The sequence below is a fragment of the Dermacentor andersoni genome, chromosome 10, assembly GCF_023375885.2.
Source record: "Dermacentor andersoni chromosome 10, qqDerAnde1_hic_scaffold, whole genome shotgun sequence".
NCBI lineage: Eukaryota > Metazoa > Arthropoda > Arachnida > Ixodida > Ixodidae > Dermacentor > Dermacentor andersoni.
In genome coordinates this window covers 56307857-56452035 of record NC_092823.1, presented here as the reverse complement: position 1 = coordinate 56452035, position 144179 = coordinate 56307857, and the positions used below count along the sequence as shown (strand labels likewise).

Genomic DNA, 144179 nt, shown 5'->3' with positions numbered 1-144179 from the left:
GGAGGCTCTTCGACGCCGCGTCACTTTAATTCCGGCTGCAGAGTCGAAACTCGGCAGGACAACGTGCGCAGTGTACTGTGTTCTACTTTAGTCTTTATATTTGTCCTGTTGCTCTTCCTTTCCTCTCTCCTCCCCTCCGTCCCATATTCCATTTCTGTGGTGATCTCTTTTTCATACGGAATGTGGAATCGGCATCTTGGTCCAACCTCCAAGTGGACCTTGGCAGTGACCACAACATCCTGGCCACCTCCGTCAACGTGAGAAGCGGGGACCTCAAAGAGTTCACTATTACAGATTGGGATTACTTTCGCAAGATTAGGGAAGAGCGAGCACAAACACATGACTCAGCACTTAGCCTAGAGCAGTGGGCTGAACAGTTAAAGGAAGATATCAGCACGGCGACAAAGAAAATCCAGACTGAACTGGAGGTAGACAGGATGGATAGCCGCCTCGCTCATCTTCTAGAAGCTAAGACGTCACTGTTGAACAGATGGAAAGGGCAGAAACTCAACCGAAGGCTCCGAAAAAAGATCGCGGAGCTCAACAAAACTATAGAAGATCACTGCCAAACCTTGAGCAGACAACAGTGGGATGAGTTCTGCAATTCCGTGGATGGCCAGATGAGAGTTGGAGCTAAATGGAACCTCCTCAAGCATCTGCTCGATGATACCAACACCAAGTCAAACCAAAGACAAGTAATAGCGAAGGTTCTACACCAGGCATCACAATCAGAGACATTGCAGACCGTACTCGACAGACTCGCTGGCAAGTATCTGCCACTGGGCAACTCGAGTGACGAAGACTATCCCCCCTACAAAGGCTCATCTTGCCCCGAGCTAGATAACCCCTTCAAGGCATGCAAAGTAAGGGAAGCTCTCCAGAATCTAAATGGCAGGTCTGCCCCTGGTCCTGATGGCATCCCCAACCGCGCCCTCAGAAACCTGGACGACTGCTCTATAGAATGGTTGACAGAGGAGATTAATGGAATATGGGAACGAGGGGTTGTCCCGGAGTCCTGGAAAATGGCCTCGGTCATCCTCATTCCAGAGCCTGGAAGGCCCCCGAGTCTATCAAACCTCAGACCCATTTCCCTCACGTCCTGCGTGGGGAAAGTAGCGGAACATGTCATACACAATCGAATTTCTAAGCACATCGAGAAACAAGGATTGTTTCCGTACAACATGATCGGCTTTCGTCCGGCCCTGTCAACGCAGGACGTGATGAAACTCATCAAATGTCAAATCATTGACAACACCACAAGAGATATCAGAGGTATCCTAGGCTTAGACCTGGAGAAAGCCTTTGACAATGTATCCCATGCTCACATTCTGAACTCCATCTCAGAGCTCAATTTGGGAGACGCCTTCCACAGGTACATAAGCTCATTCCTACGAGATCGCAAGGCCACGCTCACAATCGGTGACCTCAGGTCCGACAATTTCAATTTGGGCCCCAGAGGCACGCCACAAGGAGCGGTAGTCTCTCCACTGCTTTTTAACATCGCCATGAAGAAATTATCGCAAAGGCTCTCCAACATAGAAGGGATCAATCATACGCTCTACGCTGATGACATCACAATTTGGTGCACCGGAGGAAGCGAAGGAGCTGTTCAATTAGGCTTACAGGAGGCTGTAGATGAAACAGAGATGTACCTGGAAAATACGGGGCTTAGATGCTCCCCGAGCAAGTCTGAGCTCCTCCTCTACAGGCCAGTCAGGAGAGGTCCCAAACCTAGAGGCTGGAAACCGTTATCTGAAATAAACATCAAACTCCACACTAAAAGCGGCTGTACCATCCCCAGAGTAGACACCATTCGGGTCCTTGGCATGTTCATCGAATCCAATGGCAGTAACAATACGACGCTTAACAAGCTCACAGCCAAGACTGAGAACATGATGAGACTCATCAACAGAGTCTCGAATAGGCATGGAGGCTCAAAGGAAGACAACCTCCTCAGGTTGTTCCACGCCTTCCTCATGAGTCATATAGTTTATGTGGCAGCCATGCACAACTGGTATAACTACGAGAAGAAACGATTAAACACGCTCATCAGAAAAAGTATTAAAAAAGTACTAGGCGTTCCGTTACGGGCGAGCACGGACCTCCTTATGCAACTAGGAGTGCACAACACATTGGACGAGATAATCGAGTCCCAGGAGTCAGCCCAACTGGCCCGTCTATCCTGTACCCCGGCTGGAAAGAAGATACTGGCAGTTCTTGGGATCAACCCTATCCTCATGGAAGAGCGGAAACATGAAATTTCAGAAAATCAAAGGAACAATATACGAGTTGCACCGTTTCCCCGTAATGTTCATCCTCAACACAACGTAGGCAGACGCAGGTCAAGAGCCCTCGCCCTCCTCAAGCGTACCAAGGACGATCCCTACTCGGCATGTTTTGTCGACGCAGCCCAATATGGACAGTCGTCTAACTTCGCCATTGCCCTCGTTGATCACAACGGACAGATAGTGAAAGCGGCTTCCCTGAAGTGCTCAACACCAACCAGAGCGGAGCAGGCCGCAGTTGCTATAGCACTCCTAGACAACAGCAGATCACAAATCTTCACTGATTCGAGATCGGCGGTCAGGGCTTTCGCTTCAGGATCCATTGCTGAGGAGGCTCACAAGATTCTCAAGAACAAGACAATCTCTCCGCACACCATCACGTGGTTTCCGGCTCACCTCGACCCCCAGCTTGACTCGTTTCCCAATCTGAATGACATCGCCCACTCCCAAGCGCGCGCACTAACCCACCGCGCGGGAGCAGGATCGACTTCAGACTCCGGGGTTCTCGAGTTTCGGGACATTCTCAATACTTTCAGAGAAATTACTACGCACTATCACCTCGGTAGGACTTATCCTCCCCCTCACATCAAACTGGCTAGACCTCTGGCGTACACTTTACGCATGCTTCAGACGATGTGCTATCCAAACCTGGCCCTTTTCCACACTATCACTCCAGAGGCTTTCAGCTCTACTTGCCCCGACTGTGGGGCTGTTAGCAATCTCGCACACGTGCTCTGGCGATGCCCCTCGTTACAGGGACCCAATCGCATCACAGAACAAGAATGGAGCTCTGCCATCCGGAGCTCAGAATATGCACGTCAAACTTGGGCTGTCCAGAGAGCCCACGATGCGGCGGTTAGGCTCGGCCTAGCAGTCCCCACGTGGGAGCGGCCCGCAGCTCTGCCCTAGGGCAAAGCTTCTCAGGACCTTGTCCTTAAAGTTATTTGTCTGTCTGTCTGTCTGTCTGTCTGTTGCTGTCCCCTCCCTTCAGAAGAGTAGGCAGGCGTTGTGCCCCTTCCGGTGGCAGTTGCCACCGTGCTCGTCCCTTTCCCTTTCCTGTTAACTGTGTATATGTGTATATGTGTTCAAAACAAATAATAATAATATCTACTACAATGTGAAAAAGTATGGAACCCCCTTCGTATGTTTTACAGTGCCGATAGTTTGCAACCTAGCACTGCTTGTTGTTTGCGATAGTTTTCTAGTACAGCGAATAGAACGTAAAACAATGCGAAGTAAAAGAAATGGGAGAGGAAAGAGCATTGTTCTCTTCTGTCCTGCTTTTACTTCGCATTGTTTCGCGTGCCATTACAGCGACGAAGTGCGCAACCCGAATTAAGTGCTGCGTTTCGTGGTTGGTAGCAAAGCCGTGTTTCCAGGTAGCACATCGAAATAGAAATAGTACCGACTTCAGAAAAATTTGAAGAAAGAACTGCTTCGAAGCGACGTTGGCGGCGGCATCCAATGCAATGTGGCTCAAGCAAATGCTTGTGTTTCAGCGCTGGGTTACTGGGATAAATATTATAAACCAAACAAAGATACGATTCATTGTAGGACGCTGAGAGGATAGGCAAGTCCGCGTTAGTTTTCATTTAGAAAACGCTGGTCTTAAGGCAGTAATGACACTGTACAAAATAACTCAGTAGTATAAAGTTGTACTCACATTATTTTTCTCCTTTCGTTTTACTTTTGCTTTTACTTTATTTATTCAACTGTAATAAATGTTAACGCCCGCAAAAGGGCTCCTGAAAGTAATGCAGGCTTCATGAACATGAGTGCTTCACTGAGGCTTTAACCGAGAAAGGCATAAGCGGAAGATGTATAAACCAGATTGACAAACATTTCGCTGATGCTTGTCAATCATAGCCAATATAGCCAGAATCAAATGCAAGTGCGTTCCAGAGAATGAACATTAAAATCAGACAAAGCTTACTTTGCCGCAATATGACTCTTTATGCGGCCATGCACGCTTTACAGGGGAAAAGTCGTCTAGTCCCTCGCATGGTTTAAGATCCACTTCTTTGTGTGTGGAAGTAATAACTCGCTTCCTGCCTTTACCTCAGACCAAACGCTAATTTCGGCCAAGCTAAATTTCGAGTTAAATTTCGAGTTAAGAACCGAGTTAAATTTTGTGTCTTTCAGTTCAGCTCTTACAAGCTTGGTACGCTTCTAAAAGATATATTGGTTGTTTATATGAAATAGTTACACGCGCAGCGCAGCACACCCACGTGCATGGACAAGGTGTGACCTTCTCTTCTTGTTTGTTTAAGCAGAACAAAATGTTTTATATTGATAAATGCAGTGCGATGACAACAGGACAAGTCTAGCGAGAGAACGTAATTCTCTGAGACGTCAAAGAGGTTCCGGTAAACAGACACCTGGATGAGGATGTAGGCCACTGACTTCGTGACTGACCAGTCAAGGACACATCTACGCCTATGGCGTGGGCTCGATTGGCTGAAAATGAAACGTACCCGCCCCCCCCCAAAAAAAAAAAGAAAAGCAAATTTGTCTTAAACATCGTATTAGCAGCTGTCCATGGAGACGCATCGCTCCCTGGGAAGGAACTCCAGCTAATTAGTAAACATAAATAAATAAATGCAGCAGATCCAACGAGTTTGAATCTATATACAGCGAAGCTTCGTGTGAATGCATAAAAAGTTTAAACACGACTACACGCACGCGCGCACACACAAATCATACCGAGCCTTTTGTTAAGTAGAACTGCTGACTACTAGCAAGCACGACGGACACCTTGAACGCATCATGGTTTCAGAGAAAGCATGCGCATACGTACACAGCGCAATTCGAATACACTCTGTCTGCAAGAAGCCTTTACTTCTGCATTATCTTGCAGCCACGGAGAAGGCACGCTTTCTGGCTCTCTTTCTTCTTTTTTTCCTTTAACCCACACTGCCAGCACCGCCGCTGCCGCAGATGCGTACAGTTACTGTATAGGCTTCCGCTAGGGCGCCCATACAGTAACTCTGCGGATGCGCGGAGGCGAGTGCCGTCTGGTGACGCTGCCAGGAACTCAGCGACGCACTCGGTGGGCATGCTTCACTGTGATTGGTTGGCCTATTTGGCAACAGAACCGCCACGCAGCTCCCATACTCACGTAACCCGGCGAGGTTTGCAGGGAAACGCTTCACTTTTAAAAATTTTTCTCGTGATCGCTGCAAAAACATTCAATAAGTGTTTGGGCAAACGCAGCCCCTGCAAAAAAAAAAAGCCACAGCGCTGCGCGCAATGTGCAAAACGACGTATAGCCTTCTACGCCCAAAGACACTCCTCGTTGTCTAAAAGAACAAAAGAGTGAAAAACTTTCGCAGGTGTATGCAAACTAGAGATACTCACTCGTCAAAGACAGCCAAGCTGTATAAGAGTGTTCTCGTACCGTTCGAAAGACATGCGAGGGGTCTGCTCTGCCACAGCCTGAAATCTACCCGAGCCTTTGCGAACTGAAGAGGATAGTACTTGTTCATGGCTAATAGCGACAGTGCACTGAGAATGCATACAAAAGCAGGAGTAGACAAAACCTAAGTGCTGACTACTAACTCGAAAATTTATCGATGGAACGGACTAATATTCACTTCACATGCAAAGCAACGAAATGCCATGACAGGAAATTGTGTTTAAATCAATTAATTCTTTAAAAATAAATAAGAGCAAAAGCAAAGCAGCTGCAAACCAATCAAAATATCAGTGTACTACTCAGCTATCACCGATCTGCGTAATCTAAAAAGAAAACTTGTTTTTCTTGGAGGACTACTGTAGACTGACTAACACAATGGTCCTGTTTTCTCTATGTTATAGGCCTCACAATTTTAACGTTGCAATTGGTCTGGGTGGCGAAACTCAATTTCGGTGATGACGAATTCTGCGGCGCAAATTCAGTCACCGTAATGAATCATCAAGTGCGAAAAACAAGCAGAGCCATTCGGCGCATTTTCCTGCTCCCTGAAGCGCCATATTTTCCAACGCTTGACTGTACCCGAGCTCAGTACTTCTGTACCATTCGTTATATCCAATACGTGTCCCTACAGGCTGCGCCGGCTCCACCAATGGTCTGATAAAAGACTTGGTTGCTGGCTATTGTAAGTGATGATTGCTCACGGACGCCTGTGGGTTCTCGCCGATGCTTTGGTAATACACCTGTTTCAAGGCTCCAGAACAGCCCGCGTCGCTAGCTGTTCTGACATTTCATGCCGATCGCGAGAATGCACACCATCGTTGGCCTTCGCTGCCGCAACACGAAAACCTCTGTGAAACACCCCCTATAAAAAGTTCTGACTTCCATTTATCAACTTTGGCATTATTGCTTCCTGGGCCTCTACACTCCAACAATCGGCTAACAAACCTCCAAATACCCCAGCACACTTTTATTTGTTTTATATTAATTTATACTCATATATATTATTGCTCGAAGTTACAATGCGAAAGGAAAGGAGGCACAGGCACAGCGTTGAACTACCAGCAAAGAAATTTTATTGAAAGCACATCAATAGGTACCCTTAAAAGCAGGTGACAATGTCTCAAATGACAACGCATAGCCCAAATATTACCGACAAGGTAATCCATTTCCAACTGGTGCAGTGAGGCACATGATGTGACTCCGCGCTGTAGATTCAAGTCTGGGAAACCAACACGCCCGGCAGACATTTCTTTTTATTAGTTATGTCACGATACTTGCATCTCGATGCAAGCGAAACGAAAATTGATTCGTAGAAGGAGATTACAGTAACTTGTTCGGGGCGCTGGGAGGCTTGCCACAATCTTACAACGTAAGCTGTTATGAGTTCATTCGAACAGCCATTTCGATTGGGCATGGTGCCCACGGCCACCGCCGTTACAAACTGGTGCCCTTATAGCTATCGCCGGGAATGAGGAAAAAAATAATACCCAGTTCCCGCCTGGATCAAGCCTTGGCCGGCTACGTAGGAGTCAGCTACTCTATCACTGAGCCATACCAGTGTTCTTCATGCAGCCGAAAAATACCCTGTAAACGCGTCCCACTGTGCGAGGAGACACGCGATGTCACATAAGAACCGCGTAGCGTCGATATGTGCACATTTTACATCGCAGTTGCAGATTATTACACTAGGTAGAACGCCGTGCAGCATATGCACAGGTAGCGGTACAATGCGGTTAAAAAAGGTTTGAGGACGAAAAAGAAGTTTAAGAACATATATACAAGAATGTTAGGGGAAAATATATACTGTGTACCTGATGAAAGGAAGCTGGCTAGGAGAATATATGTCACCGCCAAGTTTCTTATATCAAATAAAATATGTCGAACTCCAATTAAGCGGAATTTGATGTTATCAGCTTCTTTGAGCACATCTGAGGATACTTGCTCTGCGCATGCCTACCAAACTAGGGGACGGCTTCATTTTCATGTGCTGCATTTCATAAAAGACAATTGTCAATGGGCACTTGTAATGTGTCCTCCCTTGTGCCTATCAAATTATTAACTTACGTGCGTGCTCTAAGTACGTGCCAACTCACTTGACAGCGTGCTTTACCATAAAAGCACTTCACCGTGCTGTTATGCAAGGCATATAGTGCGTTTTCCTTTGCACACGTTCATGCGCGTTATTTTTTGTGTGCGTATACTCTCTAGATGATGTGGACTATTTTGGCTGATTTACGAGTGGTCAATGTTACATTAACGTTAACTTAAGCTTAATCGAACACGAGTGTGCACGTTTTAATAAAACAAGTGCACACGCTTTAACGCGAAACATTCTTTGTCGTTTCGCAAAGGATCTGATGCTCTGGTCCGTAGTTGGATTGTGGACAGGAGGAATTTGATTAGGCATAATTAAGGCAATGCAGTGTGTTGTCGACCTGCGAAGAGTAGCGCAGCATACGTGACAGCGTTTCCCGAAAGACAGAAAGCGAAGCTTTGTTTGCTTTGACCATCTTCTTCGTTGATTTCTGAATCATTTCTCGGTCTATGTATGGTCTACACTGGTCGAAGCTATCAACAACAGCATGTCAATACCGGCGACCCGTCATTTCTCACCTTTAAACGTTTTCAAGCACGACGAACACATTGCCTAAGCCACAAACATCACAATTTCCTATAGCCATGTTTGGCGTGTTCTCGTGCGTCTCATATGGGTTTGTGTTGAATGTTCCTCTAGTTTGTGCTGTCTGTCTGTCTGTCTGTCTGTCTGTCTGTCTGTCTGTCTGTCTGTCTGTCTGTCTGTCTGTCTGTCTGTCTGTCTGTCTGTCTGTCTGTCTGTCTGTCTGTCTGTCTGTCTGTCTGTCTCTGTCTGTCTGTCTCTGTCTGTCTGTCTGTCTGTCTGTCTCTGTCTGTCTGTCTCTGTCTGTCTCTGTCTGTCTCTGTCTGTCTCTGTCTGTCTCTCTCTGTCTGTCTCTGTCTGTCTGTCTCTGTCTGTCTCTGTCTGTCTGTCTCTGTCTGTCTGTCTGTCTGTCTGTCTCTGTCTGTCTGTCTCTGTCTGTCTGTCTGTCTGTCTGTCTGTCTGTCTGTCTGTCTGTCTGTCTGTCTGTCTGTCTGTCTGTCTGTCTGTCTGTCTGTCTGTCTGTCTGTCTGTCTGTCTGTCTGTCTGCTTCTGCATTTGTTTGTTTGCTCGTCTTTCTTTGTTTGCTCGTTTTTTTTTCGCCCGTTTTTTTTCGCTCGTTTTCTTGTTTGCTAGTTTTTTTTGTTTGTTTGTTTGTTTGTTTGTTTGTTAGCTCGCTTGTTTGTTTGTTTGTTTGTTTGTTTGTTTGTTTGTTTGTTTGTTTGTTTGTTTGTTTGTCGTCGGCCAACTGTGGCTGTGTTCTTTTACATCTCAGCAGAACGAGACCACATACATTCGCACCCACAAGGTGAGAATGCATAGCAATGCTCTGGAGCCGTTTGTCCAAGATAGAAGAAACGCAAGTAAAATGCGGAGGCTCAGAGAAGCATAGAGCGTATGAGCTGATTACAAACCACGGTGCCTATCCAATACGCTTCTGCGTTGTCATTATTCAACCACATCATATGTCCTAGAAAAAGCAACTTTTGCTGTGAAGAAAAAGCAACCTGAAAGCGTCAAACAAGGAACCGCGTACCTCACGAATAAGACACCTTCTCGTTACGCAGTTTATAAGATAGTTTAAATTTTTTTTTTGTTGGCTGCTGTTCCTTTCTTAATTGCGCAGTTTGCTCGTGACCACATCCACTTCTCTTTACTGTGGCATTCATGGCAGCCTATGCCAGCTTCGAGCGTCGATTATAATTGATGGCTTTTTTTTCGGGTATATTGTAATTTTCTTGTTTTCCACAGCAGAGAGCGTTCTTCTCAAGACAAGCGTATGAGACAGAATGAATCAGAGATAACGAGACATTCGATTAGCAACGGCTTTTCCGGTACATTATTCCTTATTTGTTAAACTTACTAATATTTCCCAATGCTTCGCGTGCTCTTGACATGCCAAGCACGTGTGGGTTATAGCCTGAACGACCCCGAGAAAAGCCAAATAGAAGTAATAAACAAACTACGTTACTATTTTTTACTGTTATTCTGGCCAGGTGCAAAAGCTTGCGCATTAAGAAAAAAAAGGACATGCCGCGTTATACAAGCAATCTTATTAAGGTGACTCTCCTCGCCCTCGCACCAAGTTCAAGGTTCTCTCGTTAACGTGTCGTCTGCGGCGTAGAGTGTATATTTTAAGTTATTTTCGCCACGCTCCCAAGGTATTCTGAAGGGGCTACGCCATTAGCTCACACGCGCGTCTGGATGCAAGTTCTGTCTACCTGGTGCCCTCCCCGACCATTTTGTATTTTGCGCAACGCCAAGCGGCTTACCTCGCACCATGTAGACTTCGGTTGTAAAGTACGGCGTTCTCGCCTTTCGTAACTCCTTCGTCACGAACTCATAGGATGGGCTTTAATTTTGGCCAGCAATGAAGGCCGCCTACGCTAACGGCTCGTAACACGTTATGCAGGCCGCTCTTAAATTAAAATTAGACTGGAATTCTACGTGCCAAAGCCACGATATGATCATGAAGCACGCCGCAGTGGGGGACTCCAGTATAATTTTGACCACCCGGGGTTCATTAACGTGCACACTATGCACGATACGCGGGCGTTCTTGCTTTTCGCACCCTCCGAAATGCGACCGCCGCCTCCTGGATTCACTCCCGCACCCTTGGGTTTAGCAGCGCAAAGACAAAACCAATACGCTACCACGGCCGGTTAAGTTACTGTTACAGTATATGCATGAAACGAGCCTGCGTCCATATACTTAATTTCGTACTGGAGTTATCTCGTGTAACCACTCAAGCAAATAAAAAAAAATTCGACTCCAAGTATTGAATGTTATCTGAAAGATGTCTCCACAATATTATTCCACCTCGCGTCGACAAGTCAAAGTTAAGAAAAAGCACATGTTACAACTTTATTTGGGCACTCTGCGCGCCCTGACCTTGAAAAGATACAACATGGCTTACAGTCAACGCACAAGAAAGTAGGACCACGTTTTCTTTCGCGCAGGAGACTTCACCGACAAATTCACAAGCCTTATGCTCAGCCGCCAACTTCTGCTTTCGGCAAGCTCTCTCATTGGCTGCTTTCGTCAGAATTGGAACGAGGTTTAAGATGGTTGCTGTCCGCTTAGCCGTATATTTAGCCGTCCACGACGAGTATTTGGACACATCCATAATAGACAGCGTAAAAGTGAAACTCCAGTTCATTGTGAAGCTGTGTCTTCGAAAAAATAAAGAAACCACATTTAAAATTACGAAGTATATTCCAGCATAGAGGCGTGACGTTTCGTAGAGGAGAAGACCCGATTGACCTGGCAACACTGGGGCGCCTCGATTTTAGCGCCACCTCCCGCCGTTTAGGGTAGTGACATCCTTTGACCACGCCCAAACCGCACCTCCGCCACATTGAAGTGGCCGTACGTGTGCGTATGTTAGTGCGCAACGGTCGTGTTACCTGGTGTTTGTCATTTGAATGATGCGTCGCACGTATGTCCTCATTCTTTTCGCTGTCCTTCATTTTTTTTTGCGCTTTACGTGCCTGAAAATGCCGCCGTACCAACTTGCTCAGATGCAGACCCTAGTTCAGTATTCACTAAGTTGTAGTTTCTGGCGCGCGACGCGAGATGCAAGGTGCCCAACAATTTTATCGCTAAAGAATACTCTCTCATGCCCGTGTGCACCACATCAGCATAAAAACGACACCCATGTGCTACATTTTCCCGCGAACCACAACGCAGGAAAACGTCGACGAGAACCTTGTTCATCTAAGTCATGATGCTTAAATTTGTGTGTTCAACGGTCTTCGGGAAATTTTTTGATGCAATAGGCGTTTGCCGTCTCAATCATTTATTCGAAGAAATGAGCCTGCTCAAATCCCAGCCACTGAGCATTCCAATGTTAGAAAAATTCGGCAGCATGTTACACTTGGTAATGTGGCGGCTCGCATCGTCGCGTTGCTGCTTTCGTCCCTCGGCTTCTTCGGCTCGTTTGCGACGCTTAGCTGCGGCTTCGCGCGCTCCTATACCAAAGTCCAACTCGCATCAACAACCTTTCCCTTCGACTTTACGTTGTGCCCTCTCAGCACGGGATTGAAACGCATGCTGTTCTGTGTGATGTATGGGTGATTTCAATTAATGTATGCACTGTTCGATTCAGTTTGCTTAGCGGTTGTAGCCTCAACATTATGGTGGTATGAACCATTACGTTTTTTGCTTGCTTATGGAGGTATTAGACATTGCTTGCGGGGGTATGAACCATTGAGAAGGTCACGTTCCTTTTTTTTCACTCGACTAGACGTCGCGTTTCTGTACGTTGTATGCGTGATTCCAACAAAATCACGTTAATGAGTGATTGTATCCTCTGCATATGCGAGGGATGAGCCTTTGCAGTTTTTGCTTGTTTAGGGGAGTTTAAGCCATTGCTTAAGATGATACGTTTTGCTTCATTGGGCCACCGGGGGTATCAGCCACTCAAAGATTTTGCCTTAAAGGTGTCCATGAGGAGTTTTGTGTTGTTGCAGCTTAGCATACATTATTGCGCTGGTTTTATCAGCGAGATGTTACGAGGGAGAGTGTAAGAAAAACCGCCGCAGGTATAAAGTTGAACTGATCTGTTTTCATGTTTATAATAGGCATATAAAGTTCAGCTTTGCTTTGTCAGTGCTCTCGAGTTTGTCTGCGTGGCCTCCTGTAGCTTCAGGCAGCCTGAACGTGTTGGTGAGCTGGCTTGAACTACATGTCGGTTTTCCGCTTATGTTCCTCAGGTTTTACTCAAGTGACAGTCATACGGAGTAAGCATTTCTAAGTTCTTCCCAAGTTTTACGCATCCCCCGAGGCCGATGGCATACATCATGTCATGGTGGGTTGCTATTGCGATAGCGCTTATATGTACACTCCAGGCGCATTTTTGCCATCGCCGTCGCCGTGAGGTTCCGTATAAAGTCAAAGGGCGGTAACGCTGGCGCCGCGCGGCGCATGTTGTAGGCGCAAGTGAAAGCATGCGAGAAAAGCCGGTCACCGCGGCGCGCGTAGGAAGAAAGCGGAGCCGTCTTCCGTCGCGTGAAAGGCAGTGGGAAATGCGAGGGAGGGAGGGAGGGAGGGAGGGAGGGGGGCGGCGGCCATGTTCTCCGGCAGCAACTGCGCATTTCGCGACCGGGCGCAAGGGGGACTGAGGATCGCGGCTGAATCTCGCGCGCCACATATTAAAGGGACACTAAAGGTTAATATTACGTCAACGTGGACTGTTGAAGTACCATCCCAGAAACCTCGAAACGATTGTTTCCTGCGAAGAAGATATTTATTTTAAGAGAAAATGCGTTCAGAAGCGTACGCGTACCTCTAGCGCAGTTCAAATCGCCTGCCCTCCAATCGAGGAGTGTTGACGTCATGGTCTCCTAGTGACGTTGCGCCGTCGGTGAGTAAAACGGCGCCTGCGGACGGCGCTACGGCTTTTCTGCGCAAAACGCAAACGCGCAGCCAGAAACAGAGCCAAGACAGAGCCGACAGCAGCGCAAAAGCGGAACTATGGCGGCTAGCGGGAAGGAAAGCGCGCGACGAGAAGCTGGTTCTTTATTTTATGACGCCAACTTTAACGCTCGTTGCAATGGACGACCCTGACAACGACACATTGGCTCGCGATGCTGGGCTCGACTTCAGCGATTTAAGCACTGATGAACGTGACCTGCTGCTGAGGGCTCGCGCTGCCGGCGTCGTTTCGTACTACTACGACGGCAACTGTACGCCATGGCTGTACATATTCGCACATTTGTAGCTTTTCCTTCGTGAAAACCAAATGCCGCACTCAACGCCCCGTCTTCGACCTGCAGTTGTTCTTGCGCTTCGGAGAATGCAGGCAAGACCGTCGGAACAGCGCTACGGGAAAGCATTGCTTTGAAAGTTGAAAGGCACTCCACACGACTTCAGTAAGTCCGCGTTGAACTTGTAATCCGCTGGACGAAAGGGCAGCGAGCACACTATGCTATTTTTCGGCTCTTTGCCAACGCGAAGTGGCAGACGTACGGCACTTAACCACTTCAAACGGAGAGGTTCACTCGTTGGCACAAAGTGATAAGTAACGTTGGATTCGCCGCTCCAACTGCCCTTGGTCAAGTTTCGCGGACCGTTCGCGCATCCCACGACATCACATGGACGTGGCATTCTCGCTGCTTGTTTCAAGTGCAAGTTTCGCGAGCCAGCAGAACCAGCGCAGCGCGACGCCGTAACGAAACAACTGAAGCTCCAATGTGCTCGCGGCGCAGAGTCGAGCGCGCAGAGTCGAGCGAAAACAAAACCTTTCGACCACGCATGCTACTGAAGGGTAACGTCAAAAAGTTATTTTTTTTCTTAGAATCGAACAGAAGTAGACAAGTAGCATTTTCTTCCGTCTTATAACCTAATGAAATCCTCTTTTAATACGAGTAGTTGAGTACTAGTGACATAAATTATGATGATGAGTGCCTTCGTCATCGGGCTAGTACCGGAATGTCGCTGGGGGGTCTCAAATCGTGTCGTGCATTTACCTCAATTTCTCGGTTACTAAAGCTCTGTTCGTGATTATATTGACGCCTTAGACGTTCTAGAGCATTGCTTTGTCACTTTAACTTGACGTCATAGCAACCTTTAGTGTCCCTTTAAGGAAAGCGGGGAGGCAGCACGGCAGGGAGGAGAGGGGGGGGGGGGGGGGGGGGCTTCCACTCCGCCAACAAGTGCGTACTCTGCACGGCCACGCGAGTTCGCGCGCGCCCTATCTTGAAATGGATCTTCAGACGGCTCACAAGGTAAATATACCTGGTAGCGAAGCTTCCATAGGAGCCCATACGTTCAAAACATGGCGGTCCATTGGCGGTCCATGGGGCTTAGCGCCATCTGTATGTGGTGGGAACACTTCCGGCGGAAGAAAAAATAATGTGACGCCATGTCCGTTAAAAGCAGAAGTGACGTCATTTTGTTTTCGAAGGCGCGAAATTTGTTTTGTTGTTCTTCCTTTGGCGCTATATATTCAAATGCCCCGCCATTCGACTTGATGGGCGTTTCGAGCTTTCAGCGTGGAAAGCGATGCAGGAAAAGGCCAGCCGTACGGTTGTCGAAATCGCATCCCTGCACAGAACATACTTTCTTTGGAAGCCGACGAAAGCTTTAGGTGTAGAGTGCTGATCCTATTGTTGGATGCCAAGCCCGTCGGCCAGCGCAGTCGCACGAAAACAACTACACAATTATCTGGCGATCGTAACTCACTACTTTTGACTGAACAGATTAAGAAGCAATGCTACCCGCGTCACCAAATTCAGAGAAACTTCGACAAGCAAGAAAGCAGAAACTGTGAGGGGGTCGTATTTCAACAGGTGATACGAGTGCGCCTTTCTGCCCATTTCAAGACGTGCATTGCATTGCGAGTGATAGTGGCGTCAACGCCCCCTGTAGCGATGGGCGCTGAAAAGAAATGCATTTATTAATAATAATAAAATTAAACTAGTATTTTTTTAACACGTCACGAATATATAAAATTGACTAGGAATTTTATTTTCGTTGAATGAATCTAACTGTCTCGTTTGAATTAAAAAACGCGTTTTTCTTTCCCAATGTTTGTTCCCTCCAAACCTAGTCGCGCTTCAATCGCTGCTCCCATAACCCCCCATGCTGATGTCGGTGACAATCTGTACTGAACCGCTTTTCGCCCGAAGCTTCGCGACCTATTTGAATCGACCTTGCGGCTCATACCTTCGTGTGCTCTGTGTTCTCGCCGCTATTGCGTTGAAGTGGTAGACCACATGAAGGTCACTTCGCTCGCTGCTGCTGCCGCCGCGCTTGCTCACATCAGCGCTTTGACAGCGAGTGCCCGCACTCATCTAAGTCAGTAAGCGAATGTTCCAAGTTTACGTGGCCGATAACCCTACTATTCTGACTTCATATGGCTGTCTACTCGTTTGCTATCGCAATCGATGCTTCGCCTTTCGAGCGAAAGTGCGCCTTTTTCTAAGAGCCGGACATTGCTAACACGAAAAATCAGAACACGTGTTCAAATAATTAACATACATTCGCTAGTTATTAATTCATTACTTTACGGCGCATATTTCAATTTACGAATTGTAGGCAATGAGATTGCAAGACGTGTTCACTTGATATGAATCCCGAGGATGACACCAGTTTCGAAATACTAAAAAGTTTGAGACAAAATACATGGCGTTCCAGTTACGCTTGTGCTTCAATGCATAAAAGAGCGGTTTGGTAAAGAAATTACTGAAACAGCAGTGCATTTTTACGGCGAGTACAGATCTCTAAACCTATGTCATTCTTTAAAATCATTCGCAGTGAACACGCTTTGCAAATGAAAATTAATTATGCAGAATTATTATGAAGCTCGTTAGTGATTGTTTATTAGTCCAATACGTTTCGATTTCTTGTGAAAATAGTCCTCTTTTCTGAGTAATCCATGTAAATGGCCAAAATTAGGTTATCTGCAACAGGAAATTTCTAAAATATTCCGGAAAACTTAGAAATGGTCGCCCTGTATATTTTCGCAATAAACATTTCCTTTCTTTTAGTGAGATGTGTCACTATGCGTCTCGTTCTCAAATTGATGTCCTCAACATTGGCCGTTGCATAGCAGAACGTAAGGCAGATATGTTTTTCAGCAAAATATTTTGGCACTATACTTGTGCAGGCATACAGTATTGCGGGCGAGCTCCACCGTAGGAAAAGCTGGCGCCGCCGTCAGCATGACATGGTATGAGCTAGGGATCACATGGAAACACAGCGGCCACGTCGGCTGCTTCAGAAGCGCTGAAGCGAGCCGAAATTGCAAGTTTACCATCCAGCCTGCGCTGGGATTCTGATTCAATGGGAAGCCTTTCCCGTTCAGGTGTCTGCTTGACAACACTTGAAAGGTTGTGAATAAGTGTTGGCTGCCTTTGAAGGCGTCTGACATGGTAGGCTACTGCTCGGTGCCGCAGTGCCGAACGTACGCTACAGAGCCCGGTGCCAACCAAGGAAAGTAGTCGCAGGAAAAGAAGCTGCGCGAAGCTTGGATCGCGAAACCTAGTAACAGCAAGCACAATCGGCTACAACTCGGCTGTGCAGCAAGCACTTCTGTGAAGAAGGTTTCTGCTACGGCGTCGGGGCTGCGATCTTCTTGGCGAGTAGCAGAAAGCGCGCACTGAGATGCTAGCCCGCGCGCACTGACCGGCTAATGTCATGAAGCTGTGGTCTGTGAACTTGTTGATGCCAGATAGTTGAAAGTTCACTGGAATGGAAAGGCAACGGTAAGGAACAGATTTAAAAAAAAGACTTCATATGCTCAAGTCTGTGTTAGCACCTAACAATGAATGTACTCAATTAAGAAAAAGAAGCCCGGAAAATTGCTCACTCACAAGACCGATAAGCATACAGTGCGATGCGACTTCACAAATAGTGATGCTGAAGCGTCCAAAAAATTTGGAAGAAAAGCAAAAAAAAGTTTGAATCGTCGCGACGGCTCATCACAAGTCACCGTAGGCGTCGAAGTCCCTATAGTTTTAATGAACTTATTTTAGAACAGCTCTGATAGCGTCCATGCAACAATAATTGCTTGTGTATTGTTAAATGCTCATATGCGCCAGCAGAAAGCTTACGTCACGGTTTGCGAAGCATTGTGCGCGGACATGCATGCAGGACGGCAGGCGGTCGCTGCAAACCCTTGCGATCGCTGCGTTGAGGCTTCATTCTGTTATGCTCAAATTAGTTATACACACAACCCACTATAATAACATGTTGCACTTAGTATACTTGCAGTGACTACCTATCTTTCACGCAATAAACCGATCCGGTGCGCTGTATCGGGGCAGCCGTGTGCAGTGGGTATTCGCTGTACGTATCCGGTAAAGTCGTAGCGTCCGTAAGCCATTCTGTGCTTTATGTCTCACCGAACTTATTATTTTGACAGTAAAAATGATTCTGTCCTTTCTAGAGTACTTAAAAAATTCCCGGCATGGTGTTTTTATCGAGCACCGACAGCCAAACCTATGAGGAGTGCTCTGCGTTAACCCTCGTTCTGCGCGAGCTAGGCGCTTCCGGCAGATGGCAACTCCGTATGTCCTCGCCTTCAATATTACACTACAGGCCGAAAATTTTTTACAGAGCTGTAAGCATGGAATTAAACTTTAGGCTAGCTCATTGCAATGACGGTGTTCATCTATCATTGTTTAAGGATCGTACACTGTTCGTAGCTTGTGTTTCTCGCCTATTAAAAAGAATAAATTCTGTGGTTTCAAGAGCCAAAACCACTATCTGATTACTAGGTGTAGTGAGGGACTTCCAAATAATTTTGACCACCTGGTGTTGTTTATCGTGCACTTAAATCTACGTACACCAGCGTCTTTGCATTTTGCCCCGTTTGAAATTCGGCAGTGAGGGCTGTGATAGCTACCGCGACCTTGAGCTTCCTTTTTGACACTCGCATAGTATGTCTCTGCTGATGTAAGTTTGTTTCCAACCCCATGCTCTTTCTCATTCTTACCATTTATACAAGCGACTTTTATTTCGATGAATACAATACCATCAGTTATTGGTAACGCTGCCGTATTTAATCACCTTGTTTTGTCCAATATCTTTTCTCAGCATTACGCAGCTAAATACATCAGTTCTTTTGAAGGACAAGCTCTCAAATCTTTAGCATACACATATGTGTCAGCTTTGTTCTTTTGAAACAAATTTGTTAGCGTACGCGAGAGTATATGGCCAAAAGGAGTAGTTATCTGCTGGACTCGAAAGCTATTCTGGTGCTGCTTTACTTTGAGCGTTCCCACTCCGTTTTCAAGGTGAGACGTAAACATTGCAATTCACGTAGTCGTACAAAACCGCGGAAATGAAATTTTTTACACTGCCATTGAGCGCAGAACCTAAACTCCGGTTGTGCGTCATACGCGCTTTTACTTGTTCTGACACAATATGACGGCGCAACCGGACGTGTCACTCCCCTGTACGGAGAAGCGTGGCATCGAGGCACCCTACGCAACACCGCCATTCGTGTACTCTGTCCCTAAAAAAAAAAAAAGATTCGTCTACCAATTCTATTGGCCCAGCAAGCAAAGAGAAGAGGTGAAAGCACGGCGGAACTATTTTCCTGTCGACAATGACTTTATTACTTCGCGAATCGTGCTGTTCCACTTGTTTGGTGTACTCCCCCCCCATTGTAATGTCATGATGAGTTTGTTGTCTCATTCGTACCCTCGGTGCTTTATATTGATGTTATATCTATATATTTCAATATGTTGCCGTGGTGGCTTTTCCCCGGCACTGTTTCGTTTTGTTTTGTGGCTTCCTAACTACAAACTCAACTCTTTCAGCAGAATTCACCAGCTGGTAGTTCTCGCTTGCGTTGCACCTATTTCATATATCGGGGATGCTTCGCAGGATGCCCCGAGTTTCTCGCTCGTCTGAGTTTCCTCGATGGCGCCCAGTGAACCAAGATGGCGGCCAGTGAACCAACCAGGCGCCGAACGCGCGAAAGCATGCAGACAGCAATATTACGAGATATTGCCACGCATGTGAACATGGGAGCGCACGCTGCGTACTGCACCGCTAATTCTTATCAACGCGATATCGCAATACCGTGAGTGTCCCGATATCTACCTACACACTCTGCACTGGCTGCTTGCCACGCCTTTCTGGGGCACGACACGGGCGTGTCTCTCCTTGACGACATTACTTGCCACTGTTTCCTCGCGGTACAAGGCAAGATGGAGTAAATTACACCAGAAAACATTTCTTCCTCGAACTTATATGCCGAGGCAACGCGCTGGGTGGAACGATAGAGAATTTAAAGAAGGCACCAACAGTTTGAGCCCGTGATTCATTCTTCGTAGGAGCTCGCGGAAACCCCGAGCTGTGCCCCACTCGGGTCTTCCTGCATAGCCCCCCAGATGTGCTTTAGTTTTGGGTTCAGTAAATTTTGACAAATTGACTGTGGCATATAGCGCAAGTCTGCTAATTGAGCGCTGTTACTGAGCGGTGCAGATTACTTGCACAAGAAATAAAATTGTATAACTTAAAAATTATTAAGAACTCACAATAATCACTTTCAGGCACACATTGTAGTTTACGAAGACAGTCCAGTGAGTTCTCAAGGCACATTACCTTGGAAGGAGTCTTGAAACTAGCACCAGTTATCAGATAAGTGTCGTCCATGCATTGCTGTTTGACTTGCTAATTTTAGCAGTATAAATCGGATTCCAGGTTTTCACATGCCAAAACCACCATTTGATTATGAGGCATGCTGAAGTGGGGGACTACTGAATAATTTTGACCACTTGGAGATCTTTCACGTGCCTCCAATGCACGGTGGTGGTGGTAACAACTTTATTGAGATTCTGCCCAGTTATCTGGCAGGCCCGAGTCCTAGGATGGCCCCTCACCAGGAGCGACCCTTTCGGCCCAGGCAACGAGGGCTTTTTGTAGTTTTTCATCCGGCATTCTGAGCAGCTCCTCCCACGTCTGTTGTGAGGGAGCTGGCAGGAGCGACCTGGGAGGGGGTAAGCCCTCGCACCCCCGAAGAATGTGATTTTGGGTAGCCAGTGTTTGATTTGAGCAATTTTGACATATTGGGTTCCATTGCCCATTGGTAATTATGGCCAGCCAATGTGGGCTGGGGAACGACTTAGTTTGGATTCGACGCAGGATTGAGGCTTGCGCTCGCGTGAGGCTTGCGTTTGGAGGCGGGTATATTCGCCTTTTTTGCTTGTAGTAGTTGGTTATCTAGTGGTATGTCGTCGGTGCCTCATCCATGGGATCCGAGTCTGAGGGGCACACCTTCCGGTTGATTAGACCTCGGGCTTCACAGTGCGCCTCCTCATTCCCTTGATTCCCCGAATGGGCAGGGACCCATACGAGTTCTACAGTATTTTCATTTGTAAAGTCCCGTAGGACTCGCGCCGCACAGACGCCTATGCTGCCTCTCGAAAAGTTTATTATTTCCCTTTTTGAGCCGCTTATGACAGTTATGATAGCTTATGATAGGACGGCCCGGCTCCAATGCACGGGACACAAACTTTTTTTTTTAGTTTGCCCCTCATTGGAAATCCGGACGCTGAGGCCGGCATTCGATCCCGCGACTTCATGCTTAGCACCCTGAGGCCACCGCCGCAAAACTACCGCGTCAAGTTTAGGAAAACGCTTTTTCAGAAATCAGAAATAACTGGAATACCAATGTATTTCATCGCGCATTTTGGGAACGCATATTTTGGAGCATGTGTCATCATCAGAATGTTGCAAGTGGATTTGCCTTACGAATTCACCGGTCACAATTCATAAATGGCAACATGTGCCGTGAAATCTAATTAAAATGTTAATGAGCGTAGTTTTACTAATTATTTGTATACCCATTTCGGTGGTACGAGCAAATAATGTAAGCCTTTTAAAGTAATCGAGCTAAACAAGAAGAATTACGCTACATGCTACCGGAATTAATTTTGAAAAATTATTGAAAGTCATTTAAAAGTCTAGACCTGGAAACACCTTTACATTTGACGATTTATATCATGTTTCCGTATATAGTGACATCTTTCGGTAGCGAACGATTTATTTTCTCTCAGGTAATAAACAACAATTAAAAATACGGGGGAGACAAAAGAAAATCCATCGCGAGACGACAATGCCAGAAAAATATCAGCACCGGCTAGCGAAATGATTACTCCTTCCGCCTTCTTCCTGTTTTACTACCCATTCATCGGTTTTATTTTCACGTACAGAAAGCAGCTACACAATAATAGTGGAGAAAAGGCTCCCGTGACAGATGAAAAAGAAGTGCGCTTTCTAGCCACGAATAGGAGGAAGCTAGGTGTCCTCTTCCAGGAAAGAGGGTACACTCGTATGCTAGCTTTTTTTGTTGTTGTTGATGTTTGTTTGTTGGTTTGTTTATTTGTTCGTTTGCGTGTTTGTTTGTTTGGTGCATCCTCTAACGCATGCTTAGGTACACGTTTTAACACGACTACATCCAAACCCAAAGGGCTTAAAATAATCCGGAGATAACCACCAAGCCATCCGTCACAGCCCACTGTGCAGATTCGAGACGTGTTAAACAAGAAAATTCAAGGTAATGTAGAGGATTGCAGTTATTGAAACTGCGAATCTAATTTTTGGAATTCGTTTACCTTGCTAGACGCATAACAAAAGGCAGACGCTGAGTGTATGGCATAATTGTAATAACGTGTAAATTGCAATGTGGGTACGCAGGCTTTGCATTTGTGTTCAGACACGCATATCCTTCAACAAGCGCTTTTCAGTGGGAAACGGGATGTATAATTACGCGCCCAATTGCTATAGCTCTGCGCTTCCGCACGAAATCCGCCTTGTTGTAGCCCTTCCATATCAACAATCAATAACAACAAAAACCTTCCTTATCAAGAACAAAACAAAATCGTAAGTGGTGACTCCGGCCAGTTGTGTGAGCGATCCCATAATGTCCAACTACTTCAATCTTCAAAGTTACAGATATAACTATTTGATAGCCAGAAACCAGCTGCAGGCTGTTCAAAATCTTTTGCTGGTTGGTCAAGGTAAGGCTTTTTGGCAAGATATTCGTTACACAAATGCGTATACACAAATGTGGCAGGATACACAAATGCGTTCGAGACACGGAGCCGAATGTAAGGAGATTTTCTTTTGTAAATTAAACCTTCTCAGGAACCAGCCGCGTTCACTATTACTATGATTCACTATCAGAAATGACCAGCGCCCCTTCTTACGAATCCTTCGATCTATGCAAAGTGTTCTGGGAAGGCGGCACTAATTCAATCACAAGCATTGGATCGGCAAATGAGACACGGAGCTCTGGGGAACGTCTAATCTGTATTTTCCCTTGAAACTCGACTTGCTAATAATGATCGCGGGTCTACATAGAAGTACTTAGAAGTACTTAGAAAGACTTCGTCTTCAGAGAATTCAGGCTGAGGTGGCCGTGGCAGCTGTTGTCAAGTGGGCCTGGCGATCTACAAGTGAGAACCCTGGAATGCGCCCTCAGTGCCCGTGTTCAGCACCAGGTCACAGCCAACTACAGTGGCTTTGCTCTGGGACTCAGAATATTAGGCACAATATGCTCAGGGAGTCAGAACGCTAAGCCCTAATGACGCCTAAAGTTCCTCAAATCTATAGTCATTGCGTAATGCACAACAAAGTGGCCAACTCATTGCAGCACAACCCGCACCACATCGCATATCATATGCGTTTATCGTCGGCCTGTTTTGCTTGAGTTTTGACAACATAAGCCTTGAGGCAAATCGCGCGCATAAAATAAAAAAGCCAGTGTTTCTCTTTGTTTCTTTTTTCTGTGCTCGCCCTTACTTTCTTACTTTTTTTTCGCTCTTCGTAGCTGTGTCATAGTAACGGTTTTTCGTTACATCCCTCATACCGCACCATCCCGATCTTATGCTTTCAAATTTTAAACAGAATCATGTTTAAATATTTAGGAATCGTCCCGTTTCGGCTGCATAACTGAGTGGTCGACACGTTTGCTTCAGGATCTCCGATCTTACGATTAGGAAGGATTATAAATAAAACACTCGTGCTTATCTGTCTTCGCTACGGGCTTATTCGTGGTTATGTAGAAAGATTCTTTCCGGGGCGCTTTGCCAATATTTTACAGTAACAACATCGCAGCTCTGCGTCCGTGCTAGATAAGCCTCGGGTGCTTACAGAACTTGGAGCGAAGCTCCAGCAGTCGGTGCCGATGCACCATGTCACTTCCTGTGCTAGCTTTGCCCGGAAGGAAAATTGTCACGAACGGGTATCTGACAGGCAAATAGTAATATTGGTGGGACCTCTCCACGTGTACTTGAAATTCCTTTTCTGATAGTTCTTTTCTTTCTTTTCTCCTTTTTTCTCTTTTTACATGTCATGAAATATGTTTCTCGTGTACGTTGATAATGTACTGATTCGAGCCCCGAAGGAACTAGGTTTTATTGGTTTCAAGAATTCAGGAGTTCGAGAATTGCGTAATTATTTTGCTTGTTCCAAAATGAAGAATACAGGTAGTATTAAAGGTCCCACCGGCACACTTATATGAGGACTTACCAACCAGCAGATTAAGAAAGTCATGGTATTCTGTTGCTGACACAACAACAGCTACGAAAATGCAGAAAAATGACGTAGGATGCTCATTCCCTATCTAGCCACGGACTCAACCTTAAAATCATGTATTTGAAAGGCCAAAAAATTCGTTAAAGTATGCATCGACGTTTCAGTTAAGACTTTACCGGATTGCTAGAGGGAAACTTGTGGTAAACTGTTACCTGAGCGGCAACATATAGCAATCAGTGAGAGTCTGCTCATGTCACACTGACTCATGAGCCCCACGCCAAAAGAATCTTTGAAGTCTGGCGTTTCTTTACACACATGACTTTACTCGGCTTGGCTCAAGCTTCGCAGTTGTGCCGTATGCCCTGAAGTGAGAATTGGTAAGTTAAACAGCACGCTATATATGACTGGCCAAATAATGGCAGATTTTTTTCTTGTTGGTGACCTTTACCTAGCCATGCAAGAAAAGACCGTGGCTTATATGCAGGATGTTCAAAGTTAAATTATGAGTAAGTTTTATAAAGTGGCTAAGCCAGGTGCGAAGATCTCCTTGCACAAGCCGTATATGCGCACTGGCAAACAAAATTTTCATTATACATTAGATTCAGATAACGCATAATTAAAAAAAAAACTTCTTTAATTGTCTTGCTATCGCGATTGTGGTATATATTTATATTTGAAACTTTAGGACAATTTCATATCAAGACAACTTCATTTTGTTTGATTCTCCTGGAACAATTCTGTTCCGAAGTATTCGCCATCAAATTTGAAATTAATTCAGCTCATTTAGCATTCAGGGTTCATGCATCTCCACATCAGGTCAAGCCACCATTCTGACATAGCTTACTGAGTGGGGCACATCGTTTGCAAGTAGGACGAAGCTGATCACACCTGCGGTCTTTCTATCGGCTAGCGACAAAAAAAATTGGAGGGCGCTTAAGCTTCGCCTTTAAGAGTGGAACGCGATAGCGTTCCGAGATCCCTGACTGCTTCGCAGGCTTCCTGACAAATGGAGCGTGTGTAACTGTATTGTTTGCCTGGAAACGCTTGCCGCGAGCGCTATGCACGAAGGCGAGCTTTGTGGTGGAACCACGGCCTCTTGCGTGAACCGCGATGCTGCGGAGGGGAGCGCCAGCTGGAGTTAATACAAGGAACTCGGTGCGCGCCTCCGTGGCCGCCGAGACACCCATCGCGCCGGCGTGCGCGTAATGGCGGACGCCGCTGCCGGTCTGTGAACGCCGCGACCGGTTTGTGTTTGTGAAGGGGTTTCTTTGAGTTTTCGCGTAAAAGATTTATGTTTTCTCGTATAGCCAAATGATAATCTAAGAGCGACCGCATCTCTAGGTTGTGCGCAAGTCGTAGATTATAATTTTTCTACGTATATTAGCTTGAGAAATTCCATTATTTCAGTCTGTTCCTTGGATTACATGGAAGGCTTGGGTATAGGTAGTTCGAAAATCGTCTTGTCGAAGCGATGTGCGATACCTCATTTTTCGCCACCCGGGCTCCTTAGCGTTGTCGTGTTAAGAAGTGGCAACGACACGAAGTCTCTTTGCGTGCATTGAAAGCGAAAGCATTCGAATCTTCCCCGCAAGTGCAGAGTACCGATTTGGGCAAAGTCATTTTCGAATGTGTAGCATCAAATTTTCTATCCTTTTTGAGGGGGAGGGCAGGTCAACTTTGAACACGGGTCAACTGAATTTTTCGTATTGGGCAAAGTACATTTTGGGGGTGTATAGCGTTTTGGGCTATAAGGCATTTTTGCTATAGTGCAGTGATGCGGAATAAATCGAAAATCGTTTGGGAACCTCGTTCTCTCGTGAACATTTAAGGAAATTAAAAGAATTTAAAGACAGTTAATAACCTGCGCAACGGTAGTTAGTACGTCCACGTACGAGCACACGAGAATAAACAGGTTGAAGCGATCCCGTGCTGAGAGGCTCACATTTCCATCATCACAACACCGCAGAATCACCCGTGCTTGAGTCGGCTGCGACGAGGACACGTTCAGACCCTGTCCAGCACAGTTCCCGGTATGCACGACACGCTCAGAAGCAGTAGCTGCAGCATTTAGATGCCTTGTCCAGCATGCTTCTGAACTAAACGTAACAGCGCAAACATCTAAGACGAGCCACAATAAGGAAGACACGACACACACTGGTCTTAGATGTTTGCGCTGTTACGTTTAGTTCAGAAGTATGTACCAACTAGGCCCAAATGAAGTGTTACTCAATCGTCCAGCATGGCCTCGGTGCCCAGCTCGTGCGCCGCTCGCAAACCCTGTCCGGCGGCAGCACGTGAGGGCCACGTCTAGCACAGCCACCTCGGTGCCAGAATGTAATGCTGCTCGGCACAGCTCAGGCGCGGCAGATTACGGACCGGCGGCCCTCAGGTCAGCCAGCGTCTCGAGCAGTGGCCGCTGGAACCCTGGTACATCGGACATCGTCGTCCGTGCTCAGCTCCGCGGCCCTCAGCACCTTGCCACGCACGTCTCGTCCGGAAGGACCTAGTTCCCCACAGTAGCCGGGAACTGCTGCTCGCCTGGTCCGAGCACTGCGAGGTCGCTCCTCGTATCTTGTCTTGTCTTGTATCCTAAACAGTGGCGCATAACCACTACAGGGGATTGGCCAAAAAGCAGGCGGTTTTCCGTTTGCTTAGAAGTAAAGCGAAACTAGATATGTCACTACTCTCGTGCAACCGTTCACTTCTTTCTTCACGGAGCTGAGTTGTAGGCTGCGATCTTCTCGCGGCGCTTACATATCAAAGGAGGTGGGTCAAGTCAATTTTCGGAGCCGGTCGGGTCGGTTGTTAACGTAGTTCAACTCGATTTTCCAATTGGGCGAAGTAAGTTTTTTTTTTTTTTATGTGGACCACCAAAATCTTAGGAATGGCCCAGGTCGCTTCTGGACGCGGGTCAACTCAATTTTCGAATTGGGCAAAGTCAATTTTTTGGGTGTGGGCCACGGCATCTGTCCGACGCCGTGGCTCTTCACCATGAGGTTTCGCAGTGCGAGTCGCAGCAGGTCCAGCGCCGAGAACGCGACGTCATCACTTGGTCACCTGGTTGTTCTCTTCTTTTTTTAACCATCGGTTGGTAACGCTGAAAGTTCACCGTATTTTCCGCTTCGTAAGGCATATAATTTTTTAGCATTGACAAACAACGACTGCTTTTCCTTTCCCGTCCGTAGACGTTCCCTCACGGCTGTATAGCGTCACACTGTGTAGATGTCAACTGGAGTTGGCTCTGCTTCTTTTAATGCGATTAGCACTCTATGAGTACTTCACGTACTCTTTAGGTCTCTAATCATTTACCCGCCTACCTGCGCCAGGAGTAGCCTATAGTTGAACGGCTAGCGCCTCGGGCTGCTGTGTTGAGGGAACAGGGTTCCAAACCAACCATCGGACCATGTTCGGTGACAGAGTATGTGGTCCTCTGTGCCGCTGCTCAACGAATCCTTTTGCTCCGACATGGGTTACGCGGCATGCGGCACCGGATATGTGACACTGGGTACGCACCGCCCTCCAATAAACGTTTTTGACGCCGACTTGGAGCACTGAGCACGTCATTTGGTTTGTGCTGCTATTCAATGAACCTCGTAGTCCGCGAGCAGGCCAGTTCATCCACGAACTCAGGAAACCCACGAAAGGCCACCGGCTCGTAGTCGTAGGAGACTTTAACGCTCCCCCCACACGTTCTGTGGCTACTTTACCATCATCAATAAAGGCGCGAGAGTCCACGACGCCGCTCATCAGAATTGCTTCACGTTTTGGAACGATTTGCTCCAGCCCACGAGAGTGGGAAACTGCATCTCAAGAGACACAACCCTGACCTCACTTTACGTGGGAGCTGAAGAACGCGGAATGTACCTGTATCCCCGACACTCTTGGTTGCGACGACCACATCGTTCAAATCGACATCAAGCACACACGTCGACCAGCCAAGACTGGCACGGCAACACTGACAGAAAGAAATGCCTACAAAAATGAGCTAGACGACGAAACCACCATAGCGGAAATCGACACCAGGCTCAAAAGGGTCCTTGACACCGTGGAACGATGTACCAAAGTCGTCCAAATTGACGAAGGCAACCCCACCATAGAAACCCATCTACCCTGGGATGCCAGAAGGAACCTACTCAAGAGATAGAATAGACAGAACCTCAATGAAACTCCGGAAGAGAATCGCTCTACTGACAGAAAAGTCGTAAGAATATACTGAACAGCTAGCGTGACCAACTATCGCGCTTGCTTCGTGGTACGTTCAGCCCTAAGAAAACTTGGCATCAGCTGCGCAGTCTTCAGAGAGGGTCCCACCAAGACGCAGCAACGGCAGCAGATCCTTCCAATAGCAGACAACTACTACGGCTCGGAGGAAGATCTACTCCACGAACTATGCGACAAGCTCTACAGTCCCGCCCAAGCAGCCACGACTCCACCCCCCCCCCCCACTGCCCAAAGAATATGAAGGCACAGCAAACGCCGACCTGGACTGGCCCTAAACACCGGCACTATTCCACGTAGCCATCTCCAAGCTCACGAGAAACCAGTGCCCGTACAAAGACAGGATATTCAGCAAGCACTTACGAGAGCTACCCCATATGGCCTTGACGGCTCTACACCAGTGCTACAGCGAGTGTTGCGGCAAAGGAGAGCTGCTGGCCACGTGGAAGCACAAGGAGGTGACCATGCCCAACCAGCTCATAGAGCTTGAGAACCTTAGACTGACTCTGTCACTTCATGCGTTGGTAAGTTGTTTGAGCATATGGTGCACGACCGGCCCACGTCACACCTCGAAGACAACGGGCACTACCCGGACACCACGTTCGGCATCCGTCAGCTTCTTTTCACGCCAGTCATCTTTCTCTTCATAAAGAGAGACCTCGTTGACCACCTCCGCAAGAATAGCAAGTCGTCCATCTTTGCCATCGACGGGAAGGGCGAATTCGACAATATAAGCCACAATGCAATACTACGAAACTTCGATGCCGCGCAACATGTATCCCGAGCATCATCAGGGACGTTGACTTGCTGAAGTCGGTGCCGTTAGAATAAGACAAAAGCACGATCTAGACACTCACTCCATCGACGCGGCAGGATACCAGGGCAAAACCGCCTACACGTTGAGCATGGTCGACTCGAGAAGCAAAGAACTGGTGTCCGCCGCCGTGAAGGGGCGAACTATGAGAGGACTGAAGAAGCGCAGATCGCCGTTGCTTCCACCACGAGCACCGATACGGTGGCACTCATCACGGACTCCCAATCCTCAATGCGCAACTACACGAGAGCCCGAATCTCGACCGAAGTAGTCGAGATTCTGAAGAATGGAAGCCCTCTGCTCCCTTACACCTGTGTCACGTGGGTACCAGGGCACGAGAGCCTCGGCAGAAACGAAACGGATCACGTCGCAGACCCCGGTCATGTCAACTAGGCCTCTCTCATCGCTTCGCGAGACCCTCACCCACCCGGCGTAGCAGCGTAAGCGGAGACCGCACAAGCAATGTTTAACGCCATCCTCCAACACTACTCACAGGGACGCAGGATGTACCCACCACCTCCCCCTAAGCTGTCCAAAGAAGGAAGCACCAAATTCTGAAGACTAGAGCAAAACATAAACACACGCCCTCGTCATGCATCGGATCCACCCGACGCTTCAAAGTGCCTAATCTACGACGTACCAGGCATCCTTGGGCATTTACTGCTCGATTGCCCGTGGCGACACGGTGATGCCGATACCAAGCCTGCAACGACTGAGGGCGTCCACCTCCTCGCCGAGACGTGGGAGACCAAAATCTACATCCCGGACCTGCGCGAGAAACGACGACTTGTCGCCAGTACCCGGGAGGTGATGGCGGCCAGAGGATTCCTGGAATTTCTCATTGCTAAGACCCCTAGGGTGACCCCGAGCTCAAATGCTCGGGAATACTGTCTCAGAAATGAGTTAATTAAGGACCCATGAGCATCTAAGGATCATGGGTCCTTAACTCATGACATACGTATGAGGCGTTATGGCACCGATATTCATAGGGAGTCGAACCCGCGACCTGTGGTGTTAATTAAGGCGAAGTTAAATTATTACCCACGACCTTTCTTGGGAGTCGAATCTTCGACCTTTGGTGTTAATTTGGGCTAATTAGGCATCAATTTGCTTATAAAATAAGCGTGAAGCTGAGGCGAAGTAGACGCGTAAGAGAGACCTGTGGCGTACTTTAAGGCAACGTTAATTAAGACACAGTTAATTAATCGAGTTAATTAAGGCACTCGAACCGACAACCTTTTGATGGGAGTCGAAACATCGACCTTTGGTGGGAGTCAAACTCACTTGGAGACATGGGCGAACCGGCCATATCTCCGAGATGGATTCCAATTAACATTGTGAAGGTCCAGATTTGAACCCACTATATTTGATGTAAATTAACCGGCAGTGAATTAAGGCACAGGAAATTAAGAAAGACTTAAGTACGACACTCGAGACCACAACCTTTGGTGGGAATTGAACCCTCGACCTTGGGTGGGAACCAAATCCACTTGGAGATATCGGTGAACCGTCCATATCTCCAGGTTGGATTCCAATTGACATCGTGAAGGTCGGTTGTCGCACTCACTACATTTGATGTTAATGACGCGAAGTGAATGAAGGGACAGTTCATTGAGATAAAATTAATTAAGGTGCTCGAACCCACGAAATTTGGTGGGAGGCGGATCCACGACCTTTGTTGTTAATTAGGGCGAAGTTCTTGAAGGCACAGGTAATTAAGGTACAGTTATTAAGGTACTAGAGCACACAACCTTTGGTGGGAGAGTGAGTTACAACTATATAATCGAAGGGGTTAGGGGTAAAGGAGGCTAGGATACGTAGACTGCCAGGCTGTGTTTCTCGATGACGTATTAAGCTCGTGCCGGGACTTAAGCTCGTGCCGTGTCTGGATGTCATGGTCGCTGCTGAAGAGAAGGGCCTAAATCGTTCCTCGGTGGGAGGGGAGGGAGGGGTGATGAGACGAGGTCAGTGGGCGGGGGATCCTCCGGGCAGTAAAAGAGGATGTGGCTTAGCAAGGTAACGTCAGCGCAAAAACAGCAGTGTGGAATAGATTCGTCAACGTGAAATACACTGAATAAAATGCTAGAATAGTCAGCGCGAATAGGATGTCAGCGTGAAATAGATCCGTTGAAGAACGGCACGTATACGTACACATTACCACATACTCAGCGACCCAAATTCATCCGAGGGCTCATTTTGAACGTTCTTTCCTCAGCACAGCTGTCTGATGCGCTACCCGTACGACCGCGGACTACCAAGTGACCCAAGTTGGCGGGGAATCGGTTGGATAGAGACATGGATACTAACACAGCCCTCGAAAGGTACGTGGATGCTAGCGCATTAAAAAAGATAACGGCACCCACCGCAACAGTGAACGTACCACTGTTTATATAAGGGTTCCAGACACCAGCACGATATATTCTGATACTCTATATTTAAATCAGCTGCTCAATTCCGGGCATGTAAATAATGCAAAGAGGAGACTGACCACACCAACTGTTTTAAAAACATAGAGCTCTGTTTTCCAATTAAATATTATTTTAAACACGATAAGGTAATATAAAGGTTAGGCGGAAAACAATGCTATGTCAGCGTTTCTTTTTATTCTCATTGCTCATGTTGTTCGCGTCCATTCTCCGCTAATTGCCTGCCATATGTCTGTTATTTCAACTCGTGCAAATCGGTATCTTTATAATCGATTGTCGAGCTTTTCTTGCCAACCCAGCGTACTTAAATGCCATGAAAAAGCAATACGTGTACGGCGTCGGTTACGATGAGAAGTATTTTGCTCCTTCTTTTTTGAGCATTCACTAGACAGCCTTTGCCCTATTTCACAACATATTTTCGGAATCGACCACGGGAGCACGCTCAATGGCATCCTTCACAGGTCATGAGCGGAATCTCTTATACAAGCTTTGCCACCGATGAGCGCGCGCGCTCATTGAGTCACGTGCCCATTTTTCTTCGAGGTCACACGTTGTTCGACGGGCGGGCTCATATTACAGCTACGCCTTTACGCACCATTTTCCATATATATAGCGGCGAACACCGAGAATGAATTGGTAATTTTCCCGGAAGTGACAGGCTCGCGTGCCGAAATGTTCGCAGGCTTTTCAACTGATATGGCATCACGCTTATTCGTTCTGTTCCACGTGGCCAGAAAACTAAAGATGAAGCGGTGAAAAATACCTAGAGCTTGCATAACTCCTCTATTTACATCCAAATAGATCGCAGATTGAGAAAATGGATCCTGGATTTGGATGAACAAACATAGTACTCTATAGCAATATTTTATAGCGAGTGTTCGTCTTCTTTCCTTCCGCGTGGTTAAAAAGATCGTGAAACTCATCATCTTCACGTAACCTGTTTCACGTCAGTCAGTAAGCAAAGACAATCAATATAAAGTTTGCCATGCAGCCACTGATGCTGTATATTTACTTCGTCTGCATTTTTTTCCTCTATCATTTTTGCATCTATCTATCTATCTATCTATCTATCTATCTATCTATCTATCTATCTAACTATCTATCTATCTATCTATCCATCTATCCGTGTTTATCACCGTTTTCCCGCAAATCTTGGTCTCTGGGAAGCGCAGTCGAGAAGGCCACATAATTGGGTGGTGTGACGGAATTAAGAAATTTGCAGGCGCACCTTATAATCAGCTAGCGCAACATAGGGCTAATTGGATATGACTGGGAAAGGCTCTCGCCCTGCAGTGGTCATAAATATATGATAATGGTGGTGATGATAGTGATGGGTAGTCATCGAAAAATTCATAACGTCTTTTAAGACAGATCACGTGATCATGCGAGAGAGAGAGAGCTGAAAAGGATGGCGGCTTGATAACGCCCGTCTTCCCGCGCGCCCAGTGCCGGACATCACATGATCTGTGCAGTTTCCGTGGCGCCGCCCAGCTGAAGTGAAATAAAGCGAGCGGTAGCACGCAACTTTCGTCCACCATCCGTGTTCAACTTTTAAGCGAATGTTTACAGAAATTTCCACTACCCGTAAGAATGCCACTTTTACTACATGCTGTAGTCTAATAATTTGCTACTGCTGTCATTCATCCGCCTTTTTTGGACTCGCTTCTTCGCAGCGGAAGAACTTCGTCGAAAAACCACACGACTTCTTTCGCGCAATTACAGAGCTCAGCAAGGGCACGAATGGAAATTCGAAGTGAATTTAACGTGTGTCTCTATATGCCACTCATTACTCGAAAAGAAAAATAACATAAAACTCCGAGACAACTAAGGCTATCAAAAAGGAGCCTAGTGGGATTTTTTTTCCATCCTCTTGACAGCTTGGACAGCTTCATGTACATGTGTCGTGTACCAAAAAAATAAATAAATAAACATATATGCTCAAGCAAGCACATGGAGATAGATTCAAAGGTATAGAATTGTTTTTCACGTGATATACAAATGTCGTCTGTTTGTTACTATTTAATCAGTCAGAGTCCGTTATGCGTTACATTTGCGGCCCTTCAGACGCAGTACAAAACAGAATCAAGGGAAGGAATGCAAATGTAGGCTGCGATGCAGGACGCGCCTTTTCCTTACCTCGCCGCTACGAGCCCAGCACGTATACCAAGTTCCACCACGTCTGCTCTTCCTACCCCTGCCTTCCGTGTTATCTAACATCGGAGGCGAGACAGGAATGTGATGAATCATCGAACGCAGGACACGCGGTTGCCCATCGATCAAAGTACCCCGTCTTCCGTGATCAATATTTGTCTCTGAGGCATGATCAAATGAGATTGAATACAACAGGTCGCTAGTTTTTCTTTATGTACACCATTGCGTATATCTTTGACGCGCTACATTCCCCGTTGCAGCCCGCAAACCGATGCGTGGAAATCGTGGAGGACCTTGAACAGCGTTCTATAACGGCTGTGAGCTGAAACAAAGCACGTATGCTGTAAAAAAATTGGCACTGTGATTTGTTTTATTGCTCTAATCACAACGGGAAGCAAATTGATTGAAGTAAAAAAAACAATAGCCCGCACGGCCATCCGCGTATCACCGATGAAGCTGCGCTGTTTTTATTGTCTTGTTCTTTTTATTAGTTGTCCTTAGTTTTGCGCTGCGGTACCACAGCGGTACCACAGCGGTACCACAGGTCCCTTTATGCACCACAGCGGTACATGCTGCCCGAGCCAGCAAGCAGCAGAAGCAGCCTGCAGTTCTGGCAAGCGCGCCGTGCGCGTGCGCTTCCGAGAGGTTCGAGTGAGGGTGACGTGGCGTCGCGGCGATGCCCTCTCCCATCACGCAACACCTGGAAAGGTAACCTGCCATCAGGGGTTCGCTTTCCCTCGCTCTGCTGCGTCGAGGCGTGCTCGCGGCCTCACGTCGCAGCCAGTGGGACTTTAGGGTGTCCTTTCGTTGCTACATGCTACCAACGCCGGCTTTTTCGCTCAGTGGGCCATTTGACGCTCTCGCGTCAAAAACTTCTGCATGAATTGAAATGTGTGAGCGGCGCTGCCTGGCGTTTTCGCAGCTTACAGTTCTTAGTTACGCACGCATGCGCATTCGGCGTCAGCCTTGTGCAGAGCGCGCGAATGGCGGCCGCCGGTGCTCTCCAGAGCCAGCATGCGACGTCTAGCGGTAGTGGCTGGCCCCGAGATCAGATGCGTCGGCCGCGCGTGCCCAGACACTTATCGCGAGTCCAGCAGCTACCGTTAGACGTCGCTGGCTGTGGCCAGAGAACCCGGGTGGACGCTGGGCCCGCGCTTTACACAAGGGGGACGGCGACTGTATGTATGGTTGTATGTATGCATGTATGTATGTATGCACGTATGCATGCACGTATGCATACATGTATGCATACATGTATGCATGCATGTATGCATGCATGTATGCATGCATGTATGCATGTATGCATGTATGTATGCATGTATGTATGCATGTATGTATGCATGCATGCATGTATGTATGTGAGCACTAATTATGTGCGCTTGTCATTTTATTTATTTTATTTATTTGTTTACTTTCAATACCCTAAAGCCCCGAGAGGCATTACATAGGGGGGATACAATTCACACATGATATTGTAATAAATATGACTGAAGGCAATAATCAAGCACAGATTTCGGTAGAAGAAACACTTTGTAAAAAAAAGACGAAAAGTAATTGGGGTGAGTACATGGTACAATTCATATTTGCTGTACATGGCACTTTTGAACAAGGCACAAGTGGCAGGTGGGTGCGGGTAAATGGACATTTAGAAATTATACATATATATAACACAGGCCAGTCAAGAAGTGGCAGCTGAACATTTTATACATGTAAAAATGTGCGCAGGGCTGATTGGAAGGCAGACGGGTCAGTTATTGTTACAATATCTTGAGGTAAGGCGTTCCATTCATTCACTGATAACACCAAAGGGGAATTTTGGAATTTTTTGGTCCTAGCAAATATGGGAGACACTTTGCATACATGGTCATTGCGGGTGGACAGATAATGGGCGGGTAAGATGGGAGCAGATGAAAAAGATGAACCACAATAGTAAACGGAGTGAAAAAAAAGACAGACAGAAATATTTCCGTCGTGTGTCAAAACCCGGAAGATTAAGGGTCTGCTTTCATGCCGACACACATCGATATGGAGAGTAGGAGCGCAAAATAAAGCGGGCAACCTTATTTTGAATTGATTCGATGCAATCAGAAAGGTTAGCTGTGTGAGGGTTCCAAATAATTGAGGCGTAATCGAGGGTTGTTCTGATACGAGAGATTGCACGAAGTCTTGTGTCACTGTTTGCAAGGTACAGACGGCGTTTTAAAAAGCCAAGTTTTTTTATTGCCTTGTTAGTAATAGGCTCAACATGCATGGCCCAGCTTAAATCAGATTTAAGAATAATGCCCAGATATTTAAAGAAAGAGGTTCGTTCGAGTATGCAATTGCGTAGAGTGTATACGTTAGATGGGAAGGTTAGCTTGGAAGAAAATGTCATGACCTTAGTTTTATCTGCATTAATTTCCATCTTCCATACGCGACACCATTCAGCTAATGTGTTTAAATCTTTTTGTAATATGGCAACGTCATCAGGGGTGGTTATCCGTCTGTAAATTACACAATCATCGGCAAACAGCCGTATTGATGAAGTTATACTCGTAGCTATGTCATTAATATATATTAGGAATAATAATGGGCCTAACACTGACCCTTGAGGCACCCCTGACCTAACGCGGCAGAAAGTAGATTGGTTGTTAATAATAGTTACCGATTGAGAGCGACCAGATAAAAACACGTTAATCCACTGGGTAGTTTTCTCATCTAACTTAAGGCTGTTTATTTTCATGATTAGCCGTTTATGGGGAACACGATCGAAGGCTTTCGAGAAGTCAATAAATATTGCATCAGTATAAAGCAAATTGTGCAAAGAGTCATGTAGGTCAGTGGTTAGTTCGAACAACTTTGTTTGGCAAGACCGTTTGTATCTGAAGCCATGCTGATTTTTGAATAACAGATTATTTGCATTAAAATGACTCATAATGTGGGAGTAAATTATATGCTCAAGGAGTTTACAACAAACTGATGTCAGTGAAATCGGGCGGTAATTGCTTGGACATGAGGGCTCACCAGATTTTAATATAGGTATGATATGGCCAGACTTCCAATCATCTGGAACACAGCCGGTATCCAGTGATTGTTGGAAAATTAAACACAGTAGAAATGATGATACGTGGGAAGTTAGTTTTAGTAGTTTAGGGCTGATGCCATCCGGTCCAGGACTGGAGCTAAGCGGGAGCCTGTCAATAGCCCGTGATACACCTGCTACAGTAATGGTGATGGGCTCGCTTGGATGAGTTATCGTAGAAAGAGAGACGGTACAAAACTGGTCCAGTGGCGGTTCGTCGGCAAAAGCTTGACTGAAAGTGTTGTTCAAGAGGTCGCCACATGCTTCATTGCGCACCATGCAGCCATCTGCGCCCTTTAGGATTATTCAGTGTCCGTATCTTTAGGGTTAATTACACGCCAAAACTTTTTTGGATCAGACTTTAACAAAGTGGGCAGGGTATAATTGAAATAATGATCCTTAGCTTCTTCAATTGTTTTTCGTGATTCACGAGCTAATGCTTTATATTTTTTCCACGCATAATCAGTTTTGGTTCGCGAGGCCTTATTATACGCTCTTTTCTTTTTATTCAGGCAATGTTTGACTTTTCTTGTAAACCAGGGAGCATTTGTTCTTGACGTGAATGAAATCTCAGGGATGCACGTATTTTCGATTTTCTTAAGGAAGTCACGGAACACTATCCAATTGTCATTAGTTGTACGATTAATTCGTTTGAAAAGGAGCTGGCAAACTCGCTCAGCATGCTATTCATTTTTCCAAAATCTGCTTTTTTGTAATTAGGTATGCATTTTAGCTTTGTTGGTTTATTAGGAAGTGGGAGTGCGTGCGAACAATGTACTACTTTATGGTCACTAATTTCATCAAGGACGTGAAATAAAGTATTAGTTGGATTGTTTGTTAGGACTAAATCGAGGGTGCGTTCGCCTCGTGTCGGCTCCTTTACCAACTGAGTTAAATGAAACAAGGTTAGTGTTTCAAGGAAGCGAGACACCTCGAGCCGGGCGGGTGTTAATGGCGATGATGGCATTGCTGATAGCATACTGCTGAACCCTTGACACTGCACACAATCTAGGTGCATCCCTCTAGAGGTGCATAGATGAATCAATGCATGAACTATCGAGACCACAAAGGAATCCACTTGCGATAAGCGTTGTCTTGTAGATTGCTATGGAGGACTGCCATAAAGTGAAGTTTTAATGCGAATAGCACCGCATTTCCACTGACCTCTCCTTGACCACTACAACCGCTATTCCTTTTTCCCACCACGATCAGTTTGCAGGACACAAATATCATGTACCCGTTTCGGAACGCTGCACACAAGTTGCATCCTAACGCACTATGACCTCCTGGTGCTTTTGAAACCACCACGTCTGCGTCTCCATCCGCAATTTCGTCCCATCCTACCTCTTTCACATTCTCTCATATAGTATTATCTCCAAGTTATTTAAGGCATGGCGCATTGGTTACTGAATTTATAGCATTAGCTTTCTGTCATGACACGCCGAATGCGCAAGTTGTCGTCGATATCACTGATGCAACAAACCCAGGTAAAACCTGGGTTTGTTGGGTGTTTCGTTCACGGCTGCATGGAGCGCAATGTCCGGGTAGTACGAGCCTTGTGCTTGCCAATTATGGGACCTCAACGCTTGAAAAGGGTTTTTTGTCTCGTATCCGCAGGCGTCCCCACTGCCATAGACGCACTTGGCGCGCGACGTGGGAAATATCCGAGGTGGAAGTGGCTCAAATATTTTTTACAGCGAAGCTGTATACCTCTACCGTCCAAGGAAATTTTCGTGTCGTTCGCGAGGTAAGAAAAAAACTCCCCCTACGTGGACCGATCCCGAAGATAGTGCAAAGCCGGGGCGACCCATGGTGGAGGTGCAGTTCGCCATTAAGGGGCATACATACACAGCTTCGCTGGTCATCCTTCTCCACAGAGTGGAAGGGCACTGAGTTTTTTTTTTTTTTTTTTTTTGCTCACGAGGGCCTCGACAGAAATGTATGGCGCAGTCTTCTTTCCCAAGCGTATCACCCCTGAAGAAAGCTGAGCGCCAGGCGAGGGTACCTTGTGTCCATTTGAGAAACAGTGGGTGCCCGGCGGCTGTGGGAACCGAACCTTACAATCTTCGCAGTCGAGGCTGGCGCTCTACAACTAAGCTACCGCTGCGGTAGAAAATAAAGTGGATAGGCAGGGTTGCTATTTCACATCGTTCAAGCAAGTAACGCAATCGAGCAAAGTGTGAGCCGATTATCGCAGCCATGGCTAACACGGTGCCTTTTTGTTCAGTGCATGCATGAGAGGGAACATGCTTACGGAGGGTTCCGGGTGAATGTCATTTGAAGCTGGCGGGGAGTAGGCTTATTCTGCAAATGTTCACCTAGTTGGCATGTCCTTTTAGTCTGCTGTTGTAGTTCTGATTGGCTGGGCTGGGATAGGCGTCAGAAGGAGACAGGCGAACCAATCACCGCTTCAGCAGCAGGCGAAATGGACATGCCCACTAGCTGGACCCTCAAGTAATAGAGCACCTGTTGTCAGCGGGCACGCGTGCCCGATGCGCTTTATTTTGTGAGGAGACGTTAACCAGAAAGGCGACTTACTGGCTATCCTTTGCTGGATGAGGGGAAGATGAGAATAGTAAAATGAGAGATGTGAGTGAGGGGGGAGGGGGATGCAGACGACATAGTGAACAAAAGCGGTTATTGCGTACACGCACGCAGGCGCCCCAGACAGACAGAGACGTTCCCACAGACCAGTCTCTCTCGAGAGGCACGAAGGTGCCTTCAACCGCCTTTTCGGCTTTGTAGAATGACGAGACGTGACGACGGTGTTCCAGCATAGCTCCTGCACGTACAGCGGGCGATTGTCAATTCGTTGCCATGCGATGGAGAATGAATGTCTATGTGACTGAAATCGAGGACAGTGGTGCGATGAGCGGTGGACGCTCTCGTCACAGCCGCAAACATCCAGTCACTCTGTCTGGCACTGTGTAAGCTCTTGTGGAGGCAAGTCCCCACCGCAGCCGACCTCGAGGCGATGTCTTACGTCGGTAACGTCCGGTTGGAGGTAGGAGTTGCAGCAAAGTCCGTGCAGCCTGGTGTACTTTGAGCAGCGCAGTGAGTGGAGTGGCGTCTTGCGTATGATCACTTTTTCACTCCAGATTACTATGATCGCTCCAGATCACTTTTTTTTACCTCCTGTACATAGTTCTTTGACGTGCACCGAAAAAGTATACAACTGATTTTGTATTTTGTTCCATAGAAATTAGCTCAACATGGCCGGATATCGAACTCTCGACATACGACACAGATTGTCAGAGCCACTGAGCAACTACGGCTAGTGATATTTGAGAAAACCAGCCGGTCATGCTGAGCGCTTGTCGATAGTCATGTTGCATGCCATAGCTCAGCTGTACAGTAGGTCAATACTTCATCTCCCTCAACAAACATAATCTGTTAGTTATAATTAAAGCGCAATCAGTTGTTGCAGTTTGGCAGATGTATTCATGGCAGTAATATGGTAATCCGAGAAGCAGTATTGGCTGAACGTCGCTTCCGGTAGGCTACAAGGTCGATTTTAAGTGTTAAGACACAAACGAAGACATGCATTACGTTAGCATTTTCTTTAACAATTGACGCCCATGCTGAACCGCTACGGACGCAGTCAGCTTTACTGCAAAACGACAAAAAGAAATTGACAGCAGACTTGTGCGACCTTACAAAATCGCAATCAAATTTTCGGCGAGGTAGTCTGTTTCATTTGCTTTCTTTTTTGGAGCAGTTGCAATGAACGCTTCCGTCAACTGTAAACAACTGCCATAGTTTAAAACGTTGCCTGTACATGGCTGGCGCGTTTGAAATCTTGCCTGCTTATAACGCTCTCGAGTACTAGTAACAAAAAAATTGCAAAGGCAGGCGAGCATAAATACCTTATTTCACTAGAGCGTTGTCCATTGTGTCCTCCCTCCCTCCATCCGGCCATATTACGCTAGTTCTCCCAGGGAAGTCTCACAAATTGTGCGTCGTTCGTAATACGCACTTATAGCACTATGGACCGAAGTGCATAGGCAATTTAGTGCGACTGCCTTATTAGTCCATCACTTCGAACTTCGCCTGTGTATTACCTACAACGCACCCCTCCCTTACACAAAATATAAAAACAAGGTGCCTTATTTAGTTCACCTAGTGCACCAGGGAAACTTACTATGGACTTCGTACGACGCATAATTAAAGATACACAAGGGCTTCAGGTAATCCTGGCCCTGTTGCACTGTTGTATGCTCGGGAATGCCGGGATATGGTGACCGTCCTGCCACGCAACTCGCCTTTGCTTCGGCGTCGGGTGTAATCGTGCCGGTATACCCTCAACATCGGTCTACATCCGTCCCGCATCATCCTTTTTAATCTTAACTCTCACGTGGAAATCAAATCACTCGCTCTGACACCGTCACCACCATTGTAGGTGTAGAGTCACAGTTCGCGGGGCAATGCTGCCAGTTTGGGCTGCTTGAAGAGCAAGTCATTATTGGGAGCGGGGTATGTTTCTTTTATTCATTTGGTGTATGTCAAATTGCTTGTTTTACTTTGTCGATGTCTTCATAATAAGTCATAAAATCATCCCTGTTCAAAACATGTGGTAGCGCTAATGATGGAAGCGTACCCACTGCAACAAATTACCTCTCGCAAAAAACAAATATACAACACGCAGAAAAATAAAACTGGAAGAAAGTTGCAAATAAGGTCGCTTTATTTCCGTCTCTACCATCTCAAACGCTTGACAGGCTTGACGGCCTCTAAAGCCTGTCAGACTGCATTGCGCTTTTGAATCCTATCCCCAGTCCATTCCATCATTCTTTTTAAATCACTCATGTCTGTTGCTCAAGGACCCCGTGGTATTACCGCATAAGACAGGGCGTTGGCCGATCGCACCCATACCGCAGTGGCCTCTTGCAACTACCACTCAAGAATGCAGAGGTAGCTCCTCCTGGCTCCCTTAACGCCAATTATTTTTTTTTATTTCATTTAACGGCATAAAAGCAAACACAGACAAAAGGAAGAGAGCTGAATGGTGCGTGCGGCAACGCTTGCCACCTCTATAAAAATGGTAAAAAGAAAAGAACAGTGAATGAAGAACAGGAAATAAATTAAGAGGTAGAGAAAATTTGCAAAAAATGGGGGAAGAGGTAAGCGAAGAACAGCACAAGAACGAAACACGCATGTGGACGGCACTTAGTATCCAACAAATTATCCGAAAATTGGCAAGAAATAATTGAAGACACATGGTATGCTATAATCGGGATTCTATAATTGCCCCCTTCAAAAAATGATAGCCGGCCTCTGCTTGCTTGAGCAAGTTCGCACGCTTCTCTAGTGCATCGCACACGAGGGCAGATAATAAGTGCAAATAAACAAGCTGCCAAACAACCAGCGCGAAATGTGTGGTCGTAGTGTGGTGACTGTCCAAAGCTTCAGCTTAAAACGCCAAAGAAAACTTCTCGCAAAATGCGTCAGAAGCACAGCTTATCGCAGGCACCTGTAATGAAACGTTTAGGCTTCCCGAGCAGGCGTTGTAAACTCAACTCGCTTTTCTTTTTCACGTTCTCAGAATCTAAACCTAACCTAATCTAAACCTAAACCTAATCTAAACCTAATCTAAACCTAACCTAATCTAACCGGGGCGTTCAGCGACTCGTTGAGCCTTCATTAACAGAACACAGCAAAATACTTTTGTTAATGAGGACTTAAAGATAGGTTGTAAACTCAACTCGCTTTTCTTTTCCACGTTCTCAGAATCTAAACCTAACCTAATCTAAACCTAAACCTAATCTAAGCCTAATCTAAACCTAACCTAATCTAACCGGGGCGTTCAGCGACTCGTTGAGCTTTCATTAACAGAACACAGCAAAATACTTTTGTTAATGAGGACTTAAAGATAGGTTGTAAACTCAACTCGCTTTTCTTTTTCACGTTCTCAGAATCTAAACCGAGGCATTCAGCGACTCGTTGGGCCTTCATCAACAGAACACAGCAAAATACTTTTGTTAATGAGGACTTAAAGGTAGGTATACCACAGGATCGAAGCGCTTCCTCAAGCAATATCGATTTCTCGGTTCATACACGAGATCATCGGCCCTGCGCCGAGATATAACGTTTTGCCGGTTCCTCCATGATTAGACTCGTCTTTCAATGCTCTTACTCCATTTCGATTCTCAGGGTCAAACACTCAAGGATGTCACAGTTATACCTGTAAAAAGATCGCGCAAGGGGAGGATGTCATGATCGCTGTATTTTGCGGGCAGAAATCAATTTTTGTTCCTAGGCTTCCGCATTTCTCCCGCGCCACGCAAGATTTTTTTTTTCGTTTGTAATAATAACTTTTGTTCCACGGGTAAATAACGTCATAATTTAATGCATAAACTAAACTTCTTGCTGAACACGCGAAATCAACATTCCTAGGCCAATACGGTGTTTCAGCTCTCGCACATTGAGCACTTTTAATTTCAAAGTGCGTTCTAATATACGGACAGCCTGCGGTATCTAGATATAAGCTAGTCAAACGATTTGAATGAACGGTCAAGAATATGCAGTGTTTTATTTGTTATTTTGTATAACAGGCGCAAAATTTTAGACGGCAGACCAAAATTACGCTCCAGTCGACGTCACACTAGTGCGTGCGTTGAAAAGAAGAACCGTTACTGCGGAATATCTCTGAACAGAGTTTCGTCCGAATAGAAAATGACAGCAAATAATTACACATTCTAGGCAGGCCAAGCTCAAAAGACACTAAAAGGTACATGCGAAAACTATATTAATCAAACAGTGTCGCAAACAGTGTGTCATAAACGGGTGACCGAAGGACACCCTCGGTCAGACACATGTTGGGGGCGATGCGTCAACTACCTTCACAAAGACGATACCAAGTCGAAAGCCAAAGTGCCAACTTCGCAGCACAAGCCTTGAACTTGTAGGCAAGGCGAAGCATCCTGCCGATTACAGGAGCGGACAGCTCTTCTTGGGGTAGAGAGTGTGCGTGTGGTCGCATTCGAACGCTTCGCGGAAGCCTTCGCTGTGCAGCAGCGGATACATGCAGGCAAGCTTGACGTTGAGGGTCTTGCGTGCGTGCGTGTTCTTGAACTGGTTGCTGTTGCAAAACGTCTGGCAGAATCGCGTGAAAAACAGCTGCTTGTTACTGTTGTCCGAAATGTCGGCCATCTTGTAGGCGATCTCGACGCCCCGGCTGTACGTCATCAAGTACTCCAGGACCTCTTCCGATGGTGGCCCCGAGCTGGTAGTATTGCCCAACGTAATGGCATCCCTGAGCTGGGCATACTCACTCTCGTAACAGCTGCACAAGTAGATGCATGGCGTGGTGAACAAACAGGCGCACAGGCCGTCAGAGACAGAAAATTATAACGTGTGCTGTTTGTCGACATTGTTTTGTGTACTGCTCGTTTGTAACCAATTTAACCATAGTGAAATTTTGTTGACGTATAAATTGATGACGAAGTTGATGTAATTGATGTATCATATACCGCTACGAAATACAACACTAATTTGTGAGCGGGACTTTTTCAAAACCTTCTTAAACACTGGAATGCTTCGCACACTGCACGTAACGAAAACATATTATAATATCGCCTGTATCCTTGCAGCCGTGCTATTCACGAGCCTCACTTCGGGATTGTTGCGTAGAGCAAGGAAGCCACTATTCGATAATAAATAGGTCGCGTGCACAGATAGCGCAGTAGTCGTGTCATGCATGACGCTATCAGAGCTAAATTTAGGCTCACGCGTGCCGTTCTCAAAGGCGTCATCACCACCCTAATTTCATGTCCACTGCAGGACAGAATCCTCTCCCAGCGATCTCCAATTACCCATGTCTTACGCTAGCTGATCCGAACTTGCACCAGCAAGTTTCCTAACTTCAGGAAACTCGAACCACTGCCCATGGTTCGAGCGAAGCAGGGCAGTCTCGGGTGCCACCAGTCGGGGGGTCCTTTCTGTATACCTTACTGCCCCAATACCCACTGAAATACAAAAGCACCCACTACGAACAGTGAGCGAGCACGATTACTAAATTAAATCGGAAGGTGCCCCGCTTGCTGCAACGTAAGTTTGAATTTGAATTTATTTGCAGCTAACACCGACAAAGGCAACGCTGCCAGTGACCAGGAAAAAAGCTGTTTAGGACAGCTTGAGGCGCCCTGGCCACCGCAACCGCACCAGAGCAGTTGAGCGTGTAAGCTTTCTAATGCGTAAACAAGTGTCACTTTTGTATTTGTTAGCATCATTTCTGTACCCTAGGGCCCTACACTCTGCCACACGCACAAGACATTTTGCGTGGCCCCCTGCGGCTGCGTTCCTGATAGGGCCAGCTCGATTTGACAGCCTGCACAAGCTTACGGTGTCCTGTTCTTTGCAATACGATTCACCCACTTTACTCCCCTTTCTCCCTCCCCGCCCCGCGAGCGCTCGCCACAACCGTAGAGTGTTAGAGATGAAGACTCACTTCAAGCGTTTTTGGTAGCTCGTGGTGACCCGCTCCGGCCACCAGTCTATCTTGAGACCGCCGGCCGCGAACCTGGAGCCGGACGGCGAGAAGGCCACGGAGATCACCTCGGCTGCCACCGTAGTGCCGATCGCCGAGAGGTTAACGAATTTCTCTTTCGTCTGCGAGTCAGCCCACGGTTGCCGAGCCACGGTGAGAACTCGTTTAAAACAGCACAGAGCAGTGAGTGAATTGTCGTTCGCTTTTTGCCGGTGACCGTTCTCGCGATTGCCACTGCTATGAGGTTATGAACTGGCGTAAAGCGCGTCTAACATATCCGAAATTTATTTAATGTTGTCGCTGATACTGCAGCGCAAGGATTTTGTCTAATGAGATTGCACGCACGACAAGAATGGCGCTGTACATTCCATAGTGAAGGCGAGCACCAGTGAAATAATCGGAACGGCTGATGGCAGATGACACATCTTAGTCGCACACGAGTTCTCAGCCAGCTATCAAAGCGAAACTTTTTTCGCCTCTTCATCCAACATTACCACTGCTACTGCTGCTGCTGTCTTGTACGATGGCTCTTGTCGAATATGGGGTCATACTGATTTGACGGTATTGGACATAACGCAAGGAAACAATGCATATAGTACACATACAGGCAGCCCGCTGAGACAGGTGATGAACGAAAACCCACGTGAGCTGCAACACCGGCACGGAATCGTTACCATGTTGTCGTCGTCGTTTCATCGTCATTCAGCTATCGTCATGCCATCATGGTCGCTTTACTGCCATCTTTCTATCGTACCGATTCTCAGTATCGTCATGCTATCATCGTCATACAGTTATCGCCATACGACATTCATCATGCCTTTATGGTCATACTATTGTAATCATTTTAGCACCGTTGTCCTACAGCTGTCGTTCCAACACCGTCATGTCATAGTCGTCATGCCTATGTTGTCATAGCATTGTAATCATTTCTGCATCGTCATCATAATGTTGTCATGCTTTCATCTTCATTCCAGCTTCGTAATTCTCTTCTTCACACTGTCATTGTGATGCCATCGGCATCAGTCTGGCAACCGCATCACGTTGTCGTCATGCCTTCCTCGTCACTCCAGAGTCGTAACCCTAAGGCCACGATGTCATCGTTGTCATATGATCGTCATGACAATGTGATATTTGCATCATGGTCATACAGTTGTATTTATGCCGTCGTTATAGTTCCGTCAACGTCATCTGCAGAATTTCCATGATCGAGCAAAACAAGCTTATGTTGAGCGAGGCGGTTCCCAGTGAAAATGTGTCCAACTGGGTCGTGTGGTATCTGCTTGCAATGTTCGCTAATCAGAAGCAGCGTTGTTCACAGCCACCCATGAAAGCTTCGCTTGAACCGATTGCCACAGGCGCGGGTCCCGAAACTTTTTTTTTCGTGAACACGACTGCACAGATTAATCTGGTATGGATAGGCTGGTCCGAAGGGGAACGGCTTAGCAGACGATGCTATCACTAGACAGTGCATGGTGCGCTTAGCAATTCCCGTCTCGTCGCTTCTTGTCGTTGTAGGGTGCCGGAATATACTGTCGAGTGTTCCTCTATAGGATATGGGAGCCATATACATAATTTCTAGTGCCATCTACGCTCACGTGTTGTTATTAAAAATCCGGGAGACTGTACATGCATTACCATTACCATAGTACACTCCAGGGTGATCGTTGGTGCTCTTGTGCACTGTTAACTTCTATGGGCGTCGTTCGATCGGGCAATCTGATTGAACAAGAACCTGCCTATAAAATCGGCGACAACATTCAAGAAATCGCGTTTAGAGCAGGCGCATCTTGCAACGCGCGATAACTAGATAGCAGTGATGATCCGGAGAAAAAGTCACCGGCAAGGAGTAGAACAACTTACACTTGAGATTGTGTTAGTATACACCGATTCTCGGCAGACAAGTTTGCATTTTCTCATCGCCGCATAGGCATGGAGGGCAAAATGAAGTGGAACAAAATTACTCACTGTGGTAAAAGCAATGCAATCAGGCAATCACAGTACACGGTTCTGTTAGAAAATTTTAATTTTGTGTCCGTGGTTCCTAGGGTTTTGCTACCGACTGTACGGTCGCGTCCACGCATATATAAGTGCTTATGTAATGGTCACACAACAAAATATGCACATGCAGATGCACTTTCACGCACGTCCACGAGTTCGCTATAACAAAACACACACGCACACGCACACGCACACACACACACACACACACACACACACACACACACACACACACACACACACACACACACACACACATGCTACCCCAGCAGCGTTAGCGCGTCTCTTGGAGAAAACACGTGTTATCTACGAGCACAAGCCCCTGCGATGCTGAGGTGCTATAACGTAGAACTATTCCAAACTTTTTTATTCCAATTCTGCAATAAGCACTTCGCGATTGGCCAAAAACTTTTTTGGACCACCCCCACTTCACCGGTCTGTCGCCCGACGTCACGAAAACCGCGATAGCTCCCCATCTTATATGACCTGTACACACTAAATATGCATGATTTGACCGAAAAAGGAAAACTAGTTATTTCTTATTCGACGCCTTTTCGCCATGAGCCCCCGGCTATCGGTCAAATGTTTTCGGGCTGCACGAACTTCACCTGCCTATCAGGCGACATCACAAAAACGCAAGAACTCACCACGTCAAAGTGACGCGTACGCGTTAAAGATGCATTAATATGCCGAACAAAACTAATTTTACTTCTGAATAGCCACAGGCTGCCCCTTTCCGAAATGAATAAAAGATGGCTGCTGCCGGTCGCTCAGGCGCTGGGTACTCGCACCTACCGGTGAGCGTGGGTTTATTTGCGTGTAACAAAACTTCTTGCGTGGCCGTGTAAAGTTTTCCAGCACTTTCGGCGCATTTACGACCTCATTCTGCCAACTCGCCTTTGCTGAGGATCTGGTTTAGCGTAATTCTTAAGCTTCCGTTCCATGCCATCGCGATTTTCGACCAGCCACCGCAAGCTAAGTAAGGGAAAACGGACCAATCGCAGACGCCGGCACCACCTTCCTCATCCAATTATCGACTTTCAGTACAGTAGCTCGGCCTGTCCAATCCCTCTCCACTTGAGCGTGCTCCTCGCCTCTTGTCAGCCAATTAGGTAAGACAAGCCGCTCAGTGTAGACAATGTTATTCGTTTTTCAAGCAAACAAATGTGACCTCCTATGAACGAGGAGAGCGTTTCATCTGTCTGTTCAGACAATCCTCCGGGTATCCGCCCGGTGCTTGCGTCGTCCGTTACGCAAATTTGACGTCAGGAGATTGGAATAAAAACATATTGGAATAGTTTTACGTTATAGGGCCCCTGTTCGCAGACACGTTGCGCAACTGGGTATTTTTTTTCCCGCATTTCACTTTACGAATTAATCGGCTAATACCAACAATCATCTCGGTTCCGCAATTGCTTTCTAACAACCGAGTTACGACGTACGTCCTCGTAGAAAACTGGCTCCAGCAGGTCTCTGGCGGGAACGCTGATCACGTTGTCCTCGTAGTCCACTAATACGTTCCCGATGATCAGGTCGAGGTTCTGCTGGTATTTCTGGCTCGGTTCTGGATAGCGGTTGGCACGCTTCTTGTTGTAGTGAGCAATCACCACGTAGTTGGACAGGAAGTCCCCGGACATCGGCTCCTCGTCGGGGTTCACCTCTCGAGTGGTGCTCTCCACAGTTCGCAGCCCCACCGTGCTGATCTTGACACGTGCCTTGATGCGCGTGTTCTGGTCCATCCAGTCGAAGCTGGAAATGCTGGCTTGCTGCGCAAGTACGCAAGAAGTTTGTATTGTTAGGGTTCAGCGTTTCAGGTGCGATCACCAAATTCGCTGCATTTCAGAGGAAGAGATGAGTTCTACCAATTATGCAGAGCGTGAATTTCTATTTAGGGCTTCGAATGGCTTACAAATACAGCAGGAAAATTGGTAAGTTGCGGGAAAATCTGATAAACAAAGTTTACAAATCGTTAAGGGTTGGCAGCTTGGTCATCCATAACTGCGTTTACGGCGCAAGGCTTCACGCAGACGAAAGTAGAGACTTGACACTGACGGGGTTCATTCACAACGGCGACTGGCGGAGGCCGCGTGACCAAGTTAGTCACAAGAGACCGCCGAAAAGCTACTCTTTTGGGTCAGCCGCTTGTTGCTCGATTTTCCAGCCGCGCAAATGCAGGCGCGAAACTGCTGAACCAATCACCATCGCAGAAGCAGGACGTCGTAACTGGTCGAGTGCTATTTTACGGTGTGATGACGGTGCGAGCAGACGGAAACGGCAGTAATCGCAAGGCATTACGGCGGTGGCACTTGCTTTGACGTGAACATCGGTCACCGCGAGTCGTTCTTTGATCGCCAGTCGCCGTCGGTAGTGTGACCTCTATCAATCTCGCCGGTGTGAATGCACCCTACCCAGAACAGACAGACCGCGCCGGATCATTGTCAAGCTCGATCGAGATATTCATCGTACGCACCACTTCTGTCTTGATGTTCTCGAAGAATATCCGAAAGTGGTCGAGGACGCTCTTCTTCAGGTGTTTGTTGACAAACAGGCTCCTCAGGGGCTCGGGGAAGTTGTCGTACGAGGACATCAAGCACGTCGCTATGTACCTGTGTTGTCTGCGAGTAAAGAATCGACAAATATTTTGCAAAGTAGTAAAGGGCCTTTAAATAAGAGGAAGCTTTAACTCGGGGCCGACTTCAGTTTCCCTATTAAAATACACGTGAAACCCAGAACGCTCTCACTAAACAATTAGGTAAATACTAAATTGATATTAAAAAAGAACTTGCTGAATATAAAAGAAACACATGAATTTCATCGACTGTAAACAAGCACAATGTTCATTTAGGGACCAGTTATTAAAGAGAAAGATTCCCGGAAGTAGCGCACTTTCAGAAAAAGAATTCACCGACGATTACGATACTCCATGACGCGAAATTTGAGCGCAGCTCTATACCTGTTTTCATATCGCAATATATTGGCTGACGCGGAGAGGCTGTTTCGTGCGGCACATTGCAAATGGAGCGGACAGTAAAGCAAATGCCTCGCTAATTGGCGGATCGTGAGAGGCAGCGCTTGGGTGACGCATGGGCGCTATTCACAGCAGCCGCCGCAGACAGACCTCTGCTCACGCAGCGCTTTTTTTCCCATATAAAGCCTTGGTCGACATGCTGGCCTTATGCCATCGGTGAACAGACGACGCTACTCTGGCGCCATCGCGTAACGGTCGTGGACGCAGAGCCCGTTTTGGACGGCCTTACTCTTCGCACGCTTTCTCCACACTCTTCGCTTCCACTTCCCGCCTCATACTTTCACTGTAGCCTCCTCCTCCGCTTTCCTCCTCCGCTATCGCCGCCTTTCGTCCCCGGCTGCGCTCCGCGTTTGCGCGTTCATCTTTCGCTGTGCTCGTTCGCCCAGTTACGAGGAACGCCGAGACACGCCGACGCTCAACGCAGGAACGGGCGTCTAAGAGCTACGCTCTAAAATCAAGATAACAAAGACGTGATAGGCAGCGCACGAACGCTCATGCGTTTCTTTGCGCACAAGTGACGCGAGCGCCACCTCGTGACTCCGCTCCACCAACAGGAAGGCGCCGACCTCGTCGTCTGCCCCTACTCGCCGGTTCAGGGGGTGAAGTAAAAGAATGTCGTCATCTTCAGGGGCTCAATATATGGCCTCCGTTCATAGTGTCTGTGTAGAGCCACTTAGTGAGCAGCGGCCATGCATATGGTCTACCATTGTCGCACTGTACAGGCGTGGCCACTGCTAGCGAGAACACGACAGCCCGTGGCAGTGCTCTGCGGAGTGCGACCACCGGCGCCTCACAAAATCTTGGCAGACGACTCACCATAGCAGATGACTCCTCGGGCTTTTCACCAATTGTTTTCATTGCGCCTGTTTCGCAATACTTCGTGATGGGCCGGTGGTGGGGCACTCTGCGGAACGATTCCATGGACTCCGTGTACCCACTAGCAGTTACCACGCCTGTACACTAAGATGTCTTGAAAAGATATGGCAAGCTGAAAACAAAACATGCGACACTCCTTGGTTCGACTAACCATGGAATGCTCACCGAGGCAATTTTATCAAAGCCGGCCAAGTCGCAAGGCACATCAGTCGTAATGATCTGCTCGCTCCACCGAATAGCGGCTAAACTTGGTTTAGCAGTTCGGAATGGAACGAGTACTTTAGTCGCATCTGCTGCGTATCGGGAAATGTTCTTTATATGTTACCACAGAAACAGGCCCAGCTGTCCCACTACAATTGACAATCTATTCATATACATTCTCAGTGCAGTTATGCCCATACAATTTCTCCATATTCGCGTCGACAAAGCGAAGAACGATTTCCTATTCCTACAAGCTGCTGGGGGGCTGAAAACAAATGCGGGAAATTACAACACCGATTGGCGAGGCATGTCTATGGCTCGATGAAGCGTCTGTGCTCCTCTTAAGAGGAAGCTTTAGCTCAGGCCCTACGCCAACGCGGCGTATTCAAATATATGTAAAATGCAGAAACGCTTTTCTAAGATAACCGGTGGACCGATTTGAACGACATTTGTTACATTTGAGAGAGAAAGTCGAATTTCAGTGACTGTTTCAAGCGGGAGTTCGATGTAGGGTCTGTATTTTGTTAAAAGAATTTTTTTTTAATTCGGATGTTCGAAAAAAAATAGAAGTACGAAGTTTACAAGCTAACAGCTCTGCATCAAGAATAGATGTCACGCTTCTGAAAGCGGCATTCATTAGATCAATCAAAGCAGGCAAATTCGGTATGTCAAGTTATATTTTGCGTGAATTCGTTACGTTGCGTAGAAGGGTTCTGCAAAAGCTGTATTTTCACATTGCTAAATATTTTGAACTTCATATGTAACATATCAATTTTGTTCCCTTTAGATGTACTATTAGATGCGATTCACAGAATTGGAATATTATTTTTCGTTACTGAGTTAGAGAGTAGTAAGCTTGTCAGTTTCGTTTTCTGGAAATTTGCGATTTTTGCCAGCTTTGAATAAAATTCAACGCGCTAAATCAAACATTGGAGACAAATAGTCACTAGATCTTACGTTTTTCTTTTAACTGCAGCAACTCTAGTCAAATTCGGTGCAGTGTATGCCGAGAAAAACGAATTGTCCTTTTACATGCATTTACATAGGAGCAGCAGAGATATGCGCGGAACACGAGTAATTCTTAACCTCGCATGAGCTGGACGCCTGCGAGGATCGGCAACGCTGCCCATTAGGTGAGTGTTCAGCATAGGGACGATTTTTCTACGTAGTGCGGAGCAGCAACAGCCCATGTAACAAAGCACTGTCTTCACGACGCCGTGCGAGAGCAGCCTCAACCTGTTGAAGTCGTAGCGAAGCAGCTCGGCGATAGCCAGCGTGAAGACGTAGGTGACCAGTTCGATCTTGCTCTTGCTGAAGAATTCGTTGACCACTTGCTCGATGAACGTCAGCTTGTGTGTGTCCATGTGCGAGTTGTTCTTTAGGCGCAGCGTCTGCGGCAAGTTGTCGTTGATGGCGTACAACCAGTCCTCTCCACTGACGTTGCCCTGTCCCTGCGTTGAGAAGACAGAAGGACCCGCCCTGGTTGCTTAGTGACCGTGGTGTTGGGCGGCTGTGCACGAAGTAGCGGGACCGAATCCTGGCCATGGCGGCCGCATTTCGATGGGGGCGAAATGCGAAAGCACCCGCGTACTTAGATTTAGGTGCACGTAAAGAACCCCAGCTGGTCCGAATTTCCGGAGTCCCCCACTACGGTGTGCTTCAGAACCAGATCGTTGTTAAGGCACGTAAATCCCCATAATTTAATTATAGAAGACAGAAGTCTGGGGAAAAGTGTCATCCGCGTCTACATTAATCTAAACCTGATGTGGTGGCATAGTGGCTTTGGGGTTGCGTTGCAAAGCACCAGTGCGGGAGATGAAATCCCGGCCATGACGGCCGCATTTTGATGGGGCTGAAATGCAAAAAAAAGACATGTGTCGTGCATTGGGTGGACGTTAAAGAACCCCAAGTAGTCCGTAAGTGCCTCGCTACGGCGTACCTCATAATATTATCATCATTTTGGCATGTAAAACCCCGTAGTTTATTATAATAATATAACAAGCAAAACTGTCCACTGCCAGTTCTGCATAGGCCCAAGTACTGTCTTTGTCATACAAATGTCAAACGTCAAATCTAAATGTAGTTGTTGACTTTTTTTTAACCTACTGCTATGTAGTACGGTGCTCAGCAACACGAAGAAACCTGTACCATAATAATTAGAAAAAAAAAACAGCAATCTAAGCGATAGGAAATCTACGTGGCGCAAACCACCGCAGCGTTTCAATATTAGACATAAAAATTGCACATATGCGAACTAGGAAGATACAAACTAATGCTGTAAGTCATAACACTTGGCACTGTATATCCTAATAAAGCTCTCGCCTACGCACTCAGAAAACGATCGGTATATCAACCTTCTTCACGTACAAACTATTGTGATAAAGAACTAAGTTATATCATTCCAGACACTTTAACCTAGACCTTTTAAAGGAGGCAGTACCAGTTACTAAATTCAGAAAGGTAGTGAAAACTTCTTAATTTTTGTGTTTCTTTTCTGGGCATGTCAGCCGTGATGCTTAACTTAGTTGTTTCTTCTTATTTCAAGTCAACTATGCAACTGCAGTAGCGTTGTTGTGAAGCAACGCTGCTGCTGTTGCTGCGTAGGGTAGCTTGGCCTCTCGGACAATTGTTGTGCCTCGGCAATTTCCACCAATACAGTCTCTATCGGAATTGCAACAAATAAACTAGAAAACACGAACACACGCAGAAACTACGTTGTAAAGTTCAATTGCTAGGAAAGTCTGTACCGCGTAAAGAGACTTGGTTCAGACAACGTAGATATCGTGGGGCCTCCGTGCGATAACTTACGTTTTAAATTTGGGTAGATGCATAGTAACTTTAGGCTCGCAAAAAAAGAGTCGTTTTTGACACCAAATCTGAAAGAATGAAAGAAATAGTATCCGATGATTACGATGCTCCCTAGTGAGAAATTTGAGCGCAGCCGTATACGTGTTTTCATTTAGCGATATGTTGAGCCAAAGAATTTGAGGCCGAAATCACTGCACCGACTGGCAGTGGCCTAGTGCTGTCAGCGCCTTCGCAGAGGGAGGGGCAGTATATGAACGCTGGCATGATGAGCGCCATCGGAGCTAGCAGTGGAATAAGGCGACCACGAACGCGCGACCAGTGGAACGAGCTTTTCCTTGCAGTTACGCTGAGGGACGGCCACGCTCAACCCAGGAGCGGGTGCTTAAGACCTGCGCTCTGATACTACAGCGCCATCTTGTGTCGTCTTGCGCGGCAATCTGCCTTCCTCCCCATCTTTTCGCCACGCTCTCCTCCTCCACTTTCCGCCTCATGTTTTCACTGTAGCCTCCTCCTCTATTTTCCTCCTCACGCTCTCTCAGCTATGGCCGTCTTTCATCTCCCGCTGCACTCCACGTTCGCTCTTTCATCCTCGCCATATTCGTTCGCTCGGCTAGGGGAGGTACGACAGCAGCATCTACATATTGCAGGGCTAACTTCTCTGTGGAAAAAAATGAACATCTGGGGTTCGACGCTCGTTGCGCCAAGTCTTCTACTGCGCCAGCTCACGTCACATCGCATATACGAAGCACACAACAGTACAAATAAAGCGTAAGTGAGAATATTAGCCACAACGTCGCGTCACAATGTAACCTTAATGCACCCATCTGCATTTATAGACCTCATTCTATAACGGCAGGCATTACACTGGTGCGTATTGCAGTAAAACACGTTGTGGGGTTAGTTGGTGCATAGCTTTCAAAAGATAAAGCTCGCACAGTGACTGCACACTAGGAAGGAACAAAGAAAGGACAAGCCGCTTTGTCCTGTCGTTGTTCCTTCCTAGTGTGCCGCCACTGTTGGCGCTTCATCTTTTGGAAACACTGGTGGGCCTTGAGAGTTTTGCATCAATTCATAGCAATGGGCTCACACAGATTTTAAACTAAATGCCATTTGAAGGTGTCCTTGGTACCAACACACATGTGTTGTTTCGGTGTTAAGATAAAATCAACATTACATTAAAATAATTCACAAGAACCACACTTTAATCTCCATTAACACAGCACGCACGCCACCTGTAGTCTTTTTCCTAGACTGAAGACGTAGCTAAAGCATAATACTGAGTGAAAGTGCAGTTAAGAATTAAGTGACCGATCAAATCTTATAAAGTTAATACTAGATTTATTACCATTACTTGTTATGGCTACGTGTAAAAGCGTTTGCTATTACAAAGTTAAATGCCATAATACAATCTCGGCATATGTCAGCACGCATCGCCACGCATAGAGTTTCATACAATAATTATTGTATGAAACTCTGTCACGACGAGTAAACTTCAGAAAGCCTGCACAGTTTAGTACTCATCATTATTCTTGGATGGAAGAAAACAGCCTATGAGTTCCCATTTTCATATTCCAATGACATTGTTTGTGCTTCTTTTGACGTATTTCCCACGGGATTTCGCGCCTTTTATGTCTTTTAGAAACTCTAGCCCTGCATGCGAAGCGAACTGCTCGCTGGCTGCAGGTATTCTGCGTGCGCGAGTCGCCTTGCGGCTCTGCTTGGGTTCAGGATACCGGAGACGGTTACTTGAGCCTCGGAGGTCGGAGAGGACGAGTACGGTTAACGCCTTGGCAATTGTGAACAGAGAAAGCGATGCGGCTTGCAGTGGTGGGCCATAGCAGCCGCTCTCAGCGAATCAACCATGTCGACGTCACATAAGAGAGCTAGCTACCATGTCCAGAGCAGTTAGTGCCACTACGATTTTTTTCTTTTTCTCGCTTGCGAAAGCTGTGTTCGCTGTGAATGACTAATTAGTTATTGCAGAAACCTTAGTCATTCAATCTGGCCCGTTATAAGTCCACTACAATAATGTCTTAGTCAGCGAGCAAAAGGTCTGAGAACCGCTTGGACCGATGGCAGGAGCAGAAACTTATTTTTCTATTCTTTTTCCCTTTTTGGAGAACAGCTCTATGACGCCCATTCTCGCGTTTCGCATCGCCGTCGGCCTCGCCGTAACCAAAGTAATCACCCCCGCTCTGCTCTAGCAGCGCTAAAGCCTCTTAAACTTCGTAAAGTAGTGCCACGCTTTGAAGAATGCCGCCTCCACCTCGCACGCTCTGGCCGAGGCCGACGCCACTTCGCTATTGGCCTAATAGCATCACGTGGGCCCTTGCGCCGTGCATCAGCGCCGTTTTTGCTCGAGAAGCGTCTACGGAATGGCGAGGAGTGCATGTTGGCGCCGTTGCTACGCTCGAGCAGTGTAGGCGGCGCCACGGTCAAGGACAGAGCGCGAAAGTGAGGAGAAACGAGGAGGAGTGAAGGCGGAGGAGGACAGTGTCGCTACTTTACGAAGTTTAAGGGGTTTTGCGCTGCGCGTGCTCCTGTTGCCATCTGTCGCGTGCGGCGCGAGTCTTACTCTCCCCTTGTCCTTCAAAGTCGGATCACGTGTTCTCGCTTATCCTCTCGCCCCCTTCCTCCGCGCAGTACCGTTGCGGTGATTCTCGCCGCTATCGTCCACTCCATCCTCGCTGTCCCTTCTTTCGCTTTCGCGGCGCTGCCGCGGTGGCCGCGGCGGGCGCTCCTTGCGGCCTCGCGCGTGATCCACGGCTATCAGCTCCTCCGTCTGCGCGCTGCGTGGCTGTACGGCTCTAAGCCGTGTCCCTCGCTTTCCCGTTTGCGGGGCGCCTTTCTCAGTGGCATTTGTTCCCTCTGGCAGTGCTTGCACCTCGCGGTCCTCCTGCCTCCACTCTTGCCCTATACATCCCCTTACCTGGCGCAGTGCCGTTGCTGTGACTTGAAGGGCAGTTATAGCGTTTGGTCCCCTCCTACTTCCCACCCCAACCTTGTGCGGCCACATTAAGGCCTGTCTGGGAGTAAATCAGTGTGTGGCCTCTACTCAATACGCCTGTTCTTGACCAGTTTCCTCATCCCCCCTCAGAAGAAACATTAAATAATAATTGCTAATCTCCCCCCCCCCCCCCTTTCCGCGGCGGTGACCCACAATAATATGGCGGGATGGCACGTCGCCGGAGCGTCGGCTCGGTAGCGGCGGATGGCGGCGTGAGGTGCCCAATCCGAAACGGAGAACCGCCTCCGTTCGGCACTGCGTGTTCTGTATGCGGTTGCTTGTTGTTGAAATAAGGTAGCTGCTGCGCTCAAAGGTCGCAGTACCAAGAACCGTCATCGTCGGACAATTATTTTTTCTCACCTCGCACCTTGCGGCACGAGGCATGGGACACAGAGCCGGAGAGCGCCATAGCTAAAAGGTGGCCGAGTTAGATGACAATGGCTGCTAGAGAGCTCCGCCCCCCCCCCCCCCTCTCGCTTGTTTGTTCTTTAGGAGAAGAGCAGCGGTGCAGCGGCGCCCAAGAAACAGTCTTGGATGCCAGGTCATCGGACACATCCTTCATTTTAGGGGTTGCAGTCTTTGAGAGCGTATAATGAGGGCGAGGTCGCTAGGGGTAGGCTGGTCTGACCCTGTCTATTGCCACAACTTCTTCACGTCCGTCGAGGTCGATGGAAGCAGTTTCTTCTGTCCACTTGAGTACCTTGAAAGGGCCGTCATAGGGAGGCGTAAGAGATGGTCCGATGCCTTCACGTCATACGAAAACGTGGCTCACTGTACGCATGCCTTTGCAGCCAAAAACATTACTTGAGGATGCAACCTACTAGAGCAAGGACGCAATCGGGCTAACAGGAAGCGGAGCTGCTGGACATAGTTGTCTGGATCGGGCATCGCAACAGTAGCTGGTGCGAAAATTTTACCACGTAACCACAGCGTAGTGCCATAGGCCAGAACCGCAGCCGTGCAGTCAAGGTCTTCCTTGAAAGAGGAGCGCACACCTAGCAGGACGAGAGGAAGGCCTGCAGTAAAAACTCCCGATACAGCTTTCTGTTGCCCAATACGTGCTACATACAAGTGTTTTTTTTTTTTCGAGTTTGAAAGAAGCCCGCAAATACACGCAAGATTGATTGATTTGTTGAGTTTATTGGCGCAAGGGCCAGATGTGGCCAAAGAGCGCCAAGTCGATGATCCTACACGCAAGATTGCCGCGCGACTAGCCATCCGACGCAATTTGCGTGTATTCACTGGCTTTTTTCACGCTCGGAAATTCACTTGTATGTAGCACGTATCGAGCAACCGAAAGCTGCATCGGGAGATTTCATGTTCTTCTATACCTCTAATTATATTTTAGAAGGGGAATAATTAAGACTAGTTATTTAATAAGGCGGAATGAAAAAAATTATCTCAAAGCAACGGCAAACCTCGATACTTTGGTTCTGTCCAGCTAACTGGCACTTGCATATTTTTAATGTTTGGCTCAACTTACGTAGGGCACCCTGCATAGCGTCCTGTAAAATCGCCTGCGGGTGACTTTTTCCTTTTCACAAGCTTTCTTCACTTTACCCGTTTCCCCCAGAATTAATTTTCGGATTGCTTCAACGTTCTCCACAGAAGTACCCCATGTAATTAACCTATCAAAACCTGTCCTACAGTTATTCTTTTTTTTTTCATTTTCCCACGCCGATATCGGCAAGCTGGGGCATCAAATACTCGGCATATCTAAGGCGATGCGCCGGCCAATGCTGTTGTTCGGAGAGTCGTACGCTTACTCGGATCAGATCGTAGACGGTGTGCTCATGGATGAGGTCCTTCTTCGCCAGCGTGTGCCTTGTTGTAGTAACGTTGTCCCAGCTGAGCGTTTTCTCGATGACCTTATCGGTGATGTTGGGGATGTCGAGGCTGAAGAGCGCATCGCTCATGTACAGCTTGTACGTCCTTTCGTCAAACTTACGCGAAGTGCCCGAGGAGAACTTTTGCCACGCCGACATGCCAATCTCCAACACCACGCGTGCCTCCCGGTTCTTCTCGACCACGTGCAGTTTCAGTAATGTGTTGATGCCCTGCGTGGAAGGAAAAACGACATAATTCTGTTAAAGTCGACTCCCAAAACGAAAGTTTTGGTCGAGTTATCTAGAAAGTCGACTTAACAAAGGAAGCCCGAATGAACGGATATGAGTATCTTTCTTTATTTCTTCAAGTATTTCGATCGTCATCCGCAAACTACTTCACTGCATTATCACAATAACTGAAGGTTGCGTTATCAGTCAGTATCCGGCAAGTTTCAACACTATCGTTGGCCCCAACAAAATTATCAAGAGACATCTCCAAGTACTTAGCGCAACTCGTCGTCATCACTGCAGCACAAGCAGCTATTGCCACTGCCATTTCCTTAGAAGTAACGCAAGGAAACACAAGGCGCAGTTTGCCTGAAAGGCGAAGCATCCCTTGCAATGGCAAATTACTGCACAGCTATACGAAGTAACGACAGTAGTTTTATCGGACGTCTAACTTGTAAACATAGGCATACTAAATTAACAATCATGGTGTCACGTGGGCCTAAGCAAACAGGAACACATCTCACTCGATGACTTCGGAAACTCGCTATGAAAACGCTGCAGTGAGGAAGTACGGCAGCAGCAGCGAGCGAATTGACATTCATGCTGCCGCTCACATGAACGTGAACTAAACCGCTACAACATAGCGCAGCGCGGACTCTGTACCCGTTGCTGATGGCTTTCAAAATGCAGCGGCCCGGCCGGGCCGTACGGAGTGGAACGCTCCCCCTCTCCCCCCGGCCCCCTTCCCGCGAAGCCTTCCACACGAAGAAAGGCGGCGCGCTTCCTCCCGCTGTCCTCCGTTGCGTGCGCGAGATTGACCTATGTTCGCCGGCTCACCCTCGCATGATTTCACTCGTACATGTAGCATATGGCACGCGACGGTGATTTTATCGCCCTTGGACTTCATACGGAATCTCACGGCAACACCGACGGCAGAAATGCGCCTGGGGTGACTATGTAAATGTCATCGCAATAAAAGTATCTATATAAATGTTGGCTGGGACTAACGCCCTAAGGCAATAATCAGCCCCACAGCTTTGCTTTTGGTGGCATATACTACTAATATATAGCAAATTTAGCCACAGCGAAATTTCGTTGCAGCAGGCCCGTAATGTGCGCTGGCGTTGTCTTCCCTTTTTTTTCTCGGCTGTCTCCAAGTGTTCTCGCAAGTATGTATCAATTAGTTCTGTTGGTATCAATGAGACAAAGAAAGCTTAGGTTTTAATAGCGAATACCTGGGACAGAGAGAGGCGTATCATGAAGTAGAACAGGATTATGGGTTCCTGGTTGTGGTGAAGCCACTCGGTGAAGCTCAAGTCGAGCAGGTAGAGGGCCTTGCGCACGCGCACATCTGTCGGCATGGTCGTCGTGTGAAATTCGATGCAGGATCGGTAGAAGAGGATCAAGTTTCGGTACGGCTCGTACTCCGACGCGTCCAGGTTGGCCGTGGACAGAGTTCGGTTCATCATGTTGACCAGTACCTCGTTCAGCGCTGTGCGCGCGCTGGTTTCTATGTTCCTGGCTGCCCAGCCCCCGCACGAGTATCTGTCAACGAGATTCAATGCGACCAGTGTGACAGGGTCGGTAAAGTGAGCGAAACTCGCACTCCTCACAAAGTTTATTTTCTCGCTTGGGGCCCCTCACTCAGACTCGCCGAAACTCTAGTGAGCCGTTCTCAGTCGGACTCAGATGCACCGAAATTCTGCTCAGCCATGCTCGCTGGGTCTCATATTCATCAAAATTATGCTCAGTCGCGCTCATCCAGACTCTCAGCCCTAGGACACACTCGAGCTCGCTCGCACTAGGACTCGCTGCTCAGTCTGAGTTGACTAATCAGTGATTTCTTAACGTATGATTACTGTCAGCATCTCTTTCTTTTGTACAAAGGAGTCAGTTTGAGGTTTGCTGTGCGTTTAACTCTGGCCAGTGTATACAACACCGTGTGGAATATACACAAACGATTAGCAGCAACGCTAGTGTTTGTGCAAAGAAGGTTTATTTTAACCACCCTGTGCTTCTGTGCACAACGCTCATGTTGCAGACGAAGGCTTACTGCGCGTCGCTCGCATCTCTAAAGATCATCTAACCCTCCGCGCAGCCCGTGAACGCGGCTAGCTTTCCTCCTGGGTGAAATCCCGCTAGAGGATTCATCACCATCATCATCATCATCAGCCTGATTACGCCCACTGCAGGGCAAATGCCTCTCCCATACTCCTCCAACTGCCCCGGTCATGTACTAATTGTGGCCATGTTGACCCTCCAAACTTCCTGATCTCATCTGCCCACCTAACTTTCTGTCGCCCCCTGCTACGCTTCCATTCCCTCGGAATCCAGTCCACTGCCCTTAACGACCATCGGTTATCTTCCCTCCTCATTACATGTCCTGCCCATGCCCATTTCTTTTTCTTGATTTCAACTAAGATGGCATTAACGCGCGTTTGTTCCCTCACCCAATCTGCTCTTTCCTTATCCCTTAAGGTTACACCTTTCATTCTTCTCTCCATAGCTCGTTGCGTTGTCCTCAATTTAAATAGAAGCCTTTTCGTAAGCCTCCAGGTTTCTGCCCAGTACGTGAGTGCGAGGCAGAAACCTTACCGGGGCAGAAACCGTGAGTACGGGGCAGAAACGTACGTGAGTACGGGATTCTAAATAATTTTAAATCTCCACACAAAAAAAATTTAGTCCCTCTGCTGCTTATCTTGTTTTCCAACAATTATCATCATCTACTTTCTTGTCCAATGGGTAACACCTCTACCGTTAAGGCTCTGAATAGTTGGATATTGAACGGCAGCAAGCTCTAAATAAACGTGCGATGAGAAAAAGCACGGTTGAAAACTGTGTCATGATACTCACAGCTCGCATAAACATCGGAGAGGAGAATTTGACCGCGAGAGCTCTGAATATTTATTTAATGCCCTTTTCGCGTTGTCTGTCACAGCTGCTATGATCATTTTTAGTTGCCAGAAGTCGGCAGATATATCTTGGTTCCCACCAACGATTCGATCTACCTCTTAGACGTGAGGATGTTAGCCCCGGGACAACCGAACACCTTTTAAGCACCCATAAAGGTGCACAAATGTGCAGAGTGTATCTCGCCTGCTTTTCGTTTTTATAACGCTACGCTCCCGACACTTTCAGGTCATGAACGGCATGCGAGTAAAATAATATATTAGCGTTTCACAAGCAAGAGAGCAGTGGTAATTAAATGGGGCGCAGAAAATCATGATGGTAATTATTTTGGGGGAAAAGATCTGGCTTTAAGCTCGTTAAAGCTTACTATTATGGTGCCTTCGCCTGCTACACACCCCGATATCCAGTGCTATTCTAGAAATTCACGAATTCAGTCACGTTATCAAATTCGCCAGTTTGTCACCTTTGATTGGCTTGGAGCGCTGCCGCAGCGTCCATGATTGGCTAAAAAATGTTGTCATTGAATACTTTACGATATGGTTCAATTTGAGGATGTCCAGAATGGCACCCTCAATTCGGTTTGATGCTGCGATACGAGGAGAGACCTTTGCGCAAGCCGATCGTTCAAGCTGGGATGATGTCAAATTCGTCACCTGCTACGGTCTCTCTCTCGTTGGCTTAAAACGCGGAGATGCCGAAGTTTGACAGTAACCGTAATAAGTAGTACTGCTCCCAGAACAGTCGCAGGAGCAGCATGACTGACATTTCTGTGTCTTCAAGATCGTACACCCCACTCGACGGTCAAGGCCACGCCTTCAAGCACGCCGAGTTGGAGCCGCGGACGTTATGAATGAACCACCTGAAATGCGTTATTTGCGCTGGATTTCGAGGAGCCCAGTGCCAAAGCGCACCACCAAAGCGCTCTACTAGAGCGCTCGAAACCTTCCTGTCGAATCGGCTACCACTACAGCCCTGTATCAGCGGCGTAGCGTCGCAAAGTGAAAATGACAAGCACTCCTCACTCGTAGAACCTGTTGCAGGGGTGCAGGCTTCCCTGCTTGACGTTGGTGGATTGAAGCATGCTGTCGGAGAGCGCCTTGGCCTTGACGCAGCCGGGCGACGAGCAAGGGCTGACCTTGAGGATGGTGCCGTTGGTGAGCACCTCGAACGGCTTGGCGTACAGGAACAGGCCGGCCATCACGATCAGTGCCAGTGTGGCGAGCACAACCAGCGCCGCAAAGAGCAAGCGCTGCGCTTCGGGCTCGGGCTCCTTCGCAGACTCCAGCTGTCCTTCGGGCGCCGCATCTCCGTATTCGGGAAACATGTCGAAGGCTGCGTGCAGCGCACGAGGCCCCTGCCTTAAACTGCCGCGTACCGAAGCATCCGAGACCCGCCCCATCACCGACGCTGGCCATATGTGTACTCCTGTATAATTCCTGCCAGAACACTAAAATCCAGACACAACGAAGACGAGATTGCTGTTGCATTAGTTAGCCTTGCGTTACTAATGAGGGGAACTAGCGCCACCATCTATGCGGCTTTCTCGGGGTCAGCGATTTTAGGTAGAAGAGGTAACACACCACCTGGAAAGAGAGACTGTTGCATAAGTGAGCCGCCTATTGTAGTGGCCGCTTCTGAACATGAATCGTCGAGCACCCGCCTTAATTTGATGTGCATTCCTGCTTGCCTGATATTGTTATGTAATTTTTGCGCACACGTGTGGCCATAATATATGTGCAAACCATTACTACTGATAAACAGTTGACAGTAGCAACCATGTTCATAGCTTCTTTCTGTGTGCTTCGTCTTTTGTTTCGTGTTAGTTACACGCAACCGAATATACTGAACCTGAATAACGCGAATCTTTGGTTATATCAAACAAGCGAGACTTCCTAACAGATATTTATGGGAAATACTTCCCTCATAACGAACTGGAAATTAGGTATACCGAAACACGGATGTCTGCTGCCGGCATCATAAAACCGTTTGCATGCAGCGAACACATCGCAAAGTCGAATCATTTTTATTGTTTTGTCATGCTCGCGCACTCACAAAAATTACTGCCTACTATTCCTATAGCTTTAGTTTCAATAAATATATTCCTTCCTTATTTTCTCTGCTAGAGAAACAGTTTGATATATAAGGGACGCATCACAAAAGTTCGTTTCAGTACGTTATAGGCGAATTGATACATCGAAATGCCTGATATATCGAGATACTTTTGTTGCATATGCCTGTTGGTTATTACCGAGCTCGACCGTACTACGCGAAGAAAAACCTGGGCCAGAGTCCGAGCGCGTTTCTTAAAAAGCCTCTCATCACGCTTTGACAGGGCAAACAAAAAGAGGTGGTGTCCAAATCCACGCCCCAGTGATAGTTGCATCGGGGTAACACAAGTGGATTTCGAAGGGTGTACTTTTGCTAACTACATGCGCCGGAAGTGATTGCAAAGCTGGAAACACATCATGGCAGCCATGTTTTGATGATCACTTATTGGGCGGAATTCATGGGAGGATGACTGTCGTAGTCAGGCAGTAGCTTTCGGGTAGACTGGCTCAGATATGCTTCATGGGACACGTATTGGTTAGCTCCATTGGTTAAACCATTAAGGCCCATGAAGAATATGCCAGTTAGAGGTTGTTGATATTTTGTATCAGTCGTTCTTTTGACACTGCAAATACATTGTGAAAGTTTTGTGAGTAACGCTTTATTGTTTGAAGCGCAACCATAGTGTACTTTATAAAGTACGCTGGGCCTTTATGGGAGCAAGACCTGTTGTAGGTCATGAAACGTATATGCTCTATCTTAAAACTTCCACAAACAAAAAGGGTTGCAGTGAAGAGTCGAACCAAATTTTGAGGAAGCCCGCATAACCTTCTGGTAGAAACATTAGCATTCTAGTGGGAAATATCGTTTGTTATGGAGGTGCTTTTACTTATCAAGCGTGTAACATGCCCTCATCAAGTAACAAGGAAAGGCTTTGCTGTGACTTTCAGGGGCACGCGCAACGCAAATATACTATCGACGCAGATCTAGACACGATAATTGGCACTGAATTATCATCATCATCATCATCATCATCATCATCATCAGCCTAGTCTGCATACAGGCATTCAAAACTAAATCATTCAGCATTTGTTTCAGTGGTAATTGAACCATTCAAGAAACGGGTGACATCTCCTATGACAGTCGGCTTTTGTATTACAATCCTGTTGTATGATTGCTAGGTGTCATTCTCGTTAGAATTTTCTATCATTTCAAGATGTTGGCTCTACATCCGGTTAACCGATTTGGGTTACCCTATTTTTATTGCGTAACTCAGCTCTATTGGCATAGGAATATAGATAGTCTTTGTCGTTTTCTGTTTCCTCCCACTCATAATTTCTAATAAAGGATGCATGAATCATCTTTCTGTTTAAATGTTGTTCATATGACATCTAAATGGTTTCTATTTATCGAAATTTACTGATAACACTGCTCGATAGTTTATTTACTGAGAGAACAATAGCATCCTGCACATCAAACTCCACAATTTTGTTTAGCCTCCGACACTACTTGGGCACTAGTCTCTAGTTGGGGCTTTTACTACACAATCATCTGTGTGGCATTATAACGCAGCTGTTTCTATACTAGCGTAAGGATTACATCCTTAGGGTGTTTGTAGACCATTACATTATTAAATTAAATTGTGTGGTTTTACGTGCCAATACCACTTTCTGATTATGAGGCACGCCGTAGTGGGGGACTCCGGAAATTTCGACCACCTGTGGTTCTTTACCGTGCACCTAAATCTAAGTATACACGGGTGTTTTCGCATTTCGCCCCCATCTAAATACGGCCGCCATGGCCGGGATTCGATCCCGCGACCTCGTGCTCAGCAGCCCAACACAATAGCCGCTGAGCAACCACGGCGGGTCCATTACGTTATGCAAACAGCCGCATGAAATGTCTGTGGATTTCAATAGACTACAGAAAATACTTTTAAACGACTTTTCTTTATGTACACGTTTCGTGTATATATTGCAAGGTTTGAAGAAATTTCGCCTGGTCAGGAACCGTAGTGTATGTATAAGTTGCAGACACGGACGATGTCAAGGTGAAAAGGCAGATACAATTTCGGATTGCACAAAGGCGGACAAGAACCGTTCGTCCTCACGTCTTGGCATTTCATGCGTACGTTATACAAACAAAAGGCGAAGTCTATATGAACGAAAAATGGTCTACTAGACGTATACAGGAACGTTCTAAATGCTTAAAGAAAGAAAAAAAAATGTCATCCCTCTGAGAGCAGCATGAAACCGAATAGTTAATCCGTACGGGTTTCCGTGGCCCGAGGATTGAATCCGGAACAACGCGTTTCGGGTGAGGTCACTCTACCATCGGAGCTAATTGGGAGGGTATTCAATCCCAGGGCGAAGCTGAAATAACCCGTCAAAGCCCTACGTATATATATTTCTTTTTGATGCGCTAAGTTTGACACCCCAAAATTATAAGTGTGGGAAACATATCATACAGCGTTTTCCGTATGTCATATGCCTTTTTCCCCGTGCACTGTAGTGAATAAGACTTTTTACCGGTTACCTTCGCTGCAGAATTACTGCAAGTTCAGCAAGTATTTCCTTGGCCGTATGAGATGACTAGACGTGTACGTTTGTTTTACTTCAATAGCCGCATGAAATGTAGTTTTCCTTTTCTGAAGCTGGCGCCTGAGCCGAAATGAAATTTTCCTTTAGCCTGGGCGCCGCCTCCTTGTTAGTTCTCTGTTTGTGTCCTCGTCCCCTTTGCGCATTACTTACAACGAATAATCTCGCTGCCTTTCCTTTCTTCCTTTTTTTTTTGTTTTGTTTTCTGTCTTTCTCACCCTCTAGTACGCTGAAAGCATCTTTCAGCTGGGCAGTGAACCAATTACTAATGGTTGAATACTTTAAGAATCAGACTTTATGCATATTTTTAATTGCTTTTTTTCGTACTTATGTAATCTAAATGGCCAGAGATAAAAATCAACCTAATCTCATCCTCCTCTCTGTGGAATGGTATTGCGGCTTTTTGTGGTTAATCGCCAAATCAAAGCGCAGTAACCGTGAGTATTAAACGTGGCCTCCGATATTGCAGCGGCACACCGGTGCTTTCTCTGAGGCGACATATTCGCAACAAATCAGTCCTGCCGATCTGCGCAAGGTGAAGAAAAGATTCTTGATGGGGAGAAATTGTCGTCAACGTGAGTTGCTATTATCGCGCTTGGCGTATGACACGCATCAAGGAGGTGGGAGGGCGAAGATTTGAGTTCATGTTAAAAGGGCCCTGAATTGTATAGTGATATCACTACTAATATCTGCTCGCTAATCTCCTGCCGCAATATTGTTTTGCAATCCTTCAAGCAGAAGTGAAATTAAACGGACAGTTATCCGATCAGCCAAGCGGCATTCTGTCTCACTTCATTTTCACTAGCGCGCTGGAAGCTACTACGTATGAGAGACGGCAAGGGTGGAAGGGGAGGGGGGTGAGCAAGGGAGCAATGCCCCGCTGGCCCCAACCAGAAGTTGAACGCCAAACGGCTCGTGACGGCAACCCGTAGCGGCCGCGGTACCTACGCTCAATTTTTTATCAAGAAGGCCACGCCCTGCAGACGCAACAAAGCGCAACTGTCGTGTTTAAACCAATACTGCAAAGTTTAAATGATGTTCCTTCCTTTTTCACATCGCAGGCATGTGTATTTTTCATTCATTTAACTCACATGAGGAATAATTGTATTACTGAGAACGTTCTCACGATAACGACGTCAGCCAATAAGTGTTAATGACCTAGCTATTTGCTATGACGCTGCGTGATCACATTGCGGAACCGAGAACAAGTGATTTTTCACTGCTTTTGACACGAGATTGTAAATGCCCTGCTCGCTGCAGTGCAATAACATTTGGCTCACATATTTGCAGAAGCCTCGTCCGTCGTTTCTTTTTTTTTTTTTACTATGTCGCAAAAATGTTTTAAGGCCCTTTAAACCTGAATGTTACACCTGATTGCAGCACCAAGCAATTTTTCCCCTTCATGAAACTTCCGCCACCCTGCGGGGTTCCGCAAAACTGCTTTTCCACAGTCCAAATTTAGTTATATATTGAAAGTCAGCGAACATGGCTATTTAGCATCTGCGACATTGATCAAATGTGGAGAGTGACTGTGAAACGAAGTCAGAAAGGGGACTGAGCGAGTGAGTAAGGAGTGAGTGAGTGAGTGAGTGAGTGAGTGAGTGAGTGAGTGAGTGAGTGAGTGAGTGAGTGAGTGAGTGAGTGAGTGAGTGAGTGAGTGAGTGAGTGAGTGAGTGAGTGAGTGAGTGAGTGAGTGAGTGAGTGAGTGAGTGAGTGAGTGAGTGAGTGAGTGAGTGAGTGAGTGAGTGAGTGAGTTCAGAAATGACCGAGAAAGAAGGGCTGACCGAATGTCAAGCTCACCTTCGTTCTCAGCTCCACCTTGCTCCGATCCTTGCTCCGATCTTTGCTCCGATCCTTGCTCCCAGGCTCCCTCAACGGGCGCTGGCTCACCCTCCGGTTGTTCTTTAACGGCTTCCTCGGGCTTCGCCTCAGCTTCCGCAGTCGGCGTTTTGGATCCTTTCAGCGAAGCTTCTGGCGTTCTCTTTGCTGACACCGAACTCTTCGCCGAGCTTGGCTTCGATTGAGCGCTCGTTGAACCTTAAGAAAACAGTGACGAATAATTCATAATGCTTGTAGAAGGGCTGGCTCGTTTGCCACGTACGACTAAGTCGCTCTGCACACGTTACTGAAAAAACAAGAAGCATGAATGACTGCACAAGCCACGTCGTTTCACACTTCCGTTCGTGTCCGTCTTCCATCCCCGAGTTGCTTTGGTTTCCAGCAACCTAAGTAGCGGAACTAACTTACAGAGCTATTGATTGAATTGGCCACAGAAAGTAATATATTTATCACCATCATCTGCATGATTATTATCCAATTTATCTCTAATGCAGGACAAAACCCTCTCGCAGTGATCTGCTATTATTTCTGTCTTGCACCAGCTACTTTTACCCCCTGTATATTTCAAAGATCTTCAACTAGCTCTTCCTCCGCTCAATCGAGTTGAGCCCAGCCAAACTCATCCAATTAAAAAGTATGCAATGCTTCTCGAAAATTGCCGTGAATCGTCCATGACCAGCAGCAACCACTTCTATCATGAGGCGGCACGTCCATCCGCTTTCTTGTAAAACCCCTTAACCTTCGTAGTGCAGCGACCGTCAGGCTCATGGAAAGCAGGTGCCACAGTAGAGTGGGCCAATACCGTAGGCACTGTAGGTCACATGTAGCCGAAGCAACAAACGTCTCTTAAGACTACACATTTTAAATCAACATGGCATCAGCAATACAGTGTAACGCTACATTGCCTTAATTATAAACGCGTTAGCGTCGGCGGTCATCGTGAGACAGGTTCTACCGTAATTTTTCTATCTGCAGTAGCCTTACTTAGTACTGTTCTAGCGCAGAATTTCACAAAAAAGCACGAAGAGACACAAACGGGACAGGCGCTAACTTCCAACTAACGCTGACTTGTGCGTTTACCCTTTGTAACATGCGTAACGTTTACCTCATGTGCTTATTGTTAAATTTGGCGCTAAAACAATATCAAGTATCGATTGCCAACTAGCACGAACAAACGCTTTGCTCTGTCGCATATCTATTGCAAGACATCGATGCAATTACCCAAGTTGTCGAATTGGTTTGGCCACTATGTATGTGCTCGTGGTCGTGATGTCGTCACGGTCGTTCCATCATCGTCATGCCAGGTTTGTCACTTCATTCTCGCTATTCCATCGTCATCACACCTTCTACGCCGACCTAGTACCCAAGTTGTCTAAATAGCTTGGGCTGCTGAACATGTTCGAGCCGTCTTGATGCGCTCGTGGTTGTTGAATCGTCGGCATTTCCACTTCGTCAATTTATTCTCGTCGTACCATCATCCTCATAAGGTTTCACACCATTGTCTTCACACAGGCTTCGTGATACAGCCGTCATACGCCATTGTCGTTGTCATCGTCGTCATTGTGTTGGCATCACACAATCGTAGTCACATCCGTAGTCACATCGTCGTGGTGGTTCCGTCATAGTCGTTGCATCGTCATTATAATTTTGTCGTCTTACTATCGTCATGACATCGAAAAACAGCTGTCGTCAACAATTGTAATTGCGTAGTCGTCAAGCTGTCGCTTGAGCGTCGGGACACAGAATGGTAATCGTTACTTCATGTTCATTGTCATGACCATAAGCACAAAATGAGTAGGACAATAAGGACCATGAGCATGTCCTGATCACGATTGTTTTTGTCACGTAAAGCGCTTATGTTTATTGTTCTCGATCAACAAAATAGTAGGTTAGATTTGAATTTTTTTTAAGGTGGTCGACTCAGAAATTTATTAAAGCAGAATTTTCGGTACTTCCTTCGGGTCACCTTTGAATACTTCGAGGGCGTCTCTGTCTTCACTGAAACAATAAAATTTAGTTTAAGCAGGATGGAAATATCGACTTCTGACAACTAAGAAAGTCAAGCCCTTTAATTTGAATGAAACGGGCTGAATATCTTGAAAATTAACACCAGAAAAACATTCTAACTGATCCATCGAACATCGCCACCAGAGATTCAGCGGCGCAAGCTTCAGCCTCCGATTCGAAATTTAGAAAACTTGAGGTAAAGTTATCTCTTTCGGCAACGTCAAAGATAATGACTAAATTGTTTCAACTAGATGTGCTTTCAGCGTGTGTATATGGCTAAGATGCCTTAACTCACCGAGTGTTTTAATAACGTTATCTTTTCTTTACTGGTGCATCGTTCTAAAAAAATACGTTTACGCCTATTGAACGACAAAAAGCCTAGCGAGTTATTAAAGCTTAAGGACTTGAGAGCTTAGGCCTATACCGACATGTCCACAACAGGAACGAACACAATGTAGGCCTTGTTCTTTTCGTTTCTCTTGTGCTCAGGCCTTATACGGTTGACCTCAGGAGCAATGAATTTCCACCTGTGTCTCCTTTCATATACCCCTGTCGATCATGAAAGTGATCGGCGGTCAATATTTAAATGCCCCGTGTAGTGTTCCTAGCGAGAAAAAAAATTTGACCTCCCAGACGACGCAACGAAAGCTTAGAAATGTAACGACGTCACTCGCATCGGTTAAGCTGCTCGTGGCATCCGTGATCACTATGGCGCGCCTGTTTAATCTCGGAATCCCCGGTCTGGGACCGATTGGCCAATTTTCAATCTGTGTTACAGCTCTTCTAGTAATTACAGCTTTTCTGGCCTTAGTCAGGCAGACCATGTTCTACCTTTAGCCTTGCCATCCAAGACCTTCACTGTGTTTAAATCAATGCTGAATAATTAAAAAAAAATAAACATTGTGGCGTTCTTCTTAAGTGAAAGAGCGCTTCACCACATTGCACATCCACCAATCCTCATTCAAATGAAGAAGTGCGAAATGCACACACCAGTATTAGGCTGTGTCACGTGGCTTCGTTACTGATACGTCGCAACCATGTTTTATTTCGTGAAACTCGCTAATTGTACGCACACTACTTTCTTAAACTTTGTATAAGCAATACCTAGTTCGAAAAACTGTCTTTAGAAAAGCTATAATGTTATAATAGGGAAGCAGTCTGTTCATCACGGAATTAGGATATCGCAAACATCTACATTCAAACAAAGATGTTCAATAGCTAAACCTGGTCGCTGCATTCAAGGCTCTTTTTTACGATGAGACTTGTTGTCGTAGCCTAAAGACCAATAGAATAATATGGGTGGTACGAGAAATATAACAAGGAGACGTACAAACAATGATCAGGAGTTCCAGAAGACTGCAAATGATGTAAAACTTAGGTAAATCGTTGCATCGATCCAATAGGATTAATCAGAAAGTGATAACTTAATTACCGGTCATGCAGGAAAGGTATTACATGATAATAACCCTATAGAAGATCATGTGGCCCATAAACCATTACATCAATAATCCCAGAACTGAAACTTTCTACATAAAAACCCATATGTTCTCATAAATTGTATAGCGTTGGATACGGCAGTCACCGGGCTTACCGGTTTCTTTTTTTTTATTTAGGGTTGGCACATTCGCACAAATGCCTTATGCACAGATACAGGGTCCGCACCTTTCATTTTTTCATGATTTTCCCGAGGTGTGACCTTTACAGAAGAGCGGGTCATTTCGCTACCCTTTTTCTTAGGCGTGTGTAAACCTTGTGATCTCTTTGCACCACAAGAGCGAACGCTATTGATTTGACAATGCGTCTATTTGTTCACGCATACACGCCACCCACCTGGTGATCTTTTGAGAGGAAGCTTTAGCTGGGGTGCTCCTATCTAAATACATGTAAAAGGAGAATTCATTGTTCTCGGCATATACTGCACCGAGTTTGACGCGATTTGTTGCATATAAAAGAGAAACGTAAAAGCTAGTGTCTGCTGGCTTCGAGCTTTTGATTTAGGTCATAAAGTTTTTACTAAAAATTGTCAAAAATCTCAAATTTAAAGAAAACTAAACTATCGAGTTTACTACTCTGAAACGCAGCTATGCAAAATTATATTCCAATTCTGTGAAATGCGTCTATAGTACATCTAAACCGGACAAAAGTCATATGTTGCATATGAATGCCAAGAAATTTCGCAATACGAAAATACCGCCTTTGCAGAACCCTTGTACACAACGTAACGAATTCACGTAAGATATGAATTGACATACGGAATTTGTCTGCTTTCAATGATCTATTGGATGCTACTTACAGAACCGCGATATGTGTTCGTGATGCAACTCTATTAATTTGTAAACTTGGTGCTTCTATTTTTTTCCCTACTTTCGTATTTCGGAAAATTCTTTTAGCAATATACAGTCCCTAAATGGAAATTCCGCTTACAACAGTCAGTCCAATTCGACTTTCTCGCTCAAACGTAACATATTTAATTAAAATTGGTCCAGCGGTTATCTCAGAACAGCGTTTGTGCGTTTTATGTGTATTCGAATAGGCCGCGTGAGAGTATGGCCTGTGCTAAAGCTCCCTCTTAAGTCCTTATCGCTGCCACTGGCGACACTCTTGAGGCGCCGTGTCATCCATGGCGCTAGATATGCATGTCACTTTAAATCTTTGCGCAACGATGTCCTAAAAACACCGCCCAGACTAGCTCGAGTCGGGGCTTGACCTTTATTGTTCAATTTATAAACGCTCCATCTTTTTCGAAATTCGATCCGAACATTTCAGGGGTGCGGCTCTCACACAAGCGTGGCCTTTACTCGAGTGTATACGGTAATGTCGAAGCTCGAACTTGTTCTTCCTGCATGCATGGCGACTCTCTGCAGGGGCGGTTCTCGTTAAAGGTCAACTAGGAATAGTTAAAGGAAAAAAACAGTCACAAAAAACAAAGGACAAGAAGAAAGGTTTACACCACATCGACTGGGCTATCAAGTGAGCTCTATCATGGAAGCGTTCTGGAAGCGTACTGGAATCCCGGAAGCGTACTACATCAGTTCATTAGGAAACGACTGCATTAGCACAACCTCGGTGCGCTTACTTGAAAAAGAATTTGTATTTTTATGTCGGTCACAATAGGTGCGATATCTTGTCTTTCCATGCTCTGTGATTAGCGATGTTGTGGTTGCGCATGCTCTGCTGGCCTTGCTGGGATTACGCCGTTTATAATAAAGCTCAGTTGATAGTCCAGTCGTTGTGGTGTAAACCTCTCTTGCCTTTTCTGACAGTTTTTTTTTTTCCTTCAACTATGTACCAACTGGCCCGAATTTCAACCTTTCTGCATAGGAATAGTTGGCGGCTTACCTGAGGCCTTCTCTGCTTCAACTGTAGCTGCGCAAAAAAAAAAAAAGAGCGTGGGTGCAAATTTTGCAAGGTAACATCTGTTTTCATCATTTCAAGTCCCCACTCCCGTTCAGTTTAAGCAAGCGAAAGGGTCCACGGAAATACGTAGATTTGAACGAATGTGGTCGAACGGGTGAAGCCTCGGATCGGAGACCACGCTTCGACAAGACAAATTGTCTTTCGCGGAGACGAGTGGCCTTGCCGAAACGCTGGTTCTAGGCTGAGGCCTCCCCTTTTTTATGCCAATGTTTGTCACTCCATTTTAGGGGCGTTCTAGAAAAAACTAATACTACAGGCTTGCGCTGGGTTAACCGGCAGTCTTTAGCAGAGTGTCTCTAACGCTCCGCTGATCCGCTCACATTTCACGCGCACCGGTGGTGGCATGGTCGGCGTTGATTTCGCTCGTTAACAAGCACGTCTCCCAAAGACGCCAGCAACGCACTCTAATCTTGGCTTCAAAAAAGCGACTAAGGAAACCAAATGGATGCACTCTCACTTCCCACTTAATCTGTTTTGTAGCGGAACGTGGGCATCGTTCTACTAGGGTCCTTTTATGCTTACCTTCAAAACTATAGAGGCACCCTGGTTCTGCATTACCACGCCGGCATATGACTGCTGCGCACACACGCTGTAGCATTCCCGCTACCGTATCCCTGAGCCGCTGTGCGTTAGGATACGCCGGTCTCGGTGAAGTGGACAGTAAATGCTTCGCCAAAGCTATGCAATATTCTGTTACGACGATTTCTGGTTCTCGTATGGTCCTCATAGTATCGTAAGGGCTTTCAGAAAAAAAACATATCTTACACGGCGGGAAGATGTGCTATGGGATATCGTGTCAGTAGTTGCAATCGTCTGATATGCTGTGCGTATACTTGGTGCGGCGGATCTTTAGATCTCGCAGATATTTGGCAACAGCCCGCATATAGCAATACGTTGAGATTAGAGCTCCGTGTCGGATCATTTCGGCTTGCCGCTGAAGGCGTACTACTTGAGTTTGGCAGCATGTGCATAACATTTTTTTGTTTTGTTTTACTCCACATATTTTCTGACTTTCCTTCCCTTGCCTCTGGCAGGTACCTACCTCTTCACTACTTGCTTAGCAGGTTTACAGGAAGAGACGGTCATAACAAGCACGATAACTCGAAGTGCATAAATGACTCGTGAATAATCTCCACTGATTACCCGTTAACCGATCTCGTTAGCGCAATAATTACGATTTATTCACGAATTGCAGCCGGTGAGCTCACAAGGCATATCTATTTAAAGTTAATTCAGTATCTGGCTCCAATTTCCAGATATGCGTTCCTAAATCCTGTGACAAAACAGATTAGTCTTCCACTAAAACATGTCCTGCACTGCTTAAGGAAAGACGTCAAATTGCTTCGAGGGTCGCTTCCGACGCTCAACAGCGCATGTGGCCGAGAGCTTGACGGTGCTTATTTGAAAACAAAAAAAGTTGTGCTACTTGCAAATTTTGTTACATGCGCACGTGCCTTGAAGCTCGCCGACCTCAAATCATCAATAATCAATCAACTGCAATAGGTTCTCTTTAGTGGTCAGTCAAATGCTGATAACATGTTACTTTTTGAATCTCGCATTTCAATTTGCCATGTAAGTATTGTCAGCCTCTTCGAGTAACCCCGCCCATGCAGTCAAGTATCGTGCTATTTATTACAGACAATGTCAAAATTAGTAATTTTTAAATGGTACCTGGGTAAATGGCACATTGCGCCATTTATCAAAGACACTATTTCGAAGTTGCCGAACGAATATAAGCTCACTGCCATCTTCTGAATTCACGACAGCAGGCCTCAAAATTTTTTGAAGAATCACTGTGATTTTTTTCCTGTTTCTTCCTCACTGTAGTTCAGATAGTGCAATTTTCGAGTGTGCGTACAACCTTTTTGCTCTCACGATGTACTGACGGTGAATGGTAGTTAATGTTCTGAACGACACCAAGCTGTTTATTTTGGCAAACATGCCTTCCCCGCCATTCTCCTCCCCCCCCCCCCCCTCAAAAAAAAAGAAAGATAAGTATATACACTTCGACGTCAGAAATATGAGGGCCCTCGTTCGTTGGTGATTGAATACAATGACGCGCTTATCATGATGTCCTCTATTTACATTGCGTCATCGCGCGTTGTATGTTGGGTCCATGTTTCCGAAAACATCCGCTGGTACATTTTTTGACGACTCAGTCTTATCCGAAAATCACAAAGCTTTCTATCCCGACGGTCGAAAAAAAAAAATCCGCATCCAGTTTTTCCGCCGAAAAAGAAGCAACGGCTCGAAAATGTTGAAGTTCGAACTTGGAGGGTGGCCAGGTTTCAAAAAAAAGGCGCTGTTACTGAAAGGGACTTTCAGTAACAGCACCTTCGGCACAGAAAGCTTTTAACAGCACTGTCTCCCGATTTCATGTTCTGTCAGCGCCGTGCAAATGACGCAAGGTAAAAACATTTTATATTAAACCCTTCTTGGCGAAACCAGGGCACTTGGATAAAATGTCGCCTTTGAGAAATGCCTAAAATAAGGAAGAAAACGAAATCACCCTAGCGATTACGTCAAGGAGTTCCCAGTGAAGAATCATCGTCCAACGAGGCGAGCCCTTACTTGCAAGTTCTTTTGTGAGTAATTTCACTTGAATAAAGTTCCTTTCAGCATTCTGCATGCGTTTTGGTGTGGTTCGCGTCCCGGTTTATAACTTGCGAACATAAAAAACAAAGACTACAGATTCGGATAAATAAAAAGTAAAAGAAACAACGCTGATAAACACCAAATTTATGAAAGAAAGATAAATGCCAGATAGCATCCGGCGAATTTCGTAAAAGAAGTAAACACCCAAAACGCGGCACCCCAGTTAGAGATAACCTTGAGACGATTCCTCAAGTTTGTGGGCTTCCACAAATTACACGCACTCGGAGCTGGCAATCAGTGTCGTAGTTCCGCAGCTAAAATGAAAGATGGCGGGAGTGTTTCGATGCTAGCGCCACCGGACGGCGTAGATAGCAGGGAAATTAGAGAAAGTGAGTGTCGAGAACCTACTACAGTAATCGTTTTTCGCCCGTACACTCTGATAGGACGGGCTCATCCTTCTGTGCACAGATACAACAGTCGAGACCCCGCGAGCACTCTTGATATCTCGGGGCATCTCGCACTGCGCAAGCGCATAAATGCGGGAACGTGTATCACGTTTAGTTTCACAAAGCGTACGCTAGCATGGCTACTGCGATAGAATAAACGCTTTAGTAGTCCATTAAGTGAAGTCCTAATGTCGCTCAAGCTGGGTTATAGCGTGTCGAAGTCGCACTGAATCAAGCTTTCAATTATTGGCACTTACTTCTGGTTGCTTTCGATGACTTGCTTGAAGTCGTTGCCTGATGGACTGCAAGCGTAAACGTTTGACACTCAGAAGATATAAGAAAAAGGCTTGAAAATTAACAGTAAAAAGGTGTTGCTCTCGGCTACTATCCGTTAATTATTTGCTACACACCGTCATTACATCATGTGTTTCATTTTATCTTTAGCAGAATTTTGTAAAAGTAACCTGTGGCAGATAGCCTAATTCCACTCCTGGAGATGTATTACGCGAAAAGGCGAACATTAATTCCGCAAAAAGCCGAAATGAAGTTACGATTAATTACTTAAATTCCTCCAGTTAACTTGTTAACTATAATCATATTATGGGCAAGTAGTGCAATTTTCGAGCTGAAGCTGGCGAGATACCCAAGGCATGCCCGCTCGGAACAGATTTTAAAACTATCACCAGCATTAAGATTAAGCAGCGTCAGGCTTTGAGGCAAATGCAGTGTTGTTGCAACCACTTTCTGGCGAAGACGCCTCCTTGAGCACTGCAGGACAAATTTCACTGGAACGTCCACCCATTTCGCCCCACGTTCTGGGGACTGAACATCTCGAGAAGCTAGCGCCAGCCTCAGCATTCCCGCTAAGTGCTGATGCCTCGGGAAATCACCGGTTCAATTTCGCTAATTGAAATTTAGGTCGTAACTTTATCGGTTTAAGATTGCTACCGATTCCGCTATGCATTTCGATTTCACTTAGACATTAAGCATAACGCGGCCTACTCGCTCCCGAGTGCATTGACTCACATTCGCACCCCACTCGTTTCACGGGCGCCAGATGGAGCTTTAGTGAGTGGCGAATTAGTATGGGCGGGCATGAGGGTCAGCTCGAGTGAGCACCGGTGATTTTGAGCGGACTCCAGTGACTCGAATAAAATAAAATGCCTCATAGATTTCATTACCGTCAAATTAGTTCAACGATGCCAGTTACTTCTATGCTTTTAGGAAAAACAATGGTGTCATGGAAAAAAGAAGGAAAGAGGAAAGCAAACGGCACTCTAGAACGCTTGGCGCATTTCATATGTTAGAGTGTGCTGTAAACGTGTCTAGAGTACGAATATTAGCACTGTGAACGCGAGAAGTCTATCAAAATAGTTGTAACATATCGTGATAAAAATTGCATGATTGCGTAGAGGAGAAATATTGCTTGCAAGACCCATTTATCCTCGCTGCAGGATTATGCTTTACGAAAGTGGCTGCAGAAATGTAAGAGCATATTTTAGGAAAAGAACAAACTGAAACGTAGGCAAGGACAAGCGTAGGCAAGGACGCGCGCAGTCCTTGTATACGCTTCAGTTTGTGTGGGCATCAAGTCACCCAGTTACATATTGAATCACGCTGAACCGAATAGTCCCAATCCTTGACGTTACCGAATGCCTGTAAATGGGTAAGTACAAAATATTACACCTTACCTGACACCCTGTCGACATCAGCTAGAAGAAAAGTAACAAATAAACAAAAGCATTATTGAAGAATGCGTCGAGTACTATTGTGCTTTTTTTTTCATACCTTCGATGGAGTCGAAGCGCAAGAACACTGGTGTGCTTAGATTTAGGTGCGAGTTAAGACCACCAGGTGGTTCAAGCTAATTCGAAGCTCTCCAATGTGGCGTCTCGCTCTGTGCAGTTTTGGTACGTGAACATCCGCAAGTTCTTTAAAATTAGTTTCAAGATGGCCCATGCACAATGGCTTTTAGTAAGCACATTCGCGGTCCAGGAAAGCTTTTCTCAGACAGCCATGCGCAGAAACAGTGGAATCAACACAGCATTCCTTAGGACATTGATCGCCTATGACGATATCAGAAGTGGTGGTAGCCTCAGGAGTTCAGCTGAAGGAAGAGCTTTTTCCACTTCTACCTATTTTCCCCAACCTCATTTTCTTACTACTAATTTTATAACATACGTGCTGCCAATCCAATGTCTAGCAGATTTTTTTTTCTAACCTCTGCTGTCATTACCTTTCCCTGGTGCATTTGCAGGATGGGTCCACTGACGGCATGATAATGATTACGATGATGACGATTATATTTGTTTGTACCCGTTTAATATGAGGCGGAGAAAATAGTCCGTTAGCCTGCTTGATTTCGTCATCAGCTTATTTTTATGTCCACGGGAGGACGAACGCGATCTCCAATTACCCCTGTCTTGAGCTGGCTGATTTCAACTGGCGCCGGCAAATTTCCTAATTCTATCACCCCACCTAATTTTCTGCCGTCCTCCATTGGGCTTTCCTTCCCTTGGCACCCGTTCGTTAACTCTGATGGTCCACCGATTATCTTCCCTACGCATTAAATGGCCGGCTCAGCTCCATTTTTTGTCTCTTATTGTCAACTAGAATATCGGCTATCCCCGTTTTGCTCTCAGATCCACATCACTTTCTTCCTGTCTCTGAGCGTTACGCAGAACATTTTTCGCGCCATCGCTCATGCGGGGTACCTAATTTTTTCTCTAGCTTTAACCTCCCAGTTCCTTCCCCATATGTTGGCACCAGTAGAGTGTAATGACTGTACAGTTTGTTTATTCAACCACTTTGGTAATCAGGATTTGGTAATGCTTGCCGTATGCATTCTAACCCCATTTTTAATTTCCTGTAAATTTCCTTCTCATCGTCACGTTCACCTGTAATTGATGTAGGCAAACGTACTCCTACGCAGACTCAAGAGGCTAGCTTGCGGTTAATAATTCATGAAGTTTGTAACATTAATTCCTAAATTCTTTTCACTCAACAATAAATTCGGATCGAAATCTTCAAGTCTGCTCATAAACATTCTGGATACAATAATATATATTGACAATATATATAATAGACAACGACAGTGCTGTGTAGGAAACCTTTTGACAAACAACACACAAGAATACACAAGCCACTTTACCAGACATTACACAAACAAGGTACATTTATAGGTCAAGCCGTACGACTACATCACATTTGAGTTCAAAACCAGGATTAGATAGATAGATTCATTCGTCTTAAAGCAACCCTATCAAACAGGAACCAATAAACACTGCCCTTCAAAGAGCCTACAACAATGCAAGCTAAATTGAGCGAGCCGAGGTCATCAAACACCGCCCTAAGAACACAAGAACAACGCCTCTTCTTACTACTAAATTCTCAAACGCACTCTCAATCATGAACAGCACTTTCAATAAATACTATTCAGTTCTCGCTAGGAACAGAAAATAATATCTTTCCTCACCCGAGCAGAGCAGTTTTCAGACGGAACACTAACTTCAAAGACATTCTTGTACGTGCCAAACTAAGAACAAAGGCGAAGACAAAATCCGGTCCCTGTGACCGCCCAGGGTGCTTGCAGGCAGCCATGTACAATTTGCTACTGCAATTAAAAGTGCTGCGTCGGATTACCGTCACAAGGTAATCTCGAGCTGCACCTGCACGTCCAAACAACGTAATCTACTGCCTAGAGGGTGCCACTTGTAGCATACAATACATAGGTGAGAATGGACAGCAAATTCATACAAGGTTCAATGGCCAACGCGCAGATACAACACACAATTTAGCTAAAGCAGTCGCTTGTCACCTCAATGCTTTTCTGCCGCATTTCAGAGCATATATTAACCATGTGAAATCCTTTTCCCATGCAGTTTTCCTGCCCGTCTTTCTTCTTCTGTAGTTTTCCTTCTCTTTCTTCTTCTTTATTTTTTTCTTCTATAAACCGCCCCCAACGCGTCCCAAAGTCACAAAACGTCAGCTTGCTTATATCTTTTTTCGGTGCCTTCACCACCAGGTTCATGCCTGTTTTCCTGTACACTGCCGCGACGGCGCCTGCCCCGATCTTCGGAGGTTAACGTCCCTTGAAAGACCAATCCGCTCTTTTCCCACCACCCCCGTTCTTTCCCACAGACTCAATGTTGCCACCTTAGTACCTTCAAAAATTTCCCGGTGCACGGATCCTGGACGACTCACATCATTATTTCAACTCATGTCCCTTTGTTGCTCCCCTCTGACCAACTGTCCGTGCCATTCTTCTAAAACTATACCCGCAAGCCGTCTACGACACATGCGGTTTCCGTTCAGTTCTCTGAAGGGTACCCATCATCTTTCCCCCCAAACACCCAAGGCGGCTGTCTTTGACGCTTTTAGCTTTTCCCGTATTCCCTTTTTCCCCGCTCTCTTCCCCTCGTCTTCAAATCCTGCCCTACCCGCCAACACAGAACGGGGAGTACTGGGTTTAAAACCCAGAAAACGTCAAATAACAGCGTTCGTTTCTTTTTGAGTCTGTTCCTTTACAACCAGCCGCAATCCGCAACGACCGCTCGTGACGTCAACCTACTAACCCGTCAAAGCTAACCGGTCTAGGATGACAAGACCACCTATGACAAAGGTCCTCCTATAGAAAGACAGACCCATTTCTGATGCACTTTATTTCAGTTTATGTAACTTTTATACAACAGTGTGGTACTCCATCTGCCCGCCCCTTGATTTTTGTTCCCTTGCCAAGCCGTTGAACATTATTTCTGTTCTCAGTATATTCGTCTTCCACAACACACTCTCACTTAAACTCTCTTACACTTTCTCAGTTAAAGTGCTTAATCATTTGGTGCAATTTATCCCCAGTGTTGCTAAACAGGACGATGTCATCTGCCAACCGAAAGTTGTTGAAATAGCGACCGTTCATCCTCGCTCCTAAGCCTTCTCAGTGAGCTTCAGTACTTCAAAGACCGCAGTGATTAGCATTGGAGGGATTGAGTCTCCTTGCCTGACCCCTTTCTTGATATGTAACTCTACTTTCCTTGTAGAGAACCAAGGAACCTGTAGATATTTCCCAAGATATTCATGTATGCCTCCTGTACTCCTTGATCACGCATTGCCTCCACGACTGCTGGTATATCTTGGAATCAAACACGTCTTCATAATTTATGAAAGTCATAAAGAGAGGTTGATTGCACTCCGCAGATTTCTCAATTACCTCATAGACGTGACAGGTATGAGACCCACTGTAGAATGCCCTTTCTTTAAACCAGCCAGCGCTCTTGATTCATGGAATTCATGTGTTGCGGCGCTTCTGTTTGACATTATTTTGGGGAATATATTATGCAACGCTCTGAAAGCACATTAATGAGCTCATCTTTCTTCGATAATTTATCGTCTTCCTTCTTATGTAATACTATAACGGCATTCTTCCACATCTATGGTACATTTGAAGTAGTGAGGCACTGCGTATGAAGGGTCGCAAGCTTTTCAAGCATAATATATCCTCCATCCTTCATTAAATCGACCCTTCTTCCATTTCCTGCAGCTTTTCCCCGGGATATGTCTTGCAAGGCCCTTCTAACTTCATATCTAGTCAGTTTACAATTTTTCTGCTGCTCTTACTACATATTCTAAATTGTTAATGACATCATCCTGCTTATCTCTCGCTGCATACATCTTGCCCTGTCATATGCCAACTTTTCTTGTGGCTGTGTTGCAGTGTTTTTTAGTGCTTCCTCAATCTTTCCTGTCTCATAATTTCGAATATCTTTTGTTTTCATCTTGTTTATCAGTTCTGACAGTTCAGAGAATTCTGTTTAATCGTATGACGTAGACACGTTGATGCTTTGTCGTTTCATTATAAGGTCATTTGTCACTTGGGATGGCTTACCTACGGCATCCATTGGTGCCTTACTCCCCGCTTCCAATTGCTGCTTCTGAAATGTTATCTTTATCTTCATGTTCTAAAGCTACATATTTGTTTACGATCAACAGCTGCAATTCATCTGCTCTTACCCTTAATGCCTATAGGTTGGCCCGTTTCTTCTTGACTAATTTTTCTATTTCTCTCTTCAAATAACGAGCAATCCTAGGCTTCACTAGTCTAAGATCACTGCCATTTGCCCTGCCTAACACTTCTACATCCTGCACCATGCTCGTATTGGCAGGGAGAATGAAATCTATTTTGTTTCATGTTTATTGGTTAGGAGTTTTTCACGTCCACTTCCTGTAACTGCGCTTCTTCGAGAAGGTTGAAGAAGGCTGACCTGCTTCATTTAATCAAGTTTTACAACATCTATCACTGCCTAGCCTCTTGCCTATCTAATTTCGATTTCGATCTTAAATTTCGTATTGACAAAGGCAAAGGTGCAGTTCCGTGTGGGGCGAGTAACCAATCGTCACATCTTAACACCATTTTGAACAGTTTTGTAGCATACATTATGCAAATAAGCTGATGCTCTGAGAATAAACAGAATAAGCCTACTTCGTCGTTGTGTACAACTGTCGCAAATGCATTTCGAAGCTGGGCAACTTACTCCTGCAAGAAAGCCCTGCATTTTACATAGAAATAGGGAAGTGGTCAAAGAGAAGAGGGGGGAGGCATATGAGGTTTCTTTGTGCCACATTTTTGTGTATTTAGAAGGGTAGCAGTTTGGGCTAGTTGTATTCCATAGTTTAATAGGTTTAAAGCGTGAACGACGATTGGACAAGAGACAAGGAAAGGCGCTTGTCTGTGTTTCTTCTCGTCCCGTCTTCGTTCGCGCTTTAAACCTGTTAGTCTCTGTGTTTGTTTCAACGCCAACTGCTGATCTAAGTAAAATGTTTTACACAATTCTCTGCGCTGCGCTCATTATGTGCACGCGGGCGCCACAATGCAAAACTTGAATGTCAATGACTGAAACATTAACACCCAAGAGCGTATAAGGAATTTAAACTGGCAGTCGTTCTCTATGATCGTTTTAAAAATCTCCTTTTCTTTTTCTTATTTTGCGTCTGCCGTAGCCTTGCTGCTTACTTCGTTCACATCACGGAAGGGTCTGCTATTATTAAATTGAATTTATTCCGCAACAAGAAAAAGTTACGAGGAGGACAGGTAAAAGCAGTAAAAACAGCTTGGGGAGCCCTGACCCCCGAATCACACGGGAAGGCATAAAAGCGTGCGGCTAAGGGAGTACGACATACTAAGAGGAGTTACTACGAGGACCACTAAGAGGACCACTTACAGGAGTTATAAAACGTCACTTAAGAAGGGGATTATACAGTAGTCAAAGAAATAGAAAATCATCGTATCGCATCATTATACAAACATTAAACGCAGTTGTTTTGGTGATGTACTAGATATGTCAATCTTATTTTCTTTTGTTATGTGGTTTAGAAGTGTAGTCAATTGAAATTTTAACATTTGATTTCCGTAATTGGTTCTACATTTGGCGACGTACCACACTTCAGGATGGCGCACATTATAAGCAAGGAAGTTTTTCTCTAGCCTTGCTAGGTTTGTCATGGTATCATTATTTTTCAGCAAACCGAGTTTATATAAACGGCATCGTTTGTAATCATACATTGATGGAACCTGAATGATGTGGTGCTTCTTAAACAATTCTGCACTGTGGTAGCGATATGGGACTTTACAGGCTAGGTGTAGAGCACTTTTTTACGAGACGGAAACTTTCCTAATGTTTGAAGCTGTTGTGGTTGACGATACAAGAAACGCGTATTTCAATAGAGAAGAAAATGAAGAGTTATATATGGGTATGTTAACAGAGGTAGGAAAATAGTAGCAGTGGCGGCGCATAATGTCGGTTGTCCTCGATAGTTTATTAATAATGTAGTTCACGTGATCATCCCATGTGATGTTTTGTGACAAATACACGCTCAGTGATTTGAAGCTTTTTACCACTTCAATTTTAGAGTTATTTAACGAAATGGGTGGGTAACTGGACATATGTGTGGCGGGGGTGAATAAAACACCCTTCGTTTTATTAATGTTTAGTTTTAGGGAGTTCATTTGAGCTGATGCATTAATTTCCGACAGTGCGCTATTCACTCGACTACCCAAGTCGGCGCACGATTATCAACTGTGTGATAAATTCTGCGGCGTTCGTCAAGTTCCAATTTGGCACGAAATGCGCTCTCAATGTGCACTCAAAAGCGCTCTTTGAAAGTAAAAGCCGCGTCCTCATACGGCCACTCATAAATTCCAACTGCACCGTTTTCTTATGGTATTTTTTTCGTCGATCAGCTCAATTTAAGTATTTTCAAGTCCTACCACCAGTGGCATTTCAGAAATGTCTGGGTAAATATCACCTGCAAAAAGAAGTTAACTAACAGGAGAACACTATTCCAACATACAAGACGCGTTACGTCCAATTACATATGTACATGCAATCTATTTACTCGACTAAATCTGATTCCTCGAGTGTGGAATTAAATAGACATTAGCAAAAAACTGCCTCTCATTTCCTGTTTCAAGCTCACGCCCGCTATAGAGACGCTGGTTCACGTTAAGAATTAGCGTGCCTCGATCTCAGCGCTGCCTGCTATTCAGAATCAATGCCCTTGGGACGTCCCACTGTCAGAATTAACATACATGACATGTCATTTGAGAGGACCATTTTATCTTCAAATTATAGGCTTTCCGGCTTAGATTCTGTCAAGCTGCGTTGAGTGGTACATACTTTTGGTTGTCCTTGATGTCCTGCTTGAATGCGTGTGATGCTTGGCTGAAAAGAAACAGTGATGGTTTTTGCGATGAAGATACAAAACAAACAGAAACGAGCACACTAATGTTTGATATTGTAGGTACTGAAACAATTAAATATATGCCAAGGCTGTCGGCAAACATATCTGTTTTCCGTCACGTGATGTTAGGCACGGCCAAAAGAAAATTCTTAACATAATGAACTTATAAATATTAGGGGTCGGCGAATATTCAAAATTTCCAATACACTTCAAACAACGTTCGCAATATGATTCATCATCGAATCGAGAAATCACTATTCGAAATTGTTGAGTATTCGTTCCTGTTCACATATAAAAGGTAATATATAACCCTTGATGTCGCCTCGAGAAGGAAAAGCCGATGCAAGCTAGGACTGTTCCAAAAGGTTCTGCTGTGGGAGAGTCAGGAGTTGTTGAGCAGAAGCACCGGTTTCTGAGTGAAGAGATGGGACAGAAAACTGCTGAATAATGTGCAGTCATCCAGTAAGACTACCCTGCATATAAGCAGCCAACGAACATCTCTCAAATTAGGCAATATCTGTGGCCACTGTAGCCAAGTTTGCATTCCATTGAAGCGATGTTCGGTGCTCTCAAGGCTCTCGAACGGTGTACTATGTCATTGCCAATAGCACACTAACTGAAAGTCACTACTTATCATATATACACCCCTCAGTTGACTGTACGTCCGATTCCAAATCGCGTTACGCGTATTAAACGATGCAAATGTGTTCCTAATTTTTTCGCCAAGCTCACTCTACACAAACTTTACATTTCACTTTGTTTAAAAATTGAACTAGCATTTGGCATTCCATTCCGCATTCGAGTGGGTTCGGAAATTTCACTATTCGAACACGCCTAACAAAGAACCAAATAGTCGTGGCAAGTCGTATATCTTAGAACAAAAATACAGGCGTATTTTTTTTTTTGCAATTTGCATTTCAACGATTCCCTTTAAAGATAGAAGTTATTGGTACAATACGGGCGGTCTTCAGACCTTCAAAAACACTCACTTTTGTATAATACGAAACCCGAATATTCCAAACCAGGATAGCGCTAATTCTTCTCTACATCCAACACCCGAAACTTTATGACCGATACGCATGCAAAGTAACCAACAAAAACCCAATAACTCTTGCAAGTGCAGTTTGTTTAACTTCGTTATAGTAGGACATATGAAATTACCGAACGTATCGAACACTATACTGACGGCGTAAGCCTGTTCGTTATAACCGGTTTGGACGTTACCTCCCGTCGCTGCGAAAAAATATCTTGGGGTTTTAAAAATTGGGTATTCTAAAGAAACTGCTCATATTTACTGGTCAAGCCTCTGAGCAGATGTCACGAGGACCTCGGTTCGATTCCAAGCCACGGCGGGGGCATTTCAATGAGGGCTGAAATGCACACGCTAGCGTACGTAAACTTAGTGCAGGATTGCGTTCCCTTGAGCTGGCTGGTGCCTGCTAAATTTAAATTTTGTGGTTTTAGGCGCAATAACCACGATATCATCATGGGGCGCGTCGTGGTGGAGTGATCCAGATCCCACTTTCAACACCTGTGGTTCTTTAACGAGCAGTTCAATCTAAATAAACAAGCCCTTTTTAATCCGCGAGCATTATATGCCTCATTTTAAGCGGAAAATCTGGAGTCCGTTATCATCAAGTGGTACCAAAACCCACGTGACCGAGTGAGGACGTAACGTTACCGGCGCTGAACCTCCTGGGGCTCATACTGCGAAATCCCCCGCAGAACAGCCACGGCGTAAGACGGACGCCGTGCCCACTCCCAAAATATGAGTAAAGCGGATTAAGGTGGATTAAGGTAGGTACAAATTATAGCAAGGTTGATTAAGGTGGAGTTGTACCTTAAGGTGAATACTTGGACAAGTCCTAATGCTTTCGCATTCAAATCATTTAAGAATACTTAAGTGACTGTCAATTTTTTTGCATTTCACCTTTATTTAAATGCGGTCGCGGCCGCCGAAATTAAACCTCCGACCTCAAGATCACGAGCGTAATGAGATAGCCACTAAGTTTCCGCGGCGGGTGGTACGTAGGCTTCATTCTGCAAAAAAAAAATTAAAATAGCGCTGACGGAATACAGGAGGCCTGCTTCTTAGTTCTTATCCATTGTGTCCCATCTCTCTGCAATTTTTTTTATTCAAAATGAGCTTGAATTTAGCTGTCAATTAAAGTACCAAAATTGGTCATAATTATTCGGGGCCCCCAAAAGAGTGTCCCTTGTAGCCCCGCTAACGCTAATAATTTGAATTCACTTCGGAGCAGCACTGGATTGGCATCAGCATTTGGGCCATCATTGGTGATGCGATTATACACGAATTTTCTTGGATTGCCTTTTAAATATTGACCTTAGGGATTACTCTGTCATTGCAGAATCAAAGCCAGCCAATATTTAAAGCATAGCCATTTGCTAGCGGCACTGTGTGCCTTGCAAATTTTTCGATAAACTTAAGCACTCGAAAGCGGAAGTGATATGCAATGTTGTTCCAGTTAATAATTTTCTGCACTGTGGAAACATCTAATGAAATAATTGGAACAGACTTGCATTTCATGGCAGACTTTCGAGTCCTTATTTGCTTACGCTCACGAGGGCACCAAGTTTCTAGTAAAACGTCCAGACGCATCACCTGTGAAGGTGTGCACGGTTTCTTCAGTACAATACCCTAGACATCTTTTCTCCCGTCCACTTTCCTCCACTGTTACCTACAGATCTTTCACATAAACCTATATCAAGGTAACTTCAAGCTCACGAGAACTTAACATAGGCCGAAGACACAATCAGTTTTCCAGTTGGTTGCTTAACCATTTACCAACATTATACATTTGTTCACCTAAATTTACTTATTACCAGTTAATAGCATATCAGTGCGTTATGGAAGTGAACACATACAATATGTTAAAATGCAAAGGGTAGATGCTGAAAGCAGCACCTTGATGTACGTCGACAAAGTAACTGTCTCTTCATGTTCGTCATCGTAAAAACCACTTTTCGTTGGCTATATATACACATAGAGATGACGATGTAACACTGAGAGATTGGTTTGCATGTTGATGCTGCACCCTCGATTTTCCTGTCGTCGCGGTTTATTAGACAAGCACTTCACGGGCATTTTTGTCTTCTGTGACGACACAACAGTCTAGAGAAAATAAGCGGAGAGTTTTATATAAGAGGACCCAACCGGCTTGCGGGCTCAAGCTGAATGCAAGCCTCCTGCATATCCTTAATTTTAAAACAGATTTTCACGTAAATGGACGGCAGGAATAAGCCACATCCGTGGAGCTTCTCGTGTGTCTGTGTTGGTGCGTGCGATGAGTATACTAAGTAATCAATATCGAGTTACTTTTCAAATCTATTGAAGGCAGTGTACAAAATAACTTCACTGTACTCCTCGTACACTGCAAGGCACAATGTCCTTAAGATCTCTCAACTGTAACTGGGCAGTGGCTGCGTAGCATATTCACCGATGACATAAACTAGGATGCATGCATAATTGTATGAGAGTGGTTTAAGCGTAATCTTGCCACCAGCTTTCGAGAAGAAAAACAGGCCTCAATTTGCATATGGCACACGAATTTGGCATATGTCGTCGCACACTACGAAAAGTAACCATGAGGGGCCTTTCCAACCGAGCCAAATGATATGAAAATCCAATATGTAACCACGGCGTGCCAACAACGGCCAGGCAATTTAGCATCTCTATTGCTGAGTTTGTGCAAAGAAAAGCGGTTTTTTGAAGACTAAAGCCTTAAGTGGCTCATACCCTCGATGGCCTTCAGAAAGAAAAGCGTCGTCCTATCCAATGGTACAAAAACTGTCGTCATGAGCAATGGCTCATACCCCCCTGCGCCAAGCAAAATATGTAATGGCTCATCCCTCTTGTAATGCAGAGGCTACAAGCACTCAGCAAAGTGAAGCGTACAGTGCATACATTCATTGAAATCACGCCTACAACGCAAGGAAACGCGGCGTCTGGTCAAGTGGTACAAAAAACCACGTGAACTTCTCACTGGTTCATACCTCCGCTCGTACCCCGTAAGCAAGCCAAAAATGCAATGGCTCATAGCCCCATAACGCTGAGGCTACAAGCGCTCAGCAATGTGAAGCGAACGGTGTGTAGATTCATTGAAATCACCCATGCAACACACAGAACAGCGTACGTTTCAATCCCCTGCGGAGAGGGTGCAACGTAAAGTCGAAGAAACGTCGTTGGCGCGAGTCTGACCCCGCTATAAGAGCGCGCGAAGCCACAGGTAAGCCGAAGATGCCGAAATGCGAAAGAAGCAACGCGACGATGCGAGACGGCAACATAGAGAGGCGGCCAAAGCTCACAAACAATGGCTTGTCACACGTGTACTTCGCAGTGCGGCACGTTATGTTTTGCATAAAGTCTGAGCCCTCGGTTCGTATAACTTAATGCATTACCAATGACTGCATTACCAAGTGTTGCAATGCTGCCGAACTTGTTTGTCTCGCGTTCGTTACATGCGCACCAGTTATACGAAACTACTTCAAAATCGAATATGTTTTTGAGTTTTCTTCAGATATTGGGGCGACAATGCACAAGGCGTCTAAGGACGTTAAGTCACCCTTAATTAGCCCTTAAAAGTACGCTTACTAACACGTAATCGATAGGTAAGAGGCAAGTGGGGGTTTATGGCAGGTGGCCTTTACCTGCACTGCACTGTACAATATAGGCTCATGATAAAGACGCTTCCGTGGTCACATTCCGAAAAGCAATCAGTGCTGTGCGCAGATTCGTGAACTCACCGGCTTGTTCCGCGGCCTCTTCTTGTTGCGCTTGCAGTCCAAGGGCCTCCATTTCCATGTGCAGCTGTTCCCGAATCCTCTCTGCAATAGAAACGACACGGAACGCCAAATATTTACTTATTTCAGCCGTCTGTACTAAAGGACCATTAGAGGCAGGGTTCATATGGATTCGTAGCTACACTTGAATTGCGAAGAACTGTCGCGCCCTTGACAAGTAAAAACAAAAAAAAATATGCAGTAAAGAAAGGTGTACCGACGCCACCGTTCAATTTCCACGCTACTACGCGATTTCCTAAAATTAGGTCGTTCATGCTCGGCGCTAGATAAGCGCTCATTCGTAAGAAGCATCACATTTCATTTACGAGGTAGTGAGAGGTCAGTAAGACCTCTTCCGCACTTTTTTTGTACAGCTTACACACGTACGCTGAAGGACACAGAAACACGGGCAGGCCTGTGTTTGCACGGGCAAGCACAGGCAAACAAGGGCTCCCGTTTGGCGTTGAACGTCTAGAGGTCCACAGATATCGATGACGTCACACGCTACTGCAAACGCGGCAACCTTTGCACAAAGTGAGATAATAATAATAATAACTTTATTTGCATCCGAAATACACGATGCCGGAGGCCTACAGAAAAAGCTGTCGCATTGCAGCTTGACAAGGCCGCAGGCCCCCGCACTGGCAACTTCACGTAGCAGTCAGCAAATTATATAATATATATGAGTTATAATCAGCACTCACTGAAATCCATGCATACAAGAAGATAATACTCATTCCATATTCAGACATCGTTATACAAATTATGTTATACAATTTGAAGTTATACAAGTAATACAATTTAAATTGCAATACAATTAATACATGTAATACAATACAAGTTGAAGTTATACAATTATGAGGTGCAAACATTCAGCTTTCCAGACACCGTTTATCCATTCAAGAACGCCACCAGAGACCAGCGCACACAAAATGCACCCCAGAAAGTGCAAATAACTCCGCAGTAAAAGTGCAGAAAAATTATGCACTAACTATACCATTCTTGTTTGCTAGTTGAAAACCAGATGTTTTCAAATATTCTGCATTTGGCTGAATAAAATTTAAGCCTGTATAAAAAAAAGCAACGTGTCATTTCAAGTTGCTTATTCCTCATGTGTAAGATTGCCCGCAACTTCTTTGGACAAATTGGAATTAAAAGTTCTGTGTTCTAGAAGTGGGAAAACAAACAAATGGGTTTTCCTCCTTTCCTCTTGTACCCCAATGTGCACTAGTTTCCGTTGTATCTCATTATTCTGGCACGGCCCCACAGAAAAGAATGGCGCTGTAAAAGTTAAAGCGCATTACATTCCCAAAACGGTCCAGTAACTACTCCGTATAAATAGGGGCTGTGCTATGGTGTGCGACAATTCCCGACAGCAGCTGTGTATCGTCAACACGCTAAACGGACACACTGGTGATCAGCCTCATAGACTCGTCGTTTGTTAGTTTTACAGCAGTACTACAAGCACCCGGCAAGGGAGCATTCGATGTATATAGCCAGAATTAACTTGCTATTATATAGGCATATCTGTATCACAATCTATGTAGCCCGGTAGACTGGAAACCCGCAAACCTAAGTACTTTCGACCTGTTGAAGGCTAACACCACTTTTCTTTCTTTTACAATGTCAGTGAATTTTGATGGGAGGCAAACGTACACTTGCCCAATCATTTTTCTGTTATCAATCAATAAGAAATTCGCATATATTGTATAGCTAGAATCGATAGGGCTAATTATTAGCACTTGTTGCTGGTCAAGTCGGTTGTAACTTGTTAAGGTTTCATAAGACGCGAAGCAAACTAAAGTGCGGCGACGACAGAAAAGAGCCTCCTAGTCGCATTTCGGTTTGTTTCGAGACATGTTTGATTGCAGCAATTGCTGATATGTTCTTTCCGGCAGTTAGCTTTTGAACGAAGACATCCCTTTTCTTTACATATTTGTCGCTTAGTGTGTGCTCGTTTCCTGTATTGTTATTTTTATTCGATGACGAGAAGCCCACGGGACACACCGCTAGCGTTGCTCCCTGTGTGCTCTTCATTATTCCTTGTATCTACGGGCGAATGAGAAAGTCCTTGCTCCTATTTTTTTAGCCAAATTACGGCTGTAAACGCGAAGTCAACATATCCATTTCTAGCGGTTGACCTTTCTTCGAGTGGCCCAGCCTTATCTGCAGGAAGCTCCATAGCACGGCGCTGCTGTCAGTTGTTGAAGATGGCGGTTGTTCTTCACAGGTCCACACGAAGTGTGATTCGTTGTCTATGGATCAAGGGACCAACGCCCATCGAAATCGACAGGGAAAAACAGCCCACGCGTGCGGGAAGGTGTCTCGCCTTAAGAAGTGTGAGGTGGTGGTGGTGTTAGTTCGCAGAAAGCCGCGAAGACTTGCATGAGAATGAGCGTTCGGGGAGGCCGCGTGCATCGCTGACTCAAGACAGGGGTATCTCAAATTTAGTGCTGCGATGGGGCAAATGTTTCAGCCTGTGTAGGCTATGTGTAAAAATAGAGTAAGGTGCGTACGATAGGACGTATGTTTGTAAGTACCTCTATGTACCTTATTTGGTGAATAAAAAATAGAGGAATAGACTGATTCGTCCTCTATTTTAAGAGTTCTCGACATTTCGTGACTAAGTTTGTGCATGCGATCTACTTTTTTTCTCTCACTGCTGATCTTCTCGATTGTCCATTTCTGTTTGAAGTCTGGGACTCTAGGCTGGCAGTACTGTAGGGTAAAGAATTGGGCTTCATTAAGATAATCAGGACCCGCCAATTGCTCGCTTGAAAGCAAAGCTGTTTTACGCAGTTTTTGTAGAGATGCCGGAGAAATAAACGCGGAGAGCCACTCTCTCTATAACGCAGGATACACCCGAACGGTTCAATGCCCAATACGCACTTCGATTTGTGTCGCGTGCCATGTGCGATAGAGCTTGCTTTGTTGAAATAATGTAAGTTTGGGCACATTGGTATTTGATCTTAGTCTTTGGCGTACGAAAGACACAAGGACAGAAAAAACACGGGGACAGTATAGTCGTTCATGTTTTTCTACACTGTCCGTGCATCTTTTGTGCGCTAAAGGCTAAAATTCTTCTATTTCCCTGCCCAGCCAATTTACCCCTTCGACGTCACTCTTGCTGCAACTTGGTCTTCTCCGGAGTGATCAAATTAGCCCCAGCCACCAGCTAGCATTTCATGCGTGAATATCTCGCAACAACCACTGAATGACTGCATACAACATTTAAAAAAGTATCTCCTGCAAAGTGCAAAGTAAATATGCATTGAGCACATTGTACCCGCTGTCCGGCTCCTTTGATTTGGCTATATTTCCCAAACTCCCCATTTATTCCCGCCTTCTCACACTTCTAGCGCCGCCTATCGTTCTTTGTAGGCGTAGGGAAATGCTTGTCTCGGGGTATTCTCGTCAGAGGGCGATAGTGCAACGCGACGATTCCCTACTGCATGCTCACGCGCATGATAGAGTGGACATCGTGCCTCGTGCAGAGAGCCCTGCAAGTTCCATTCGTGAAAAACCTTAGTCTAGTCTAGAAGCACGCGCCTTCGAAATATCGTAAGCGTCAAAATACATGGCTACGTATGCATGATCACATGAGCTTAACTTCTGCTTTTGCTTACTTCTTTCTCGCCGAAGCTTTCGACGCTCTTGCTCCAGTTTTCTCTCGACGCCTGAAAAGAAAAACACGGGAATTCATTTTACCAATGGTCACTGATCAATTCCTTCACCGAGTAACAATGTCGCCATCCGAGATGACATGCACCTCAGCTCCGGACAGAACTGTCACTGGGAGAGTTGCCTTCACGAAAGCACAGCAGAAGCAGTAGTTGTATCCAAGCACCGGTTAAGTGCTAATAATATACCACACAGTATTTTTTCAAGTATTATTGGGGCTTAAAGGTACTCAAACACTGTAAACAGTTCCAACCATCATCTTAAAACTTCTGCTAAAATGCGTGCACGTGGCACATACTCGAGTTCGTTGAGAAAACATACAAAGCAAGCATCAAATGATGCTCACAGGCCAGCTTGCTTTATCAAGCTAGTAGACAACGCTGGGTTATAGCTCTAGTACCGTACTACTTTCTCACCATTTTGTGCTGTGTAGTGACAATTAGGGGTGCCTGAATTTGCAACACGATATCTCGGCGACACAGCGCCCGACACACTTGTCCACAGGACCGAAGCGGCAGGCCCAGAAACAGCACTGCACCACCTGCCGTAAATCGTTACAGCTAGTAGACAGCCTACTCTGAGTCCGAGCTGCCGGATGGTCATGCCACTGTTGGCCAACTTCTTGTATCCACGATTGGCTTTGAATGCTTCCTATTAGCGTTGGATCATACCGGAAGGTATGATCCAATAACTGATGGTCACCAATGGTCACCGATAACAGAAGGTCATTAAGGGTTACGGACTGGATTCCAAGGGAAGCGTAGCAGTGGGCGGCAGAAAGTTAGGTGGGCGGATGAGATTAAGAAGTTTGCAGGGACAACATGGCCACAATTAGTACATGACCGGGCTAGTTAGAGAAGTACGGGAGAGGCCTTTGCCCTGCAGTGGGCGTAATCAGGCTGATGATGATACCGGAAGGAGACAGAGCTGCCGCTATAGTTGGCTGCACAGCGGGCACTAATCGAGCGAAAAACCTGACAAAGCAAGTGCAATCGACGCAGCTGCGGAACAATTTTCTTCCGATCTGATCGGAGACGTGCTCGCGATGACCTTGGTCTATCGACCCTAATACCCGCAGCATGTAAGGCCTACCTTCTTCGCCGATGTCGGTGCGCAAGATTGCAAATATGTCCTGTTTCTCCATGGTGAGTGCTCTTTCTGCGGCGTCGATGCAAGCAAGGGTCCGGGTGCTTTCAGGTGCCTATCGCCTCTCGGAGCCTTTCTGGAGCCGCTGTATTCGCTTCGACGAGGACGGCCCCAATGACAGGCCGAGCGAAGCTAGAGCGTTCTTCTTCTTTTCTCTCTTCGTGTCGCTGCACGCAGCCGCGCGTATTGGGTGCGCTTCTTCTTCTTCTACAGTGAACTGCATCTTAAAGCCCGTTTCGCCTTACCTCACCGCAGTTCGGCGCAGGTACGTAACTTAGTGACGGAATGGACGACTTATACAGAGTGTTTCACGTTATTTAACCAAGGATTTACAAAGGGTGGTTAGTCGCACCTCAATGAAACCAACGGCACATGGTTTGTCATCGTGTGGCACTCATTGGAGTATTTTTTCTATTCCGCTTAATTAGTTAACCGACTAAGTTGAATTGGGCAAGATTTTTAAAATTCAATTTAGAGTCAAGTACGTTTCGTTGCGTTGTAGAGGGGCATTCAGAAATGACCGATCCAATTATATTTTCGCAACGTATATGCTGCGCGGTGATTTCTTTCGGCGTTTGAAGAAAGTCCACAATATATGAAATAACGCAACGTGACTTTGCTCGTGATCTTTCGTATTGCAGTGCCCTAAGCCACGCTTCGTGCGAAAGAACTGTGCGCGCGGACCGTGGCGTTGCTTTCATGCAGCTGCGGTTAACAGCATTTTTTCTTAAATCTTTAGTTTAAGCTACGGGAAACGCCCTGTATAGGCCTGCGTTGACGACAAAGTTGTACCAGCAAACACACGTGCGTTCCAGGCAATAAGATAACTTTCGACATATAGCGTGCACATATAATTGGTACATTAGCATCTCCAAACAACGCAGATCTTTTCCTGCAATAGCGCATAATCTACAGTGGTGTTACTTTTTTTTCATTTTTAATATGTTACTTAATTTGGTCTACCTCTTTCTTGGGCCACAGGGTAAATGCCGCCGGGCGTGTGCCAATCTTGGCTAATCCTCCCCATAATGGCAATGGGTCACTATGACGCAAGAGTTACAGAGGCCCTAGATGTAATGATATAGGCTATACTTCGCTGGACATATTTCTCTCATAACTATTTTTTCTCTGTCTCTGCGTCTGTAACCTATCGGGTATAGAGAATCGGGATCTTGCATTGCGGGACACTCGTATAATATCCGCTGCTGAATGCGCATTTTCTTTCGACAGAAGAGATCCGAAACAAGGCCAGAGAAGAAACTATCAACATATTTACCTATTGCAAAGCGCCTGAAATGAGGCGAATGATGCTTCGCATCAGAAAACGCAAACAGGAATGCATCCGACGAAGCAAGATCAACTCGTTACTAAAGTTCGCCAAATTTTATGGTCTCACTAACGTCATGCAGCCTGCAGCGACGATTACAACTGCCTAGGGGTCACATGGCATCCCAAGTGAAGAGTGCAGCTGCAGCGGCTCTCACACCATCCGTTATTTAAACCTAGAGGTCAATGCGGTCTACCAAACGACATGTCCCAAGCAACCATATATCCTATGACAATGACAGATGCTACACGCCCGTCTTGGCTATGTCCTGAAACGAGGGCCAACAGGATGAAGATACTTCATGCCGGGAGCAATGGCTCACAAAAAATAATGCATATCTAACGTACGCATTGGAATCTACATGACGCGAATTTTCATCGGAGTGATAATCTACATGCTTTACAAGCAACGGCGATGCGTACGATTTCCTTTACTTTCAGCCTACGCAACCTGTAATCTCGTGCAGTGATGGTACGTTTATTCCATCACCAAGGCCACAAATTTATTCTGGTGCAATTATTCTCTTGGATAGGTGATGTGTTTACGCAACACAGTAATGCTCAGAATGTTACTTTTATGCTCAACTCTAGAGGATGCTCAGAATGTTACTTTTATGTAGCGATAGCACGAGGACAGCGACGGCGTACGATCCATGCCGAGGAAGAAATGAGGATGACAGGTGAATGCACAGAGAAGTGGGATATATATCGAGCAACATTTTAAGGATTCTGTACCTGCTGTGGCACAGTGGGGCATACTAATCGGGAGGTTTGGTCAACAACGGACGCCAGCCCCATTGTACATACCGAGCACCTACGTCGAAGAAAATAAAGTAAATGAAAGACTTCCTTAAATATAATCCACTATCTCATTACCACGTCGGTTCGTTTTAAAGATACCAGTCAGCTGATACTCTACTTATAGGCTTTATGCTGCAATTTATATTTAAACAAGGTATAGTTGCGCTTACGGTCAGCCATGCAAGGCCTAGAAAAGCCCGCCCGCTGGTGCTTTCATTCAGTGCACATATAACCTTCGCATCCACAAATATGTACACAGAGAAACTGACCGGGCCAGCAAACAGCGGCCATTTCAAACCCGAAAACGTAGGCAAAGAATGCTTTAAAAAATTCCATATGACCAACGGCGATGAATACGATTGCGCTTACACATACATCCCATTCGATGTGTAATCTCAGGCAATGAATATGTTTAGGCCACCGCGAGGATCACAACTTCTGTCTTTCTCGTGTCACGTTGGCGCACACACGTTTATAAATTCAAGGTTTCTACGATGCGCTTCTTGCCGCACTGGCCCATTCTCATTGCGGGAGAACAGCCGACAATGGCCGCACACCCAGTTGCACATACCAAATGACCGAACCATAGAAAGCTTAAATCAAAGAAGCCCCTGAATAAAGTGACTTACTTCTTTAAGAAGATGTTGTGCTTTACAGATGCTTATGAGCCTGCACTGTGCGGTCCAATTTTAGGTATTATTATAATTTTTCGATATTTTTATGCAGCACAGGGGTTCGCTCACTCGCACTACTTTAGCGGCCAGCAACAATATTGACTTGAGCCCGTCTGCTGGTACTTACATTCGGAACACATATAAGCTTTGCATGTGCTTAAATCAGCAACTATATCTGGCCAGGAAACAAACGAAGGCCGAACACCGAGGGAAAGGTTACGAAAGCTACTCTTTAATAAGTACTGTGTGGCAAACAGTAACTTTTCACACTCATTCTTGTGGTTCCTGCTTGGCTGCACACTTTCAATAGATATGGCCCTGTTTGTTGTTGTTTTTGTTTTTCATTTCTCCTTATTGCCTTTTGGCAAGACCTCCTAACTCAGAGAAAAAGAAAAAAGAAAACTAAGTTCACCTTTAATCCAGCGTATTACAAGGGACGGATACCAAGTTGTCCCCTATAGGGTTGCTGCGTTGTCCATGCATTCGGGCTAAAAACACGTTAGATCAAAAGCAAAGAAAGAACACAAATTCACTCATATAATGATACCCGGATATTTGATTTGCTGAATGAAAAATTGCATTTCAGATTAGGCTGAATGATGAAATAAAATTGATTGTTCAAACAAATAAAATTAATTTCACAGGTTCTACGTGCAAAAATCCCTGTAGTACAATCAAACACGTCGTAGTAGGGGACTGCGGATTAATTTTGAACACCTGGTAATATTTAACGAGCACCGAAATCAAAGTGCACAGGCGTTTTCGCCCCCCTCAATATGTGGCCTCCGCTACAGGGATCGCGCCCACGACCTCGAGCTACGCCACACAACGCCGTAGTCAATGTGCTACCGACGGGGGTCCCAAAATTTTTTGTTCCATGGGACAATATTGTCGCGCGTGAGCGTTATGATTGCCTGTCGCCTACTAATCTACAATAGAGATAGAAGACCTTCTACGGCAGCGCATTGCGGAATTCAAAAAGCCAACAGACTAGCGTGTTTAAATTTACATCACCAGCAACTTCACTCACTCAAATTACAGCAATCTACCTGTAATGGCTCTTCTGGATTCAGGCGTGAGATGAAATAGCTAGTGGTGTGCATGAGAGTAGTCAATTATGCCCTCGCTATATACTGCTGTACAACTATTTGGCAAAAGTAGCGCGGTCATTCGCATCACACAGCAATGCACGATAATAATGAACAGAGGATGCATTTTTCCCTTCTTTCTCATGTGTTCCCTTATCAGCACCAACTCCAGTGGAAAACACGAGAGCCCGGCCTGTCCCTAGCAAAGAATCTCTGTGCGGCTGATGCCTTCGTAATAATCGAGAACTGGACCATGCTTCCATGAGATCAAATAATGAGTGGACCGAACTGGGCCGCAGCGAGCTGTGGCCGGCACAGGCCGGGTGCAGGTCAGGGGTGAGAACAATGGGTTGACCTCGGGAGGGCCAGCGCCATACACGTTCGGGCTCCATCCGGGCCAGAAAATATGGCCTGTGCAGTGATGTAATGTGCGCCATCTCTCTATGAGGTAAGAGAGTGAACCTAAGGTACTCGGTCCCCGTAGCCGCAAGATGGCCTCTGTGTTCTCGCAGATTATCGTGTCGCAGGGTTGGTGTAGATTGTTGTCGCCAGAGCCTTGGGGTCTTCCGTAGCGCGTGCGCGTTTCTCTCGCGTGTCTGTCCTTGTTACGTTTTTCAGGTAGAGACTTAGGATGAATTACCGGCACGTCCTCACTCAGCAGTACCTTAGGCGGTATAAGGGGGGGGGGGGGGGGTTGCAGTTCGGCCCTGACGAACTCATGGCTCCGTAAATACATGCCTCCGTAGAATATACTTTATGTAAGGACCGCGATGACTATGCAGCGTTCGGAGGACGGTGCAGGCACTGGCGAAATGGTTGCCGATCCTCTGGAGGAGTTAAGCATGCATTTCCACGGCTTTCGAAGCTGGGACCACCACTCGTTAGTGGGGCCTTTCTCGTGAAAGGGGAAACCCAGAATCCAAGTCCTGCCCGAACAATGAAACAATCACGGCCCCTATTTTTCTGTAGAATCTCCTTATATCTGACTAAGTGCTAAACACCGCGTTCTTCTCGATACTCCTCCATTCGTTAAGAAATATACATGTTAAAATAATAAGATAATTATTACTGTTACTGCTATTTCCGTCCACGCGCATCTTTGATTTTTGTTCTAACGCCTTCTTCTTAACCAATCCCTCTGCGTGGACATGTACGTGCCATTCTCTAGTATCATCATCATCTTCTACTACTACTGCCACTACTACTACTACTACTACTACTACTACTACTACTACTACTACTACTACTACCACCATACTATTTTTTCTTGTGTGCCACCCGCTTCTGGCCAATGCCCCTAAGGGGGTATATGTCGTGGCCTAGGATAATCATCATCATATTTTCCTCGAGTACGCGTGACGTAAAGAAGATCTTACCCGGGATCGCAGTGGAAGCCTTCGTGCCAGCGCGCCCTCGAATCACCAGTCGCCATGCATCGTTACCATTCCAAGGACGCTTTCGCATTACCGGAACCAGGTGGCTCGATACCGCCGTCCCACGATAGGAACCGACCGAATGCTTCCGGGTGGCAACCCTCCTCTGCCAGCAAGCAACAACCATCGGGAGATCATGACGGCATGCCGTCCTCTAGGTTCGCAAGCACCGCTCCGAACACCAAAACCGCTGGTAGGTCAGCCGCGTGGCCCGAGAAATTCCAAGGACGTCGATCAGCATCGATCAAACAGCGCCCGTCCGACACTCTGCCAAGCCATTACGAGTCAGCAAAGACGACGCTGACGCACAGGCGCCAAAGTATCGCCCCAAACTGGGGCGGCATGCCTGCCCTGGCTCCTCCGAGGATCAGGAAACCAACGCCGAACACAGACAGGAACGCCTCGCCGCCATCTCCAGCAACCCAGATGCGGGTCATGTCCCCGGCATCGAAATCTCGCGACACACCGATCCCATACGGCGGATTCGCCGGAATGCCCGCCTATGCCGAAGAGCCAAACGTCATCGTATTCGTACCAAGGCCGCCGTCCATGAGAGGGCGCCTCGCACAACCCTCTACAACCACGCCTCCGCCGCGAGAACCGCCAAAGGTGGCTTCCGGTTCAGGCGCCGTGAGCCCTCCCTTCTACTCGCCAGCTGCTCCGTCCCTCGTGCAAAGTGACAGAGAGCAACCATCGCAACGATGGGGGCAAATTCCTTTGACGAGGGTATATCTCCTCTGCATTGTAGTGATGGCCACGTTCATCGTGCCATTCGGAACAATATATCTTTCCTACGTGACCACGCACAGTGGTATCACACCTGCTGCCCCAAACTCGAGGACGTTCAACTACCGCCTCACGTTGCCTCCTACGCAGCCGTCCATGACCACCTCTCCCCCACCTTCAGCCACCTGTGTCAACAGAGTACGCCTGGCCGATGTGCAGAGTGCAATAAGTATGACAGCTCAAAAGCACGATCCATTCGGCCCTAGATTCGGGAACTTGTTCTGCATCTACAACAACTCGCGAGTCATGAAAGGACAGAACCACCACTTCATTCCTGACGACCTGCCGCTCCCCTACTGCAGGAACATCATTTACTGGTCCCTGGGCGTCAAGAACGGCACTGTGGAGAACCGCACGCCAGTCTTCGATCGCACCCAAGGTTTGAGCAAGCTGCGGCAGATCACCGACGCGAAGGGCAACTCGGACTCTCTGATCCTGGCTGCGATAGGCGGTTATGCCGAGGACAGCCCCGAGTTTTCGCTTTTGGGCCACGATCCCGGCGCGATGTCAAGATTCGCTGCCAGCTCCGTGGCTGTTGTGAAAACGCACCGGTTGAACGGAACCGCCATCCACTGGGTAGCCCCGGACTCGCGATGCCAGGACCCTCACGACGAGGATACCCTGCTTCACATTGTGGCCGTACAGCGGCACATTTTCAAAATCAACGGCTACCGTGCCGTCGTCGCAGTTTTTCTGTCACCCACGAGCGCATCCAGCCCTTCGCTGTGGTCCGCACTCGAATCCTTCGTCGATTACGTCTTCGTCGAGACACAGGCGCTGGGGCTTCCGCCGAGCGGCTTCGACTTGAGCGTGTGTGAGGTCGTTTCTCAAAGGGCGTCGGCCTTGTTGAAAAATCTGGCTTCGTCTCCTTCAAACACGACCAAGATCTGCGCCGGCGTGTCCATAGCACCGTGGCTGGTCGAGGGAAGTCTGAGTCAGGGCTTCAATGACCTCTACGCATCTGTCGCGGCGCAGTTCCCCGGCGCACCCGGAACGGCGTCGGTGTTCGAGCTCTGCACCAGCCCCATATGTTACTTGTCCGGTCGAGACGTACAACAGTGCATTGCTCTGACCCAAAAATCGTACCTCACGCGGCCCAAGATTCCGATGTACCTGTTCCTAAACGTACCAATGCTGCAAGCCATTATGTCGTGGGATACAGCAGGCGGGCCGCGACGCAACGACACTTGCGTGGTTTTGTACGACATCGACCTCGATTCGTACGACCGACCGTGCGGCTCATTCCAGGAGTGGCTAGGCCTTAGGCATCTCCAATTCTCACTGGCGGGTAATAATGCCAGCTTAGCACCCGCGGGAGTTTCCCCGTGCTGAGGCACGGCGTTGGCATGCAGCGGACCCGCACCCTTCGTGCCCGGCCAGTGTCCGAGACAACGGGTAAAACTTGATGCTGCATATACGATCTGACGGCTAGACCAAAAAGACTACAACTTCTACGAGCCGTTATCGAACCTCTCGTCAAACGTGTACAAGCATAATCTAATAGTAGACATAGCCGCGTGATGTGCATCGTCCATGTTTTTTTTTTCTTGCATCCCTGCATTTCGAAAGTCAGCAAAAATATATTTTAACTTTGGAAAGTAACCTCTATACTTACTTGCAATAAAATTTATTTCCATGCGCTCAACTGACGTGAGCTGTGCATCCACACAGTCTAATCATGACGCAGTTGCAAAAGAAAATATTTCTTGAGTGACATAACGTGACGTGTCACACAATTCTTTGGCTTGGATTACCACGACCTGAACAGACCATCCTCTACCGTCTGTGGCTAGGCGTTGCCTTTACTAACTCATATGCTTTCCTCATAGGAATGGCCAACAGCCCCACGTGCGACACATGTAACATCGACGAGACGCTAGCACACATTATCTGTGTCTGCTCGCGGTACAGTGCTGAGATAGAAGTGATGTGCAGAGTACTGGACCAGTTGGACAATCGTCCACTTTCAGAACTGAAAGCTTTAGGCCAATGCTCCGAAAGAACATCCGCGTTGAAGGCATTACTCGCGCTACTAAGGTTCTTGCGGTCCACGGGGTTTCACGACAGACTCTAAGAATGACGCCCCCTACCACTCTGTAGTGTACGCGCTTTGTTCGTGCTTGTCTCCCTTTCTTTCTATCTCCCCCTTCCACTCTGCTTCTCTTTCTATCCCCCTTAACCCTTCCCCCTGCGCAGGGTAGCCAACCGGAACTATCTCTGGTTAACCTCCCTGCCTTTCTCTGCATTATTTTCTCTCTCTCTCTCTCTTTGGCTTAGCGTATATGGTGTAACCATGAAAGAGAATTCCGGTTGCGATTCATATAGGGGTAAATGCGAGAGAAACGCGCTAGCATTACGTCGTATCTGTTTAATCCACCGGATACGTGATATAAACCGCGTTCACATCGCAAAGTGTTGTTCCGGAGCTTACTCGACCCACGTCTCTTCGAGGTGCTAGGTGGAATTGACGGTGGCCATGGAGCAGACCACAGTCGGCTCCAATGTCTATATATATATATATATATATATATATATATATATATATTGTCACGTGGTTGTGACGGTTAAGAAGGCAGCAAAAGTGTGATTAACGAAACGAGCGTTTTATCGGGCGAACTTGTGACCTCAAAAAGAGGCTACACTCAAAGAGCCACTATAGCGGCGAACACACCCGGCGACCGTCGAAAATCTGATCAGCGGGTCAAGCGCGTCGGCTTTTATACAGCAGTCGTCGAACGTTCCAGACTAATCGCTTGGACCCGCGTGTCTTCCGCAAAGTTCTACACCATTCGCGTCACGCGATGAACTCAGATACCACAAGGTTCGGTGACAACAGACAGCGGTTAGAAGCATCGATAACTTTCCAGGAACTTCCTATACATGCAGGCGCGTCCTGCGCTGTTTGATAACACGTTTGTTAGGCGGTGAAACGCGTCGCCCGATAAAGACAAGCACACGTGACAATATATATATTCTTCCAGCTTACTGTGGTCTGCTCCGTGGGCAGGCCGAGAGGTGATTAATAAAGAAAATTCATTGCACCATGCGGCAATGAGGATGGGGATCCTGATACTTGCTGGATCCCCATCTTGCCTTCAAATATAAACACATAATTTACCTCTGCCATGTGACCGGCTTCCCAGACTTTACACACATCCACTTTCTTTGCGTTTTGACACTGCTAATGCTAAGGCATTAAACGATGTAAGAACTCTACGCACTGTTTGAATCGGCCTAAAGAAAAGCTCTCGTTCGGGCTTGCGAGAAACGCCGATTTCTTCTTGTCAGTTATAGACCGCACGACCGACCAAGTTAAAAACATGATCACAGAGAAGCGCAGACGTATTCTCGGACGATCCCTTTCGACGACGTCACTTTAAGTGTCCGCTCATTGGTTAGTTGGGCAAATCCGGATGAGTTCATAGGCTTGTTGAGCACAACGTCATGCGAAACGATAGCATAGCCTAATGCTTTAATATCGCCGATAGTCCGAGAATACGTCGCAAGTCACCCTCAGACACGTGCGACAGAAACCAGGGGTGGAATCTTATAACGGTTCGGAAAGCGAACAATTCACTTCACCGCTCGCGTCACGAAATGGGCCGCTGCCAAGCCGAAGGTGGAAGAAGGGGAGGACGTGGCCAATAAACGAGTTGGTGCCACTTCTGTTACTGAACTGAACTGTCCAGTGTTCCTGCTGGCTTCTGAAATATAAAGTTTAAAATAAATATCACCTTGCAAGTATGAAACTAAAATCGTGTGACACCGGACGTTTGCGCAGTGCTTGAAGTAATTAACCAATGTAACCCTTCTCATCCTCTGCCGGCAGGCAGCGTCGTAAGCCTAAATGGGTTGCCGCAGCCCAGCGCAACGTCGTCTGCTACCAGGAGCTTGCACGATGCATGCATCAGGCATACACTACGCACGCTTTCAAAGTAGCTAGAGTAGAATCCTGAACTGGCTCCTATATGGCTCCTATACGTAACATATCAGTTTGCCTTATTTTTCCCTGCGTCATCGATTGAGTTGGACATGACTCGCACGCCGCCACGCTGCCGTTATCATTGCGATCTGACTCTCGGCGTGTCGCGTGATCAAAACAATGTAACGTGAATTCGAACGTTACAGTATGCTGGTCCTGCATTTTCTGGGCGAAATAAAGGGCGTGTTCCAACTCTGGCCAGCACTCGAGACGGTTTACGTAGACAGCTAATCTTTTTTTTTGTCAGCGTAATGTAAACTGTGCAAGTGCTAACCTTGTCAGTGCGTGTAGTTATATTATCAGTTATAATGCTATCGTTATTAACAATATTTATAACGCCACTTGTGCACGCTGCCGAAGTTCATTTTAATTTGAGGAGATAGGTATGAACAGCGCCCACTAATCCAAGCATACTTCCATAACAGGTGCAGTCACCAGCAAAAGTATAGAAACCACAGCATCAGCAAATATTTTTACTCCTTCTAGCGCAGTTATGCAGCATTCAATAGTCTGAATGGATTACTTTACTCAAACAGACACACCTAAGTTGTACCGCTTGTTTTCAAACTGCATGCCTAGGTTGCGAAGATAAACCATTTTTCGTGGCATCTGTGGTCTGCAGAATTGTGTTACCAAATGTACATACAAGCAAAAGCTGTTGAACCATTGTTACTGCCTAATCATCGCTTCTTAGTTACTTTGCAGCTGTTGCCGCATGCCTACTTAAATGCTGAAATAAAGGTCATGCCTGTTATCACTGCAGAAAACAATAATGCACGCTGTGTCTTGGATTCATTATTGATGGCGCCGTTGCTTATGCATGCAAATATGATAAATTAGCCACAGAAACAAATGCACGATGAAAATTCTCAGTGCTGATCACTCTGCATTAGTTGCAACATCAAAAGATTCTGTTAATATGATTATAATACGTTAGGCTCCCACATTAGACAATTATCATTGTTATCATGATAACAATAATAATGGGGCGTGAAACCGGCTCTGCGATGGCGATGCCGTTCACGACTTTGCTGTGACCCACCCTGGTTGCTCAGTGGATATGGTGTTATGATGCTGAGCACGAGGCCGCGGGATCGAATCCCGGCCATGGCGGCCTCATTTCGATAGGGGCGGAAATACGAAAACACCCGTGTGCTTAGATTTAGATGCACGTTAAAGAACCCCAGGTGCCCAAAATTTCCGTAGTCTTTCACTACGGCGTGCCTCATAATCAGAAAGTGGTTTTGGCACGTCAAGCCCCATAATTTAATTTTAAATACTTTCTCTGTTTCATGCGTGTCTTCGCAGGACGTGATAGTCGATAATTTCGTCACAACATCGAGCTGGACGCCGACTGCGAATATTCATCACCGCGACCATTCCGGCATTACGGATTATATGATCAAGCTAGAGGCGGGAAATGTCAGGCTGCCTATACCAGGACACCGAACCTCAGGCGACCTTCGTACGTCGCCTCGAGCTACGAAAGACGTGGAGTATCAGTCGTTCACTGGGGCGTGGAACCGCCTCTGCGATGGTGGTGCCATTTACGGCTTTGCTGTGTTTCATGCAGGTTAGCCTTCGCAAACCCTATGGCTTTTATGGCATTGTTGCATTGCCGGTTCCACCCCCATTGCTTTTCGCAACTGTACGTTCTCACATAAATAATGAAACACGCGTTTATTTCAGGCGTTGTCTCTTAGTGCTTTTTCGTCGTATTGCTTTTTATCTTTTATTATTGCTTGTGTGCGGTGATGTTGAGCTAAATTCCGGCACTGATACTGCCCTTCTAAAGGAACTTCTAAGTAAACAAAAAGAAATCAAAGGAAACCTGTCATCCATACAAAACTTCCAGGCTGAACAACAGGTTGCTGTGGCTGACTTAAGAAGCCGCTTGGCTAACCTTTAAGTAAAGATAAATAAAAGTGACGAGCGCCAGACAGCAGTTTCAGACAGCCGGATAACAGCGGAGCAGAATCCGGCGGGAATCGACACTCTGATGGCTAAAGTTGACGACATTGAAAACATCAGCTGACGTAATAATCTGCTATTCTATGGCGTTGACGATAATGATGAATATGAGAGGGCAGCCAAATCTGAAAGCACAGTGTCAGAACTGCGCCGGTCCCATTTAGGAATAGAGCAAGTTAGCATTGAAAGGGTGCCCCGACAAGACAGTTTTAGCTCACAGAAAAAACGGCTGCTAATAGCTAAATTTGCCGGTTATAAAGACAAGCACAGTATTCTAGTTATGGTAAAGAATTTGAAGGGTATATGTATTACCGTCTCGGATGATTTTTCGGAGACTGTTCGAAAGGAAAAGAAGATGTTATGGAATTTTGCCAAAATGCACCGTAAATAGGGTGATCAAGTAAATCTTCGGTATGATCCTTTGTTTATCAACAACATAAAGTACACTTACGATGACGCACTTGATTCAGTAATACAATCAGGGTGACAGCGAAGCAAAGGTACCAAGTTCAAAGTATTGCTTGTCAATTGCGGAAGCATTGCAAATAAGGTTGACAATTTCGCTAACCTTCCTAATATGACTAATCCCACTGTCCTTCTTGGAACCGAGTCGTGGCTGAACAGTGAAATTAGTAAGAATGAAATCTTTCCCGTAAATTATGTGGCTTATCGGAGAGACAGAGATTGACACGGGCGCGGTGTTCTTATATTAGTTAAACAGCAGGCTTACTCTAATAAATTAGAAATGGAAACACAAACAGCCGAATCCATCTGGATGAAGTTACAATTGCAAAATGGAAAGACTGTTTCGATCTGCTCTATTTATAGGGCAGCGGGAAGCCAGAATAATGTAATCACTGATTTGAAAGAGGAAATTGAGGCAGTAAATGATGAACATATTATACTCGGCGGAGATTTCAACCTGCCTGGATTTGACTGGTCTCAAAAAATTAATAATGCTCGCATTATAGTGGTTCTGGAAAAGAAATGCTACGGCTGTGTAGCTGTTTTTCACTCCAGCAACTTGTTTTGGAACCAGCAAGAGAAAATAATGTGCGAGATTTAATATTTACTTATTCGCCTTCTGAGGACCAGACAAAACATTCAAATTGAAATTTCAAAAACATTGTTCGTGACTGCATTCAGCGTTTTGTACCAGGGATATGCAAGAAGTCAGACAATGACAATCCCTGGATTACGCGAGAAACTTTGCAATTGCAGCGCAAGCTAAAGCGATTAAAGAAAAGAATAAAAAAATCAAGCTCAGCCTTTATAGAGGCGAAAATTCATGAAGTTTCAGAGAAATTAAAACGATGCATTCTGAAAGATAAAGAAAAATACTACAATAAGCAACTTCCGGCTTTTATAAAAACTGCACCTGAAAAGCTTTGGCGGTCAATTGCACCAGTTTCTCGTTCTACCGATGCATTTATTATAAATGGACAACATGTCAGTGACGATGTCCAGGTTTCAGCAGCATTTAATAACACCTTTAAGAAAGTTTTCACGAAAGATGACGGGCGTCTCCCACTTTTTAGCATGTCCCTTCCTTCCATGCCTGATGTTATAATTTCTGAAGACGGTGTTTTTAATCTATTGTTAAGACTGCATATTAAGAAATCACCTGGACCAGATGATATTCCGAATGCCTTCCTTAAACAGTATGCAGAGTGGTGTTCAAAGTATTTGTGCGTCCTATTCACTCGATCATTGAAAGAAGGTGTTCTACCGTGTGATTGGAAAACTGCTAGAATTAAGCCTTTGCATAAAAGTGGAGAGAAGACGTGTATTGAAAATTATCGCCCTATTTCGTTAACTTCGACAACGTGCAAATTATTGGAACACATCATTCATAAGCATCTAACTAATTTCCTCGACGAGCATAATGTACTGGCAGCTGTTCAACACGGGTTCAGACGAGGGTATTCCACATGCACTCAGCTGGTCGAAACAATCCATGATTTTGCGACAGCAATCAAAGAAGGAAAACAAACAGATGTTATCTTTATGGACTTTCGAAAAGCTTTCGATAAGGTTTCAACAAGAAACTACTTCATAAACTCAGTTTTATTATAAATAACAAACAGATATTAACATGGATACAATCGTACCTATCTGATCGCCGTCAGTTTGTCGAACTGCATAAAACTTGCTCCCATTACGTTCCTGTCGATTCTGGTGTTCCCCAGGGATCCGTCCTCAGCCCCCTACTGTTTTTAATGTTTATTAATGATATTGTTAAAAACCTGTCAGTACGTGTTAAGTTATATGGGGACTACTGCGTGCTGTATGAGAAAATAACTTCGACTGATGATCAAATTAGGCTGAATAATGATTTTGCAAAGATAGTTTCTTGGTGTGAGAAGTGGCAAATGTCAATTAACTTCGAAAAAACCGTATTTATGAGAATAACACTTAAAAAGATCCCTCTTCTATATTACTACACTGCTAATAATAATTTTCTTCATGAAGTCACAGAATATAAGTATCTAGGTCTATGGATCTCTGATAACCTTTCTTGGACCAGGCATGTCGACTATGTTTCAGAAAACGCTCTCCGAAAGCTTTCTTTCTTACGACGCTCGCTTAAGCTAGAAACCCCTGCTACACGGCTCCTTGCCTACAACACTAGTATTAGACCAATCTTAGAATATGCAGCAATTATCTGGGACCCTTTTACAAAGGTAAACATAAATAAACTTCAAAGATTCCAAAAGAAAGCAGTAAGGTTTATATATAACACTTACGGGCGAGCATCAGTCAGTGGCCTCCTCAAAAAAAGCGGTTTACCCTCTATTCCTAACAGAAATCGCATATGTCGCTTAAAGTTTTTCTATCAATTAATTAATAATAATTTCAAAGTTTACACCTCCAATATCCTTACCTATTCCTCGGGGTACCAAACTAGAAATCACCATTCTCTTTCTATAACACCATTAAATCCGCGAGTTAATTGTATTAAATATTCCTTTTTTCCAAGGACCATCACTGATTGGAATAACCTCACGGATGATGTTGTCAGACAGACATCATTACATTCATTTCAAGAGCATTTGAATTGATTGTTGTTAATTGACCTTGTCGCTGTATTCTCTTGTTGAATTTCTATGTGCAATTTTGTTTTCTTTGTGTCTGTAATTCTGTATATTAATACAATGTTTCCCACCTGCTATGATCTTGTGCACAAGATCGCAGTATTCATAAATAAAAAAAATAAAAACACTAGTCGTACCTGGTGTAAGTGGTGATAGCACTGTCCTTCAAAAGCTGAACTCTCATTACGATAAAGGTATCCAAAGCGGAACACGACGTATATATAGCTATAAGAAGGCGAGTACCGGGCTGATAACAAACAATTGACCGTTACTACCATGTCTTTGAGACGCTATCAGAGACGTGCGATATAGAAGATATGTGGGTAAGATTGAAATGTAAATTGTTTAATTTACGTGAACAACACGTTCCCTGATGGCTGATGTCACCTAGACGCAGCAAAAGTAAGCCTTGCTTCACAGGTGACGTGCAAAGATTAGTCCGCAAGAATCGGAATGCATAAAATAATTTTTAAAGAAAGGTATTACGGAAGGACAAGAGAAACATTGCAAGTATATACATCTAAAATGAATGACGCCATAAAAAGAGCAAAGGCCAGTTGCCTTGAAACCCTAGACTTGAGAATAAAAGCACGCACGAAAGAACTTTGGCCGATCTACAAAACTAACGGAAAAGATGATCGAACAATACCGACTTTGATGACGACGGCACGTTAGTGTATAACAATCGCCAGAAAGCTGAATGCTTTATCTCGTTTTTTGCTAAGGTATCTTCTAGTCATGCACATAGGTTCGCGAATTTTCCTAGAAGTTGTGATGTTACTATGGAAAAAGTTTATTTGTCTGAACGGGATTTAAACTATTTTAAAGAAATAAAACCCTACAAAAGCCAGTGCTCGAGCCCAAAAACCAAACATTTTCTTATCATCATGTGCGCGCTCAGTATCATAATATCTATATCTGCTGTTTACACAATCCAATGAGCAGGGCTGCCTGCCCTCTGATTGGAAAAGGGCAAGTATAGTACCGGTGCACAAATCTGGACTACAAAATTTGGTGTTCAATTACCGTCCCCTGTCGTTAATTACTAGAGTGCGCAAAGTGCTAGAACATGTTATTTTCTCTAACATAATAAATATTTAAATGATAATCTCCTGTTTATCATATGCCAGCATGGTTTCCACAGTAGATTTTCCTGTGTCACGCAACTCACAGAATTAACTCATGATCAGGCAACTGCATTGGATAAAGGCGGAACAATCAATTGTATTTTTTTTTTATTTCAAGAGGGCCTTTGATGTTCTGCAGCATGAATTTTAATTAGAAATGTCGTCATGGTATGGCATTGACACTACAGTAATCAATTGGATAACAAAAATTCAGCAGCTTAGGCGTTTGAGGGTTGTTGTAAAAGGAGAGAAATCGAATGTGGCTGACATGACAGAGGAGTACCACAGGGATCGGTGCTTGTCCCACTGCTCTTTTTTATTTATGTGATCGACATTGTTCATAATATTAAATATTCTCTGCGTATTATTGCAAATGACTGCGTATTGCATAGAGTTACTAATAATTTAAATGATTTTGCAACATTGCAAGGTGACAGGATCACACAGTGGTATTCAACATGGCATAAGAACTTTAACGTAAAAGAAACGGTGCACATGTGTAACTAAAAAAAAAGAAACTTTCCATCTAATTTTAACATTAACGGTATACAACTGTTGACTGTGTCGGAATTTAAGTATGTGGGAGTGTATTTCACCACTAATTTATCTTGGACACGTCACATTGATTACATCACTGCCCATGCACCTAGGGTTCTAGGTTTTATAAAAAGAAACGCAAAACAATTTCCATTCAAAACTAAGGCTCTACTTTCTTTCCAGTGTCCGGTAAATATTTGAATATGCCATGACGGTTTGCGATCCTAGGACACGAGTGAACATAGACAAACTGGAAAGAGTACAGAGGAAGGCTGTACGATTTCTATTTTAAAATTACACGATACCTCAGCGTGACAAAGCCCAAAAAGAAACTTTGGTGGGACTTGCTACAAAAACGACGTTTATTTCATAGATTAAAACTGTACCATAATATCTTTCATTCAAGAACAGGTATCAATAACAGGAACTACTCACGTATGCCCGACTACGTGTTTATGAAAGTTGATCACGAACTAAAAGTGAAAGAAACTTTATGTAAAAATAACGTATTTAGTAAGTTCTTTTTCCGCAATACAACTAGAGACTGGAATCGGTTATAAAGTGATATTGTGAAAATAACTTCAAATGAAGTGTCTGTACAGTCGCTTCATGATGTAATATTATAGACTTAAACATGTTGTGGCGTTTTATCCTATGCGGTCTGTATTATGTATCTTTGTTTGTTTTATTTAATACCTCTCCCCTACCCACTGTAATGCCTATCGAAGGCGGTGTGGGTACTATGGTAAACAAAAATAAAATAAATCATCGTTAGCTGTCAAACCAAATGCACGGAGATTAAAAAGATTTGACTGTACGTCTCAATCATCCTGATTCATCATGTTAGTAGACGCTCTCCTACTGACAAATATTTCTTGAGGCACTGCCTAACACTTTTCTGCCAATTTTTCTGATGTATCACATCCCCAGAACATCCCTTACAAGTGGCTTGCTGAGAAATCTATGGAAGAAAAATGTCAAGCAATAAAAGAATGCGCTTAAGTGCTTCTCACTCACTAGATTATGAATAGTACATTATTGCTTAAAATGTCCAGGCACTCTAACCAAGAGGAAGGTCATCATCGTCCTTGAGAAAGCGCCTATAGTCACACCCAACTGTGATGTCATCGTTCCAAGTCTCACTTTCACGGTGAGCCTTGCTATTATTCTACTGCTCTGTGCATGCCAGCACGAAGTCTGATCTGCAATTTTGTGTTGAAACAAGCCTGTTCGCATTGTGTAACCTTATAATTGGGAAGGTTTTTTTTTTGCGCCTTCGTCCAGCCACAAGAACTGTTTTTCTGATTGGTTTGAATTCGTAGATCTGATTGCACTTTGCTGGTTAGATATAGTATCAGTTATTTCTAGGGGGCGATCAAGTTTGACTCCTCCTATAGTACAGTGGTAGATTTTATTCTGCTATTTCAGTACTCGTGCTCTTTCTGTGCTATATCGTACTTGTACTTTCAGGATCTTGATGTCTGATGCAAATGTCAATATCAGTCGTCATTTCGAAAATCAAGTACGTCTGTTTCATGACGTAAGTGGGTTGTACACGAATGCGTAGCCTACTTGAATATTTATGCAGTTTATCCGGAGAACACTACATTCTGCGAGTCGTGCTAGTGGTTGTATCGTATCTTGGGCGCCGAGCGCCACACGTGTTCCGCGCAAGCGCATTGTATGTCAATACGCATGCACCATGTGCATGCTGTGCAAACAACTTATCTGTTCTTGATAAAAAGACAAACCCCTTCTTAAAACCTATATATGTACACATGTTCAATAATTCGGGTTCTTTCCCCCACTGCCCCGGCCCAGCATGTTCGTCATCCTAGGCGCTACGATACATGGTGTCAGAAGTTGGATGCGTAGTCAAGCACGGCTTTGATCTTCGACGGGCAGCACTGTAGGGACTACGTAATGGATTCATTGAGAGCGCCTGGTCCGTTAAACATGACGGGAGAAGCAAGCAAGAATTGGCAGATGTTCAAGCAGAGATTCGAACTCTTCCTTGCGGCATCAGAACCGGATGACAACAAGCGATCAGTGTCGCCGAAGACAGCGCTGTTTCTCAGTGTCGCAGGTGAGGACGCCATCGAGATATTTAATACGCTGAGCTTCGCAGAAGGCGAAGACAAGGCCGACTACGCGACGGTCATCAAGAAATTTGACGATTACTTCAAGCTGCAGACCAACGAAGTACATGAACGCTACATGTTTCGGAAGAGAGTTCAAAGCCAAAGTGAGCCATTTGAACACTTCCTGCGGGACCTGAAGCAACAGGCACGGGCGTGCAATTTCGGCGCGCTTCAGGATTCTATGGTCCGAGACCAGATTGTGTACGGAACGAACGACGACAAGGTGAGAGAAAAGATTCTCAGGGACTGTGAGTTGACATTGCAGAAGGCTGAGCACGTCTGCAAGGCCGCCGATACATCGGCTCTCCGCCGAGAAACTTGGGAACGAGGTCAAAAGCAAGTAGACACCATTCGCAATGCATGCTCGAATCCAAAAATGGCGCAAGCCAAGGTGTACAAATGCTTCAAGTGCGGACGCACGCATCAGCCTAGAGACTGTCCCGCGTACGGACGAACGTGCAGAAAATGCCAAAGGAGAAACCACTTTGCGATTTGCTGCAGAGCCACCGAGTTGGTCGGTGAAATTCAAGATCGCGAAGATGACTTCAGCGTCTTAGAGGTGTCTGCAAGAGCCGTCATAAGCGAACGCGACTGGATGGTTCGAATGAACGTCAATAACGTTTCGGTCGAACTAAAAGTCGATACAGGGTCTCAGGTCAATTTGATGCCCGTTGGAATATACAAAAGGATGCGCCCAAGCCCTGAAATGAAGCAAAGTAGCGTGGTGCTACATTCGTACGGTGGAGACAGGATCAAACATCTTCGAGTCATCCAAACGGAAGTAACGCTGGGTGACCGAACTGTTCCTCTCGAATTGTCCTTAGCGTATCCAGTTGTCCCCAGCGTATCACAGGACGACTGTGAAGAAATCGCGAAAGAATTTCGTCACATTTTCACTGGGACAGGCTGCGTGAACAAAGTGTATCACATGGTTCTTGGAGACAACGCCGAGCCAGTCATTCAACCAGTTCGACGCGTACCGTTGGCCCTGACAGAACCATTACGGGGTGAACTTGAGAGGATGGAATCATCACAAAAGTCGCCGAGCCTACTGACTGGGTGAGTCCCTTGGTGATTGCTAGAAAAAGAATGCGAAAATTCGTCTCTGCATTGACCCTCGTAAAATCAATGAGTGCATAAAGAGGGAGCACTACATGATGCCGCGACGAGAAGATATAGAAGCTGAGTTAGCTGGTGCAACTGTATTTTCCCGCTTAGACACTAACTCTGCATTCCACCAAATCCCCTTGGATGACTCGACATCGCTCATTTGCACGTTCTCAACCCCATTTGGTCGTTACCGCTTTTTACGATTACCCTTCGGCATATCGTCCGCCCCTGAGGTGTTCCAAAAAACGCTGAATGAAATTTTCGAAGGCCTTCCCGGCGTGAAAATATACGTGGACGACATTCTGGTATGCGGCTCGTCGGTAGAAGAGCGCAATGAACGTCTGAAATCTGTGCTGTTAGCAGCAACACGCGCCGGCTTAACCTTCAATCCTGATAAGTGCAGTATCGGCGTCCATGAAATCGAGTTTCTTGGAGATGTCATCGATAAAGCAGGCATCAGGCCGAGCCATGCGCTGATAAATTGCATGCTGCACATGCCGACCCCAGAAGACAAGCTCGCGGGGCAAAGGATGCTAGGTGTCGTCAATTATTTCGGCAAGTTTCTTCCATGTTTAGCTCAAAGAACAGCTCTTCTGAGGAGCTTGATCAGACAAGACGTTGTCTTTGAATGAACCAATAACCACGAAAAGGAATGGCGAGAACTATGTGACTACCTCAGCACACAGCCCATGTTGTCGGTATTCGATCCGGCCAAAGCAACAAAAGTGTCATGCGATGCATCCCGAGACGGAATCGAAGCTGCTTTGTTAGTGTCACAACGACACATGGAAGCCCGTGGCATATGCATCGCGAGCGCTTACCGAAACGCAACAGCGTTATTCTCAAATTGAGAAAGAAGCTATGGCCGTGGTCTTTGGCTGCGAAAGATTTAATTATTTCGTCTATGGTCGACAATTTACTGCTGAAACAGACCACCGCCCTTTGATCGCTATCTCGCAGAAGGCGATTGGTGATATGCCGCCGAGGTTGCAAAGATTTTTTTTGAGATTGCTGCGTTATGACGTTCAATTAAAATTTGTTCCAGGTAAGCAGCTCCTCCTTGCCGACATGCTGTCCCGTGCCACAACCAAGACAACGGCCTGCGACTTTGACAGCAACGATGTAGAGGTGCATGCCGTGAGTACAGTTTCCTCACTTGTTAGTGAGAACACATGGAGGCGGCTGGCTGCGGAAACGGCGCGTGACGAACAGCTAAGAAACATGCTGCGAGATCTAAAAGCTGGAAAATGCTTGGAGGGGCTGTGGAAACGATTCGAAGGCGAGTTATCACACGTGAAAGGAGTGCTGCTCAAAGACTGCAAAGTAGTTATTCCGGCTAGCATGAAAAGAGAGACACTGGAAAGAATTCATCAAGGGCACTTGGGAATCAACAAGAGCAAAGCCAGGGCAAGACAGTTAGTTTTTTGGCCAGGAATGAACTCGGACATAGAATCTTTCGTGCAGACATGTTTTATCTGCGAAAAGTATGCATATAGCCAACCTCGAGAGCCTCTACTGATGTGCCCTGTGCCGGACCAACCGTGGTACCGTGTCGGCATTGACATTTTTGAATACGGCGGGAAGTCGTACCTGTGCGTTTACGACGCCCTGTCCAACTTTCCTAAGTGGAACTGCTCAAAGACACCACGGCCAAAACAGTGGTTGACGCAACAAGTTCGATCTTTGCTAGACACGGCATTCCCATAGAAGTTTGTTCTGAAAATGGCCCTCAATTTCCATGTCGTGAATTCGCGTTATTCTCACAATTGTACGATTTTAGGCATATCACGTCTAGCCCGGGATACCCACGTTCTAATGGGTTGGCAGAAAAAGGTGTTCAGATAACTAAGCGTATCCTCAAGAAAACGACTGAAGCGAAACGAAATTTCTGGTTGGGACTGCTCGCTTTCAGGACAACTCCACTCGAGTGCGGCGCATCGCCCGCTGAGCTGCTGATCGGGCGAAGGCTCCGCACAACAATTCCCGACGTTCAAGGCAACCCCAGTCACGAGGTGACCCGGCGCCTTCAAACAGACCACTCTAGGGGATCAATGGCACGCCTGAGCCCTGGAGATACGGTCCGGATCAAGAAAGGTGCATGGGACACGAAAGCAAAGGTTCTCAAGCCTGCTGGTTACCCGAGGTCGTATACAGTCGTCACAGAAAACGGCACGGTGTTGAGGTGCAACCGGCAGCACCTGCTACTGACCCGGGAGCCCTTCCGACGCAGCGTACAGGAAGACAACGATGACTTCGAGGGGAACTCGGGCCAAAGTAATGGGTCGGCACCTAGCTACACAGAATGTACAGCCCCGTCTATTCCCTCTGAGCCCTGTGCCCCAATTAGTGTCTCGTCCACACCAGCCCCAAGGAGGTCGCTCACACAACGTCGACCGCCTCAACGTCTGGCCTACGACGAGAACTTCGCGCAAGTGCCTTGAACTAAAGTGCCTGACAATTTTCATTAATGTTCTTTTCCCATTTCTTGTTTTGTTTTTCGTACAAAGGAAGATGTATCGTATCTTGGGCGCCGAGCGCCACACGTGTTCCGCGCAAGCGCATTGTATGTCAATACGCATGCACCATGTGCATGCTGTGCGAACAACTTATCTGTTCTTGATAAAAAGACACCCCTTCCTAAAACCTATATATGTACACATGTTCAATAAATAGGGTTCTCTCCCCCACTGCCCCGGCCCAGCATGTTCGTCATCCTAGGCGCTACGATACAGTGGTAGCTGGTTTGGAGTGATTTGTTCTCGCGTCGTTTCTATCTGCAGATGACACAAGAGATGCGTCTCCTCATTACGGGTCCCAACGGCTCCGGCAAGAGCTTACTCTTCCGGATTCTCAGCGGTCCCTGGCCACTCTGCAATGGGAAGCTGCAGAGGCCACCAAACAAGCACATGTTTTTACATTCTCCAAGGGTGCGTCTGCGATCGCAGGTGTTTGCATGTCCATTTCTGAATTGTCATAGCATTCAGGGCAGTGGATTATTCGCACTAAATATCTGAAGCCTGGGTGGTTATAGTGCGCATAAACCTTGAAGAGATCGCAACACATTTATAAGTAAACCTTGTTTTAACAATGTCGCATCTCGCATTGAAATAACTTCGTGACATCCGAATTTTTTTTTTTGCGGACGCTTTCGTATTGCTCGCAAAAAAAACAACACTTTCGCGATTAAATCCATGCGAAAGGAACGCAAGGCTGATGCCTCCAACAGGCCTGATAAGGATCTCTTGTCAATTTTTATGTCCTCTACACAGCATGCATTGGCACACGAACTGCAGTAGACTGCAAACGTGTACTGTCCACCACCGTTTATATGTAACCAACTGTTTGGTGCGAACACACAGCATTAGCATGTTGAGTTGTTGGCTGTGGGACAGCCAAGCCTTGCCGCTGGCGCAAACCTGCCCGCCTGTCCAGATTCTGCCATTTAGAGTTGCTCTTGCTTAGTATTGAAGATTTTGCTTCCATACTACGTAACTTTAGCCACCTGCACGAAAAATTTGTGTGCGTGTGCATATGTGCTTCCCCAGGAAACAATGCCGTACTTAATGTGACTGTGGCTCAGAGCAAAGTATATTGCTTATAATCCGTCGGCATAGAGAGTCGTGACGTGACTTTGGATTGCGGGACACTGGTATGATCTCCCCTGCTGAATAGGCATTTTCTTTACTTTGAACAGATCCTAAACGAGGCCACAGAAGAAACTATCAACCTATCAATCGGCCTACTACAAAGCGCCTGAAATGAGGCAAATAATGCTTCGCATTAAGAAAAGCAAACGAGAAGACATCCGACAAAGAAATATCAACTCTTTAGTAAAGTTCGGCAAATTTTGTGGTCTCACTAACGTCATAGAGCCTGCGGTAGCGATTACAACTGCCTAAGGGTCACATGACATCCCAAGTGAGGAGTGCTGTAGAGCGGCTCTCACGCCATCCGTTATTTAAATCTCGAGTTCAGTGCGGTCAACCAAAGAACATGTCCCAAGCAACCATATATCCTATGACAATAGCAGATGCTAGACGCCTGTCTTGGCTATGTCCTGAAACGAGGGCCAACAGGATGAAGATACTTCATGCCAGGAGCAATGGCTCACAAAAAATAATGCATATCTAACGTACGCGATGGAATCTACATGACGCGAAGTTTCATCGGAGTAACAATCTACATGCTTTACAAGCAACGGCGATGCGTACGATTTCCTTTACTTTCAGCCTACGCAACCTCTAATCTCGTGCAGTGATGGTACGTTTATTCCATCACCAAGGCCACAAATTAATTCTGGTGCAAATATTCTCTTGGATAGGTGATGTGTTTACGCAATACAGGGCTCTCAAGCTATGCCAAAATGCAAACTCCAATTCTGGAGGATGCTCAGAATGTTAGCCTTTCATATCGCGATACCGCGACGACAGCAACGGCGCACGATCCTTGCCGATGAAAGAATGGGGATGATAGGTGAATGCACAGAGAAGTGGGATATATATCGAGCAACATTTTAGGGATTCTGCACCTCCTGTGCCACAGTGGCACATGCTATATCGGGAGGATTGCTCAACAATAGGCGCACACCCAAATGCACATACCGAATGCCTAAGTCGAAGACAATAAATAAACTGATAGAATTCATTAAGTATAATCCACTATCTCATTAACACGTCGGTTCGTTTTAGAGATATCAGTCAGCTGATAGTCTATGTATAGGCTTTATGCTGCAATTTTTTTTTTTTTTTTGAAGCAGAGCATAGTTGCGCTTACTCGCCCAATTTTATCGGTCAGCCATGCAAGGCCTAGAAAAGCCCGCCCACCGCTGCTTTCATTCAGTGCCCATATAACCTTCGCATCCACAAATATGTACACAGAGGAACTGACCGGGCTAGCAAACAGCGGCCATGTCAAACCCGAAAACGTAGGCAAAGAATGCTTTAAAAAATTCCACATGACTAACGGCGATGAATACGATTGCGCTTACACATACATCCCATTCGATGTGTAATCTCAGGCAATGAATATGTTTATGCCACCGCGAGGATCACAACTTCTGTCTTTCTCGTGTCACGTTGGCGCACACACGTTTATAAATTCAAGGTTTCTACGATGCGCCTCTTGCCGCACTGGCAATGGCCCATTCTCATTGCGGGAGAACAGCCGACAATGGCCGCACACCCAGTTGCACATACCAAATGGCCGAACCATAGAAAGCTTAAATCAAAGAAGCCCCTGAATAAAGTGACTTACTTCTTTAAGAAGATGTTGTGCTTTACAGATGCTTATGAGCCTGCACTGTGCGGTCCAATTTTAGGTATTATTATAATTTTTCGATATATTTAGGCAGCACAGGGGTTCGCTCACTCGCACTACTTTTGCGGCCAGCAACAATATTCACTTGAGCCCGTCTGCTGGTACTTACATTCGGAACACATATAAGCTTTGTATGTGCTTAAATCGGCAGCTATATCTGGCCACGAAACAAACGAAGGCCAAACACCGATGGAAATGTTACGAACGCTTCTCTTTAATAAGTACTGTGTGGCAAACAGTAACTTTTCACACTCATTCTTGTGGTTCCTACTTGGCTGCACACTTTGAATAGATATGGCCCTGTTTGTTGTTCTTTTTGTTTTTCATTTCTCCTTATTGCCTTGTGGCAAGACCTTCTAACTCAGAGAAAAAGAAAAAAGAAAGCTAAGTTCACCTTTAATCCAGCGTATTACAAGGGACGGATACCAAGTTGTCCCCTATAGGGTTGCTGCGTTGTCCATGCATTCGGACTAAAACACGATAGATCAAAAGCAAACAAAGGACAGAAATTCAGTCATATAATGATACCGGATATTTGATTTGTTGAATGAAAAATTGCATTTCATATTAGGCTGAATGATGAAATAAAATTGATTGTTCAAACAAATCAAATTACATTCACGGGTTCTACGTGCAAAAATCCCTGTAGTATAATCAAACACGTCGTAGTAGGGGACTGCGGATTAATTTTGAACCCCCGGTAATATTTAACGAGCACCGAAATCAAAGTGCACAGGCGTTTTCGCCCCCCTCGATATCTGGCCTCCGCTACAGGGATCACACCCACGACCTCGAGCTAAGCCACACAACGTCGTAGTCAATGTGCTACCGACGGGGGTCCCAAAATTTTTTGTTCCATGGGACAATATTGTCGCGCGTGAGCGTTATCATTGCCTGTCCCCTACTAATCTGCAATAGAGATAGAAGACCATCTACGGCAGGGCATTGCGGAATTCAGAAGGCCAACAGACTAGCGTGTTTAAATTTACATGACCAGCAACTTCACTCAGTCAAATTACAGCAATGTACCTGTATTGGTTCTTCTGGATTCAGGCGTGAGATGAAATAGCTAGTGGTGTGCATGAGAGTAGTCAATTATGCCCTCGCTATATACTGCTGTACAACTATTTGGCAAAAGTAGCGCGGTCATTCGTATCACACAGCAATGCACGATAATAATGAACAGAGGATGCATCTTTCCCTTCTTTCTCATGTGTTCCCTTATCAGTACCAACTCCAGTGGAAAACACGAGAGCCCAGCCTGTCCCTAGCAAAGAATCTCTGTGCGGCTGATGTCTTCGCAATAATCGAGAACTCGACCATGCTTCCATGAGACTAAATAATGAGCGGACCGAACTGGGCCGCAGCGAGCTGTGGCCGGCACAGGCCGGGTACAGGTCAGGTGTGAGAACATTGGGTTGGCCTCGGGAGGGCCAGCGCCATACACGTTCGTGCTCCATCCGGGCCAGAAAATATGGCCTGTGCAGTGATGTAATGTGCGCCATCTCTCTATGAGGTAAGAGAGTGAACCTAAGGTACTCGGTCCCCGTAGCCGCAAGATGGCATCTGTGTTGTCGCAGATTATCGTGAATTCCCGATGTGTCCAGAGGGAGCGTACTGCTTCACTGTGTAATGCTAGCGCCACCATACACACGGCTTGTTGCTCCAGTTAAGTTCTAGTGGGGCTGTGGTATCTATAGACCTGGGATCTTTGGTACAGCTCTGGTGGGGAGAAAGAGGGCGGAGGGCATGAGGTGGCCCTCCTGACGCAGCCATTCCAAGCAGGGTTGGAGTAGATTGTTGTCGCCAGAGCCTTGGGGTCTTCCGTAGCGCGTGCGCGTTTCTCTCGCGTGTCTGTCCTTGTTACGTTTTTCGGGTAGAGACTTAGGATGAGTTACCGGCACGTCCTCGCTCAGCAGTACCTTAGGCGGTCTGGGGGGGAGGGGGGTGTAGTTCGGCCCTGACGAACTCATGGCTCCGTAAATACATGCCTCCGTAGAATATACTTTATGTAAGGACCATGACGAGTATGCAGCGTTCGGAGGACGGTGCAGGCTCTGGCAAAATGGTTGCCGATCCTCTGGAGGAGTTAAGCATGCATTTCCACGGCTTTCGAAGCTGGGACCACCACTCGTTAGTGGGGCCTTTCTCGTGAAAGGGGAAACCCAGAATCCAAGTCCTGCCTGAACAATGAAACAATCACGGCCCCTATTTTTCTGCAGAATCTCCTTATATCTGACCTGAGTGCTAAACAACGCGTTCTTCTCGATACTCATCCATTCGTTAAGAAATAAACATGTTAAAATAATAAGATAATTATTACTCTTACTGCTATTTCCGTCCACGCGCATGTTTGATTTTTGTTCTATCGCCTTCTTCTTAACCAATCCCTCTACGTGGACATATACGTGCCATTCTCTAGTATCATCATCATCTTCTACTACTACTACTACTACTACTACTACTACTACTATTACTACTACTACTACCATACTATTTTTTCTTGTGTGCCACCCGCTTCTGGCCAATGCCCCTAAGGGGGTATATGTCGTGGCCTAGGATAATCATCATCATATTTTCCTCGTGTACGCGTGACGTAAAGAAGATCTTACCCGGGATCGCAGTGGAAGCCTTCGTGCCAGCGCGCCCTCGAATCACCAGTCGCCATGCATCGTTACCATTCCAAGGACGCTTTCGCATTACCGGAACCAGGTGGCACGATACCGCCGTCCCACGATAGGAACCGACCGAATGCTTCCGGGTGGCAACCCTCCTCTGCCAGCCAGCAACAACCATCGGGAGATCATGACGGCATGCCGTCCTCTAGGTTCGCAAGCACCGCTCCTAACACCAAAACCGCTGGTAGGTCAGCCGCGTGGCCCGAGAAATTCCAAGGACGTCGATCAGCATCGATCAAACAGCGCCCGTCCGACACTCCGCCAAGCCATTACGAGTCAGCAAAGACGACGCTGACGCACAGGCGCCAAAGTATCGCCCCAAACCGGGGCGGCATGCCTGCCCTGGCTCCTCCGAGGATCAGGAAACCAACGCCGAACACAGACAGGAACGCCTCGCCGCCATCTCGAGCAACCCAGATGCGGGTCATGGCCCCGGCATGGAAATCTCACGGCACACCGCAACCATACGGCGGATTCGCAGGAATGCCCGCCTATGCCGAAGAGCCAAACGTCATCGTATTCGTACCAAGGCCGCCGTCCATGAGAGGGCGCCTCGCACAACCCTCTACCGCCACGCCTCCGCCACGAGAACCGCCACAGGTGGCCTCAGGTTCAGGCGCCGTGAGCCCTCCCTTCTACTCGCCAGCTGCTCCGTCCCTCGTGCAAAGTGACAGAGAGCAACCGTCGCAACAATGGGGGCAAATTCCTTTGACGAAAGTATATCTCCTCTGCATTGTAGTGATGGCCACGTTCGTCGTGCCATTCGGAACAATATATCTTTCCTACGTGACCACGCACAGTGGTATAACACCTGCTGCACCAAACTCGAGGACGTTCAACTACCGCCTCACGTTGCCTCCTACGCAGCCGTCCATGTCCACCTCTCCCCCACCTTCAACCGCCTGTGTCAACAGAGTACGCTTGGCCGATGTGCAGAGTGCTATAATTATGACAGCTCAAAAGCACGATCCAATCGGCCCTAGATTCGGGAACTTGTTCTGCATCTACAACAACTCGCGCGTCACGAAAGGACAGAACCACCACTTCATTCCTGACGACCTACCGCTCCCCTACTGCAGGAACATCATTTACTGGTCCCTGGGCGTCAAGAACGGCACTGTGGAGAACCGCACGCCAGTCTTCGATCGCACCCAAGGTTTGAGCAAGCTGCGGCAGATCACCGACGCGAAGGGCAACTCGGACTCTCTGATCCTGGCTGCCATCGGCGGTTATCCCGAGGACAGCCCCGAGTTTTCGCTTTTAGGTCACGATCCCGGCGCGATGTCAAGATTCGCTGCCAGCTCCGTGGCTGTTGTGAAAACGCACCGGTTGAACGGAACCGCCATCCACTGGGTAGCCCCGGACTCGCGATGCCAGGACCCTCACGACGAGGATACCCTGCTTCACATTGTGGCCGTACAGCGGCACATTTTCAATATCAACGGATACCGAGCCGTCATCGCAGTTTTTCTGTCACCCACGAGCGCATCCAACCGTTCGCTGTGGTCCGCACTCGAATCCTTCGTCGATTACGTCTTCGTCGAGACACAGGCGCTGGGGCTGCCGCCAAGCGGCTTCGACTTGAGCGTCTGTGGCCTCGTTGCTCAAAATGCGTCGGCCTTGTTGAGAAATCTGTCGCCGTCTCCTCGAAACACGACCAAGATCTGCGCCGGCGTGTCCATAGCACCGTGGCTGGTCGAGGGAAGACCGAGTCAGGGCTTCAATAACCTCTCCGCATCTGTCGCGGCGCAGTTCCCCGGCGCGCCCGGAACGGCGTCGGTGTTCGAGCTCTGCACCAGTCCCATATGTCTGCTGGATCGTGTACGCCCCAGACAGTGCATTGCTCTGACCCAACAATCGTTGTACTACCCGCTGTCCACGATTCCGGTGTACCTGTTCCTAAACACACAATTGCTGCAATCTGTTATGTCGTGGGATACAGCAGGTGGGCCGGGACGGAGCGGCACTTGCGTGGTTTTGTACGACGTCGACCTCGATTCGTACGACCGACCGTGCGGCTCATTCTCGAAGTGGATAAGCCTGACCCACATCGAAGCAGCACTGGCGGGAAACATGCCCACCTCAGTATTCAGCACAGTTCCGCGCTGCTGAGGCACGGCGTTGCCACGCAGCTAACCCGTACCTTTCGTTGCCGCCCAGTGTGCGAGACAACGGGTAAAACTTGAGGCAGCATATGCGATGTGACGGCTAGACCGAAAAGGCTTCATTTTGTACGAGCCGTTCTGGACCTTCTCGTCAAACGTGTTCAAGCTTAATGTAACAGTGGACATCGTCGGGTTATGCGCATCGTCCGTCTTTTTTTTTCTTTGCATTTAGAAATTCAAGAAATTTTTAACTATGGAAAGTGAACGACTATACTTGCAATAACATTTATTTCCATGCGCTCAGTTGACGTACGCTGTGCATCCACACAGTCTCAAAAGAAGGCATTTCTGCAGCGACATAAATTGACGTGCCACGCGATTTTTTGCGTAGTGTATATTGTGTTGCCGTGAAAGAAAAATTTGGTGGGGATATATGTAGCGGTAAATGTGAGAGAAGCGGGCGAGCATTACGTCGCACCTGATTAATGCCCCGGATAATGATATAAAACGCGTTCACCACATTGCAAAAGTCTGTTCTGTAGCTTATTCGACACACGTCTCTTCGAGCAGCGCAGTGCAGTTGACGGTGGTCAGGAGCAGACCACAGCAAGCTGGAACAATATATATATATATATATATATATATATTGTCGCAGTACAACGCGGACAGTAGACAGGGAGACGTTCAAGAGCCGCAGGACAACTTGTTCAAATATAAAACAGGCCAGAGACACGTCTTCTTCGTCCACGCCGAATCCCCCTGACCCACTAGATGAAATCCGTTAATGTCCCTACCTTCGTTGTCGTCTGCATAGAAGAATAGACGCACGCGTCATTTGTCCCTCCCTAAGAGAGCATCGTCCCGATGCTAGACCAGAAGTGTCACCAGAAGTGACCAGAAGTGACCAGAAGTGTCACTTGTTGTCACTTGCTAGACGCACGCGTCATTTGTCCCTCCCTAAGAGAGCATCGTCCCGATGCTAGAGCAGAAGTGTCACCAGAAGTGACCAGAAGTGTCACTTGCTTATCCTCGCATAAAAAAAAAGTGTCACTTGCGTAATTAAGGGTCTCTCGCATAGTTATTCCCTCACAGACGGCTTCATGCGGACAACGTGCACAAGTTCAGGACGGTGCGTGCGGCGCCGCGTACAATTGGGACTATCGGGGACGACCTCGTACGCGACGTCACTGAGTCGGCGCAATAGTCGATATGGACCGAAGTATCGCCTTAACATCTTCTCGGAGAGGCCTCGTTTTCGTATGGGTGTCCAAACCCACACTCTGTCGCCGACGTCGTAGATTACTATTCGACGGTGAAGGTCATAGCGCCCGGCGTCGTAGTCTTGCTGCTGGCAGATCCGCAAGCGCGCGAGTTGCCGAGCCTCTTCTGCGCGTTGCGTAAACACAGCGGCGTCCGTATCAGTGTCGTCAAAGTCATGTGGAAGCATAGCATCCAACATCCTTCGTACATCCCGCCCATGAACAAGGGTGAACGGAGTCATGCGCGTCGTCTCTTGTTTCGCCGTGTTATATGCAAAGGTGATTTACGGTAGGATGTCGTCCCAATTTTTATGTTCAACATCCACGTCCATGGAGAGCATGTCTTCAATTGTTTTGTTTAGTCGTTCTGTTAATCCGCTGGTGTGTGTATGGTAGGCGGTTGACTTCCGATGCGCCGTTCCACTTAGCAGCAATACGTGATCTAAAAGCGCAGCCGTGAATGCGGTCCCTCGGTCTGTTATTACGACGGTTGGTTCGCCGTGTCGCAACACAATGTGCTCAATGAAAAAGCGCGCCACCTCTTCCGCTGTGCTTCTCTGGATTGCCTTTGTTTCAGCGTAACGTGAGAGATAGTCGGTTGCTACGATAACAAAGCGATTCCCGGCAGTAGAAGTAGGAAGCGGACCCAATATATCCATTCCGATTTGGTCAAATGGTCTTCGAGGAACCTGGACTGGTTGGCTGGTTGGCCGGCTGGTTTCGACGGAGGCGACTTGCGCCTCTGGCAGTCGAGGCAAGTGCGGACGTGATGTTTCACGGTGGTGTTAAGTCTCGGCCAGTAGTACCTCTGCTTCACTCTGGCCAACGTTCCCGTGTAGCCTAAGTGACCAGAAGTCACCTCGTTGTGACAGGCTTGAAGTACTTCCGTACGAAGAGCTGCAGGAATGACGAGCAGATAGGGGGACCCGGTGGAAGAAAAGTTTCTTCTGTAGAGAACTTCGGCCCGCAAACAAAACGACAACAGGCCTCTTGCGAAAACTCTAGGCGGTTTCGCAGATCTGCCCTCTAAGTAATTGATGAGCTCAAGCAACTCAGGGTCGTCCCGTTGTTGTTGGGCGATGGTAGATGTGTCCAGAACACAAAGAAATGCCGAGTCTTCTTCGGGTCGAGCAGGCGACTCTATCGGCGATCGAGACAGGCAGTCAGCATCCGTATGTGGTTTCCCCGACTTGTACTTGACAGTCATGTCAAACTCTTGCAACCGTAGGCTCCAACGCGCCAGTCGTCCCGAAGGGTCTTTAAGGTTTGTCAACCAACACAGTGAATGGTGGTCGCTGATAACCGAGAAGTGGCGGCCATACAAATATGGGCGAAATTTCATAACAGCCCATACTACGGCGAGGCATTCCTTCTCAGTTGTGGAGTAATTGGCCTCTGTGCGTGAGAGTGTTTTGCTTGCATAGGCAAGTACTCTCTCGGCGCCCTCCTGCCACTGCCAACGCTGCCACTGCCAAGCCAACATTGCTGGCATCAGTGTGGAGCAATGTAGGAGCGGTCTCATCAAAGTGAGCAAGCACTGGAGGTGTCTGGAGACGTTCCCGCAAGTCAGTGAATGCACCTTGTTCTTCGTCGCCCCATACAAAAGCAACGTCGTCTCTCGCCAGGCAAGTTAACGGCGACGCAATGCGAGCAAAGTCCGCAATAAACCGCCGGTAATAGGCACAGAGGCCCAGAAAGCGCCTGACAGCCTTTTTATCGGTTGGTACTGGAAACTGTGCTACCGCCGCAATTTTCTCAGGATCTGGGCGAACACCTGCGTGACTGACGACGTGACCGAGAAACTGTAGTTCCCCGAAGCCAAAGTGGCACTTCTCCGGCTTCAGGGTGAGGCCGGCGAACCGGATGGACTGCAGAACCGCTTCAAGCCGTTGGAGGTGTTCTTCAAAAGTTGCGGAGAACACGATGACGTCGTCCAGGTACACTAAGCAGGTTTTCCACTTCAGACCCGAAAGCACAGTATCCATGAGGCGTTGGAATGTAGCAGGGGCAGAGCACAAGCCGAAAGGCAAGGCTTTAAATTCGTATAGGCTGTCTCGCGTCACGAAAGCAGTTTTTTCACGGTCTCTCGGATCTACCTCGATTTGCCAATATCTGCTTTTAAGTCCATTGAAGAGAAGTAACGCGCGTGACGAAGCCTGTCGAGTGAATCATCAATACAGGAAAGCGGGTACACGTCTTTCTTTGTCACTTGATTTAGTTTTCGGCAGTCCACGCAGAAACGCAAGCTGCCGTCTTTTTTCTTAACTAGAACCACAGGAGATGCCCAGGAACTGGTTGACGGTTGAATTATGTCGTCTTCCAGCATTTTTGTCAATTGTTGTTGTATGGCTTCACGTTCTCTGGGAGCCACACGATAAGGATTTTGGTGAATTGGTCTTGCCGTATCCTCTGTAATTATCCGATGCTTCGTTAGAGGCGTCCGTCCGACGCTGGACGTCGACGCAAAGCAGTCACTGAACTTCGACAATAGCGTGAGAAGCCGCTCTCGTTCGTGCTGCGACAAAGCAGTGCTGAAGTCGAGTGCAGAAGCTGGGCCTTGCGTAGGTGCTTCTTCGAGTAGCGAACAGCAGCCTCGAACATCTGCAACACCATCGAAATAAGCCACAGCCGTGCCCTTTGGAAGGTACCGTCGCTCTGTGCTAAAATTGGTTAGTAACAAGTTAGTGCGCCCGTCAGTGATATTTACGATTCCTCGTGCGACCGAGATACCGTGAGTAAGCAACAACGTGGTTATTTGGTCGGCAACTCCCTCGCAATGAAACGGTTTGTCACATGCTACCGCAACAAGGGTGCATGATCGAGGTTGGATGACGACGTCGTCTTCTGCTAGACGAAAGGAGTTGCGTTGCGGCGATAAGCAATGGACTAAACCAGGGCTCTTATAAAACGTCACCATGCGGTCCGGAATGTTAATTACGGCGCCGTATTCTTTAAGGAAATCCATTCCAATAATGAAATCCTTGCAGCACACAGGAAGAACGATGAAAGTGGCCACGAAAGAAGAATCCCGGATGCTAATTCTAACAGTACATCTTCCAATAGGCATCAGTAATTGCCCGCCTGCCGTCCTTATGTGGGGTCCCGGCCATGGCATCTTTACTTTCTTCAGGCAGAGGACGAGTTCCTGACTCATTATAGAGAAGTCGGCACCAGTGTCGACTAACGCTGTCACCGGCTGTCCATTCACCAAAACATCAATGTCGGCGCTCACAATTTCTTCGGTGTCGGGGTTTATCGGCTTCACGTCGTTCTGCGGCGAGTGTCGGGGGCTTTTTATTGTCTTGCGGTGGGCCTGCAACCTTACCCCCAGAGGTCGCCGCCTTCAGTTTCCCCGGCGTGGGCTGGGCGGCCTTCGTCCTCGGAGGTCAGCAAAAGTACGTCCAGTAGGGGAAGGCATCTGAGGGGGAGGGGTTGGAGAGCGCGACCGACGGCCGAAATCGGACTGAACATGCGGCACAGATTCGTCATTCGGGTGCGCTATTGGAGGCTCCTGAAAAGCAGTTTCCTCGCGGCGTAGCATGGAGTCGTCAGTTGCACGTCCACCATAGGACCACGGACGAAAAGGTCGAAATGATGTGTCGCGATGCCAGCAATGACGCGAAATGTGGCCGACGCCTCCGCAGTGAAAACAAAGTGGGCGCCTATCGACGGTGCGCCATGCATCGGTTCTCCGAAATTGCGGCCGTCCCGTAGCGTCGTTTTGCGGCGTTGGACAAGGCGCTGTGAACGGCGGCTGGTGGTATGACTGTAGCTGCGTGACGGGTGTGCGCCTCGAAGCCTCCTCTTGCGGCGGCGACCAAGGAGCTACTGTCGGAGGCTGGGGGTATGGCGGTGTGGTTGTAACAGGTGGTGGACATCGGACAGCGGCTGCGTAGGTCATGGGACGCTGGTGATCTTGCAAATCGGCTGCCGATAACACCTGCCTGATTTCGTCACGCACCACTCCGGCGACTGACGCTGCGGGTCTGTCCACTGTCGGTGTCAGAATATTTTGAATTTCTTCTCTGACGAGTTCTCTGATCAATTCCCGCAAGGAGTTCTGATACTCGCCAGTCACTGCGGCGGCATTGATTGTGGTGCTGGTGGACAGTCGATCGTACTGTCTGCATCTCTGATGAAGGGCCCGCTCAATAGCCGTAGCCTCTTTGATAAAGTCAGCGACGGTGACTGGTGGATTCCGCACAAGTCCCGCGAACAACTGCTCTTTTACACCTCGCATGAGGTAGCGCAACTTTCTTTCGTCAGTCATGTTCGGGTCGGCTCTACGAAAGAGGCGGGCCATGTCCTCGGCGAACATTGTTACCGACTCATTAGGTTGTTGTTCGCGTAGCTTAATCATCTGCTGGGCACGGTCGCATCGGTCGGCACTCGCAAAAGTATCTGTGATTTTCTGACGAAAGTCATTCCATGTCGTTAGGCTAGCTTCGCGGTTTTCGTACCAAGTACAGCCGCTGTCGTCAAGGGCGAAATAGACGTGGGAGAGCTTTTGCTGCTCAGTCCACTGATTAGTCTGTGCGACGCGTTCATATTTGTCAAGCCAGTCTTCAATGTCTTCGAATACTGCTCCGCGATAGCGATCGGGAACCAGAGGATGCAGAACGGTTACTTGCTCTGGACTGGAAAACCGGCTGCTTTGGGGTACTTGCGTTGGGCTGGTTTCGGCCATAGCGAGATGTGTGGAGCTCCTAGAGAAAGGTGGTTGAAGAGGGGAGAACTCCGGGGCAAGGCCTAGCAGTCGACGACTAAAGCGATGCACGGGTGTTGAAACTGGTGATAACGCGTCCGGGCTAGAGGAACGACTCCCAGAAGGACTCCCGAGCATCAGGTGCGGTCAGTACTCCGCACCTCCACCGACCCTGTTGTCCGACCCTGTTGTCCGACCCTGTTGTCCGACCCTGTTGTCCGACCCGGCTGTCCGACCCGGCTGTCCGACCCGGCTGTCCGACCCGGCTGTCCGACCCGGCTGTCCGACCCGGCCGTCCGACCCGGCCGTCCAACCCGGCCGTCCGACCCGGCCGTCCGACACGGCCGTCCGACCCGGCCGTCCGACCCGGCCGTCCGACACGGCCGTCCGACACGGCCGTCCGACACTGCTGGCCGACAATGCTGTCCGACCCCGCTGGCCGACATTGATTCCACGAGGTCTCCGACACGGCGACACGCGCTTCCGCCTGAACTGTAGGCTGATTATAATTGACCGATACATATATATAGCTGCATGTCGTCTGAGGTATATTGGGGAACTTTCGCATTTGTGTGCCGTTTTCTATATGTTATGTGCGTCAATACAAGTATGATGTGTGTTTGTGCTTCTGCGCGCTGCTTCTGCCTCTTTTTGGAGTGATCCTGCACCCAATAACATCACAAACTGGCGAGCCTGCCAGGATTCACTCGTAAATACAGTGAAAGAGGGCAGTTTCGCTTGAGCGCAGACACACATTAGTAGGCAGCACCATGGATTTACAGAAACTCGCGGCCATTGGACTCCAACTAGGATTTTCAAGCGCAGAACTTCGCAGATGGATTGAAGCCGGACAGGCAAAACAAAGGGACGAGAAAGCTGCGGAGCGAGAGGCATTCAAGGAAGCTGGCGAGAGGCAGCGCGAGATCCTCCATCTAAAGCTGCAGCTTCAGGAAGGAGCTCGGAATATGCCGGCAGCGGCTTCTAAAATTTTGACTACGCCCAGCACTTCCTCGTCATCCCTCAATCCACAGAAGTTACTGCCTTTGTTCGACGAGAAACGCGATGACTTGCACGCGTATTTACAGCGATTTTAGCGCGTAGCAACAGGGCAGGACTGGCCACAAGAAAATGGGCTCTTGCTGTGAGCATGTGTTTAACTGGTGAAGCTTTAACTGTGATCGGTCGGATGACTGCCGCCGATTCATTAAATTACCCGAAGGTAAAGGAAGCTTTACTACAGAGATTCCAATTCACGGCTCAAGGCTAGCAAGAGAAGATTCGGAAACCACGAGCAGTAGAGGGCGAAACTGGAAGACAGTTAGCAGCAAGAATTTCAGCCTATTTTGACCATTGGATTGAGATGGCTAACGTGCCTAAAACATATGAAGGTCTACGGGATCATATGATCTCTGAACAGTTTCTGCGCTGTTGTGTAACAAAGCTAGTCATTTTCTTGAGGGAGCGAGAGTGCAAATCCCTTGACGAAATTGCTAGCTTGACGGATCGCTTTCTTGGAGCGCAGCACATGACAAACCTTGGAATAGGTGTTGATAATACAAAGGATTCTGGTGGGAAACACATTGAAGCTTCCGGGAAACCGCAACTCCTGTGCACCCTCTGTCACCGCTTTGGTCATTTGGCTCCGGACTGCCGTACCCCACCTAAGCGTATGCTAAAGTGTGAGTTGTGTGACAGAACGGGACATACAGCCGAAAATTGCCTAAATCAGTCCGGGAACAACAAATCGAGTTCTTCGTGTGCACTCACGGAATATCAACCAGTTAGGCCTCTTCCAGTAAAAGCATCAAAGCGTTCAGGAAAGAAGACTCGCCAATCAAGTGACAGCGACGACGAGAAACCTGTAAATGCTGTAAATTTCCTCATCGACGGGATGCCAGTGGTTGAAGGCCGGCTGCTAGGAAGAAGTGTTCGTGTATTACGAGACACCGGTTGCAATACCGCAATTGTCAGACGAGAACTCGTTCCAGAGGTGTATATGACGGGAAGAACGAGCAACATTGTTCTTCTGGACGGCTCAACAAGCTACTTACCTTAAGATGTCGTACAAAAGAACACGCCGTACATTACATTCAAATTAACAGTGGCATGTATGGACGAGCCCCTCTACGACGTAATTCTGGGAAATCTTCCAGGCGTCAGAGCACCATACGATCCGGACTCTGACTGGAAGCACCCCGCTGCTCCCAACGCGGAGTCGTCGTCGATAGAAATGAAGCTGACTAATGCGCCTAGGAAGGCTCAGCGTGTATCGAGCGTGGCTGAAGCCAAAACTGAAAAACAAGAACAAGGAAAGATTCGTCCCTTGTGCGTTCCGACAATTGTCTTGCGTTACGTAACAAAAGCACAACTCATTGAAGAACAGCGGAAAGACCCCACGCTGAAACATAGTTTTGCCAAAGGGAGCAAGTCGTTTAACAAGGGAAAGGATCACAGCTCCGAATTCGTCGAAGAAAAAGGATTGTTGTATCGCCTTTACCGCCTAGCCACTGGCAGAACCTTTAAGCAGGTGGTCATACCAAAAGCATTTAGACGTGGCGTATTAGAAGTAGCACATGAAAACATCATGGCAGGACATAAAGGTATCAGGAGAACAACCGATCGTGTCCTACAAGAATTTTATTGGCCAGGTGTACACAGAGACGTAAACATTTCGTGAAGTCATGCGACAAGGGCAAAAAGACAACGGCTAAAGGGAAAGTACAGGCCGCTCCACTTCCTCGTCAGTGTGTGCTTGTGTGTTCGTGCAAGAATACGACAAATTCGTTCGGTCCTGAAGTTTTAGAAGCGCTGTCACAAGGCCCTCCGAAGTCGAGAAAGCGCCGGGGACCAGGCCAGCGGAAACCAAGCCCACAGAGGAGCACGCCAAGCACGTCAATAACAGAGTGTTGCGGTGGAGTCTCCTTTTGCAGGAGTATTCTTTTACTGTTCAGTACATAAAAGGTTTACAATGTCGCAGCTGACTACTTGAGTCGCGCGTAATCATATGTTCATATAGCAAAATGTGCTTGGACAATGCGACCAATCATGTGCTTAGTCTTTATTTGAAAACAGACTTGTACGTTCGTACTTTAACTGGGCGCCATGCCCTGTGAACAATGTGTCTTGTGCTTATATAAAAAATCGGACAAACGTACGTGACAATTTTCCTTTTTCTGTTTCGCATCCCGCCTCCTTGTGTTAGAATAGTTGCGAACAACTTTCTTGAAAAGGGCGACATTGTGATTATATATGGTACGCCGGAGTTGGAAGCATAAACATAAGAAGACAGTGCGCCGTGCGGTGGCGAATAGCACCATCATCTTCATCGACACCGATTTGGTAGCGTCGGCAGTGGCGCCTCAAAAAGCGTGGCGCGAGAGAGTGTGGAGCGTGGCCCCGTGGCGTGAGCAGCGCGCGAGATTCGGCGTTCGAGGGAAAAGAGGTTCCTCGCTGGGCGTCCGGCCCATAGGTGCTATCGCCGCCCGCGTCAGTACGCCGCACCCGAGTCAGCGCGTCGCTGGCTGAGAGGCTACCTCGCCCCGCTCTTCCGCTGGGCAACAGGTCCAGGAGGGCTGGCGGTCACAGGACTACCCCGCCAGCTGCGGACGTGACCCCGTGACTGCGGCGGCCGTGGGATCCGGGGCGCGAACCCCGCCGGAGGGAAACCGGGAACGCGGAGGCTCTAGTATATCGACTTGCGCAGGGCCACCTGACCTCCGCGAGGCGGTACGACCCGGCTGTCCGACCCTGTTGTCCGACCCTGCTGTCTGACCCGGCCGTCCGACACGGCTGTCCGAAACTGCTGTCCAATCCCGCTGGCTGACACCGGTTGCACGAGGTCTCCGACACCGCGACACGCGCTTCCGCCTGAGCTGTAGGCCGATTATAATTGATCGATACATATATACAGCTGCATGTCATCTGAGATATCTTGGGGAACTGTCGCATGCGTGTGCCGTTTTCTATATGTTATGTGCGTCAATACAAGTCTGATGTATGTTTGTGCTTCTGCGCGCTGGTTCTGCCTCTTTCTGGAGTGATCCTGCACCCAATAACATCACAGTTACAGTATGCTGGTCCTGCATTTTCTGCGCGAATTAAAGGGTGTATTCCAATTGTGGCCAGCTTCGGCAGACAGTCTACGTAGACAGCAAATTTTTTGTCAGCGGAATGTAAAGAGTGCTAGAGCTAACCTTGTCAATACGTGAAGCTATATTATCAGTTATATAATGTTACCATTATCAGCAATAACCATAACGCCACTTATGTAAGCTGCCGAAGCTCATGTAATTTTACGGAGGTAGCTATGAACACCACCCACTAATGTAAGCATACTACCAAAACCGTTGCAGTGAGGAGCAAAAGTCTGGAAACCACTGCATCAGCAAACATTTTTACTTTTCTAGCACAGGTAGGCAGCATGAAATCGTCTGAATGGATTACTTTAGTTTAACAGACACACCTAAGTTGTACCGCTTGATTTCAACCTCCATGCCTAGGCTGCGAAGGTAAACCATATTTTGTGGCATCTGCGGTGTGTAGAATTGTTATCAAGTGTACATACAAGCAAAAGCTGTTGAACTATTGTTACTGCTTAATCATCACTTCATAGTTACTTTGCAGCTTTTGCCGTATGCCTACTTAAGTGCTGATGTAAAGGTTAAGCCTGTTATCACTGCAGAATACCATAATGCACGCTGTCTCTTGGATTCATTATTAACCGCGTTGTTGCTTCTGCATGCAAACTTAATAAATATGCCACAGGAACAAATGCACGAAGAAAATTCTCAGTGCTGATCATTCGGCATAAGTTACATCAAAAAATTCTGTTATTATGATTATAATACGTTAGGCTCCCACACTACACAGTCATCATTGCTATCAGGATAACAATGATAATGGGGCGTGGAACCAGCTCTGCGATGGCGTTGCCACTCACGACTTTGCTGTGTTTTATGCAGGTGTTCGCAGGAAGCGATACTCGACCACTTTGTCACAACATCGAGCTTGACGCCGACTGCACAGATTCATCACCGGGACCGTTCCGGCGCAACGGATTAGATGATCGAGCTAGAATGGGAAAATGTCAGGCCGACGAATTCGGAAAGTGCAGCTTCCTGGACAACGAACCTCGGGTGACCTTCGTACATCACCTCCAGCTGCAAAAGACGTGGAGCATCAGTCGTTCACTAGTGGCGTGGAACCGGCTCTGCGATAGCGGTGCCATTCAAGACATTGCTGTGTTTCATGCGGCTTAGTCTTCGCAAAACCTATGACTTTTATGGCATTCTTGCATTGCCGGTTCCACCCAAATGCTTTCGCATCTGTACGTTCTCACATTAATAATAGAACGCGCGTTTATTGTAAGCATTGTCACTTTGTTCTTTTTCGTTGTTTTGCTTTTTATTTTGGTATTGCTTGTGTGCGTTGATGTTGAGCTAAATCTCGGCCCTTATACTGCCCTTCTAAAGGAACTTTTAAGTGGACAAAAAGAAATAAACGAAAAGCTGTCATCTATAGAAAACTTCCAGGCTGAACAACAGGTTCCTGTGGCTGACCTAAGGAGCCGCTTGGCTAACCCTGAAGCAAAGATAAATAAAAGTGACGAGCTGCAGACAGCAGTTTCAGACAGCCGGATATCAGTGGAGCCGAATCGGGCCCGAATCGACATTCTGGTGGCTAAACTTGACGACATTGAAAACAGGAGCACACGTAATAATCTGCTATTGTATGGCGTTGAAGACAATGATGAACATGAGAGGGCAGTCAAATCTGAAAGCACAGTGTCAGAACTCTGCCGGTCTCATTTAGGAATAGAGCAAGTTAGCATTCAAAGGGCGCACCAAATAGGCAGGTTTAGTTCACACAAGAAAACGGCCACTAATAGCTAAATTTGCCAGGTATAAAGACAAGCAGAGTATTGTATAGTTATGGCAAAGAAGATAAAGGGCACATGTATTACCGTCTCTGAGGATTTTTCTGAGACTGTGCGCAAGGATAGAGAGCTAGTATGGAATTACGCCAAAATGCAAAGAGGGGGATAAAGAAAACCTTTGTTATGATTCTTTATCAACAAGAAGTACACTTAAGCTGAGGAACTTGATTCAGTTCTACAATCAGGGTGTTAGCGAAGCAACGGTACCAAGCCCAAAATATTGCTTATCAGTTGCAGAAGCACTGTAAATAATTTTGACAATTTCCCTAACCATCTTCACAAGACTAATCCCACTGTCGTTCTTAGAACCGAGTTGTGGCTGAACAGTGAAGTTAGTGACAAACCCATTCACGCGAGGAATAAACTGAATTCCGCAAATTGCTTTTTCGGAAAAAACGGGACAGCCCAGTAAAATTGCAATTCTGGCAAATTTTCTCACTTCCCATAATAAGCGTTGGTTTGGCGTGTAAATGATTCCCAATGACAACGCACGTGTGGAGAGCCGATTCACGTGAGGAATAAAATGAATTCCGAAAAATGCTTTTTCAGCAAAAACAAAACTTATAGTCCAGTAAGGTTACGATTGGTTCCCAATGGTTCCCAATGATAACGCACTTGTGGAGGGCCGATTCACGTGAGGAATAAACTGAATTCCGAAAAATTGCTTTTTCAGGAAAGACGGTAAGGCTATAGCCCAGAAAAATTGTCATTCTGGCAAATTTTCTGACTTCCTATAGAAAACACTGGTTTGGCGTGTAAATGTTCCTCAATGACAACGCAAGTGTGGAGAGCCGATTCACGCGAGGAATAAACTGAATGCCGAAAAATTGCTTTTTCAGGAAAAACGGTATTCATTTTAGCTAAGAAAAATAATGTTCTCCCAGGAGCATTGGTTGTCACGTAGATCTCTTCCCGTGAACGTTCTAATGCTATTTTATGCGATAAATAAATCATTTGGCAAAGAATAATTTTCCCGAAGAAATAGAAAAAACGGTAAGTCTATTGCCCAGGAAAATATTCATTTTAGCGAAGAAAAATAAAGTTCTCTCAAGAGCAGTGGTTGTCGCCTAGATCTATTCCCGTGCACGTTCTAATGCTATTTTATGCGATAAATGAATGATTGGGGACAGAATAACTTTCTCGAAAAAATGGAAAAACGTAAGTCTATAGCCCAGGAAAATATTCGTTTTAGCGCGGAAAAATAAAGTTCCTCCAAGAGCAGTGGTTGTCGCCTAGATATCTTCCCCTGCATGTTCTAACGTCATCTTATGCGATAAATAAACGAGTGGCGACAGAATAATTTTCTCGAAAAACTGGAAAAACGGTAAGTCTATTTTTCTTAGCTAAAATGAATATTTTTCCTGGGCTATAAAGTTCTCCCAAGAGCAGTGGTTGTCGCCTCGATCACTTCCCGTGCACGTTTTAATGCTATTTTATGCGATAAATAAATGATTTGGGACAGAATAATTTTCTCGAAAAAAAATGGAAAAACGGTAAGTCTATAGCCCAGGAAAATATTTCTTGTAGTTAAGAAAAATCTAGTTCTCCTAAGAGCAGTGGTTGTAGCCTAGATCTCTTCCCGTGCACGTTCTAATGCTATTTTATGCGATAAATAAATGATTGGGGACAGAATAATTTTCTCGAAAAACTGGACAAACGGTAAGTCTAAGGAAAATATTCATTTTAGCTAAGAAAATAAAGTTCTTCCAAGAGCAGTGGTTGTCACCTAGATCTGTTCCCGTGCATGTTCTAATGCTATTTCATGCGATAAATACATGATTTGGGACAGAATAATTTTTTCGAAAAAATTGAAAAACGGTAAGTGTATATAGCCCAGGAAAATATTCATTTAAGCTAAGAAAAATAAAGTTTTCCCAAGAGCAGTGGTTGTCGCCTAGATAACTTCCCGTGCACGTTTTAATGCTATTTTATGTGATAAATAAATGATTTGGGACAGAATAATTTTCTCGAAAAAATGAAAAAACGGTCTAAAGGCCAGGAAAATATTCGTTTTAGCTAAGAAAAATAAAGTTCTTCCAAGAGCAGTGGTTGTCGCCTTGATCCCTTCCCGTGCACATTCTAATGCTATTTTATGCGATAAATAAATGATTGGGTACAGAATTATTTTCCCGAAAAAATGGAGAAACGGTAAGTCTATAGCCCAGGAAAATATTCGTTTTAGCTACGAAAAATAAAGTTCTTGCAAGAGCAGTGGTTGTCGCCTAGATCCCTTCCCATGCACGTTCTAATGCTACGTGAATGGGAAGACGCGTGAGACGCGCCTGCTTACGTGAATTTAGACGGCAAATAAACCGATACAGGATCATTGGATTTTGTGGAGTAAAAGGTAAGCCTATAGCCCATCAGAATTTCGGCCCAAACAGTTACAATTATTTCTCTGGAAAGCATTGCTTCGGCGCAAGCAGCACTCTCCCTGCTGACACACGTGCTTACGCGAATTTAGACGACAAATAAACCTATACAGGATCATTGGATTTTGTGGAGTAAAAGGTAAGCTTAGTGCCCTTCAGAATTTCGGCCCAGCAAGCCACAATCACTTCCCTGGAAAGCGCTCCTTAGGCGCAAGCAGCACGCTCCCTGCTAATGCACGCGCTCACGGGAATTTACACGATGAATAAACGGATTGCATTTCGGGGAAAAATAAGGCTATGGCTCATTATCATTTAGGCCGAGCAGGGTACAATAATTTCTCTGGAAAGTGCTGGTGCGACGGAAACGAACTAATGTTCGTTGGAAAAATGGAAAAAACAGTACGCCTATAGCCCATGAAAATAGCATTTTTTCGACGAAAAATAAACTGTCCCGAAAGTGCCGGTACTCCGCCTATATCAGTTCCCGGGCATGCGTAGACACCCTTTAACGCGATAAATAAACGATCAGGCCAAGAATAAATTTCCCCCAGAAATGGAAAAAACACTAAGCCTATAGCCCATGAAATTATCATTTTTTCGACAAAAAATAAAGAGTCTTAAAAGCGCCGGTACTCCGCATATATCAGTTCCCGGGCATGCGTAGACGCCGTTTAACGCGATAAAAAAACGATCAGGCCAAGAATAAATTTCCCCCCAAAATTGAAAACACACTAAACCTATAGCCCATGAAAATATCATTTTTTCGACGAAAAATAAAGAGTCTTAAAAGCGCCGGTACTCCGCATATATCAGTTCCCGGGCATGTGTAGACGCCTTTTAACGCGATAAATAAACGATCAGGCCAAGAATAAATTTCCCCCAGAAATGGAAAAAACACTAAACCTATAGCCCATGAAAATATCATTTTTTCGACAAAAAAATAAAGTGTCTTAAAAGCGCCGGTACTCCGCATACATCAGTTCCCGGGCATGCGTAGACGCCGTTTATCGCGATAAATAAACGATCAGGCCAAGAATAAATTTCCCCCAGAAATGGAAAAAACACTGAGCCTATAGCCCATAAAATTATCATTTTTTCGACAAAAAATAAAGAGTCTTAAAAGCGCCGGTACTCCGCATATATCAGTTCCCGGGCATGTGTAGACGCCTTTTAACGCGATAAATAAACGATCAGGCCAAGAATAAATTTCCCCCCAAAATTGAAAACACACTAAACCTATAGCCCATGAAAATATCATTTTTTCGACAAAAAATAAAGTGTCTTAAAAGCGCCGGTACTCCGCATATATCAGTTCCCGGGCATGTGTAGACGCCGTTTATCGCGATAAATAAACGATCAGGCCAAGAATAAATTTCCCCCAGAAATGGAAAAAACACTAAGCCTATTGCCCATGAAATTATCATTTTTTCGACAAAAAATAAAGAGTCTTAAAAGCGCCGGTACTCCGCATATATCAGTTCCCGGGCATGTGTAGACGCCTTTTAACGCGATAAATAAACGATCAGGCCAAGAATAAATTTCCCCCCAAAATTGAAAACACACTAAACCTATAGCCCAGAAAATATCATTTTTTCGACAAAAAATAAAGTGTCTTAAAAGCGCCGGTACTCCGCATATATCAGTTCCCGGGCATGTGTAGACGCCGTTTATCGCGATAAATAAACGATCAGGCCAAGAATAAATTTCCCCCAGAAATGGAAAAAACACTAAGCCTATAGCCCATGAAATTATCATTTTTTCGACAAAAAATAAAGAGTCTTAAAAGCGCCGGTACTCCGCATATATCAGTTCCCGGGCATGTGTAGACGCCGTTTATCGCGATAAATAAACGATCAGGCCAAGAATAAATTTCCCCCGGAAATGGAAAAAACACTAAGCCTATAGCCCATGAAATTATCATTTTTTCGACAAAAAATAAAGAGTCTTAAAAGCGCCGGTACTCGGCTTATATCAGTTCCCGGGCACGCGTAGACGCCGTTTAACGCGATAAATAAACGATCAGGGCAAGAATAAATTTCCCCCAGAAATGGAAAAAACACTAAGCCTATAGCCCATGAAATTATCATTTTTTCGACAAAAAATAAAGTGTCATAAAAGCGCCGGTACTCCGCATATATCAGTTCCCGGGCATGTGTAGACGCCGTTTATCGCGATAAATAAACGATCAGGCCAAGAATAAATTTCCCCCAGAAATGGACAAAACACTAAGCCTATAGCCCATGAAATTATCATTTTTTCGACAAAAAATAAAGTGTCTTAAAAGCGCTGGTACTCCGCATATATCAGTTCCCGGGCATGTGTAGACGCCGTTTATCGCGATAAATAAACGATCAGGCCAAAAATAAATTTCCCCCAGAAATGGACAAAACACTAAGCCTATAGCCCATGAAATTATCATTTTTTCGACAAAAAATAAAGTGTCTTAAAAGCGCTGGTACTCCGCATATATCAGTTCCCGGGCATGTGTAGACGCCGTTTATCGCGATAAATAAACGATCAGGCCAAGAATAAATTTCCCCCAGAAATGGAAAAAACACTAAGCCTATAGCCCATGAAATTATCATTTGTTCGACAAAAAATAAAGTGTCTTAAAAGCGCCGGTACTCCGCATACATCAGTTCCCGGGCATGTGTAGACGCCTTTTAACGCGATAAATAAACGATCAGGCCAAGAATAAATTTCCCCCAGAAATGGAAAAAACACTAAGCCTATAGCCCATGAAATTATCATTTTTTCGACAAAAAATAAAGTGTCATAAAAGCGCCGGTACTCCGCATATATCAGTTCCCGGGCATGTGTAGACGCCGTTTATCGCGATAAATAAACGATCAGGCCAAGAATAAATTTCCCCTAGAAATGGAAAAAACACTAAGCCTATAGCCCATGAAATTATCATTTTTTCGACAAAAAATAAAGAGTCTTAAAAGCGCCGGTACTCGGCTTATATCAGTTCCCGGGCACGCGTAGACGCCGTTTAACGCGATAAATAAACCATCAGGCCAAGAATAAATTTCCCCCAGAAATGGAAAAAACACTAAGCCTATAGCCCATGAAATTATCATTTTTTCGACAAAAAATAAAGAGTCTTAAAAGCGCCGGTACTCCGCATATATCAGTTCCCGGACATGTGTAGACGCCGTTTATCGCGATAAATAAACGATCAGGCCAAGAATAAATTTCCCCCAGAAATGGAAAAAACACTAAGCCTATAGCCCATGAAATTATCATTTTTTCGACAAAAAATAAAGAGTCTTAAAAGCGCCGGCACTCCGCATATATCAGTTCCCGGGCATGTGTAGACGCCTTTTAACGCGATAAATAAACGATCAGGCCAAGAATAAATTTCCCCCCAAAATTGAAAACACACTAAACCTTATAGCCCATGAAAATATCATTTTTTCGACAAAAAATAATGTGTCTTAAAAGCGCCGGTACTCGGCTTATATCAGTTCCCGGGCACGCGTAGACGCCGTTTAACGCGATAAATAAACGATCAGGCCAAGAATAAATTTCCCCCCAAAATTGAAAAAACACTAAGCGCATAGCCAATGAAATTATCATTTTTTCGACAAAAAATAAAGTGTCTTAAAAGCGCCGGTACTCCGCATATATCAGTTCCCGGGCATGTGTAGACGCCGTTTATCGCGATAAATAAACGATCAGGCCAAGAATAAATTTCCCCCAGAAATGGAAAAAACACTAAGCCTATAGCCCATGAAATTCGACAAAAAATAAAGAGTCTTAAAAGCGCCGGTACTCGGCTTATATCAGTTCCCGGGCACGCGTAGACGCCGTTTAACGCGATAAATAAACGATCAGGGCAAGAATAAATTTCCCCCAGAAATGGAAAAAACACTAAGCCTATAGCCCATGAAATTATCATTTTTTCGACAAAAAATAAAGTGTCTTAAAAGCGCCGGTACTCCGCATATATCAGTTCCCGGGCATGTGTAGACGCCGTTTATCGCGATAAATAAACGATCAGGCCAAGAATAAATTTCCCCCAGAAATGGACAAAACACTAAGCCTATAGCCCATGAAATTATCATTTTTTCGACAAAAAATAAAGTGTCTTAAAAGCGCTGGTACTCCGCATATATCAGTTCCCGGGCATGTGTAGACGCCGTTTATCGCGATAAATAAACGATCAGGCCAAGAATAAATTTCCCCCAGAAATGGACAAAACACTAAGCCTATAGCCCATGAAATTATCATTTTTTCGACAAAAAATAAAGTGTCTTAAAAGCGCTGGTACTCCGCATATATCAGTTCCCGGGCATGTGTAGACGCCGTTTATCGCGATAAATAAACGATCAGGCCAAGAATAAATTTCCCCCAGAAATGGAAAAAACACTAAGCCTATAGCCCATGAAATTATCATTTGTTCGACAAAAAATAAAGTGTCTTAAAAGCGCCGGTACTCCGCATACATCAGTTCCCGGGCATGCGTAGACGCCGTTTATCGCGATAAATAAACGATCAGGCCAAGAATAAATTTCCCCTAGAAATGGAAAAAACACTAAGCCTATAGCCCATGAAATTATCATTTTTTCGACAAAAAATA

General features: G+C 46.2%; 2 protein-coding genes across 3 annotated transcripts; one reads left to right on the top strand and one right to left on the bottom strand.

The window, feature by feature from the left end:
- Positions 1-31059: 31059 nt before the first annotated feature.
- LOC129380664 (ATP-binding cassette sub-family D member 3-like) lies at positions 31060-136861 on the top strand. Of its 2 annotated transcripts, XM_055062370.2 has the most exons (5): positions 31060-31162; positions 106552-106816; positions 113029-113123; positions 118005-118151; positions 136249-136861. In XM_055062370.2, exons 2-5 carry the CDS (start codon positions 106642-106644, stop codon positions 136543-136545), a joined length of 714 nt encoding a protein of 237 aa, XP_054918345.1. In that variant the 5' UTR covers positions 31060-31162; positions 106552-106641; the 3' UTR covers positions 136546-136861. The 2 variants fall into 2 exon arrangements, with proteins under 2 accessions (XP_054918345.1, XP_072140851.1); XM_072284750.1 differs by lacking the exon at positions 106552-106816 and having other exon boundaries at positions 136249-136860.
- Positions 42983-95300, bottom strand: LOC126543445 (membrane metallo-endopeptidase-like 1). Its single transcript, XM_055077980.2, has 16 exons — positions 95100-95300; positions 93953-94003; positions 90291-90371; positions 85463-85507; positions 78485-78505; positions 77051-77095; positions 73675-73701; positions 68290-68526; positions 62869-63178; positions 60172-60481; positions 58649-58939; positions 52304-52518; positions 49433-49577; positions 48398-48728; positions 44926-45124; positions 42983-43761 (listed from the first exon to the last, which is right to left on the bottom strand). Exons 1-16 carry the CDS (start codon positions 95149-95151, stop codon positions 43407-43409), a joined length of 2715 nt encoding a protein of 904 aa, XP_054933955.2. The 5' UTR covers positions 95152-95300; the 3' UTR covers positions 42983-43406.
- Positions 136862-144179: the final 7318 nt, after the last annotated feature.

Coding starts and splice junctions, on each gene's coding strand:
- LOC126543445 (XM_055077980.2), bottom strand. CDS start 95,151: ATGGAGAAACAGGACATATTTGCAATCTTGCGCACCGACATCGGCGAA. Junction 78,506..85,462: donor GACATCAAGGACAACCAAAA/GTATGTACCACT, acceptor CTTTTCTTCTAG/CTGATGTCGACAGGGTGTCA. Junction 49,578..52,303: donor CTTCGCTACGACTTCAACAG/GTTGAGGCTGCT, acceptor CTTTACTCGCAG/ACAACACAGGTACATAGCGA.
- LOC129380664 (XM_055062370.2), top strand. CDS start 106,642: ATGATCAAGCTAGAGGCGGGAAATGTCAGGCTGCCTATACCAGGACAC. Junction 106,817..113,028: donor CTTTGCTGTGTTTCATGCAG/GTTAGCCTTCGC, acceptor TAAAATGTCCAG/GCACTCTAACCAAGAGGAAG. Junction 118,152..136,248: donor TGTTTTTACATTCTCCAAGG/GTGCGTCTGCGA, acceptor TGTTTTATGCAG/GTGTTCGCAGGAAGCGATAC.